The sequence below is a fragment of the Pollachius pollachius genome, assembly GCF_949987615.1.
Source record: "Pollachius pollachius genome assembly, chromosome: 4".
NCBI lineage: Eukaryota > Metazoa > Chordata > Actinopteri > Gadiformes > Gadidae > Pollachius > Pollachius pollachius.
In genome coordinates, this window is record NC_136937.1 from 35,018,218 (window position 1) to 35,125,717 (window position 107,500).

General features: G+C 49.7%; 9 protein-coding genes across 10 annotated transcripts in view; 2 read left to right on the plus strand and 7 right to left on the minus strand.

Moving 5' to 3' along the window:
* Nucleotides 1-9,028, plus strand: part of sh3yl1 (SH3 and SYLF domain containing 1) — a 12,175-nt gene extending 3,147 nt beyond the window's left edge. The window contains exons 6-10 of one of the 2 annotated variants that reach the window (XM_079734723.1): nt 3,042-3,170; nt 3,500-3,644; nt 5,495-5,551; nt 8,235-8,291; nt 8,664-8,890. In XM_079734723.1, the coding sequence (XP_079590849.1) occupies nt 3,042-3,170; nt 3,500-3,644; nt 5,495-5,551; nt 8,235-8,291; nt 8,664-8,750 (475 nt within the window). In that variant the 3' untranslated portion in view covers nt 8,751-8,890. Of the gene's footprint in view, nt 1-3,041; nt 3,171-3,499; nt 3,645-5,494; nt 5,556-8,234; nt 8,292-8,663 lie in introns of both variants that reach the window. The other variant, XM_079734722.1, reaches the window with a different exon arrangement.
* Nucleotides 9,029-20,445: 11,417 nt separating this feature from the next.
* Nucleotides 20,446-37,148, minus strand: LOC307074538 (solute carrier family 22 member 13; the record flags this gene model as incomplete). The annotated part of the gene is made up of 9 exons (XM_079734719.1): nt 20,446-20,725; nt 26,392-26,500; nt 29,516-29,733; nt 31,004-31,137; nt 31,214-31,307; nt 32,186-32,354; nt 35,311-35,465; nt 36,721-36,809; nt 36,918-37,148. 9 exons carry the CDS (start codon nt 37,146-37,148, stop codon nt 20,446-20,448), a joined length of 1,479 nt encoding a protein of 492 aa, XP_079590845.1.
* A 3,784-nt stretch (nt 37,149-40,932) lies between these two features.
* eif5b (eukaryotic translation initiation factor 5B) lies at nt 40,933-67,142 on the minus strand. Its single transcript, XM_079734601.1, has 26 exons — nt 67,011-67,142; nt 66,219-66,326; nt 66,050-66,107; nt 64,648-64,815; nt 63,728-64,130; nt 61,082-61,206; nt 59,395-59,472; nt 58,683-58,833; nt 57,864-57,953; nt 56,568-56,648; nt 56,128-56,187; nt 55,735-55,991; nt 55,542-55,649; nt 54,480-54,590; nt 51,687-51,754; nt 51,396-51,537; nt 50,336-50,467; nt 49,943-50,125; nt 49,173-49,334; nt 47,318-47,449; nt 44,364-44,495; nt 44,086-44,162; nt 43,156-43,320; nt 42,622-42,760; nt 42,160-42,321; nt 40,933-41,669 (listed from the first exon to the last, which is right to left on the minus strand). The coding sequence occupies exons 1-26, from the start codon at nt 67,043-67,045 to the stop codon at nt 41,562-41,564; spliced, it is 3,435 nt and encodes a 1,144-aa protein (XP_079590727.1). The 5' UTR covers nt 67,046-67,142; the 3' UTR covers nt 40,933-41,561.
* Nucleotides 67,143-67,728: 586 nt separating this feature from the next.
* On the minus strand, nt 67,729-72,270 carry lipt1 (lipoyltransferase 1). Its single transcript, XM_079734078.1, has 3 exons — nt 71,389-72,270; nt 70,754-70,975; nt 67,729-68,190 (listed from the first exon to the last, which is right to left on the minus strand). Exons 1-3 carry the CDS (start codon nt 71,864-71,866, stop codon nt 67,784-67,786), a joined length of 1,107 nt encoding a protein of 368 aa, XP_079590204.1. The 5' UTR covers nt 71,867-72,270; the 3' UTR covers nt 67,729-67,783.
* LOC307074283 (uncharacterized protein) lies at nt 71,996-77,251 on the minus strand (the record flags this gene model as incomplete). Its single annotated transcript, XM_079734299.1, has 7 exons — nt 76,898-77,251; nt 76,000-76,077; nt 75,635-75,832; nt 75,362-75,499; nt 73,997-74,627; nt 72,331-72,542; nt 71,996-72,100 (listed from the first exon to the last, which is right to left on the minus strand). Exons 2-7 carry the CDS (start codon nt 76,000-76,002, stop codon nt 71,996-71,998), a joined length of 1,287 nt encoding a protein of 428 aa, XP_079590425.1. The 5' UTR covers nt 76,003-76,077; nt 76,898-77,251.
* Nucleotides 77,252-81,485: 4,234 nt separating this feature from the next.
* zdbf2 (zinc finger, DBF-type containing 2) lies at nt 81,486-92,842 on the minus strand (the record flags this gene model as incomplete). Its single annotated transcript, XM_079734300.1, has 8 exons — nt 92,516-92,842; nt 91,081-91,157; nt 88,661-88,818; nt 87,268-87,976; nt 86,258-86,916; nt 86,003-86,168; nt 81,797-82,371; nt 81,486-81,714 (listed from the first exon to the last, which is right to left on the minus strand). Exons 2-8 carry the CDS (start codon nt 91,153-91,155, stop codon nt 81,486-81,488), a joined length of 2,571 nt encoding a protein of 856 aa, XP_079590426.1. The 5' UTR covers nt 91,156-91,157; nt 92,516-92,842.
* Nucleotides 92,843-93,670: 828 nt separating this feature from the next.
* On the minus strand, nt 93,671-96,416 carry eef1b2 (eukaryotic translation elongation factor 1 beta 2). The gene is made up of 7 exons (XM_079734928.1): nt 96,255-96,416; nt 95,439-95,561; nt 95,120-95,264; nt 94,602-94,668; nt 94,353-94,478; nt 94,044-94,111; nt 93,671-93,808 (listed from the first exon to the last, which is right to left on the minus strand). Exons 1-7 carry the CDS (start codon nt 96,332-96,334, stop codon nt 93,722-93,724), a joined length of 696 nt encoding a protein of 231 aa, XP_079591054.1. The 5' UTR covers nt 96,335-96,416; the 3' UTR covers nt 93,671-93,721.
* A 1,891-nt stretch (nt 96,417-98,307) lies between these two features.
* On the plus strand, nt 98,308-103,747 carry arl11 (ADP-ribosylation factor-like 11). Its single transcript, XM_079735280.1, has 6 exons — nt 98,308-98,389; nt 99,318-99,392; nt 101,195-101,260; nt 101,569-101,684; nt 102,155-102,332; nt 103,610-103,747. The coding sequence occupies exons 2-6, from the start codon at nt 99,348-99,350 to the stop codon at nt 103,736-103,738; spliced, it is 534 nt and encodes a 177-aa protein (XP_079591406.1). The 5' UTR covers nt 98,308-98,389; nt 99,318-99,347; the 3' UTR covers nt 103,739-103,747.
* Nucleotides 103,748-104,890: 1,143 nt separating this feature from the next.
* LOC307074285 (caveolae-associated protein 2-like) overlaps nt 104,891-107,500 on the minus strand; it is a gene marked incomplete at its 3' end in the record, with an annotated part of 7,743 nt that continues 5,133 nt past the window's right edge. Inside the window, exons 5-6 of the mRNA XM_079734301.1 lie at nt 106,054-106,224; nt 104,891-105,262 (exon numbers count right to left, since the gene is read on the minus strand). Coding sequence (XP_079590427.1) covers nt 104,891-105,262; nt 106,054-106,224 — 543 coding nt within the window. The remainder of the gene's footprint in view (nt 105,263-106,053; nt 106,225-107,500) is intronic.

A 107,500-nucleotide genomic window follows, 5' to 3' on the forward strand; every position in this document is an offset into this window, starting at 1 on the left:
AAACACTATACACACTGTATACACTATACACACAGGTCCTCATAAACACTATACACACTGTATACACTATACACACAGGTCCTCATAAACACTATACACACTGTATACACTATACACACAGGTCCTCATAAACACTATACACCCTATATACATAGGTCCTCATATACACACTATACACACTGTACACACTATACACACTGTATACACTATACACAATATATACACTATATACATAGGTCCTCACAAACACTATAGACACTATATACAGTGGGGCAAAAAAGTATTTAGTCAGCCACCAATTGCGCAAGTTCTCCCACTTAAAAAGATGAGAGAGGCCTGTAATTTTCATCGTAGGTATACCTCAGCTATGAGAGACATGAAAAAAAAAAATCTAGAAAATCACATTGTCTGATTTTTAAAGAATTTATTTGCAAATTATGGTGGAAAATAAGTATTTGGTCAATAACAAAAGGTCATCTCAATACTTTGTTACATGCCCTTTGTTGGCAATGACAGAGGTCAAACGTTTTCTGTAAGTCTTTACAAGGTTTTCACACACTGCTGCTGGTATTTTGGCCCATTCCTCCATGCAGATCTCCTCTAGAGCAGTGATGTTTTTGGGCCACACAGACTTTCAACTCCCTCCAAAGATTCTCTATGGGGTTGAGATCTGGAGACTGGCTAGGCCACTCCAGGACCTTGAAATGCTTCTTACGAAGCCACTCCTTCGTTGCCTGGGCGGTGTGTTTGGGGTCATTGTCATGCTGAAAGACCCAGCCACGTTTCATCTTCAGTGCCCTTGCTGATGGAAGGAGGTTTTCACTCAAAATCTCACGATACATGGCCCCATTCATTCTTTCCGTCATACGGATCAGACGTCCTGGTCCCTTGGCAGAAAAACAGCCCCAAAGCATGATGTTTCAAACCCCATGCTTCACTGTAGGTATGGTGTTCTTTGGATGCAACTCAGCATTCTTTCTCCTCCAAACACGACGAGTTGAGTTTTTACCAAAAAGTTATATTTTGGTTTCATCTTACCATATGACATTCTCCCAATCCTGTTCTGGATCATCCAAATGCTCTCTAGCAAACTTCAAACGGGCCCGGACATGCACTGGCTTTAGCAGGGGGACACGTCTGGCACTGCAGGATTTGAGTCCCTGGCGGCGTAGTGTGTTAGTGATGGTAGCCTTTGTTACTTTGGTCCCAGCTCTCCGGAGGTCATTCACTAGGTCCCCCCGTGTGGTTCTGGGATTTTTGTTCACCGTTCTTGTGATCATTTTGACCCCACAGGGAGAGATCTTGCGTGGAGCCCCAGATCGAGGGAGATTATCAGTGGTCTTGTATGTATTCCATTTCCTAATAATTGCTCCCACAGTTGATTTCTTCACACAAAGCTGCTTACCTATTGCAGATTCAGACTTCCCAGCCTAGTGCAGGTCTACAATTGTGTTTATGGTGTCCTTTGACAGCTCTTTGGTCTTGGCCATAGTGGAGTTTGGAGTGTGACTGTTTGAGGTTGTGGACAGGTGTCTTTTATACTGATAAGGAGTTCAAACAGGTGCCATTAATACAGGTAACGAGTGGAGGACAGAGGAGCCTCTTAAAGAAGAAGTTACAGGTCTGTGACAGCCAGAAATCTTGCTGGTTTGTAGGTGACCAAATACTTATTTTCCACCATAATTTGCAAATAAATTCTTAAAAAATCAGACAATGTGATTTTCTGGATTTCTTTTTTCATTTTGTCTCTCATAGCTGAGGTTTACCTATGATGAAAATTACAGGCCTCTCTCGTCTTTTTAAGTGGGAGAACTTGCACAATTGGTGGCTGACTAAATACCTTTTTGCCCCACTGTACATAGTTCCTCCTATATACTATATACACTATATACATAGGTCCTCATGTACAATAAATACACTATGTACAATAACCACACGATACACACAGGTCCTCATAAACACACTATATACACTATATACATAGGTCTTCTTAGTGGTCTTTGACTGACCAGCTGTCTGTCTGTTTGTCTGGCTGTCTGACCTCCTTTCTGTCTGTCTGTTTGTTTGTAGGAATTTGGAGGCGGCCCTGAGGAGCAACTGTGTGTCTCTCTGTCTGTCTGACCACCTGTCTGTGGGTCTGTAGGAACGTGGAGGCGGATGTGGCCCTGAGGAGCACCTGTCTGTCTCTCTGTCTGTCTAACAACCTGTCTGTGTGTCTGTAGGAGCGTGGAGGCGGATGTGGCCCTGAGGAGCAGCTGTCTGTCTCTCTGTCTGTCTGACCACCTGTCTGTCTCTCTGTCTGTCTGACCACCTGTCTGTCTGACCACCTCTCTGTGTGTCTGTAGGAATGTGGAGGCGGATGTGGCCCTGAGGAGCACCTGTCTCTCTGCCTGTCTGTGTGTCTGTAGGAATTTGGAAGCGGATGTGGCCCTGAGGAGCACCTGTCTGTCTCTCTGTCTGTCTGACCACCTGTCTGTCTCTTTGTCTGTGTGACCACCTGTCTGTGTGTCTGTAGGAATGTGGAGGCAGATGTGGCCCTGAGGAGCAGCTGTCTGTCTCTCTGTCTGTCTGACCACCTGTCTGTCTCTCTGTCTGTGTGACCACCTGTCTGTGTGTCTGTAGGAATGTGGAGGCGGATGTGGCCCTGAGGAGCACCTGTCTGTCTCTCTGGCTGACCACCTGTCTGTCTCTCTGTCTGTCTGACCACCTGTCTGTGTGTCTGTAGGAACGTGGAGGCGGATGTGGCCCTGAGGAGCACCTGTCTGTCTCTCTGTCTGTCTGACCACCTGTCTGTGTGTCTGTAGGAACGTGGAGGCGGATGTGACCCTGAGGAGCACCTGTCTGTCTCTCTGTCTGTCTGACCACCTGTCTGTGTGTCTGTAGGAACGTGGAGGCGGATGTGGCCCTGAGGAGCACCTGTCTGTCTCTCTGTCTGTCTGACCACCTGTCTGTGTGTCTGTAGGAACGTGGAGGCGGATGTGACCCTGAGGAGCACCTGTCTGTCTCTCTGTCTGTCTGACCACCTGTCTGTGTGTCTGTAGGAACGTGGAGGCGGATGTGGCCCTGAGGAGCACGGCGGCTGTGTTCACCTACTGCCGCTCCAGGGGGCTGTTCGCCGGGATCTCCCTGGAGGGGTCCTGCCTCATAGAGAGGAAAGAGACCAACCAGAAGTAGGCCTGTCTGTCTGTCTGTCTGTCTGTCTGTCTGTCTGTCTGTCTGTCTGTCTGGAGGGGTCCTGCCTCATAGAGAGGAAAGAGACCAACCAGAAGTAGGCCTGTCTGTCTGTCTGTTTGTCTGTCTGTCTGTCTGTCAGTCTGGAGGGGTCCTGCCTCATAGAGAGGAAGGAGACCAACCAGAAGTAGGCCTGTCTGTCTGTCTGTCTGTCTGTCTGTCTGGAGGGGTCCTGCCTCATAGAGAGGAAGGAGACCAACCAGAATTACACCTGCCTGTCTGTCTGCCTGCCAGCCTGTCTGTCTGACCTCCTGACCGGGTGCTGCAGGTTCTACTCCCAGGTTATCCGGGCGTCGGCTATCTTGAACGGAGACGTGGAGCCTCCGGCCGCCTGCCAGGACCTCTACCGGGTCCTGGACCAGTACACTGAGGCCTACACCAACGCCTGGACCAGCAAGCACCTGGGGCCCAAGGTACCACACACATAGTACCTCAGGGTACTGGTCCAGGACCTCTACCGGGTCCTGGACCAGTACACCGACGCCTGGACCAGCAAGCACCTGGGGCCCAAGGTACCACACACATAGTACCTCAGGGTACTGGTCCTGGACCAGTACACCGACGCCTGGACCAGCAAGCACCTGGGGCCCAAGGTACCACACACATAGTACCTCAGGGTACTGGTCCAGGACCTCTACCGGGTCCTGGACCAGTACACCGACGCCTGGACCAGCAAGCACCTGGGGCCCAAGGTACCACACACATAGTACCTCAGGGTACTGGTCCAGGACCTCTACCGGGTCCTGGACCATAACACCGACGCCTGGACCAGCAAGCACCTGGGGCCCAAGGTACCACACACATAGTACCTCAGGGTACTGGTCCAGGACCTCTACCGGGTCCTGGACCAGTACACCGACGCCTGGACCAGCAAGCACCTGGGGCCCAAGGTACCACACACATAGTACCTCAGGGTACTGGTCCAGGACCTCTACCGGGTCCTGGACCAGTACACCGACGCCTGGACCAGCAAGCACCTGGGGCCCAAGGTACCACACACATAGTACCTCAGGGTACTGGTCCAGGACCTCTACCGGGTCCTGGACCAGTACACCGACGCCTGGACCAGCAAGCACCTGGGGCCCAAGGTACCACACACATAGTACCTCAGGGTACTGGTCCAGGACCTCTACCGGGTCCTGGACCAGTACACCGACGCCTGGACCAGCAAGCACCTGGGGCCCAAGGTACCACACACATAGTACCTCAGGGTACTGGTCCAGGACCTCTACCGGGTCCTGGACCAGTACACCGACGCCTGGACCAGCAAGCACCTGGGGCCCAAGGTACCACACACATAGTACCTCAGGGTACTGGTCCAGGACCTCTACCGGGTCCTGGACCAGTACACCGACGCCTGGACCAGCAAGCACCTGGGGCCCAAGGTACCACACACATAGTACCTCAGGGTACTGGTCCAGGACCTCTACCGGGTCCTGGACCAGTACACCGACGCCTGGACCAGCAAGCACCTGGGGCCCAAGGTACCACACACATAGTACCTCAGGGTACTGGTCCAGGACCTCTACCGGGTCCTGGACCAGTACACCGACGCCTGGACCAGCAAGCACCTGGGGCCCAAGGTACCACACACATAGTACCTCAGGGTACTGGTCCAGGACCTCTACCGGGTCCTGGGTCCTATTGATTGTTTCTCTCCTGCTGGTCTCTCTATATTGATTGTTTCTCTCCTGCTGGTCTCTCTATATTGATTGTTTCTCTCCAGGCCGGCTGGTCTCTCTATATTGATTGTTTCTCTCCAGGCCGGCTGGTCTCTCTATATTGATTGTTTCTCTCCTGCTGGTCTCTCTATATTGATTGTTTCTCTCCTGCTGGTCTCTCTATATTGATTGTTTCTCTCCTGCTGGTCTCTCTATATTGATTGTTTCTCTCCAGGCCGGCTGGTCTCTCTATATTGATTGTTTCTCTCCAGGCCGGCTGGTCTCTCTATATTGATTGTTTCTCTCCTGCTGGTCTCTCTATATTGATTGTTTCTCTCCTGCTGGTCTCTCTATATTGATTGTTTCTCTCCTGCTGGTCTCTCTATATTGATTGTTTCTCTCCAGGCCGGCTGGTCTCTCTATATTGATTGTTTCTCTCCTGCTGGTCTCTCTATATTGATTGTTTCTCTCCTGCTGGTCTCTCTATATTGATTGTTTCTCTCCTGCTGGTCTCTCTATATTGATTGTTTCTCTCCTGCTGGTCCCTCTATATTGATTGTTTCTCTCCTGCTGGTCTCTCTATATTGATTGTTTCTCTCCAGGCCGGCCCAGCGAGGCCCAAAGCCCCGAGCCGTCCCCCCAGCTACTGCGCCCCCCCCCCAGGTAACATCAACATGTTAATCTAGAATAACATCTTGTACTAACCTGTTGATGTTAATCTAGAATAACATGTTGTACTAACCTGTTGATGTTAATCTAGAATAACATGTTGTACTAACCTGTTGATGTTAATCTAGAATAACATGTTGTACTAACCTGTTGATGTTAATCTAGAATAACATCTTGTACTAACCTGTTGATGTTAATCTAGAATAACATCTTGTACTAACCTGTTGATGTTAATCTAGAATAACATGTTGTACTAACCTGTTGATGTTAATCTAGAATAACATCTTGTACTAACCTGTTGATGTTAATCTAGAATAACATCTTGTACTAACCTGTTGATGTTAATCTAGAATAACATCTTGTACTAACCTGTTGATGTTAATCTAGAATAACATCTTGTACTAACCTGTTGATGTTAATCTAGAATAACATCTTGTACTAACCTGTTGATGTTAATCTAGAATAACATCTTGTACTAACCTGTTGATGTTAATCTAGAATAACATCTTGTACTAACCTGTTGATGTTAATCTAGAATAACATCTTGTACTAACCTGTTGATGTTAATCTAGAATAACATCTTGTACTAACCTGTTGATGTTAATCTAGAATAACATCTTGTACTAACCTGTTGATGTTAATCTAGAATAACATCTTGTACTAACCTGTTGATGTTAATCTAGAATAACATGTTGTACTAACCTGTTGATGTTAATCTAGAATAACATGTTGTACTAACCTGTTGATGTTAATCTAGAATAACATCTTGTACTAACCTGTTGATGTTAATCTAGAATAACATCTTGTACTAACCTGTTGATGTTAATCTAGAATAACATCTTGTACTAACCTGTTGATGTTAATCTAGAATAACATGTTGTACTAACCTGTTGATGTTAATCTAGAATAACATCTTGTACTAACCTGTTGATGTTAATCTAGAATAACATCTTGTACTAACCTGTTGATGTTAATCTAGAATAACATGTTGTACTAACCTGTTGATGTTAATCTAGAATAACATGTTGTACTAACCTGTTGATGTTAATCTAGAATAACATGTTGTACTAACCTGTTGATGTTAATCTAGAATAACATCTTGTACTAACCTGTTGATGTTAATCTAGAATAACATCTTGTACTAACCTGTTGATGTTAATCTAGAATAACATCTTGTACTAACCTGTTGATGTTAATCTAGAATAACATGTTGTACTAACCTGTTGATGTTAATCTAGAATAACATCTTGTACTAACCTGTTGATGTTAATCTAGAATAACATGTTGTACTAACCTGTTGATGTTAATCTAGAATAACATGTTGTACTAACCTGTTGATGTTAATCTAGAATAACATCTTGTACTAACCTGTTGATGTTAATCTAGAATAACATGTTGTACTAACCTGTTGATGTTAATCTAGAATAACATTTTGTACTAACCTGTTGATGTTAAACAGTGTTGGGGTAGTTACTCAAAAAAAGTAATTAGTTACTTATTACTAGCTACTTCTGTAAATTGTAATGAGGTTACTTTACTAGTAACTGCATTTGAAAAGTAACGTCACTACTTATTTCTTTACTTTCCCGTTTCTTAATTTACTGTAGATACATAGGACAAACATCATAGCCCTAACATCACTTAGTGTTTATCGTATAAATATATAGTATATATATTTATACGATACAAAATAAATATATAGTATATATATATAGTATACAAAATGGATAAACAGGATAAAGTAGGCTATGGTGAGGTCAATCAGTAGCAACGCACAAGTTTCGAAACACAGGCTTTGGGAAAGTGGTTAATGAAAAATATAAAAAGGTCACTTTATACCACACAATTAAAACAGAAATGCACTTAAGCGGCAGTGACGCATGCTGTTACTTAATGTGGTCCAAAGGCTGAATGAACCTGATCTATTTCGCAAGCTATGACATCATAAGTGTGTCTTCCTCTCACCCTCTTGCAGACAAGAGCAGCCTTCTCAGGTTTAAAGTAATGCCGTGTATCCAGTGCACCGTTATTCCTAAGTAACTTTTGTTGTTGGCGGACCAAATGTCAGCGGTGGTGGACACACGATCTCCAGGGAGGACTTGAAAATTATTTTGAGCTTCGATTCCATGTCGGTATAACACTTATTCAGATAATGGGAAAATGTTTTCCTGTCGGATGTTGGCTTGCAAGTCACGGGTATTTAATCTAGTATTTTCCTAAATCTGGGCGATTCAATAGTCGACAGGGGAAGCATGTCTTCTACAATGAACCCTGCAACAAGCCTGGTAATGTATTTCTGTGTCACCTGCTTCTGCGCTCCAACACTTGAACACTCCTTCGCACAAGCAGCTACGTCACTCAAATCGATCACTATGGCAACGTGCCGAGGCAAGCAGGCGGTGCAGACACAGAGGCAGCACGCACCACAACAGATCAGAACTTTACACGCAGGCAAACACGGCTTGGGTAACGCAGGAAAGCACGTTACTATAGTCTAGTAAAGTAGTGTAGTTACCGATAATTTTAGTGTAATACGTTACATAACTTCGTTACCCCAAAGTAATATATTTACTGTAACGCGTTATCCCCAACACTGATGGTAATCTAGAACATGTTGTTCTTATCCTGCTTGAATATGTGATTCCCTACTGACCAATGAGCCTTTATGTGTTGCAGCCAAACCAACTCTATACCCCAGTCTCTCCGTCTACAAACCCCCCAATGCACCAGGTGACACACACACACACACACACACACACAGTTAGACACACACACACACTGACCCTAACCCTAACCCTAACCCCAGTCTCTCCGTCTACAAACCCCCCAATGCACCAGGTGACACACACACACACACACACACACACACACACACACACACACACACACACACACACACACACACACACACACACACACACACACACACACACACACACACACACACACACACACACTGACCCTAACCCTAACCCTAACCCCAGTCTCTCCGTCTACAAACCCCCCAATGCACCAGGTGACACACACACACACACACACACACACAGTTAATAATGACTAATATTAATATAATTGATCATTAATGATCTGTTCCCTGATAAGGAGGGGCTCTGGGTTCAGGGGAGTCCGGCGGACCCCTGGTCGTCACGGCAACACACCCGTTCACCGGCCAGCAGCCGGGGGACCTGAGCATCGCCCCCGGCGACCGCATCACGGTGGTAACCAGGACGGAATCGGAGTACGACTGGTGGGAGGGCCGGATGGCCGACGGCCGCACAGGCCTCTTCCCCGCCAACTTCATCTCCTGGAGCTGATGCTAACGGCTACACTAATGGCTACGCTAATCACACGCTACATATACACTACATACATGCCACTCACATGCTACCTACATGCTAATGATTCAAAGCTACGACGACAAATGGCTTCAACTGGTTTAGGACTGTTGTGGGGTTTAAACTGGTTTAGAGTTAAGACTGTTTTGGGGTTTCAACTGGTTTAGAGTTAAGACTGTTTTGGGGTTTAAACTGACTTAAGGATAAATATTGTTTCATGGTTAAAGGCTGTGAACTTTTAAACTGGTTTAAGGTAGTAACTGGTTTAAAGTTAACACAGGTTTAAGGTCAAGGCTGGTTCATGGTTAACACGCGTTAACTCGTCCTGTTGTCTCTATTTATAATTCCTTGGGTTGGTATATTAATGTCTGTTATTCACAAGGAAGTGCCTTTTATGGACATGTCTGGTGTGACTTTGATATGAGAACAATAAAGTTTATTTTATGTAACACGTTCCTTCATTATTTAGAGGAAATCTATGAGGTCAGAACAGTCTCATTAATAATGAATGCACAGAGAAAGATTCACGAATGTATTTTGTGATTTATATATAAATTACTCTTCTCACAAATACATTTCAATGTACACACAAATGGAAATCGGTATGTATAAATTCGTCACGGCGCGGGCTTTCTTGGTTCACTGGAGAAGGCAGGGCTGCGCACGGAGTCTCTGAACTCTTTAGAATAATTTGTATGATTGCATACACCCTAATGTTTAAAATTTTTTATGAATGAAGACACCCGCATGCAATAATGAGCTCATGTCTGAGTGTAGATTACAAACGCGATTAACTATGGTCAGGAATGTTCGTCACTGTCTAGAGAGGGTCCAATAAATAGTAAATAGAACTTCATCACAGCCTCACCGAAGCGCCTACAGTGCTTAATGCAAACAATCGCAACAAAAAACGCCTGCAGAAATTATCTGACACCCGCTGGTACCAGCACGATTCATGTCTACAGTAGCCTATGTCTTCAGTCATTGATCAATATGAGGACATTTTAACCACAGTGGTTGAATTAAAATCTGAGGGAGACAGCAAGTGCAGCTTGAAAGTGACCTCCCACACAAGAGCAATGGAATCATTTGATTTTATTATATGCCTTGTGACGTGGCATTTGATCGGTACATTTTGGCTGCGCATTTATTTTTGGAATTTTAAATTGCTGCAATAAATTATGTTGTTGACTTCAAACATGTCTCCATCTTTGCTGTTTAAATCTAACAGTAGTCTATGACTAATATATCGGCGGTAACCACTGTTTTTGGTTGCGAGATTGCGCCAGCTGGGCATTCCGTGGTATTGGATGTGTTTTAATAAAACGCATCCAATACACGGAATGTCCGCTTGTGACGCCACTGAGGCTATAGTAGGCTAACGATGCTCTTAGCGTCCTACGAGTACCCCTGGAGTCTTTGTTAGCAACGGGCGTTTTCACGACGTTCGTTACCAACGATGAAAACTGTACGATGCTCGTACGACGCACTTCGCGATCCACTTAGGCCCGTCCACACAAAGCCAATTTTTTGGTGAAACTGCATAAGTCTTGTGCGTTTCGGCCGACCGTCCAGACGGAGCCGGCGAATGCGGTACCCGAAACCGCACATTTCTGACACCACCCTCGGAGGTGGTTTCAGATCTATGCGGACCTATGTGGTTTCGTGTTAGGATTCGTGTGGACGCCTGAAACGCAAACAATGACGTCATTAGCCCCCCACCAGCTGGGGGACGTCAGAGTTGCGTTGAATTTTTTATTTATTATTTTATTTGTATTCTTTTTGTAGCTTTAAATAAAGCCCCTTGATACATTTAATTACTAACTGTACATTAAAAAGTATTTCTGCTTAAAAGGTTGTATCTCCTTGTGACTGAATGTTTGTATGCAGCGTGCAGGCTGTAGCGCGCAGGCTTGATGTGCTCCACTTTTTCTGTGGAGAACCAGCGCCTTGAATATTTACTACAGCATTTCTACAGCCCGATGCGGTTTCGCAATGACTCCGTCTTTACGGAGATATTCCTGAACCGCATAAAACGAAACCGGATCGTTTTCGCCCGTTTCGGCTCCGTGGGGACGGGGCCTTAGGCTAACGATGCTTTGGGGAAACGGGGCCCTGGTCTGTACTTAAATGTGAATCTTTGAGCCTCTCCTGACGTGGCTGGATTCACAAATGACAAATTCAACGAGGAACTCTCTGTAGCCAATCAGATGCCACCCTCGTTTTCAGCCAATCACATGACTGCAGTCCCGACCTCTGAATAATAGAGTGGCGAAGTCACGCCCCTTCCGGTAGAGTCCATGGGACCTATGAGATAGATAAATTGAATGGGTTTCAATGGAGAGAAAGTAATTACTTTCTGGTCCCAGCCTTTATATGCCCTGGATTACACATAAGTTGTTTGTGGATTTAGATGATATTTTTTCATGCAAAGAAAACTAAATATTTTCGCAAAGCAGTTTGATAATGTTAGGTTTTGTGTGAGGCTGCTTTGTAAACTACAGCTCTTTGCTGCTCTCGACGCAAATGATATCCGTCACATATACACGGTACAGACATCGCTCTGCTCCACCTCACCGCTTTTTTCCAAGGGGAGGATAAAAGCATCGAAAGAGGTGAAAACCATTATAATTCGGGGCGTGTGGAGAGTTTCAGTTATGCCCATGGGAAGATTGTCGGTCTTGTCCACGCCAGTCGCAGGGAGCGTGACGTCACGTGTAGTGTTAATGGATTTATAGGACACGGGATGTGATGTCTCCCCCTAGTGGTTAGGCGGGGGAGGTTGTAAACAGGCACTTGAATAAAGTCGTGCTTCAAGAGTACACGCGGGAAGCGTCTCTCTCCACTTATTTCCGAGTTACAACTACCTAACTCTACATGGTGTCAGAAGACTTCAGTTACTCAATTCGGGTGAACATGAGATTTGGTTTGGCCAAACTAACTGGAGAGAACTCACGTCCGTTTTAGTCAGTTTTGAGTTTTTAAATTTTCAGCATAGCTAACGGTTGCGGCGGTTGGGAAGCTAAGATGGAGCGATTCCAGATCCTCCCGCCACCCAAGTTCGACTTCACAAAGACAGAAGAGTGGCCCAAGTGGATTCGGAGGTTTGAGAGGTTTCGGATTGCATCGGGTCTGGAGCTACAGTCGGATGAGAACCAGGTGAACACTTTAATCTATACAATGGGGGATGACGCGGAAGACATTGTCACTTCACTTCGTATGACGGGGAAAGAAGCAAGCGAGTACATCACTGTGAAGCAGAAGCTAGAGGGACATTTCGTGGTGAGGAGAAATGTTATTTTTGAGCGTGCCAAATTCAACCAGAGACAGCAGGAACAGGGGGAGACGGTGGACAGTTTAATCACTTCACTCCACTGCTTGTCAGAGCACTGCGGCTATGGGCAGCTGCATGACGAAATGATTCGGGACAGACTGGTTGTGGGCTTGCGCGATAAAAATCTGTCGGAGAAACTTCAGTTGGACTCGGAGCTGATGCTGGAGAGGGCGGTGACGCGCGCGCGACAGAGCGACAGAGTGAAAAAGCAACAGGACCTGTTGAAGAGTAACTTCAAGGCAGAGACCACGGACGTGGACAGTGTTCAAACAAAAAACAAGTTTGACATAGGCAGAGGGAGACAGCAGAAAATGCAGGTTAGAACAAATGACAGAAGCAGTTATCACACACAGCCAGGTAACCAGACGCGGTGCATGTGGTGTGGTAGAACGCCAGCACACAGCAAAAATCAGTGCCCAGCTAGAGATGTAGCATGTAACCAGTGCCAGAAAAAAAGTCACTATGCAAAGGTGTGCAGATCAGGGGTTCTCAACGAAGTAAACACAGCTGAGTCAGATGAGGAGGGAATCGCTTTCCTAGGCACAGTCAGCTCAGAGGGTGAACCCTGGCTGATCAACCTTAATGTGAATGAGCACACAGCAGTATTCAAGATAGATACGGGGGCTGATGTGACAGTGTTATCTGAAGATGATTTTAAGAAGGGGCAGTTTCCAGAGCTAGAGAGCGCAAAGAAAGTGCTGCAAGGTCCAGGTCAGACGCCCATCACGGTGAGGGGAAAATTCACGGCTACCATAGGGACGGACAGTAAAAACACTACACAGGAAGTGTATGTAGTCCCAGGTCTGAAGTTTAACCTGCTGGGACGTCCAGCTATTCAGGCACTTGGGCTAGTGGCTAGAGTAGACACAGTGGCACTGGATTCAGTCGAGAGAGTCAAGGAGCAGTTCCCCAAACTGTTCAAAGGGCTAGGCAAGATGGAGGGGGAATACAAGATAGAGCTTAAAACAGACGCCAAACCATTCTCCATATCAACCCCACGTCGAATCCCGCTGCCTCTCATGTCTAAGGTGAAGATGGAACTCTCACGTATGGAAGCGATAGGGGTGATATCAAGGGTTGAACAACCCACAGACTGGTGCGCCAGAATGGTCACTGTGCCGAAGCCAGGCAAGGATGAGGTGCGCATCTGCGTTGATCTGACGAAATTGAATGAGTCCGTCAAGAGAGAGAGACACATGCTCCCATCAGTCGAACACACATTTGGACAGCTAGAGGGCGCCAAAGTATTTTCAAAAATCGATGCTAACTCAGGGTTTTGGCAAATTCCCCTTGCCAAGGAGTCCGCCCTCCTCACAACATTCCTCCCTCCCTTCGAGAGGTTTTGCTTTAATCGCCTCTGCTTTGGCATATCCTCTGCACCTGAACATTATCAGAAAAGAATGTCCCAGATACTGGAGGGACTTGACGGCGTCCTGTGCCAGATGGACGACATGCTTATGTACGGAGACACACAGGCCCAGCACGACACACGACTGTTGGCGGTGTTGGGGAGGCTGCAGGAGGCAGGCGTCACACTGAGAGGTGAGAAATGTGAATTCTCAAAAAGCAAACTTAAATTTCTCAGACAGATCATAGATGCAGTCGGCGTGAGAGCAGATCCTAACAAAGTGAGAGCAGTGACAGACATGGAGGAGCCGGACGATGTGAGCGGAGTGAGACGATTCCTCGGAATGGTGAATCACCTGGGGAAGTACTTACCCCATCTAGCAGAGAAGACACAGCCACTCCGGAACCTGTTGAAGAAGCAAAACATGTTTCAGTGGGGGCATGATCAACAAAGAGCATTCAATAACATCAAAGAGGAGCTGAGCTCACCACCAGGGCTGGCGCTCTACAACGCAAAGGTAGAGACGGTCGTCTCAGCTGACGCGTCATCGTTTGGCCTAGGAGCTGTGCTACTCCAGAGACAGGAGGAGGGCCACCTCAAGCCAGTCGCATATAGCTCAAGATCACTCACGGACACTGAGAAAAGGTACGCCCAGATTGAGAAAGAGGCCTTAGCGATCACATGGGCGTGCAAGCGTTTCTCAGACTTTCTGGTGGGCATCAGGTTCCATGTGGAAACAGACCACAAGCCTCTGGTTCCGTTACTGGGTTCAAAGAGCCTGGATGAGCTCCCCCCACGCATTCAAAGACTCAGAATGCGGCTGATGGCTTTCTGCTACTCCATCTCCCATGTGGCCGGCAAGAAGTTGGCCACGGCAGATGTGCTGTCAAGGGCGCCGTTGAGGGACAGGGGGCAGCCGGAGCAGGAGAAAGAAGTCAACCTGTATGTCAACATGGTCATGTCAACCCTCCCGGCTACGGAAAAGAGGCTACAAGAAACAAGGGAACACCAAGAATGTGATGAAATACTGAGCCAAGTGAAAGCGTACTGTAATGAGGGCTGGCCAGACAAATCCACAATAGACAAAGCTTACCTACCATACACTCAGGTCCGGGAGGAACTATCAGTGGAGAACGGCTTACTACTAAAAGGAAGTAGGCTAGTTATTCCCAAGCCACTACAGACAGACATACTTCAGAAACTGCACGCAGGACACCAAGGCATAGTAAAGTGTCGTGAAAGAGCCAAACAATCTGTCTGGTGGCCGGGACTGTGTACACAGCTTCAGAAAGTGGTCGAGGGCTGTGACACATGTGCAAAGGAAAGAGTCAACCCCAGAGAGCCACTGCTTCCTACAAAGTTTCCTGACCATGGGCAAAGGTGGGTGCTGACTTGTTTCAGTGGAATGATAACCAGTACCTATTGGTGATAGATTATGTTTCCCGTTTCATTGAAGAAGCTAAACTGACATCAACAACCTCAGTAGCAGTAGTGGAACATTGCAAGTCCATCTTCGCCAGGCATGGCATACCGTCTGAAGTCAGGACAGACAATGGTCCCCAGTTTGCGTCTGAATACTTCACTAGGTTCGCTACACAGTGGGGGTTCACACACACAACGTCCAGCCCCAGATACGCTCAGAGCAATGGAGAGGCGGAACGCGCTGTGCGTACAGTTAAAGACCTCCTCCAGAAGGAAAAAGACCCTTATTTAGCCCTCATGACTTACAGAGCCACCCCACTCGCCAATGGATACAGTCCAGCACAGCTGTTAATGGGCCGGCAGCTCAGAACAACAGTTCCGGTCACTCTGTCCTCTCTGAACCCTGGCTGGACTGACATAACCAAACTCAAAAAGGAGGAGCAGAAGAAGCGACAGAGATTGAGTTGGAACTTTAACAAAAGACACAGAGCTCAACATCTCCCAAGTCTGACACCAGGCGACCATGTCTGGGTAAAGGATACGAAGGAGAAGGGGACAGTGATAAGACAGGCGGAAGCACCAAGGTCATACGTCATAGACACTCCCAGAGGGGTCCTGCGCCGCAATCGAAATCACCTCGTCACTACTCCAGTGGCGCCAGCAGCGCAGACCATCCTACCAGAGCCGGAGCAACCCACTGGTCAGCCAGTGACTCCAGATCAAACAGGGCGGGGCCCAGTTCAGCCAGGCAGTCCTGAGCGTCCCGCAAGCTACCCTGCAAGAGAGAGACAAACCCCAGGGTACCTGAAGGACTTTGTGGTTAAATAGCAGGTACCCCGGGTAAGACTGGGTGGTTTCTATGGGGCAGAATAAATCCCCACACTCAGTAGGAGGTTTAGGTAGTCTACCCCACCTTCTTAGTTCAGTTTTGCCAATAAATGTTCATATGCTTATTGTTCATGAAACATAGTCTGTTTAATAACTTTTCAGGAATGTTCGAGACTGGGAACAGTTAACCTTTTCAATATAGTCTGTTACAGTACAGTGTTGTTAGTCAGATATCAGTACAACTGATCTTAGAAAGGGGGATGTAGTGTTAATGGATTTATAGGACACGGGATGTGATGTCTCCCCCTAGTGGTTAGGCGTGGGAGGTTGTAAACAGGCACTTGAATAAAGTCGTGCTTCAAGAGTACACGCGGGAAGCCTCTCTCTCCCCTTATTTCCGAGTTACAACTACCTAACTCTACATCACGTACGAGACATGTAGTCTTTCTCATTGTGTTTTCTCTACAGCCTTTAACTGAATAATTGCACAATAAAAGGTCAAACTCTTGACATGAAAAATTATCATTTAAATCCACAAACAACATATGTGTAATCCAGGGCATATAAAGACTGGGACCAGAAGATAATTACTTTCCCCCATTGAAACCCATTCATATTTTTCGATCTCATAGCAGGTCCCATGGGCTCTACCGGAAGGGGCTTGACTTCGCCACTCTATGGGGTTAGGGTTCAGCCTCCCGGTTCCCTCGGTCTAACGTCTATGGGAAACAACATGGGGTTTAGGGTTAGGGTTAACCCTAACCCATATCATGGGGTTAGCAACATGGGGTTTTTGAATGATCGTACATAACAAACTGTAGGTGGCGAAGAAGTAAAAGCTGCGTCACGTTTTGAACTACACACTTTTTCCATCTAGTTTCGACTGGGTTTTGGGATTGTCTGTGCCATTAAAGTAGTAATCGATTATTAATGCTACTTTAACGGCACCGACAATCTAAAAACCCAGTCACTGCAGTCATGTGATTGGCTGAAAACGAGGGAGGCATCTGATTGGCTACAGAGAGTTCCTTGTTAAAAAAAAATGCATTTGTGAATCCAGCATCGTCAGGAGAGTCTCAAAAATCCACATATAAATACAGACCAGTTCACACACAAATGCAAACAAGTTAACTAATGAAAAGCGTCTTGTAAATTCAAGTTTGACAGTTTGTATATAAATGTAACAACATCCAAATACATTTTTTATGAAAATTGCAAATATTCTTTTTAATTCATGTATTTATGGATTTATATTACATTTATTTAAAAGAAGACACATTTGTGTGTGGATCAGAAATGTATTTGTGAAACTTATTTTTGTTTATGGATTTATTTTACATTTATACTAGTGCTGTCAAGCGATTAAAATATTTGATTGCGATTAATCACATTAATGTCATAGTTAACTTGCGATTAATCACACATTTTTTTCTATTCTAAATATCCCTTGATTTCGTGCTGCTAGCCTTTTAGTGAGATCAGAGTGTTGAGAAGGACAGTAATAAAATATCTTTGGTAAGATGGATATAAGAAGAGAGACCCGCAGTGAGTTCAACCTGGTCCACTTGACATCGGGTAGGTGCATGACAGTGGTACCGTAAAACTTCAATAGCCCGGGCTTTTATTTGTCTCAATCACTGAACTTTCAAACAAAACTCTTGCTTGAATATTCCTACCGTACAAAGGCCTATACACATTACCAGGCTATCAAATAACGCCTACACACACACACACAGTGGCGGAGTGGTAATCGGGAGAGTCGGGAGAATTCCCGGTGGGCCGTTAATGTTTCGGGGCTGTCGGGCTGATTACTGCGGGATAACAATATTGCATTCATAAAAGTTCTTGCAGCGCTGTCCGTATCCTTGCTTGCCCCAACAAGTTTGTGCGGCGTTTTGTTTCCGATGTAGCTAGATCCGGTATGTTGTTGTAGTTTTTCTAACGTGACTAGTTTTTGCTAGACAGCAGGTGAAAAGACTACGTTTGCCAAGCCAAAAGAGCGTTAATCGCGCGATAAAAAAATGAACGGCGTTAAAATTGGTTTGCGTTAACGCTGTTTATAACGCGTTAAACTGACAGCACTAATTTATACATACTGATATACATTTGTGTGTGCATTGAAATGTATTTGTGAGAAGAGAGTAATTTATATATAAATCACAAAATACATTTGTCAATCCTTCTCTGTGCATTCATTATTAATGAGACTGTTCTGACCCCATAGAAATCTTCCAAGATCAACTGTTGCTCTGGAAAGGAATTTAAACGAATGCTATATGCTGAGAACATATTAGTGGTGATAAGACTGCAGCCAACCGAATCGCCCCGTTCTGGGAGGAGGCGTGGCCTATACGGTCTGAGAGGGTGTGGCCTGTATGGTCTGAGGGGGCATGGCCTGTGCGCTCTGAGGGGGAGGAGCTGTAGTACCAGGGAGGTCCACCGGAGGTCACTGTAATACCAGGAAGGTCCGCCAGAGGTCGCTGTAGTACCAGAGATTTCCACCCGACCATACTACGTTTATTTGGAAAATTCCATTTTGGATATCTTTATAAAAATGCTTGATGAGGGATTTTATGAGTAAACTGGCATTCGGAACTAGAACCTAACTTGTAGTTGCATAACACCCAACATGCTGTGTTCCACTCTATGAAGTTTACGTTAGAAGTGACTCGCTGGAATGTTAATGAGTGTGTGTGGGGGGGGGGGGGGGGCTCTGAAACAGCAGGGGGGAACTCTAAGCCCTGGAGAAGACATTGTTCGGCTGGTTAATGAGTGACCAGGTGACCACGTCTCACCCTCCGGCCAAAGGTTCTCCTCTGACATGTCATAACCTCACGTATGACCTAATTAGTAAGCTAATTAAAGAAGGTGTCCGGCCGCCTTTAAAGGGAAGGCTTCAAGGATCCGATTATATTTAGTGTTCTTAAGGATGTCACCACGTGATCACACTTATCATGAATATTATTTAATGTATACTTAAAGTGTTTCATAAATTGTGTGTGTGTGGGGGGGATGGGGGAGAGAATGCAACACGAGGATTACAATAACAAAACATAAATATATTAATATTAACACCGTCCAACAAAGTAGATATATGAACGTTAAGCTAGTAAACATATTTAAGTTAAGAGTCCAATATAGTCAATATATGAATGTGAACAGAGTCCAACATAGTCAATATATTAATGTTAACAGAGTCCAACATTGTATATTTTAATGTAACAGAACAACATAGTAAATATAGTAAAGATATCAATGTTCCATTAAAGTACAATATAACCCGATGAAAGAGAATGAGAAATGTTTCACTAAGCGAACCATACCTAACCTGCATAACAAACACAAACTTAAACACCGAACACCAGAATAACTTAAAGACTAATCAATCAAAACCACAAAAAAACATTCAAACGTGATTGGTCGATACTGCTCGGAACACAAACACTCTTCAAGGGAAAATGCTGGTTGATTGGCCAAGACTGGTCTTCAAGATGGTGGTCAAGGTGAGTCTACCTCGTTAAGGTGAGTCTACCTGGTCGAGGTGAGTCTACCTGGTTAAGGTGTGTCTACCTGGTTGAGGTGAGTCTACCTGGTTGAGGTGAGTCTACCTGGTTGAGGTGAGTCTACCTGGTTAAGCTGAGTCTTAACCTGGTTAAGGTGAGTCTACCTGGTTAAGGTGAGTCTACCTGGTTAAGCTGAGTCTACCTGGTTAAGGTGAGTCTACCTGGTTAAGGTGAGTCTTAACCTGGTTAAGGTGTGTCTACCTGGTTAAGGTGTGTCTACCTGGTTAAGGTGTGTCTACCTGGTTAAGCTGAGTCTTAACCTGGTTAAAGTCAGTCTACCTGGTTAAGGTGAGTCTACCTGGTTAAGCTGAGTCTTAACCTGGTTAAGGTGTGTCTACCTGGTTAAGGTGAGTCTACCTGGTTAAGGTGAGTCTATCTGGTTACGCTGAGTCTTAACCTGGTTAAGGTGAGTCTACCTGGTTAAGGTGAGTCTACCTGGTTAAGCTGAGTCTACCTGGTTAAGCCGAGTCTTAACCTGGTTAAGGTGAGTCTTAACCTGGTTAAGGTGTGTCTAAACCTGGTTAAGGTGTGTCTACCTGGTTAAGGTGTGTCTACCTGGTTAAGCTGAGTCTTAACCTGGTTAAAGTCAGTCTACCTGGTTAAGGTGAGTCTACCTGGTTAAGCTGAGTCTTAACCTGGTTAAGGTGTGTCTACCTGGTTAAGGTGAGTCTACCTGGTTAAGGTGAGTCTATCTGGTTACGCTGAGTCTTAACCTGGTTAAGGTGAGTCAACCTGGTTAAGTTGAGTTTTAACCTGGTTAAGGTGTGTCTACCTGGTTAAATTGAGTCTTAACCTGGTTAAAGTGAGTCTACCTGGTTAAGTTGAGTCCTAACCTGGTTAAGGTGTTTCTACCTGGTTATGCTGAGTCTTAACCTGGTTAAGGTGTGTCTACCTGGTTAAGGTGAGTCTTAACCTGGTTGAGGTGAGTCTACCTGGTTGAGGTGAGTCTACCTGGTTAAGGTGTGTCTACCTGGTTAAGGTGAGTCCTAACCTGGTTGTGGAGAGTCTACCTGGTTAAGGTGTGTCTACCTGGTTAAGGTGAGTCTTAACCTGGTTAAGGTGTGTCTACCTGGTTAAGCTGAGTCTTAACCTGGTTAAGGTGAGTCTTAACCTGTTTAAGGCGGACCCTCGACTGTCTCTCACAGTCCTCCAGCGTATCAGGGAGCGGCCCTTGGCTGGTCTCCGGCAGCAACAGGCAGAAGAGGCTGCCTATGATTGGTCCACAGCCGTAGATAATCATGGCAGCCAATGGGATGCCGGCGCTGAAGTCGAGCAGCGTGTTGAAGACGGAGCCGGCGCGGTAGAACACGTTGACCAGGGCCAGGCATCTCTGTCTGGAACACAACACACTGTCTAACCCCGACCTGCTCCTTAATGACCTGTCTAACCCCTACCTGCTCCTTAATGACCTGTCTAACCCCTACCTGCTCCTTAATGACCTGTCTAACCCCGACCTGCTCCTTAATGACCTGTCTAACCCCTACCTGCTCCTTAATGACCTGTCTAACCCCTACCTGCTCCTTAATGACCTGTCTAACCCCTACCTGCTCCTTAATGACCTGTCTAACCCCGACCTGCTCCTTAATGACCTGTCTAACCCCTACCTGCTCCTTAATGACCTGTCTCTGTACTGTCTAACCCCTACCTGCTCCTTAATGACCTGTCTCTGTACTGTCTAACCCCTACCTGCTCCTTAATGACCTGTCTAACCCCTACCTGCTCCTTAATGACCTGTCTAACCCCGACCTGCTCCTTAATGACCTGTCTCTGTACTGTCTAACCCCTACCTGCTCCTTAATGACCTGTCTAACCCCTACCTGCTCCTTAATGACCTGTCTAACCCCTACCTGCTCCTTAATGACCTGTCTAACCCCGACCTGCTCCTTAATGACCTGTCTAACCCCTACCTGCTCCTTAATGACCTGTCTCTGTACTGTCTAACCCCTACCTGCTCCTTAATGACCTGTCTCTGTACTGTCTAACCCCTACCTGCTCCTTAATGACCTGTCTCTGTACTGTCTAACGCCTACCAGGTCCTTAATGACCTGTCTAACCCCTACCTGCTCCTTAATGACCTGTCTCTGTACTGTCTCACCCCTACCTGCTCCATAATGACCTGTCTCTCTACTGTCTAACCCCTACCTGCTCCTTAATGACCTGTCTACTGTCTAACCCCTACCTGCTCCTTAATGACCTGTCTCTGTACTGTCTAACCCCTACCTGCTCCTTAATGACCTGTCTAACCCCTACCTGCTCCTTAATGACCTGTCTAACCCCTATCTGCTCCTTAATGACCTGTCTCTGTACTGTCTAACCACTACCTGCTCCTTAATGACCTGTCTCTGTACTGTCTAACCCCTACCTGCTCCTTAATGACCCGTCTTACTGTCTAACCCCTACCTGCTCCTTAATGAACTGTCTTACTGTCTAACCCCTAGCTGCTCCTTAAAGACCTATCTTACTGTCTAACACCTACCTGCTCCTTAATGACCTGTCTTACTGTCTAACCCCTACCTGCTCCTTAATGACCTGTCTAACCCCTACCTGCTCCTTAATGACCTGTCTCTGTACTGTCTAACCCCTACCTGCTCCTTAATGACCTGTCTCTGTACTGTCTAAACCCTACCTGCTCCTTAATGACCTGTCTGTGTACTGTCTAACCCCTACCTGCTCCTTAATGACCTGTCTCTGTACTGTCTAACCCCTACCTGCTCCTTAATGACCTGTCTCTATACTGTCTAACCCCTAGCTGCTCCTTAATGACCTGTCTTACTGTCTAACCCCTATCTGCTCCTTAATGACCTGTCTTACTGTCTAACCCCTACCTGCTCCTTAAAGACATGTCTCTGCACTGTCTAACCCCTACCTGCTCCTTAATGACCTGTCCAACCCCTACCTGCTCCTAAATGAGCTGTCTCTGTACTGTCTAACCCCTACCTGCTCCTTAATGACCTGTCTGTGTACTGTCTAACCCCTACCTGCTCCTTAATGACCTGTCTGTGTACTGTCTAACCCCTACCTGCTCCTTAATGACCAGTCTCTGTACTGTCTAACCCCTACCTGCTCCTTAATGACCTGCCTCTGTACTGTCTAACCCCTAGCTGCTCCTTAATGACCTGTCTTACTGTCTAACCCCTACGTGCTCCTTAATGACCTGTCTTACCCCTACCTGCTCCTTAAAGACATGTCTCTGTACTGTCTAACCCCTACCTGCTCCTTAATGACCTATCTAACCCCTACCTGCTCCTTAATGACCTGTCTCTGTACTGTCTAACCCCTACCTGCTCCTTAATGACCTGTCTCTGTACTGTCTAACCCCTACCTGCTCCTTAGTGACCTGTCTGTGTACTGTCTAACCCCTACCTGCTCCTTAATGACCTGTCTCTGTACTGTCTCACCCCTACCTGCTCCTTAATGACCTGTCTCTGTACTGTCTAACCCCTACCTGCTCTTAATGACCTGTCTCTGTACTGTCTAACCCCTACCTGCTCCTTAATGACCTGTCTCTGTACTGTCTATCCCCTACCTGCTCCTTAATGACCGGTCTCTGTACTGTCTAACCCCAACCTGCTCCTTAATGACCTGTCTCTGTACTGTCTAACCCCTACCTGCTCCTTAATGACCTGTCTCTGTACTGTCTAACCCCTACCTGCTCCTTAATGACCTGTCTCTGTACTGTCTAACCCCTACCTGCTCCTTAATGACCTGTCTAACCCCTCCCTGCTCCTTAATGACCTGTCTCTGTACTGTCTAACCCCTACCTGCTGCTTAATGACCTGTCTCTGTACTGTCTAACCCCTACCTGCTCCTTAATGACCTGTCTCTGTACTGTCTAACCCCTACCTGCTCCTTAATGACCTGTCTAACCCCTACCTGCTCCTTAATGACCTGTCTAACCCCTACCTGCTCCTTAATGACCTGTCTCTGTACTGTCTAACCCCTACCTGCTCCTTAATGACCTGTCTAACCCCTACCTGCTCCTTAATGACCTGTCTAACCCCTACCTGCTCCTTAATGACCTGTCTCTGTACTGTCTAACCCCTACCTGCTCCTTAATGACCTGTCTAACCCCTACCTGTTCCTTAATGACCTGTCTAACCCCGACCTGCTCCTTAATGACCTGTCTAACCCCTACCTGCTCCTTAATGACCTGTCTCTGTACTGTCTAACCCCTACCTGCTCCTTAATGACCTGTCTCTGTACTGTCTAACCCCTACCTGCTCCTTAATGACCTGTCTAACCCCTACCTGCTCCTTAATGACCTGTCTAACCCCGACCTGCTCCTTAATGACCTGTCTCTGTACTGTCTAACCCCTACCTGCTCCTTAATGACCTGTCTAACCCCTACCTGCTCCTTAATGACCTGTCTAACCCCGACCTGCTCCTTAATGACCTGTCTAACCCCTACCTGCTCCTAAATGACCTGTCTCTGTACTGTCTAACCCCTACCTGCTCCTTAATGACCTGTCTCTGTACTGTCTAACCCCTACCTGCTCCTTAATGACCTGTCTCTGTACTGTCTAACCCCTACCTGCTCCTTAATGACCTGTCTAACCCCTACCTGCTCCTTAATGACCTGTCTAACCCCGACCTGCTCCTTAATGACCTGTCTAACCCCTACCTGCTCCTTAATGACCTGTCTCTGTACTGTCTAACCCCTACCTGCTCCTTAATGACCTGTCTCTGTACTGTCTAACCCCTACCTGCTCCTTAATGACCTGTCTCTGTACTGTCTAACGCCTACCAGGTCCTTAATGACCTGTCTAACCCCTACCTGCTCCTTAATGACCTGTCTCTGTACTGTCTCACCCCTACCTGCTCCATAATGACCTGTCTCTCTACTGTCTAACCCCTACCTGCTCCTTAATGACCTGTCTACTGTCTAACCCCTACCTGCTCCTTAATGACCTGTCTCTGTACTGTCTAACCCCTACCTGCTCCTTAATGACCTGTCTAACCCCTACCTGCTCCTTAATGACCTGTCTAACCCCTATCTGCTCCTTAATGACCTGTCTCTGTACTGTCTAACCACTACCTGCTCCTTAATGACCTGTCTCTGTACTGTCTAACCCCTACCTGCTCCTTAATGACCCGTCTTACTGTCTAACCCCTACCTGCTCCTTAATGACCTGTCTTACTGTCTAACCCCTAGCTGCTCCTTAAAGACCTATCTTACTGTCTAACACCTACCTGCTCCTTAATGACCTGTCTTACTGTCTAACCCCTACCTGCTCCTTAATGACCTGTCTAACCCCTACCTGCTCCTTAATGACCTGTCTCTGTACTGTCTAACCCCTACCTGCTCCTTAATGACCTGTCTCTGTACTGTCTAAACCCTACCTGCTCCTTAATGACCTGTCTGTGTACTGTCTAACCCCTACCTGCTCCTTAATGACCTGTCTCTGTACTGTCTAACCCCTACCTGCTCCTTAATGACCTGTCTCTATACTGTCTAACCCCTATCTGCTCCTTAATGACCTGTCTTACTGTCTAACCCCTACCTGCTCCTTAAAGACATGTCTCTGCACTGTCTAACCCCTACCTGCTCCTTAATGACCTGTCCAACCCCTACCTGCTCCCAAATGAGCTGTCTCTGTACTGTCTAACCCCTACCTGCTCCTTAATGACCTGTCTGTGTACTGTCTAACCCCTACCTGCTCCTTAATGACCTGTCTGTGTACTGTCTAACCCCTACCTGCTCCTTAAAGACATGTCTCTGTACTGTCTAACCCCTACCTGCTCCTTAATGACCTATCTAACCCCTACCTGCTCCTTAATGACCTGTCTCTGTACTGTCTAACCCCTACCTGCTCCTTAATGACCTGTCTCTGTACTGTCTAACCCCTACCTGCTCCTTAGTGACCTGTCTGTGTACTGTCTAACCCCTACCTGCTCCTTAATGACCTGTCTCTGTACTGTCTCACCCCTACCTGCTCCTTAATGACCTGTCTCTGTACTGTCTAACCCCTACCTGCTCTTAATGACCTGTCTCTGTACTGTCTAACCCCTACCTGCTCCTTAATGACCTGTCTCTGTACTGTCTATCCCCTACCTGCTCCTTAATGACCGGTCTCTGTACTGTCTAACCCCAACCTGCTCCTTAATGACCTGTCTCTGTACTGTCTAACCCCTACCTGCTCCTTAATGACCTGTCTCTGTACTGTCTAACCCCTACCTGCTCCTTAATTACCTGTCTCTGTACTGTCTAACCCCTCCCTGCTCCTTAATGACCTGTCTAACCCCTCCCTGCTCCTTAATGACCTGTCTCTGTACTGTCTAACCCCTACCTGCTGCTTAATGACCTGTCTCTGTACTGTCTAACCCCTACCTGCTCCTTAATGACCTGTCTCTGTACTGTCTAACCCCTACCTGCTCCTTAATGACCTGTCTCTGTACTTTCTAACCCCTACCTGCTCCTTAATGACCCGTCTTATGGTCTTACCCCTACCTGCTCCTTAATGACCTGTCTTACTGTCTAACTCCTACCTGCTCCTTAATGACCGGTCTCTGTACTGTCTAACCCCTACCTGCTCCTTAATGACCTGTCTCTGTACTGTCTAACCCCTACCTGCTCCTTAATGAACTGTCTCTGTACTGTCTAAACCCTAGCTGCTCCTTAATGACCTGTCTTACTGTCTAACCCCTACCTGCTCCTTAATGACCTGTCTTACTGTCTAACCCCTACCTGCTCCTTAAAGACATGTCTCTGTACTGTCCAACCCCTACCTGCTCCTTAATGACCTGTCTTACTGTCTAACCCCTACCTGCTCCTTAATGACCTGTCTCTGTACTGTCTAACCCCTACCTGCTCCTTAGTGACCTGTCTCTGTAATGTCTAACCCCTACCTGCTCCTTAATGACCTGTATGTACTGTCTAACCCCTACCTGCTCCTTAATGACCTGTCTAACCCCTACCTGCTCCTTAATGACCTGTCTCTGTACTGTCTAACCCCTACTTGTTCCTTAATGACCTGTCTCTCTACTGTCTAACCCCTGTTACCTGGTGATGGTAGGAAACAGTTCGATGCTGTAGAGTAGGGAGACGAACATGTTGGTCAGCATGCAGAACTTTCCCAAGAGAGCAAGACTCATTCCCCAGACCGCATCACCTAACATGACATCAAAACATAACACCATAACATGATATCAAAACATGACATCAAGACATGACATCATAACATGACACCATAACATGACATCATGATATGAAATCATAACATGATATCAAAACATGACATCAAGACATGATATCATAACGTGACACCATAACATGACATCAACACATGACATCATAACATGACACCATAACATGACATCAAGACATTACACCATAACATGACATCAAGACATGACATGTGATGGAATATCCACATGCTGTATTATTTTCTTTTGCCTATCTATGAACTTAAGTTTTGTCACTATTTTGTGTGATATATATATATGTATACATTGCCTGCCAGTGTTTGAACGCGTTCACTGAACGAAAGTTCATGAACTCGTTCATATTTTGGGCGAACGTGAACTGAACGTACTGTATTACTGCCTGATGAACGTTACTGTGAACTCGTTCATTCTGGTGTCAGTGAACGGCACGCTCACTCGGTTTAACTTCGTTCAATGGGGGGGTTATTTCTCTATCAACACGGCGGATGCGCGCGCAGATCGCCGTGTTGTTTGACCGGTTGCCATGGTAATCTCCATGCGGTTCATTTGCAGTTGAGGTGTTGCCAGCTTACTGTTACATTAAACTGTAATCAGAAAAGGTGGTTATATGCTATAGACCCTATAGTATCTGTCATATAAAGGCTGGGACGAATTTCATATTATAAATATGTACACTTTATTTTGAAAGTATAGACCAGCGCGATTCCCATTGAAACGAATGGTGCGGTGATTATTCTTCAAAACGAGAGCTGTTAAATTGTGGAAAATGAATTAAACTGTAATCAGACAAAGCGGTTATATGCTATAGACCCTAGAGTATTTGTGGTATAAAGGCTCAGACGAATTTCGAATTATAAATATGTACAATCCATAACGTTAGCTCTCTGGCTCATAGCTCAGCGGAGTAGAATACCTCCTAGAATCATTGCTTGTTGGCCGGAAACGGAAAGGGGGGCTGTTCACGTTTGGTTGTAGTCTTTTCGCTCGGTTCTCCGTCTCATCAGTAGGGCTAGAACCGAGCGAAAAGACTACAATCAAACGTGAACACCCCCCCTTTCCGTTTCCGCCAAAGAGCAATGAGTCTTCCAACAGAAATCAATGGGATTTACAAAATGCGCTAAATGTGCAATAAAACACGATAGAAACTGTATTTCGCTACGATACTTGATTCAACCACTCTATATCATCCTAGACAAACCACAAAGGGGGCTCAATGTTCAAAATACCGGAAAAAATGAAAAGCTCACAGCAACATATTGAAAAAAAGAACTATGAACTAGTTCATTTTTTGGAACTGTGAACTTAGTTAAAAATTTTGAATTATGAACGTTTAACTGAACTAGTTCATTTTAAAATTTGTGAACTGAACTTTGAACTAGTTCACGAAGAAAGTGAACTTTCCCAACACTGTTGCCTGCCTTCTATACTCATTGGGGGTCATATAAAGTGTGAACCTTTGAGTTTCGTGTGATGCATTTTATTGCCTGCCTCTTCCTATGTCTTCTTTATGATGTGATCTGTTTCCATGCAATCCTTTGATGTGTGGGCCTGTTCCTTGACCCCCTGGCTAGCGTTGAGGAAACAAAAGGTTACATGGCACGGCCGCAAACCCCTTTAATGGCATCCTGGGGAGCTTCGATTGTAGAGATTACCATCTGGTAAAACAAAGCCTTCTGGTTTATTGGGGGACAGACCCTCCTCCAGAAACCAACCAAAGTGAATAAGAACTCATTACTTGGAACACTCGGTGGACTTCTCCTGGCGCACCTTTAGAGCAGTGGTATTCACTATTTTTTTCAGGAGAGCCGCACTGACAGGACGACGTCAACAGGAGAGCCATTTTTACCGCAAAGTATCAAAAGCTATAAATCCAGTCATAAATAAGTATGCCTGCTTAATAATATGTCCTCCCTGAAGCAGTGTTTCCCACAGAATTTTGTGAAACTGTGGAGGGAACCCGGTCCTTAGCGGGGTCCGGGGGCATGCTCCCCCGGAAGAAAATTTGGTACCTTTTAACCTGGAATGCATCAATCTGGTGCACTTTGAGAGGAAAATTAAGACTTGTGTGACTGTGTGCTATTTTCTGGAATAATGTGGAGACACTGGGTCACATAACATGGAAGCTATTGAAGAATAAGTTAATAAGAATAAGTCCATCCAAAGAGCACATTCTCTCTTGTTATGCAGGAAAACCGCCAATCTGGCAACCCCGCTGTCAGCGTAGAGCCGAGCAAGTTTAAAAATATTTTCTAGACAAGGCTATATTTCCACCTTTTAATGCCGCTGTTGATTTATTTTTTAAATAATTGTTTGTATTGTTTTTTTAAATATCTGTATTCACTGCATGATCATATCACTGTATATTTTTACCGCCATGCGAGCCGCAAATAGAGGCTTGGCGAGCCGCATGTGGCTTGCGAGCCACGCAATGAGTAATGCTGGGGTAGAGAATGAAGTAAGACGCAGGGCGAACTCCCATCTGAGGCCTCAGATTATTGTATTGTATGCCTGTTTTATTATTTGTTGATGCATATTGAGATGTATCTTTGTTCAGACTACTTTTATTACAAATATATGTGACCAGCAATTGCCTACAAGTATTGTGTGCTTTTTGCATCTAAATATCTCACCTGTCTTAGACGCAATATCTGATAGAGAAATGGCCACGACAGACATCATAACATGACACATAACATGACATCAAGACATGACACCATAACATGACATCAAGACATGACACCATAACATGACATCAAGACATGACATCATAACATGACATCAAGACATGACACCATAACATGACATCATGAGATCATAACACAATGTGCGTGTGAGTGCCTGCGTGTGTGGTAGCGCGTGTGTGTGTGTGCGTGTTTGTGTGTGTGAAGTATCGTGTGCGTACGTGTGCGTGTGGTAGCGTGTGTGTGTGTGTGTGTGTGCGTACGTGTGCGTGTGCGTACGGTAGATCTGCGAGGCCACTAGTGACAGCAGGCAGGCCAGGCCGCTCAGAAACATGGTGAGCATGCTCACGGTGCGCCTCCCGCAGCGAGCCAATAGGAAGGGCAGGAGGAGGCAGGGCGTCTCTGATAGGCCGGAGAAGAACTGGGCGCGGTAAACGTCCACGCCGAACGAGCCGATGTTGAGAGAGATACCGTAGTACGTCAGGGCAGTGGTCAGCCTGCAACACAACCAGTAGGACCAGTAACACAACCAGTAGGACCAGTAACACAACCAGTAGGACCAATAACACAACCAGTAGGACCAGTAACACAACCAGTAGGACCAGTAACACAACCAGTAGGACCAGTAACACAACCAGTAGGACCAGTAACACAACCAGTAGGACCAGTAACACAACCAGTAGGATCAATAACACAACCAGTAGGACCAGTATCACAACCAGTAGGACCAGTAACACAACCAGTAGGACCAATAACACAACCAGTAGGACCAGTAACACAACCAGTAGGACCAGTAACACAACCAGTAGGACCAATAACACAACCAGTAGGACCAGTAACACAACCAGTAGGACCAGTAACACAACCAGTAGGACCAGTAACACAACCAGTAGGACCAATAACACAACCAGTAGGACCAGTAACACAACCAGTAGGACCAGTAACACAACCAGCAGGACCAATAACACAACCAGTAGGACCAGTAACACAACCAGTAGGACCATTAACACAACCAGTAGGACCAGTAACACAACCAGTAGGATCAATAACACAACCAGTAGGACCAGTATCACAACCAGTAGGACCAGTAACACAACCAGTAGGACCAATAACACAACCAGTAGGACCAGTAACACAACCAGTAGGACCATTAACACAACCAGTAGGACCAATAACACAACCAGTAGGACCAGTAACACAACCAGTAGGACCAATAACACAACCAGTAGGACCAGTAACACAACCAGTAGGACCAATAACACAACCAGTAGGACCAGTAACAGAACCAGTAGGACCAGTAACACAACCAGTAGGACCAGTAACAGAACCAGTAGGACCAGTAACACAACCAGCAGGACCAATAACACAACCAGTAGGACCATTAACACAACCAGTAGGACCAGTAACACAACCAGTAGGACCAGTAACACAACCAGCAGGACCAATAACACAACCAGTAGGACCAGTAACACAACCAGTAGGACCATTAACACAACCAGTAGGACCAGTAACACAACCAGTAGGACCAGCAACACAACCAGTAGTATACCAGGATAACCAGGATAAACATTAACTTAACCAGTAACTGAACCAGTATAACCAGTGTAACCAGTAACTGAACCAGTAGGACCAGTGTAACCAGTAACTGAACCAGTATGACCAGTGTAACCAGTAACTGAACCAGTATGACCAGTGTAACCAGTAACTGAACCAGTATGACCAGTGTAACCAGTAACTGAACCAGTAGGACCAGTGTAGCGACAGTACCCCAGGTAGCTCATGACAGACAGCCTCAGCATCACGGTGGGGTGTCTCAGGTGTGTGAGGTCAAAGAGACCACGAGGCTCCGCCCCCTCCGCCGGCTCCGCCCCCTCCTCCTCACCTCCTGTTGAGTTTAATAACTGAACGCACACACACACACATGAATGTATAACTGTGTGTGTGTGTGTACCTTTGTGTGTGTGTGTGTGTGTGTACCTGCTCCATGTACTCCGGGTCTTGTTTCCGATATTGATCCAAAACAGACGTTCTGTTTTTCAACAACAACCAGCAAGGAGACTCTGGGAGAGAACTGCAGACAGGGAGACAGACAGACAGACAGACAGACAGACAGGGAGACAGACAGACAGACAGACAGACAGACAGACAGACAGGGAGACAGACAGGGAGACAGACAGACAGACAGACAGACAGACAGACAGACAGGGAGACAGACAGGGAGACAGACAGACAGACAGACAGACAAACAGACAGACAGACAGGGAGACAGACAGGGAGACAGGGAGACAGACAGGGAGACAGGGAGACAGACAGGGAGACAGACAGACAGGGAGACAGACAGGGAGACAGACAGGGAGACAGACAGGGAGACAGATAGACAGACAGGGAGACAGGGAGACAGACAGGGAGACAGACAGACAGACAGGGAGACAGACAGGGAGACAGACAGGGAGACAGACAGACAGGGAGACAGACAGGGAGACAGGGAGACAGACAGATAGACGGACAGACAGGGAGACAGACAGGCAAACAGTCAGTCAGACAGGGAGACAGACAGGGAGACAGGGAGACAGACAGGGAGACAGGGAGACAGACAGGGAGACAGACAGACAGGGAGACAGACAGGGAGACAGACAGGGAGACAGACAGGGAGACAGATAGACAGACAGGGAGACAGGGAGACAGACAGGGAGACAGACAGACAGACAGGGAGACAGACAGGGAGACAGACAGGGAGACAGACAGACAGGGAGACAGACAGGGAGACAGGGAGACAGACAGATAGACGGACAGACAGGGAGACAGACAGGCAAACAGTCAGTCAGACACACAGCCAGCCAGACAGACAGTCAGCCACACAGGCAGACAGAGAGTAGTTAATATCCAGAGATGACATCGATCACAGTAATTAAGACTTTGAGTGGCGGGCGATGGGGTGGGCGGAGCTACATGATGATTGGCAGGCTGAGGATCTGCGGGAGCCCCAGGGCGAGGTGCAGAGAGGCCCAGGAGCAGCAGGCGTAGGCCAGGGGCGCCTGCACTGCCATGCCCAGGCTGAAAGAGAGGCCCAGGAGGGCCGGGGGCCAGGCCCGGCAGGCAGGCACACTCCACTCCACGGCTGGAACAGACACACACGTCCTAGTCACACTCACCACAACGCACAACTGGCCTCACAACGCACAAGAATAAACACACAACAACACACTGTCGTCATCACGTACAACAATAAACACACAACAACACACTGTCCTCACAACGCACAACAATAAACACACAACAACACACTGTCCTCACAACGCACAACAACACACTGTCGTCATCACGCACAACAATAAACACACAACAACACACTGTCCTCACAACGCACAAGAATAAACACACAACAACACACTGCCCTCATAACGCACAACAATAAACACACAACAACACACTGTCCTCATAACGCACAACAACACACTGTCCTCATAACGCACAACAACACACTGTCCTCATAAAGCACAACAATAAACACACAACAACACACTGTCCTCATAACACACAACAATAAACACACTGTCCTCACAATGCACAACAATAAACAAACAACAACACACTGTCCTCATAACGCACAACAACACACTGTCGTCATCACGCACAACAATAAACACACAACAACACACTGTCCTCACAACGCACAAGAATAAACACACAACAACACACTGCCCTCATAACGCACAACAATAAACACACAACAACACACTGTCCTCATAACGCACAACAACACACTGTCCTCATAACGCACAACAACACACTGTCCTCATAAAGCACAACAATAAACACACAACAACACACTGTCCTCATAACGCACAACAACACACTGTCCTCATAAAGCACAACAATAAACACACAACAACACACTGTCCTCATAACGCACAACAACACACTGTCCTCATAAAGCACAACAATAAACACACAACAACACACTGTCCTCATAACGCACAACAATAAACACACTGTCCTCAAAACGCACAACAACACACTGTCCTTACAATGCACAACAATAAACACACAACAACACACTGTCCTCATAACATACAACAACAAACTGTCCTCACAACGCACAACAATAAACACACAACACACTGTCCTCATAACGCACAACAATAAACAAACAACAACACACTGTCCACATAACGCACAACAACAAACTGTCCTCACAACGCACAACAATAAACACACAACAACACACTGTCCTCACAACACGCAAAAATAAACACACTCACCACAACGCACAACTGGCCTCACAACGCACAACAACACACTGTCCTCATAACAGTGTGCGTGCCCAGGCTGAAGGCGCTGCTGTGCGTGTGTGTGTGTGTGTGCGTTAGGGTTAGTGTGTGTGTGTGTACCCAGGCTGAAGGCGCTGCTGTGTGTGTGTGTGCGTTAGGGTTGGTGTGTGTGTGTGTACCCAGGCTGAAGGCGCTGCTGTGTGTGTGTGTGCGTTAGGGTTAGTGTGTGTGTGTGTACCCAGGCTGAAGGCGCTGCTGTGCGTGTGTGTGTGTGTGCGTTAGGGTTAGTGTGTGTGTGTGTACCCAGGCTGAAGGCGCTGCTGTGTGTGTGTGTGTGTGTGTGCGTTAGGGTTGGTGTGTGTGTGTGTACCCAGGCTGAAGGCGCTGCTGTGTGTGTGTGTGCGTTAGGGTTGGTGTGTGTGTGTGTACCCAGGCTGAAGGCGCTGCTGTGCGTGTGTGTGTGTGTGTGCGTTAGGGTTGGTGTGTGTGTGTGTACCCAGGCTGAAGGCGCTGCTGTGTGTGTGTGTGTGTGTGTGTGTGCGTTAGGGTTGGTGTGTGTGTGTGTACCCAGGCTGAAGGCGCTGCTGTGCGTGTGTGTGTGTGTGTGCGTTAGGGTTGGTGTGTGTGTGTGTACCCAGGCTGAAGGCGCTGCTGTGCGTGTGTGTGTGTGTGTGCGTTAGGGTTGGTGTGTGTGTGTGTACCCAGGCTGAAGGCGCTGCTGTGCGTGTGTGTGCGTTAGGGTTGGTGTGTGTGTGTGTACCCAGGCTGAAGGCGCTGCTGTGTGTGTGTGTGTGTGTGTGTGTACCCAGGCTGAAGGCGCTGCTGTGCGTGTGTGTGCGTTAGGGTTGGTGTGTGTGTGTGTACCCAGGCTGAAGGTGCTGCTGTGTGTGTGTGTGTGTGCGTTAGGGTTAGTGTGTGTGTGTGTACCCAGGCTGAAGGCGCTGCTGTGCGTGTGTGTGTGTGTGTGCGTTAGGGTTGGTGTGTGTGTGTGTACCCAGGCTGAAGGCGCTGCTGTGCGTGTGTGTGTGTGTGTGCGTTAGGGTTGGTGTGTGTGTGTGTACCCAGGCTGAAGGCGCTGCTGTGCGTGTGTGTGTGTGTGCGTTAGGGTTAGTGTGTGTGTGTGTACCCAGGCTGAAGGCGCTGCTGTGTGTGTGTGTGTGTGTGTGCGTTAGGGTTGGTGTGTGTGTGTGTACCCAGGCTGAAGGCGCTGCTGTGCGTGTGTGTGTGTGTGTGCGTTAGGGTTGGTGTGTGTGTGTGTACCCAGGCTGAAGGCGCTGCTGTGCGTGTGTGTGCGTTAGGGTTGGTGTGTGTGTGTGTACCCAGGCTGAAGGCGCTGCTGTGTGTGTGTGTGTGTGTGTGCGTTAGGGTTAGTGTGTGTGTGTGTACCCAGGCTGAAGGCGCTGCTGTGTGTGTGTGTGTGTGTGTGCGTTAGGGTTAGTGTGTGTGTGTGTACCCAGGCTGAAGGCGCTGCTGTGCGTGTGTGTGTGTGTGTGCGTTAGGGTTGGTGTGTGTGTGTGTACCCAGGCTGAAGGCGCTGCTGTGCGTGTGTGTGTGTGTGTGCGTTAGGGTTGGTGTGTGTGTGTGTACCCAGGCTGAAGGCGCTGCTGTGCGTGTGTGTGTGTGCGTTAGGGTTAGTGTGTGTGTGTGTACCCAGGCTGAAGGCGCTGCTGTGTGTGTGTGTGTGTGTGTGTGTACCCAGGCTGAAGGCGCTGCTGTGTGTGTGTGTGTGTGTGTGTGTACCCAGGCTGAAGGCGCTGCTGTGCGTGTGTGTGTGTGCGTTAGGGTTAGTGTGTGTGTGTGTACCCAGGCTGAAGGCGCTGCTGTGCGTCATGCTGCTGCAGACTCCTGTCAGGCAGCGCAGGGCGATGAAGACGAGGGGGTGATGAAGAGCAGCTGGCAGCACGCCACACACCGCATGGACAGACACACACACCTGGAGCACCACGCGGCGGCCGTACCTACACACACAGAGGCACACACAGACACACACACACACAGAGGCACACAAACACACACACACACAGAGGCACACAAACACACACACACACACACACACATCTTGAGTGATGAAGATGAGTTCTAGAGTTGTAGTCAATGACCCCCCAGGACCCCTAGACCCCCCAGGACCCCCCAGGGAGACCAGCTCTCAGCCCGCCCACGTCAGAGGTCTGGACCTCCTGTGAGCTCCTAATACCAGGGAAAGACTGCCCACACATGGACTTACTGGTCACTGTTGAGAACATCACTGTATCTCCTTCTCCAACTGCCAAAAACCTTGGTGTAGTGTTGGGCAATCAGTTGTGCTGCACCGCAAACATCACTGCGGTGGCCCGGTCCTGCAGATTTGCACTTTACAACATCCGCAGAATCCGGCCCCTCCTCACAAGGGAAGCAGCTCAGCTTCTAGTCCAATCACTGGTCATCTCCCGCCTCGACTACTGCAACTCGCTCCTGGCTGGACTCCCTGCCTCTGCGATTAAACCCTTGCAGCGCGCCTCGTGTTCAACCTACCAAAGTTCTCACATGTAACCCCCCTCTTCCGAGACCTCCACTGGCTCCCTGTAATAGCTCGCATCAGATTCAAGATGATGGTACTGGCATACAAGGCAGTCGATGGAACTGCCCCTGCCTACCTCCAAGCATTAGTAAAGCCACACACCCCAGCTCGATCCCTCCGCTCAACTACCTCAGCTGGACGTCTGGTACCGCCATCGCTAAGAGCAAGCAAAGGTCGATCAGCGAAGTCACAACTTTTCTCTGTTTTGGGACCTCAGTGGTGGAACGAGCTCCCTACCGATGTCAGGATCGCAGAGTCGCTCACCAGCTTCCGCAAAAGACTCAAAACTCACCTGTTCAGAGTTCATCTCGACTCTGCATAGAAACCAATGCACAGCCACCATTGAATGTTGTACGTCCTGGCACTTGTACATTGCACTTATTCAAGGTACTTAATTGTGTAGCATCTACAGTAGCTGCTATCGCTGCTTTACACGGGGAATGGGTTAGCCTAGCGATTGTAATACTTGCACTTGGTTCTATGAACATCTTTACTGTACCGACAGTATATATTGTTTCACTTCTTATGACAAATGTACTTATTGTAACAAATGCACTTATTGTAAGTCGCTTTGGATAAAAGCGTCTGCTAAATGCCCTAAATGTAAATGTGTGTGTGTGTGTGTGTGTGTGTGTGTGTGCGTGCGTGCGTTTTACCAGTCCGACGGCGCACCACCAAACAGTGATCCCAGCAGGAGTCCAATAATGTAGAGAGCCTGTCCGTAGGATAACCACACACACTCCGACTGACGCGCGCGCACACACACACACACACACACACACACACACACACATCATTACCACTGTGTCATTCATTAACGTTAAGACTCACTGGACAAACCGCGGGCCCTCACCTCGCTGCTCCCGGTCGGTCCTCCGTGCTCCGGTCCCGTCCGGTTGTCCTCCGGTGCGGTCCGGTTGTCCGTCCGGTGGTCCGCGTGCCGGCTGGTGCACGTGGTGTAGAGGTCGAGGAAGAAGAGGAAGGAGTTGAGGAAGAGTAGGAGGCAGAGGCGCCAGTACACCGCGAGCTGCAGCCCGGACAGGCGGGTCCTGAACCCGCAGCCCTTCCCCCAGAGAGTCCCCATGGGTCCGCCCTCTCTGGCCCCGTTCTGACCGCCTCTCTGGTCCCGGTCTGACCGCCTCTCTGGTCCCGGTCTGTCCTTACTAGACCCGGTCTGTCCCGGTGTGACTCGCAGCTGCTGTTGTCATTGAGCGCTTGGCGCTGCCTGTCCGTCTCTATGCCTGTCTGTCGAAATCTCTCCTCCTGTCCGTCTGCATTCCGGTCCGTGTCGTTAACTGTCAGTCTGTCTGTCTCTTCTCCTGTCAGAAACTTTGTCGTCTAGAGAAGTGTAGTGCCTGTCTGTCTGCCTGCTAGAGTAAGTTAGCGTGTGTGCCGGCAACAGGCTGGCGCCCCCCAGCGGCCGCTGAGTGCGACACACGGACCCGCGGACACGCGGACAGACGGACACACGGACACGCGGACACACAGACACGTGGTGCAGAACAGGTGGAGAACCAACGTTTTTTATTTAAGCAGGACAAGAAATATCCTCAGTGATCAGTTTAATATTCAACGTCCTTCCTTATACATCCTTCTCCAGGTGTGACTGTGTGTGTGTGACTGTGTGTGTGTGTGTGTGTGTGTGTGTGTGTGTGTGTGTGTGTGTGTAATGGTCTTTAACGATAAAATCATGAAGTACCATCATTCTGGAAATACCAAGGGACCTAGGCTATCAATGCAAGCTAGTGGTGTTGGTTTTTCATGTCTCTTGTTTTCAGTGGGTTACCGCTGGCAGGGCTCTCCAGCAGAAAATCGAAACAACTCTAACCCTAACCCTAACCCCTAACACTAACCCCTAACCTTAACCACTAGCAACGTGTTCCTCGGCTCAGCAGTGACACGCAGCAGTCTGGCACAGGAGATGTTTTTGTATCCTTGAACAAAGCAGTATCTCACCTCCAAAATATTGGAATCCTGTCTGATGTAATGTGATTGGTGGATTCAAATAAAGAATTAAAATGTGTGTGGTAGCCGTAGTGTTGGTGTGAGAAATAGTGTGTGTGTTGTTGTGTAGTAGTGTGTGTGTTAGTTGTTGTGTAGTAGTGTGTGTGTTATTGTGTAGTGTGTTGGTGTGTAGTAGTGTGTGTGTTTAGTAGGATGTGTGTGTGTTGTGTAGTGTGTTGTTGTGCAGTGTGTGTCCTCTGTCTTCCCATCATGCCTTGCTGCAGGCGGCAGCCAGGGTGGTGGGCGCGGTGAAGGGGGCGGAGTAGACGGCGGCCAGACTCTGTAACCCGGCAACCAGCGAGCGCCAGGTCCACCGCAAGGCCCTCCCCACGCGCTGCAGGAGCCAATCAGAACACAGTCAGCTGGACCAATCACAACACAGTCAGCTGGACCAATCACAACACAGTCAGCTGGACCAATCACAACACAGATTCAGCTGGACCAATCACAACACAGAGTCAGCTGGACCAATCACAACACAGAGTCAGCTGGACCAATCACAACACAGTCAGCTGGACCAATCACAGAGTCAGCTGGACCAATCACAACACAGTCAGCTGGACCAATCACAACACAGTCAGCTGGACCAATCACAACACAGTCAGCTGGACCAATCACTACACCTGACTGTTGCGATTGGTCGAACCCGAACCATAAAACACACACACACACACACACACACACACACAATACGTCACTGTTCCAGTAGTTATTCCCTCATTTAAGTTTTGAAGTTCAAACCGATGGATAACTGCCGTTGGGAGAAGAGCGGAACGTCTCTCAAGACTCCCGCCGAGGAACGGCTCCCTGTCCGAGCGCCCGCTTACCTTTCTGCAGCTCTTATGTTTCTCCCGTTTCTTTCTCCTCTTCTCCTCCTTCCTCCTCCACCTCTGCTCCTCGCTCTCCTCCTCCTCCTCCTCCTCCAGGAGAGGCTGGTATTTGTCCGGTAGGACCGCAAAATAAACTTCCTTAGAACTCTTGTTGGGTTTCCGAGGTCCGGCCGCGGAACCGGCCGCGGAGCCCGGGGACGGACTGTCTGCCCCGGTCCTGGAGCCGGCAGAAGGAGCCTCTCCCCCGGCCGCTGCAGCGCCGTCCCCCGGCGGGCTCGCCGCTTCTCCGGGTGTGCTTCCAGCGCCGGAGCAGGTGGTCTCTCGGTTCTTCGTGTGGGCCATGTCGCCGCCCTGTCCGGTCCCCGTGGTAAGCGCTGTGTTTGGTCGGACGGACCTTTGGACCCGCACGCTCACCTGTGGGCGGGCACTCGCACGCGAGGCGCGCTGTGAGCGTGCACGCACATCATTCATCTGCGGTTTAAGTTGGTTCCATTTCATACTTTATCACCGGTGTTTGATTCACGTTTCCATTCTCATCATCACATTTGTACTGGCTACATTCCTTCTGGACCTTTAGGGCGTTTATCAGACGGCTTTATCCGAAGCGACGGTTCATACACACATAGAGCGGAGTCACGCACACTGGGGGCGGGAGCTCCTCGAGAGCAGCGGTAGATGCATGTATGCGTACATAGTTTACATAGTTGTCTGCATGTATGAAGTGCATGCCTCGTATTGTTCGTCCCGTGTTCCTCAACCAGGGTTCAGGTGAAAGCTCCAGTTTATTAAGGACTTAATAACAGGACCAGAGCCCCCGGCTGGCGGGATTACAGGGGGCTCATTTCCTGTTGCTGGATTAACTTCTGATACCCGGTCAAAACCTGCAGAGACCGGGTCTAGACCCTCCCTCCCTCCCCGTGAGACCGGGTCTAGACCCCCCCCCCCCCCCCCCCCCCCGTCAGGAGAGGGTCTGGACTACAGAGACCAGGAGAGAGACCGGACTACAGAGACCAGGAGAGAGACTGGACTACAGAGACCAGGAGAGAGACTGGACTACAGAGACCAGGAGAGAGACCGGACTACAGAGACCAGGAGAGAGACCGGACTACAGAGACCAGGAGAGAGACCGGACTACAGAGACCAGGAGAGAGACCGGACTACAGAGACCAGGAGAGAGACCGGACTACAGAGACCAGGAGAGACCGGACTACAGAGACCAGGAGAGAGACCGGACTACAGAGACCAGGAGAGAGACCGGACTACAGAGACCAGGAGAGAGACCGGACTACAGAGACCAGGAGAGAGACCGGACTATAGAGACCGGACTACGGAAACCAGGAGAGAGACCGGACTACAGAGACCAGGAGAGACCGGACTACAGAGACCAGGAGAGAGACCGGACTACAGAGACCAGGAGACCGGACTACAGAGACCAGGAGAGAGACCGGACTACAGAGACCAGGAGAGAGACCGGACTACAGAGACCAGGAGAGAGACCGGACTACAGAGACCAGGAGAGAGACCGGACTACAGAGACCGGACTACAGAGACCAGGAGAGAGACCGGACTATAGAGACCGGACTACGGAAACCAGGAGAGAGACCGGACTACAGAGACCAAGAGAGAGACCGGACTACAGAGACCAGGAGAGACCGGACTACAGAGACCAGGAGAGAGACCGGACTACAGAGACCGGACTACAGAGACCAGGAGAGAGACCGGACTATAGAGACCGGACTACGGAAACCAGGAGAGAGACCGGACTACAGAGACCAAGAGAGAGACCGGACTACAGAGACCAGGAGAGACCGGACTACAGAGACCAGGAGAGAGACCGGACTACAGAGACCAGGAGACCGGACTTCAGAGACCAGGAGACCGGACTTCAGAGACCAGGAGGGAGACCGGACTACAGAGACCGGACTACAGAGACCAGGAGAGAGACCGGACTACAGAGACCAGGAGAGAGACCGGAATACAGAGACCAGGAGAGAGACCAGAATACAGAGACCAGGAGACATCTTTTTTGTCACATTTTAATGTTTTGATTTGCATTGCAAATATTCAACAGCACAGATCTGATTATTGAGACCAGTTCACTCTGGTACCCTGCTGGAGTCCAGAACCAGACTAGACCGGTCAGGACCAGACCAGAACCAGACTAGACCAGCTCAGTCCAGAACCAGACCAGACTAGACCGGCTCAGACCAGAACCAGACTAGACTGGCTCAGACCAGAACCAGACTAGACCGGCCAGGACCAGACCAGACCCCGGTCCAGTTCCCAGCCCACCGGCCCCTAGGGTCCGCAGGTCATGTGACTCAAGGAGGCCTGACCTTTGACCCATGACGTCAGAATCCAACATGGCCGCCTCATCCGTAGTAGTCAACCTGCTTCCTGTTGGAACAATTCTACTTCCTCTGGCGGGGATGAAGAGGACGGTGATGAAGACGAGGAGGATGACATCACTTCCTGTTGTTGGGGGGGGGGGGGGGGGGGGGGGGCAGCAGCCAGAGTCGACACAGAAGAAACTCCTGTTTCTAGAGCAGGCACACTGTGTGTGTGTGTGTGTGTGTGTGTGTGTGTGTGTGTGTGTGTGTGTGTGTGTGTGTGTGTGTGTGTGTGTGTGTGTGTGTGTGTGTGTGTGTGTGTGTGTGTGTGTGTCAGATGATCTCGAAGGTCTTCTTCAGCTCCATGATGAGCTGCCAGTCAGACTTCTGCATCTCATCTCTGAACCAGCTCTTCAGAGCGTCGATGGAGGCGCGGTTGATCTACACACACACACACACAGACACACACACACACACACACACACACACACACACACACGTTAGCTGGGGCACTACGGCTCTTAGCACGTTAGCCAAGACGTTCATTTCCACTTTACTACAGATACATGTCAGATGCTGCAGGCACCTTAAAGAAGTAGATGCATGTTAGCCTAGCCTCCTAGCATGCCAGCGGGCTGGATGTTAGCCTAGCATGCCGGCGGGCTGGATGTTAGCCTAGCATGCCGGCGGGCTGGATGTTAGCCTAGCATGCCAGCGGGCTGGATGTTAGCCTAGCATGCCAGCGGGCTGGATGTTAGCCTAGCATCCTAGCATGCCGGCGGCCTGGATGTTAGCCTAGAATGCCAGCGGGCTGGATGTTAGCCTAGCATGCCGGCGGCCTGGATGTTAGCCTAGCATGCCAGCGGGCTGGATGCTAGCCTAGCATACTGGCGGGCTGGATGTGAGCGCAGCGTGCTGGTGCTGGAGGTACCTTGCTGACAAGGAAGTCCGTGGCCTCAAAGTGGCGTCCGAACATCTTGGGCGACTCCCCGGGGATGGGCTCGATCTTCACGCAGATCTCCTGGCCCTTCTTCGCCGACTCCACCGTCTTGTGGTTCATCTCGATGCTCGTCACGATGCCGATGTCTACAAACTACACACCGCACAGGTTACCATGGCTACAAACTACACGCCGCACAGGTTCCCATGGCTACAAACTACACACCTCACAGGTTCCCATGGCTACACACCACACAGGTTACCACGGCTACACACCTCACAGGTTCCCATGGCTACCCAGCACACAGGTTACCACGGCTACACACCTCAGAGGTTCCCATGGCGACCCACCTCACAGGTTCCCATGGCGACCCAGCACACAGGTTACCACGGCTACACACCACACAGGTTACCATGGCTACCCAGCACCCCAGGGCTCTAAGGAGGTTCTTACAGCCTTGCTGGGCACACAGAGGGGTGTCCCCTGGTGCAAGACCCCCGCCTCCACCACCACCCCCATCACGATGGGGTCCCGCGAGTTGAAGATGAAGGCGGGAAGAATACGCAGCTTGACCGGGAACACAGCAATGTTCCTGACATAGGGAGAGGTCAGAGATCAGGGAGAGGTCAAGGTGCAGGTACAGGTCAGGTACATTTTCCTCTTAGTCCTGTCTCCTACTGGTAGCCGTGTCTCCTACTTCCTGTAACCTACTGTTAGTCCTGTGACCTACTGGTTGTCCTATCCCCTACTTGTAGACCTGTCTCCTACTTGTAGACCAGTGACCTACTGGTTGTCCTATCCCCTACTTGTAGACCTGTCTCCTACCTGTAGACCAGTGACCTACTTGTAGACCAGTGACCTACTTGAACTCGTCCTGCTTGGCCTTCTTGTAGTCCTGTCTCCTACTTGTAGACCAGTGACCTACTTGAACTCGTCCTGCTTGGCCTTCTTGTAGTCCTGTCTCCTACTTGTAGACCAGTGACCTACTTGAACTCGTCCTGCTTGGCCTTCTTGTAGTCCTCGCGGTATTTGGTGAAGGAGTCAAACAGGTGGTAGATGATCTCGGCAGCGAACACTCTGACCCCGAGGCTGTCCGCCATCTCCTGGCTGTCACGCTCCACCTTCACGTCGAATGCCAGGATCACCGCATACCTGAAGGTAGCACACGGCTAGTTAGCACACAGCTAGGAGGAGTTAGCACACGGCTAGTTAGCACACAGCCAAAAATCACACGGCTAGGAGGAGTTAGCACACGGCTAGGAGGAGTTATCACACAGCTAGTTAGCACACAGCTAGGAGGAGTTAGCACACGGCTAGGAGGAGTTAGCACACAGCTAGGAGGAGTCAGCACACGGCTAGGAGGAGTTAGCACACAGCTAGGAGGAGTCAGCACACGGCTAGGAGGAGTCAGCACACGGCTAGGAGGAGTCAGCACGCAGCTAGTTAGCACACAGCTAGGAGGAGTCAGCACACGGCTAGTTAGCACACAGCTAGGAGTCAGCAAACAGCTAGTTAGCACACAGCTAGGAGACAGCACACAGCTAGTTAGCACACAGCTAGGAGGAGTTAGCACACAGCTAGGAGTCAGCAAACAGCTAGTTAGCACACAGCTAGGAGACAGCACACAGCTAGTTAGCACACAGCTAGGAGGAGTTAGCACACAGCTAGGAGTCAGCAAACAGCTAATTAGCACACAGCTAGGAGACAGCACACAGCTAGTTAGCACACAGCTAGGAGGAGTTAGCACACAGCTAGGAGTCAGCAAACAGGTAGCTAGTTAGCAAAACAGTTAGGAGGAGTCAGCACACAGCTAGCACCACAGCTAGGATGAGTTAGCAGACAGCTAGCTAGTAAGAACTACAGCTATGATGAGTTAGCACAAAGCTAGCTAGTTAGCACACAGGGGCTTCCACTCACTGGGGGTCGTGTTCCAACATGGCGGACGCCTTCATCACATCCTTCTTATGGACCGGGCCGATGTTGATCCCAGAGTACTACACACACACACACAACATTTTAGTGTGTTTTCTCCAACATGTATCAGGCTATCTGTTAGCCTATCAGGCTAACAGGTCGAGGGTAGGTTGGAGTCGGCTGTGTTGAGGGGTAGTTTGGGAGGCTGTGCTGAGGGGTAGTTTGGGAGGCTGTGCTGAGGGGTAGTTTGGGAGGCTGTGCTGAGGGGTAGTTTGTCTTACAGGCACTTTGGAGGTGCGGAGGAACTCGAGCAGAGCCTCCAGGGAGCCGAGAGTGGAGGCCTGGACGTACACGCCCTTCTCCTCCAGCTTGAAGGACGACAGCGTCTGCTTCAGCTCCCGCACCAGCTCGTCCTAACACAGTAACACACATTACTAACACAATAACACACACTAACACACCAACACACGTTAGGAACACACCGACTGCTCTAACGAGCCTTAAAGGAGAAAACCGGTGTAAAATGGATCTGGGATATGTTTGGTATGATAACGAGTTGGAATGTTCATTTGGGAGCAAAAAAGCGTATAGAGACGCATTCTTCAGTTGGCTTTTTTGAGCCGATTCTACCAAAACGCTGTAAACTTGGAACGATGGGGGCATGTCTCATGGTAAAATCTAAATCGCTATTTTGAACCACTAACAAGGCTAGAAGTAGCCCTACAATTCTTTGGTAGTATAATAAGGGTCTTAACATATAAAACGAGGCATTGAGAACTTTCTAAGTGTACAGATTGTTTATTAAAAAGGACATTTTATACACACAATAACATCAGTAGTTCGTCAATCTACCTATCGAGTCTTAAAGACTGAAGTGAACTGCTGATGGTATTGTGTGTATGAGACCCTTATTATCCTACCAAAGAATTGTAGGGCTACTTCTAGCCTTGTTAGTGGTTCAAAATAGCGATTTAGATTTTACCATGAGACATGCCCCCATCGTTCCAAGTTTATAGCGTTTTGGTAGAATCGGCTGAAAAAAGCCAACTGAAGAATGCGTCTCTATACGCTTTTTTGCTCCCAAATGAACATTCCAACTCGTTATCATACCAAACATATCCCAATTCCATTTTTCACCAGATTTCTCCTTTAAAAGGGGCCTTAAAGGTATAATGGCATGCTACTTTATGGATGCTTTAGTATAGACATTAGTAGGCCCAAAACACAGTATTTGAAGACGTTCCAGAAATTCAGCCGTGGTGCAGAATTACAGCCACTACGAGCCAGTCGCACATTGAGCTTTCCCCAAACGCGCTGTTTCGGTGTCTGCAGCTTTAATGCAAATGAGGAGGAGAGAGCTGTGTGCTAAAGGCACACAGCCTTTAGCCGTGTTCTGTAAATATTCTAGAACACACGGGAGTCCTGGAGCTCTATATCTAAATAATATCATATTATACATGGATATCTAAATCATATAATATATATTATCACGGCCAAAAGCTGTGTGAGCCTCCAAACGATATTATGAATCTCAAACGACCGCGTCGGGTTCTCCGACGTCTCTGGTTATTCCACGTCCACATCAATCTGAAGTAGACTGAACCACGACATGAAGGAGAAAGGGATTGTTGACCGCGGTTGTCTCCCGCCGTAGCCTCGCTGCCGAGGGACCACCGCCTCCTGCAGCCCCGAGGCGGTGGTCCATCGGCAGCGGGGAGCGGGGCTCAAGCGGGAGACATTCGAGGCCAACAATCCCTTTCTCCTCCATGTCATGGTTCACGTACTTCAGGGAGTCAAAGCCAAAGTTCCTTTCCCCCAATTCCTTCTCAACCATGGCTGAGATAACCCCCACTACGAGTCTCATTATGGAAATACCAGAGACGAGAGTCCGACGTGTTATGCGCCATAACACAAACAGCAGAAGGGTTATCCAAATAACAAGGAAGTGTACAACACTTGCGGTACAGTCCTGGAGCTCTATATCTAAATAATATATAATACATAGAAATCTATATCATATAATACATATTATCACGGCCAAAAGCTGTGTGCGCCTCCAGACGATATTATGAATCCCAAACGACTCCGTCGGGTTCTCCGACGTCTCTGGTTCTTCCACTTCCACATCAATCTGAAGTAGACTGAACCGTGCGCTGCCTGCTGCCGGCTGCCGGCTGCCGGCTGCCGGCTGCCGGCTGCCGGCTGCCGGCTGCCGGCTGCCGGCTGCCGGCTGCCGGCTGCCGGCTGCCTGCTGCCGGCTGCCGGCTGCCTGCTGCCTGCTGCCGGCTGCCGGCTGCCGGCTGCCGGCTGCCTGCTGCCTGCTGCCTGCTGCCTGCTGCCGGCTGCCGGCTGCCGGCTGCCGGCTGCCGGCTGCCGGCTGCCGGCTGCCTGCTGCCGGCTGCCTGCTGCCGGCTGCCTGCTGCCTGCTGCCTGCTGCCTGCTGCCTGCTGCCGGCTGCCTGCTGCCTGCTGCCTGCTGCCTGCTGCCTGCTGCCTGCTGCCTGCTGCCGGCTGCCTGCTGCCTGCTGCCGGCTGCCTGCTCCCGGACGGTGCTTCGCGGCGGTGGTGCCTCGCGGCAACCGGCGGCAGGCAGCAGGTCGCAGTTCATACTTCAGGGAGTCAAAGCCAAAGTTCATTCCCCCAATTCGTTGTCAACCATGGCCGAGTTAACCCCAACTACAGTCTCGTTGTGGAAATACCAGAGACGTCAGAGAACCGACGTGTTATGCTCCATAACACCAACAGCAAACATTTGCGATAAAGTGTGTGTAATCTCACACACACACACGTGGCACTCGCACGGTCATGTCTCATTGGCGGGCCAAATTACCTGGGCGGGCAAGGCAGAGAAAGGGGAGGAGCTTAGATCCTTAATGACGACATATGGGACCACATTCCAAATCAGGAAGTTTTAGCCAAATGTATCTTAAGGGGGGCTTTGAGGGGCCTTGAGGGGGACCTTGAGTGGGGGGCCTTAAGGGGGGCCTTGAGCGGGGCCTTAAGGGGGGCCTTAAGGGGGGCCTTGAGCGGGGCCTTGAGCGGGGCCTTAAGGGGGGCCTTAAGGGGGGCCTTGAGCGGGGCCTTAAGGGGGGCCTTGAGCGGGGCCTTGAGGGGGGCCTTAAGGGGGGCCTTAAGGGGGGCCTTAAGGGGCCTTGAGGGGGGCCTTGAGGGGCCTTGAGCGGGGCCTTAAGGGGGGCCTTGAGCGGGGCCTTGAGCGGGGCCTTGAGGGGACTAACCCGCAGCACAGGGATCTCGTCGTCGCTGTGGGCCACCAGCAGAGGCAGCCCGGCCAGGGTCTTCTCCAAGTCCTTCCCCAGGATTTTCACCCCCTGAGACGTGTTCACCTCCTTGTGCTTCTCATACTGGTTCTGGAGAGGGAGAGAGGAGAGGGTGAGGGAGGGAGGGAGGGAGGGAGGGAGAGAGGAGAGGGTGAGGGAGGGAGGGCGGGAGGGAGGGAGAGGGAGGGAGGGAGAGGAGAGGGTGAGGGAGGGAGGGAGGGAGAGGAGAGGGTGAGGGAGGGAGGGAGGGAGGGGAGAGGGTGAGGGGGAGGGAGGGTGAGGGAGGGAGAGGAGAGGGTGAGGGAGAGGAGAGAGGGAGAGGAGAGGGTGAGGGAGGGAGGGAGGGAGAGGAGAGGGTGAGGGAGAGGAGAGGGTGAGGGAGGGAGGGAGGGAGAGGAGAGGGTGAGGGAGGGAGGGAGGGAGAGGAGAGGGTGAGGGAGGGAGGGAGGGATGGAGAGGAGAGGGTGAGGGAGGGAGAGGAGAGGGTGAGGGAGGGAGGGAGGGAGAGGAGAGGGTGAGGGAGGGAGGGAGGGAGGGAGGGAGAGGGTGAGGGGGAGGGAGGGAGGGAGGGAGAGGGTGAGGGGGAGGGAGGGAGGGAGGGAGAGGGTGAGGGGGAGGGAGGAGAGGGAGAGAGGAGAGGGTGAGAGAGGGAGGGAGGAGAGGGTGAGAGGGTGAGGGAGAGGAGAGGGTGAGGGAGGGAGAGGAGAGGGTGAGGGAGGGAGAGGGAGAGGAGCGGGTGAGGGAGGGAGGGAGGGAGAGGAGAGGGTGAGGGAGGGAGGGAGGGAGGGAGAGGAGAGGGTGAGGGAGGGAGGGAGAGGAGAGGGTGAGGGAGGGAGGGAGGGAGGGAGGTAGAGAGGAGAGGGTGAGGGAGGGAGGGAGGGAGGGAGAGGAGAGGGTGAGGGAGGGAGGGAGGGAGGGAGAGGAGAGGGTGAGGGAGGGAGGGAGGGAGAGGAGAGGGTGAGGGAGGGAGGGAGGGAGAGGAGAGGGTGAGGGAGGGAGGGAGGGAGAGGAGAGGGTGAGGGAGGGAGGGAGGGAGGGAGAGGAGAGGAGAGGGTGAGGGAGGGAGGGAGAGGGAGGGAGGGAGGGAGGGAGAGGAGAGGGTTAGGGAGAGGAGAGGGTGAGGGAGGGAGGGAGGGAGAGGAGAGGGTGAGGGAGAGGAGAGAGGGAGAGGAGAGGGTGAGGGAGGGAGGGAGGGAGGGAGGGAGAGGAGAGGGTGAGGGAGAGGAGAGGGTGAGGGAGGGAGGGAGGGAGTGGAGAGGGTGAGGGAGGGAGGGAGGGAGGGAGAGAGGAGAGGGTGAGGGAGGGAGAGGAGAGGGTGAGGGAGGGAGGGAGGGAGAGGAGAGGGTGAGGGAGGGAGGGAGGGAGGGGAGAGGGTGAGGGGGAGGGAGGAGAGGGAGAGAGGAGAGGGTGAGAGAGGGAGAGAGGAGAGGGTGAGAGAGGGAGGGAGGAGAGGGTGAGAGGGTGAGGGAGGGAGGGAGAGGAGAGGGTGAGGGAGGGAGGGAGGGAGAGGAGAGGGTGAGGGAGGGAGGGAGAGGAGAGGGTGAGGGAGGGAGGGAGGGAGGGAGGGAGGGAGAGGGTGAGGGGGAGGGAGGAGAGGGAGAGAGGAGAGGGTGAGAGAGGGAGAGAGGAGAGGGTGAGAGAGGAAGGGAGGAGAGGGTGAGGGAGGGAGGGAGGGAGAGGAGAGGGTGAGGGAGGGAGGGAGAGGAGAGGGTGAGGGAGGGAGGGAGAGGGTGAGGGGGAGGGAGGAGAGGGAGAGAGGAGAGGGTGAGAGAGGGAGAGAGGAGAGGGTGAGAGGGTGAGTGGGGGGCGTTACCTTGACTCTCAGCTCCTTGAGGGGGGGGGGCAGCAGCAGGCCTCTGATCTGCGTGATGATTGGCCCGTCCACCCCCGGCACAATGATGGTCTCCCCCTCCCTCAGGGTCCCGTTGATCAGGATCACATCGATGGTGGTCCCCATCCCAGGAAGGGCCTTCACCTGGAGACATGTTAACGCCATGTTACACCATGTTAGTGGACCCTCCCCATCCCTCTATCTCTACAGCTCTATCTCTACAGCTCTATAGAACTAGATATAGCTCTACAGCTCTATAGATCTAAAGCTCTATAGATCTAGATATAGCTCTACAGCTCTATAGATCTAGATATAGCTCTACAGCTCTATAGATCTAGATATAGCTCTACAGCTCTATCTCTATAGATCTAGATATAGCTCTACAGCTCTATCTCTACAGCTCTATAGATCTAGATATAGCTCTACAGCTCTATCACTATAGCTCTATCTCTAGCTCTATAGCTCTATCTCTATAGATCTATAGCTGTAAAGATCTAGATATAGCTCTACAGCTCTATCTTTATAGTTCTATAGATCTAGATATAGCTCTATCTATATAGTTCTATAGATCTAGATATAGCTCTATCTCTATAGATCTAGATATAGATCTACAGCTCTATCTCTATAGCTCTATAGATCTAGATATAGCTCTACAGCTCTATCACTATAGCTCTATCTCTACAGCTCTATAGATCTAGATATAGATCTATCACTATAGCTCTATCTCTACAGCTCTATAGATCTAGACCCACCTCCATGACCTGCGCCCGCAGCTCGTCGCAGTGTGCCAGACGCCGGGCCAGCATGGTCTGGGTGAGCTCCACCAGCAGGCCGATCAGGTTCCCCATCCCGTCGCCGCTGTGGGCCGACGTGGGCACCATGGACACGAAGGTACGGTGGTCCTTGTTCTCATGGAAAAGGGCGGCGTTCAGCCCCTACACACACACACACACACACACACAGCTAGGGTCAGATGCTACACCATGCTAGGTACTACAGATAGCTAGAGTCAGATGCTACACCATGCTAAGTACTGTTTTTAAGTGCGAGGATGCACAATTTCCAAGCAAAAGATCTTGAGATACTGTTCTAGAGTCTGAATGGTGAACCAGCGGTCATGTGACCAGAGGGGCGCGTCATGTGACCTGCTGGGCGAACTCCACCACGATGCTCTTGGTTCTCTCGTCAAACTCGTCCTTGGTGTTCTTCTTCTGCTTCTTCAGCGTGGCGACCACGTCAGTCTCCGGGCTCTTCTTCCAGTCATACAGACGGTCCACCTGAACGCGCACACACACACACACACACACACACACACACACACACACACACACACACACACACACACACACACACACACACACACACACTATTATGTCAAAGAACAGTGTCATACATTCACATTCAAATACAGTACGTATGATCCACTACAAGGGACTGAGGGCTGAGGGCCCCTAGTGCTGAGGGCCCCTATGAAGGGACCCTCGTACTGAGGGCCCCTATGAAGGGACCCTCGTACTGAGGGCCCCTATGAAGGGACCCTAGTGCTGAGGGCCCCTATGAAGGGACCCTCGTACTGAGGGCCCCTAGGACCCTCGTACTGAGGGCCCATATGAAGGGACCCTAGTGCTGAGGGCCCCTATGAAGGGACCCTAGTGCTGAGGGCCCCTAGGACCCTCGTACTGAGGGCCCATATGAAGGGACCCTAGTGCTGAGGGCCCCTATGAAGGGACCCTCGTACTGAGGGCCCCTAGTGCTGAGGCCCCATATGAAGGGACCCTCGTACTGACGGCCCCTAGGACCCTCGTACTGAGGGCCCCTATGAAGGGACCCTAGTGCTGAGGGCCCCTATGAAGGGACCCTCGTACTGAGGGCCCCTAGGACCCTCGTACTGAGGGCCCATATGAAGGGACCCTAGTGCTGAGGGCCCCTAGGACCATAGTACTGAGGGCACCTATGAAGGGACCCTATTGCTGAGGGCCCCTATGAAGGGCCTCCAGTGCTGAGGCCCTTAGGACCCTAGTACTGAGGGCCCCTAGTGCTGAGGGCCCCTATGAAGGGCCTCTAGTGCTGAGGGGCCCTATGAAGGGTCTGGGAGCCCCTGGGACCTTGTTGAGGGCCCCTATGAAGGGACCCTAGCGCTGGGGGCCCCTGGTACCTTGTTGAGGGCCCCTATGAAGGGACCCTAGCGCTGGGGGCCCCTGGTACCTTGTTGAGGGCTACGATGAAGGGACACTTCTTCTCCTTCAGCAGGTTGATGGACTCCAGGGTCTGGGGCTCAAGGCCGTGCATGATGTCCACGACCAGGATGGCGATGTCACACAGAGAGGAGCCCCGGTTCCTCAGGTTACTGCAGACAGACGGGCAGAGACAGACAGGTTACTGCAGTCAGACAGGGTGAGACAGACAGGTTACTGCACACAGACGACCAGGGAGAGCTGAAGAAACCAGCTAGTTAAGAGGTGGTAACTAGCTGTACTACCAGCTAGTTGAGATTACCTGAAGGACTCGTGACCTGGAGTGTCGATGATGAGCATACCAGGAATCTTTATGGTGTCTTTATCGAACTGGAACCACAACACATTAAGAGCAGTTAGCTACCACAGAGCAGTTAACTAGTACACAACACATTAAGACCAGTTAGCAAGCACAGAGCAGTTAACTAGTACACAACACATTAAGACCAGTTAACTAATACACAACACATTAAGACCAGTTAGCTAGCACAGAGCAGTTAACTGGTACACAACACATTAAGACCAGTTAACTAATACACAACACATTAAGACAAGTTAGCTAGCACAGAGCAGTTAACTAGTACACAACACATTAAGACCAGTTAGTTGGTTTAATATGTGTGCTATATATATTAGTTCTGTCAGTTTAACGCGTTATTAACGGCGTTAACGCAAACCAATTTTAACAGTGTTAATTTTTTTTCGCGGGATTAACGCTCTTTTGGTTTGGCTAACATTATAGTTTTTTCACCTGCTGTCTAGCAACAACTAGTCACGTTAGAAAAACTACAACACCATACGGGATCTAGCTACACCGGAAACAAAACAACAAGCACGCCGCACAAACTTGTAAGGGCAGGCAAGGATACGGAGCGGGTGAAAAACTCCTTAAGTGTGTGTGTGTGTGTGTGTGTGTGTGTGTGTGTGTGTGTGTGTGTGTGTGTGTGTGTGTGTGTGTGTGTGTGTGTGTGTGTGTGTGTGTGTGTGTGTTATTTGATAGCCTGGTAATGTGTATAGGCCTACGTACGGTAGGAATAATCATACTGGTTTAAATAATAAATGTTAAAGTATTTCCCATCGTTGCTGAGCAAGAGTTTTGTTCTAAAGTTCCGTGATAGAAACAAATAAAAGCCCGGGCTATTGAAGTGTTACGGTACCACTGTCATGCACCTACCCGATGTCAAGTGGACCGGGTTGAACTCACTGCGGGTCTCTCTTCTTATATCCATCTTACCAAAGATATTTTATTACTGTCCTTCTCAACACTCTGATCTCACTAAAAGGCTAGCAGCACGAAATCAAGGGATATTTAGAATAATGAAATGTGCGATTAATCACGAGTTAACTATGACAATAATGCGATTATTCACGATTAAATATTATAAATCGCTTGACAGCACTAATATATATCTATAGGTTATATATCTATAGTATAGGTTATATCTATATATATATGTTAAATATGTTATAGTTAACGTACGCTCTTGACCATCCTGGTCTGCTCTATGATCGTCTGTTATATATAGGTTCTATATCTATAGGTTATATATCTATAGGTTATATACAGACCAGCAAACTCCTCAGAGTAAAAAAGGTGACAGTGTCACGGGGGAGGGGGCGAAAATCCTCGGCCCAAGGACTGATCGGTGTTTCGAGATATACGGCTACTCGAATTCTGAGCTGCCCTGGGCGGGATTTAGCGTGAATATTCATTACGGAGGTTGTAGCACACGATACAATGGAAAGATTTCAAATGACAGACTTGGATGCAAAAAGTAGCCCTTTATAATACAGAAATTTGCTGTTGGTGTATTGGCCTAGGACAACACCCTTGCCAGATTATTTATCTAAATAGCCCTATGTTGTTAGAATTTACTAACTTTATGCAAGGTCTATGTTCGTGCAGTACTTGGCGTTGACTCTGTCCTAAAAATACAATATTATTGTAAATTATATCACATCAAAAAAGCGGTAGCTAACGTTAGTTGAATCAAGGAAACAAATAGCTGTTGTTTTTGCTCAAAAAAGCTTGACTTACCTCGAATTTAACAAAAGATAGTTCCTTTAAATTAGGGCTTTACGGTATGGACTGAAATGTATATCACGGTATGATTTGAGGCATAGACGGTAACGGTATTATATCACGGTATGTTAATTTATCTTCTAATTTCGATATAAATGCTTCTGAAGGGGTAAAATACTGGTACGGCAGAAAAGCTGCATAAAATTTTTTAAAATCTTTTCTCAAGGTACTTCCATCTCTGAAAAACACTAGGACCTAGGACCTGGGATCGAGTGTTTTGACAATCTCTTTAAAACCCTTTCTATCGACATTTTGAAAGGGAACCATGTCCTTACACAGTTAAACAGTGACGGAGTTTGTTATCTCGTTCCACTGCTGGCATTTTGTCGTGAGGACTGGCTTTGGAAAATGCCTGCGGAAGCAATGTCTGATATGCAGAGACAGCTTCACGCTACCAGCGTCTGTCTCGTACGGTGTGGAATGAGAACTCGTGAAGGGACTATTAGCATACTGCCTGAGAAGGCAGTATCGCTGTCAAATCTGTCCCTGGGAAAAGTAACGTTGAGCCAAATTGAAAAAGGAACTATGTTTCGTTACCATATTTTCAGTAGTTGCGCGTAACTTTACTTTTTACATGAAAAGTAGTTAGGTTACAGTATTAACGCGTTACTTACTTTGTTACGTGTTACACACAACACTGTCTACCGGTTACACCGGTCTCACGGTAACGTCAAGATCCATACCGTAGCGCAAATTCACACTGGTGTACTTTCTATACCGTACACCCCTACTTCAAATTGACGTTAAGAGTTTCCATCTAGCTTGCATGGCATGCATATGAAGGACAGCCTTCCCCCCCCCCCCAAAAGAAAACTCTCCGGTTCTACGCGATTCACGTGAATGACCCAATAGACCAAGAAAACCGCGATTGTCGCGGAAAAAAGCGACAAGTTTGCAGGTGTGTATATATGATATATATATAGGTTATATATGTATAGGTTATATGATATATATAGGTTATATTTAACATACGTTCTTGACCATTCTGGTCTGCTCTATGATCGTCTCCAGCGGGACGTTCGTCGCTCCGATCTGCTGAGTGATCCCACCGGCCTCCCCATCCTGCACATTGGTGTGACGCAGCTACACACACACACACACACACACACACACACACAACATGGTACTTATTGTACATTACATAATGATATTTAAAAACAACATAACGCTAGTAATTTAAGGGGCTAGGAGCGAGCAGCAAGGGGCTGGCAGCTATCGGCTAGGTGCTAGCGGCTAGGTGCTAGGGGCTACATTCTAGTGGCTAGGTGCTTTCGGCTACATTCTAGCGGCTAGGTGCCAGCGGCTAGGTGCTATAGGCTAGTTGTCATCAGCTAGGTGCCAGCGGCTACATTATAGAGGCTAGGTGCCAGAGGCTACATTACAAAGGCTAGGTGCCAGCGGCTACATTACAGAGGCTAGTTGCCAGCGGCTACATTACAGAGGCTTGTTGCCAGCGGCTACATTATAGAGGCTAGGTGCTAGCGGCTACATTATAGAGGCTAGGTGCCAACGACTACATTATAGAGGCTAGGTGCTAGCGGCTACATTATAGAGGCTACATTATAGAGGCTACGTGCAAGTGGCTACATTATAGAGGCTAGGTGCCAGCGGCTACATCATAGAGGCTAGGTGCCAGTGGCTACATCATAGAGGCTAGGTGCCAGCGACTACATTATAGAGGCTAGGTGCCAGTGGCTACATTATAGAGGCTAGGTGCCAGCGACTACATTATAGAGGCTAGGTGCTAGCGGCTACATTATAGAGGCTACATTATAGAGGCTACGTGCAAGTGGCTACATTATAGAGGCTAGGTGCCAGCGGCAACATTATAGAGGCTAGGTGCTAGCGGCTACATTATAGAGGCTACATTATAGAGGCTACGTGCTAGCGGCTACATTATAGAGGCTACATTATAGAGGCTAGGTGCCAGCGGCAACATTATAGAGGCTAGGTGCCAGCGGCTACATTATAGAGGCTAGGTGCCAGCGGCTACATTATAGAGGCTAGGAGCTTGCGGCTAGGAGCTAGCGGCACCTTGTCCAGGATCTTGGTCTTGCCGGTGTCGACGTGCCCCAGGACGCAGACCACCGGGGACCGCAGCCGCTCCAGGTCCATGTTCTTCATGTTCTCCGCCCGTCGTTTCTATGGAAACACACGGGCCAATCACAGCGCGTTAGTGTTGAGTCCAGAGCAGCCCGCGGCGGCGGCGGCGGCGGCGGCGGCGCACCTCGAGGCGCTTCTTAGCGCGGTCGTAGAGCAGCTCCTCCTTGGTGCGGCCGTCGTCCTCCTCGCTGCTGTCACTGCTGTCCTCCTCCTCCTCCTCCTCGCTGTCCTTCCCTCCTCCTTTCCCCTGCTCCTCATCCTCCTCCTCGCTCTCCTCCTCCTCTTCCTCCTCGTCCTCTTCCTCCTCCTCCTCACTGGCTTCTTTGGCGGGCGGAGGGAGAGGAGGAGTCTCCTTCACTTCAATGTGCACCTTCTTCAGGTCTGGCACGCACACACACACACACACACACACACACCCCTCGGTGAGCTGAGCACCTTCTTCACACCCTCTCCCCCCCAGGTGAACACCCTCTCCCCTCTCCCCTCCTCTATGATGTAGCCTTCGTCGTATGCTCACCTTTCTCCTCATCACTGACGATGGCCTCCCAGTCATCTACTGCTGGTTCAGCCTTCACCTCTTAAGACAGAGAGACAGTCAGAGAGAGAGAGAGAGAGAGAGAGAGAGAGAGAGAGAGAGAGAGAGAGAGAGAGAGAGAGAGAGAGAGAGAGAGAGAGAGGGAGGGAGGGAGGGAGGGAGGGAGGGAGGGAGGGAGGGAGGGAGGGAGGGAGGGAGGGAGGGAGGGAGGGAGGGAGGGAGGGAGGGAGGGAGGGACGGACGGACAGACAGACAGACAGACAGACAGACAGACAGACAGACAGACAGACAGACAGACAGACAGACAGACAGACAGACAGAGTGAGAGAGAGAGACAGAGTCAGAGAGACAGATACAAAGAGAGAGAGCGAGAGAGAGACAGAGTGGGGTCAGGGGGTCAGGGGTCGTGGGTCAGTCCTCACCTGGCTGTTGGGCGACCTCCTCCACCAGGGCGGGGGCCTCGGGGGCCTCGGGGGAGACAGAAGGCGGAGCCTCAGGGGCCCCTGAGACAAAGACAGACAGACAGACGGACCACATCGTCATGGTGACCTGTTGGTCTGTGGAGCTCTGTTTATGAACTACATCGTCATGGTGACCTGTTGGTCTGTGGAGCTCTGTTTATGAACTACATCGTCATGGTGACCTGTTGGTCTGTGGAGCTCTGTTTATGAACTACATCGTCATGGTGACCTGTTGGTCTGTGGAGCTCTGTTTATGAACTACATCGTCATGGTGACCTGTTGGTCTGTGGAGCTCTGTTTATGAACTACATCGTCATAGTGACCTGTTGGTCTGTGGAGCTCTGTTTATGAACTACATCGTCATGGTGACCTGTTGGTCTGTGGAGCTCTGTTTATGAACTACATCGTCATGGTGACCTGTTGGTCTGTGGAGCTCTGTTTATGAACTACATCGTCATGGTGACCTGTTGGTCTGTGGAGCTCTGTTTATGAACTACATCGTCATGGTGACCTGTTGGTCTGTGGAGCTCTGTTTATGAACTACATCGTCATGGTGACCTGTTGGTCTGTGGAGCTCTGTTTATGAACTACATCGTCATGGTGACCTGTTGGTCTGTGGAGCTCTGTTTATGAACTACATCGTCATGGTGACCTGTTGGTCTGTGGAGCTCTGTTTATGAACTACATCGTCATGGTGACCTGTTGGTCTGTGGAGCTCTGTTTATGAACTACATCGTCATGGTGACCTGTTGGTCTGTGGAGCTCTGTTTATGAACTACATCGTCATGGTGACCTGTTGGTCTGTGGAGCTCTGTTTATGAACTACATCGTCATGGTGACCTGTTGGTCTGTGGAGCTCTGTTTATGAACTACATCGTCATGGTGACCTGTTGGTCTGTGGAGCTCTGTTTATGAACTACATCGTCATGGTGACCTGTTGGTCTGTGGAGCTCTGTTTATGAACTACATCGTCATGGTGACCTGTTGGTCTGTGGAGCTCTGTTTATGAACTACATCTACACATACAACTGGAGCTCTGTTTCGCTTTGATTGACAGGACGCTCTGCCGTTTAAACGCCTCATCAGAGGGAGGTCCTCTCGGAGGAAGAGCTTAACTAGCTGAGGAGGTTAACTAGCTGAAGAGGTTAACTAGCTGAAGAGGTTAACTAGCTGAGGAGGTTAACTAGCTGAGGAGGTTAGCTAGCTGAGGAGGTTAGCTAGCTGAGGAGGTTAGCTAGCTGAGGAGTAGTGGTGTACCTTCAGTCTGGGCCGTCGGTTTCTTCTTCCTCTTGTCTCCGTAAACCGGCTTCTTTTTTGGCATGGAGTCTTTACATGGCACTTCAACACCTAGAACACACACACACACACACACACAGTATCAGTGCTGGGGGAGGGGTGAGGCTGGTAGATTAAAGAGGTAGTTCTGAATTTTGGACATAGGGCCTGATTTCCAAGTTAGCCTTGGTGTTCTTTATCATTGGAGACAGTTTAACACATTTCATTCAGTCCTTCTAGATGTAGACTTTGCTCGTGCTAGGCTAGTGCACGGCAACGGGAAATACTAGCCTCCTAATAAAACAGTCTTACCCCCTCCACAGTACACCCGAGGTAAAACAATTATAACGCCAGACTAAGATGTAAATGTCTTTGTTGAATAATGAATTCCGATTGGCCCACATTTCTCTGGGCCCAGGCTCTGACCTATGGCCTGCAGCATCCGGAGGGTGGCCTCGGCTCGGGCTCGCGCCTCCTTCTGGGACTAGGGTTAGGGTTAGGGTTAGGTTAGGGGCTGAGGCTGGTAGGTTAGGGGCTGGTTAAGGGCTGACCTATGGCCTGCAGCATCCGGAGGGTGGCCTCGGCTCGGGCTCGCGCCTCCTTCTGGGACTAGGGTTAGGGTTAGGGTTAGGTTAAGGGCTGAGGCTGGTAGGTTAGGGGCTGGTTAAGGGCTGACCTATGGCCTGCAGCATGCGGAGGGTGGCCTCGGCTCGGGCTCGCGCCTCCTTCTGGGACTAGGGTTAGGGTTAGGGTTAGGTTAAGGGCTGAGGCTGGTAGGTTAGGGGCTGGTTAAGGGCTGACCTTGGGCCTGCAGCATCCGGAGGGTGGCCTCGGCTCGGGCTCGCGCCTCCTTCTGGGACTTGGTGAGCAGCTTGCCCTCCTTTTTCAGTCGCTCCTTCCTCTCCTTCTCCTTCTGCTTCCTCTTCTCCCTCTTCTCCTGGTCCACTCGCTCCTGGGAGGTCAAAGGTCACACGAGGCTGAGACTGAGTGTGTGCTGGTCTGAGTGTGTGTATGTGTAGGTGTGTATGTTTGTGTGTATGTGTATTTGTATGTGTAGGGTTAGGGTTAGGGTTAGGTGTAGGTGTGTATTGGAATGTGTAGGTGTGTGTAGGTGTGTGTAGGTGTGTGTGTGTGTGTGTGTGTAGGCGTGTGTATGTAGGTGTGTGTGTGTGTGTGTAGGCGTGTGTATGTAGGTGTGTGTGTGTGTGTGTGTGTATGTAGGTGTGTGTGTGTGTGTAGGCGTGTGAATGTAGGTGTGTGTGTGTGTGTGTGTGTGTGTAGCCGTGTGAATGTAGGTGTGTGTGTGTGTGTGTGTGTGCGTGTAGGTGTGTGTGTGTAGGCGTTTGTAGGTGTGTGTGTATGTAGGTGTGTGTGTGTGTATGTAGGTGTGTGTAGGGGTGTGTGTGTGTGTGTGTGTGTGTGTGTGTGTGTGTGTGTGTGTGTGTGTGTGTGTGTGTGTGTGTGTAGGTGTGTGTAGGTGTGTGTAGGTGTGTGTGTGTGTGTGTGTGAGTACCTGCTCCAGTCTCTGTGTTTCCATCTCTTCCATTTTTCGTAATCTCTCCTCTTCCTCCCTCTTCACCGACTCTTCCTCCTGAAATCCAAATGCCTCGTTAACTCACATCCAATCAACCACCTCGTTAACTCACATCCAATCAACCACCCTGTTAACTCACATCCAATCAACCACCTCATTAACTCACATCCAATCAACCACCCTGTTAACTCACATCCAATCAACCACCCTGTTGACTCCGCCCAATCAACCACCTTGTTGACTCACATCCAATCAACCACCTCGTTGACTCACATCCAATCAACCACCCTGTTAGCTCACATCCAATCAACCACCTCGTTAACTTACATCCAATCAACCACCTCGTTACCTCACATCAAATCAACCACCCTGTTAACTCACATCAAATCAACCACCCTGTTAACTCACATCCAATCAACCACCTCGTCAACTCACATCCAATCAACCACCTCGTTAGCTCACATCCAATCAACCACCTCGTTAACTCACATCCAATCAACCACCTTGTTAACTCACATCCAATCACTACAGATAGTTAGTGGTTCACCAGGGTTACATAGTGGGGGTTAGTTAGTGTTTCACTAGAGTTAGTTAGTGGGCGTTAGTAAGTGGTTCACTAGGGTTATTTAGTGGGGGTTAGTTATTGGTTCACTAGGGTTAGTTAGTGGGGGTTAGTTAGTGGTTCACTAGGTTTGTTTAGGGGGGGTTAGTTAGTCGTTCACTGGGGTTCGTTAATGGGCGGAATTAGTGGTTCACTAGGGTTAGTTAGTGGGGGTTAGTTAGTGGTTCACTAGGGTTAGTTAGTGGGAGTTAGTTATTGGTTCACTAGGGTTAGTTAGTGGGGGTTAGTTATTGGTTCACTAGGGTTGTTTAGGGGGGGTTAGTTAGTGGTTCACTAGGGTTCATTAATAGGGGGTAGTTAGTGGTTCACTAGGGTTAGTTAGCGGGGGTGCGTTAGTGGTTCACTAGGGTTAGTTAGTGGGGGTTAGTTATTGGTTCACTAGGGTTAGTAAGTGGGGGCTAGTTAGTGGTTCACTAGGGTTAGTTAGTGGGGGTTAGTTAGTGGTTCACTAGGGTTCATTAATGGGGGGTAGTTAGTGGTTCACTAGGGTTAGTTAGTGGGGGTTAGTTAGTGGTTCACTAGGGTTAGTTAGCGGGGGTTAGTTAGTGGTTCACTAGGGTTCGTTAATGGGGGGTAGTTAGTGGTTCACTAGGGTTAGTTAGCGGGGGTTAGTTAGTGGTTCACTAGGGTTCATTAATGGGGGGTAGTTAGTGGTTCACTAGGGTTAGTTAGTGGGGGTTAGTTAGTGGTTCACTAGGGTTAGTTAGCAGGGGTTAGATAGTGGTTCACTAGGGTTCGTTAATGGGGGTTAGTTAGTGGTTCACTAGGGTTAGTTAGTGGGGGGTAGTTAGTGGTTCACTAGGTTTAGTTAGCGGGGGTTAGTTAGTGGTTGACTAGGGTTTGTTAGCGGGGGTTAGTTAGTGGTTCACTAGGGTTCGTTAATGGGGGTTAGTTAGTGGTTCACTAGGGTTAGTTAGTGGGGGTTAGTTAGTGGTTCACTAGGGTTAGTTAGTGGGGGGTAGTTAGTGGTTCACTAGGATTAGTTAGTGGGGGGTAGTAAGTAGTTCACTACGGTTAGCTGGTGAGGTTAGATGATGACAGCACCTCCTTCATCTGCGCAAGCGCCTCCTGCATGGCCTTCACGGTGGCTTTACTCAGACCCTTCTTCTTCTCCTCCTTCACCCCCTTCATCTTCTTCTTGTCCTTCTTCTTTACGCCCTCCGTCTCCTCTGCAGAGGAGACAGGACCTCAGTGGGGACATGTAGCATGGGGACATGTAGCATGGGGACAGGTGGCATGGGGACATGTAGCATGGGGGCATGTAGCATGGGGACATGTAGCATGGGGACATGTAGCATGGGGACAGGTAGCATGGGGACATGTAGCATGGGGGCATGTAGCATGGGGACATGTAGCATGGGGACAGGTGGCATGGGGACATGTAGCATGGGGGCATGTAGCATGGGGACATGTAGCATGGGGACAGGTGGCATGGGGACATGTAGCATGGGGGCATGTAGCATGGGGGCATGTAGCATGGGGGCATGTAGCATGGGGACATGTCGCATGGGGTCATGTCGCATGGGGACATGTCGCATGGGGACATTTAGAATTGGGACATATAGCATGGGGACCAGATCTCTGGGCTCTGTAATTACATCCCACGGCTTTTCCTATCACTGCTATGCTGACGACACTCAGCTATTTCTCTCTTTTCCCTCATCTGACAAAGCCCTGATTGCAACACGCATATCTGAATGTCTGGCAGAAGTCAGCACCTGGACAACTGCCCATCACCTGAGGCTTAACCTCAACAAGACTGAGCTCCTAATACCAGGGAAAGATTGCCCACACATGGACTTACTGGTCACTGTTGAGAACATCACTGTATCTCCTTCTCCAACTGCCAAAAACCTTGGTGTAGTGTTGGACAATCAGTTAGGCTGCACCGCAAACATCACTGCGGTGGCCCGGTCCTGCAGATTTGCACTTTACAAGATCCGCAGGATCCGGCCCTTCCTCACAAGGGAAGCAGCTCAGCTTCTAGTCCATTCACTGGTCATCTCCCGCCTCGACTACTGCAACTCGCTCCTGGCTGGACTCCCTGCCTCTGCGATTAAACCCTTGTAGCGCATCCAGAATGCGGCAGCGCGCCTCGTGTACAACCTACCAAAGTTCTCACATGTAACCCCCCTCTTCCGAGACCTCCACTGGCTCCCTGTAATAGCTCGCATCAGATTCAAGATGATGGTACTGGCATACAAGGCAGTCGATGGAACTGCCCCTGCCTACCTCCAAGCATTAGTAAAGCCACACACCCCAGCTCGATCCCTCCGCTCAACTACCTCAGCTGGACGTCTGGTACCGCCATCACTAAGAGCAAGCAAAGGTCGATCAGCAAAGTCACAACTTTTCTCTGTTTTGGGACCTCAGTGGTGGAACGAGCTCCCTACCGATGTCAGGACCGCAGAGTCGCTCACCAGCTTCCGCAAAAGACTCAAAACTCACCTGTTCAGAGTTCACCTCGACTCTGCATAGAAACCAATGCACAGCCACCATTGAATGTTGTACGTCCTGGCACATTGCACTTATTCAAGGTACTTAATTGTGTAGCATCTACATTAGCTGCTATCGCTGCTTTACACGGGGAATGGGTTAGCCTAGCGATTGTAATACTTGCACTTGGTTCTATGAACATCTTTACTGTACCGACAGCGATATATTGTTTCACTTCTTATGACAAATGTACTTATTGTAACAAATGCACTTATTGTAAGTCGCTTTGGATAAAAGCGTCTGCTAAATGCCCTAAATGTAAATGTAAATGTAAATGACATGTAGCATGGGGGCATGTAGCATGGGGGCATGGTGACAGGTAGCTTGTAGCATGTAGTGTGTGGACATGTAGCATGGGGACATGTAGCATGGGGACATTTAGAATTGGGACATGTAGCATGGGGACATGTAGCATGGGGACATGTAGCATGGGGGCATGTAGCATGAGGGCATTTAGCATGGGGACATGTAGCATGGGGACATGTAGCATGGGGGCATGTAGCATGGGGGCATGTAGCATGGGGACATGTAGCATGGGGACATGTAGCATGGGGACATGTAGCATGGGGACATTTTGTCATGTAGCATGTAGACCGGTAGCTTGTAGCATGTAGCGTGTGGACATGTAGCATGTAGCATGGGGACACTTAGCATTGGGGACATGTAGCATGGGGTTATGTAGCATGTAGCATGGGGACATGTAGCATGTAGCATTGGGACATGTGACATGTAGTATTGGGATATGTAGCATGTAGCATTGGGATATGAAGCATGTAGCATGGGGACAGGTAGCTTGTATCATGGGGACAGGTAGCTTGTAGCATGGGGACAGGTAGCTTGTAGCATAGGGACAGGTAGCTTGTAGCATGGGGACAGGTAGCTTGTAGCATGAGGACATGTAGCATGAGGACATGGTGACAGGTAGCTTGTAGCATGTAGTGTGTGGACATGTATCATGGGGACATGTAGCTGTAGCATGGGACAGGTAGCTTGTAGCATGGGGACAGGTAGCATGTAGCATGGGGAGATGTAGAATGTAGCATTGGGACATGTAGCGTTTGGAAATGTAGCATGTAGCATTGGGACAGGTAGCATGTAGCGTGGGGAGATGTAGCATGGGGCTACATAGCATTTAGCGTGCACATCGTGCCTCTCGGACGCCTCTGGTCAAGGAGACTTCACTTTCACTCTTACCTTGTCCCATTGGCTCTGCTGCTTCTTGTTCCTCTTCCACGATTGGCTGAGCTGGAGTGGGCGTGGCTTCAGTCTTCTTTGGCTCCGCCTCCTCCTTCTCCTTCACCTTCTTGTGTTTCAGCCGGTCCTCCTCCTTCCTCTTCCTGTCCCGCTCCTTCTTCTCTGCCTTCTTCTGCGCCGCCGTCTTCATCTTGACTCCCTCCTCCTCCTCCTCCTCCTCCTTCAACACCTTCCCTTTCTTCTTCTTGTCTTTCCTGTTCGACTCCTCCTCCTCAGACTCCTCATCCTGTCCTCTGGCCTCCTCCTCTTCCTCCTCTGATGCTGAGGGTTTCCGGTTGGCCTTCCCTCCTCCTCCTCCTCCTCCTCCTCCCTGCAGCTCCTCTTCGTCAGAGAGGCCGGCTGCCTGAGGAGGCAGAGAGGAAAGATTAAACCTGTAATAACATACTGTAATACTACTAACACAGTAATAACATACTGTAATACTACTAACACAGTAATAACATACTGTAATACTACTAACACAGTAATAACATACTGTAATACTACTAACACAGTAGTAACATACTGTAATACTACTAACACAGTAATAACATACTGTAATACTACTAACACAGTAGTAACATACTGTAATACTACTAACACAGTAGTAATATACTGTAATACTACCAATACAGTAGTAACATACTGTAATACTACTAATACAGTAATAACATACTGTAATACTACCTAACCCTGACTGCATACTGGAGTAACACTTTAATAGTTCTTGAGGTACTCAGAGTACTATAACTCGAGTAACTACTGTACTACTCACTACTATAATTCTGGTATAGTACTACCCAGAGTACAATAACTCTGGTAATAGTCAGAGTACTATTACCCTAGTAATATTACTTCTCGTAATACTACTACAGACCTACCTTTTCCCCCTGGGGGCGTGTCTTCTCCACCTGGGGGCGTGTCTTCCTGGCCTCCTCCTCCTCCTCCTCCTCCTCCTCCTCTCCAACACCTCCCTTCTTGCCCTTCCGGGTTTTCTTCTTCTCTGGTTTGGGAGGCTCCAACATCTCTTCTTCTGTGGTCTCCCGTTTCTGTTAAATCACAAACACAACACCCATTGATGAGGGGAACCTGGAGGTCCTGTTCTACCCCTCCAGCCCCCATGGGTTAGGGTTAGGATCAGGGTTAGGGTTAGCCCTAACCTGGAGGTCCTGTTCTACCCCTCTGGCCCCCATGGTCTAACCCTCTAGTCCCCATGGTCTACCCCTCTAGTCCCCATGGTCTAACCCTCTAGTCCCCATGGTCTACCCCTCTAGTCCCCATGGTCTACCCCTCTAGTCCCCATGGTCTACCCCTCTAGTCCCCATGGTCTACCCCTCTAGTCCCCATGGTCTAACCCTCTAGTCCCCATGGTCTACCCCTCTAGTCCCCATGGTCTACCCCTCTAGTCCCCATGGTCTACCCCTCTAGTCCCCATGGTCTAACCCTCTAGTCCCCATGGTCTACCCCTCTAGTCCCCATGGTCTACCCCTCTAGTCCCCATGGTCTAACCCTCTAGTCCCCATGGTCTACCCCTCTAGTCCCCATGGTCTACCCCTCTAGTCCCCATGGTCTACCCCTCTAGTCCACATGGTCTACCCCTCTAGTCCCCATGGTCTACCCCTCTAGTCCCCATGGTCTACCCCTCTAGTCCCCATGGTCTAACCCTCTAGTCCCCATGGTCTACCCCTCTAGTCCCCATGGTCTACCCCTCTAGTCCCCATGGTCTAACCCTCTAGTCCCCATGGTCTAACCCTCTAGTCCCCATGGTCTACCCCTCTAGTCCCCATGGTCTACCCCTCTAGTCCCCATGGTCTACCCCTCTAGTCCCCATGGTCTAACCCTCTAGTCCCCATGGTCTACCCCTCTAGTCCCCATGGTCTACCCCTCTAGTCCCCATGGTCTACCCCTCTAGTCCCCATGGTCTAACCCTCTAGTCCCCATGGTCTACCCCTCTAGTCCCCATGGTCTACCCCTCTAGTCCCCATGGTCTAACCCTCTAGTCCCCATGGTCTACCCCTCTAGTCCCCATGGTCTAACCCTCTAGTCCCCATGGTCTACCCCTCTAGTCCACATGGTACCTTGTCTCCTCTCCAGGGAACCACCATCACAAACCAACCTGCTAGTCCTGTCTTACCTGGTAACCACGGAGATGCTGTCTCACCTGGTCTCCAGGTTACCGTGGAGATGCAGTCTCACCTGGTCTCCAGGTAACCATGGAGATGCGGTCTCACCTGGTTACCATGGAGAAGCTATCACCTGGTTACCATGGAGATGCTGTCTCACCTGGTCTCCGAGGGTCTCAAGGGTGAGGTCTTCCAGCTCCTTCAAGATTTCTTCCTCACTGAAGACAGAGAGACAGGTTATAAAAGACTGGTAGAAGGACAGGTAGACAGACAGACAGAGACACGTTATACAAGACTGGTAGACAGACAGGTCAACAGACAGAACTTACTCAAAGTCGTCCTTCTTCTGGGCTTTCTTCTTCTTCCTGCCCTTCCCCGGCTCCTTGTTGGAGCCAGCGCCCTCGATCTGGGCGGCCAGGGCATCCAGGTCATCATCCCTAGAGCCCACATCAGAGCCCAGATTAGAACCCCCTAGAGCCCACATCAGAGCCCAGATTAGAACCCCCTAGAGCCCACATCAGAGCCCAGATTAGAACCCCCTAGAGTCCACATAAGAACCCCCTAGAGCCCACATCAGAACCCATATTAGAACCCCCTAGAGCCCACATCAGAACCCCCTAGAGCCCACATCAGAACCCATATTAGGAACCCCCTAGAGCCCACATCAGAACCCCCTAGAGCCCACATTAGAACCCAGATTAGAACCCAGATTAGAACCCCCTAGAGCCCACATCAGAACCCCCTAGAGCCTATATAAGAACCCCCTAGAGCCCACCTAAGAACCCCCTAGAGCCCACATCAGAACCCTCCACATATATACTGCCAATGCAAAGAGAGAGAGAGACAGAAGGAGAGACAGACAGAGAGGGACAGATCTTTTCATCTCTCCCTCACCTCGTTTTCAAAGAGGGTGAATGGAGGAGACAATAAACACAATGAAAAGGATGAGCTGGCCACAGACACACACACACACGAACACACACACACACACACACACACACACACGGCTAGCCACTAGCTAGCCCTTTAGCATTGGCTGCGTTTTAACATCTTCGCTTCTGCTATCCGGGGAGCTATCGGCTAGCTGGGCTAGTGCAGCTGCGGACTAACACTGGGCTCACCTGTCATCCGCAGCCTTCTTCTGTTTCTTGCCCATCGTGGTGAAGTAGCTTCAGCCTGAGATGCTAACAGCGCCGTTCACACCAGCATATGGTCGGCTCAGAAGAACTGCGTGCGCGGCTGGCGCCTCGCTGAGCGTTCCAGAGCGTCCTACTGCGCATTCTGCGTCCTATTGCGCAGCAGTGCGCATTCTGCGTCCTATTGCGCAGCTGTGCGCATTCCGCATCCTATTGCGCAGCCGTGCGCATTCCGCTGCCTGGTTGCCACGCAATTAAAAGGGTCACTTGTTCCGCTCGTCCATGTAATAAAGTTATCGATTAGGAACGTTTGCGTTACTGAATTTACCAAGAACATAAATGTGCATATTTAACAAGAGAATAATTGTTTTAGTATATACTACACGTGAACACTCCAAAAGTAAACAAGATCACACCTCTTGCCAGAGTTTATTTGTTTTCATGAGCGGTTTATATGTTTTTATTAGCGTGACGAGACGACCGTCACACACGCTAAGCGCGACATTTTGGAAACAATATCCTGAGTTTGAGACCTCAATCACGGGACACTGCCCGATATCCCGAGTTAGCGAACCAATCAAATTACGCCATCTTACGGGGTTCACATGTAGCACATACTCAATACATATATACATGTACACATATATACATACGCCATTCCAAACATACATACATCCAAACACAAGAAACACACAATCGAAGGACTTGTTATTAATCTTTATTTTCTTTACATCATATAAAAACATAACTTTATGGAATCACATCAGAGCCACCATCTTGTCACAGAGGTCCCCCAGGCGGGCCCCCGCGGTCCTGCCCCCCTCGGCCCTCAGGAAGGCCTCCGCGACGGCCGCGGCCTCCGAGGGGCAGAAGCGGGACCCCAGCAGCAGGGAGGCCAGCCGGGCGGGGGGGCCCACGGGGAGCCACTCCGGGGCCACGCCCAGCCGGCACGCCTCCACCCGGCCCGCCTTCACCTCCAGGTGCACCGTCGCCGTGGAGACCGCCACGCCGTCGGCCAGGTCCAGGGCGGTGTCCACGCTGAAGCGCGGCGTCCGGCCGTGCGTCCAGTCCCACCCGCGCAGCGTCGCAGCCGCGCGGTCAATACCTCCAAAGGCCTGGTCATAGGGCTCCACCGGCACCACGCAGCACCCCCCGGAGCCGAACTCTGGGGGACAGGGGTTAGCCAGGGGAACAGGGGTTAACCAGGGGAACAGGGGTTAGTCAGGGGAACAGGGGTTAGTCAGGGGAACAGGGGTTAGCCAGGGGAACAGGGGTTAACCAGGGGAACAGGGGTTAACCAGGGGAACAGGGGTTAACCAGGGGAACAGGGGTTAGTCAGGGGAACAGGGGTTAGCCAGGGGAACAGGGGTTAACCAGGGGAACAGGGGTTAGCCAGGGGAACAGGGGTTAGTCAGGGGAACAGGGGTTAGCCAGGGGAACAGGGGTTAGCCAGGGGAACAGGGGTTAACCAGGGGAACAGGGGTTAGCCAGGGGAACAGGGGTTAGTCAGGGGAACAGGGGTTAGCCAGGGGAACAGGGGTTAGTCAGGGGAACAGGGGTTAGCCAGGGGAACAGGGGTTAGTCAGGGGAACAGGGGTTAACCAGGGGAACAGGGGTTAACCAGGGGAACAGGGGTTAACCAGGGGAACAGGGGTTAGCCAGGGGAACAGGGGTTAGCCAGGGGAACAGGGGTTAGCCAGGGGAACAGGGGTTAGCCAGGGGAACAGGGGTTAGTCAGGGGAACAGGGGTTAGCCAGGGGAACAGGGGTTAGCCAGGGGAACAGGGGTTAGCCAGGGGAACAGGGGTTAGTCAGGGGAACAGGGGTTAGCCAGGGGAACAGGGGTTAACCAGGGGAACAGGGGTTAGTCAGGGGAACAGGGGTTAACCAGGGGAACAGGGGTTAGTCAGGGGAACAGGGGTTAGCCAGGGGAACAGGGGTTAGCCAGGGGAACAGGGGTTAGTCAGGGGAACAGGGGTTAGTCAGGGGAACAGGGGTTAACCAGGGGAACAGGGGTTAGTCAGGGGAACAGGGGTTAGCCAGGGGAACAGGGGTTAGTCAGGGGAACAGGGGTTAGCCAGGGGAACAGGGGTTAACCAGGGGAACAGGGGTTAACCAGGGGAACAGGGGTTAACCAGGGGAACAGGGGTTAGTCAGGGGAACAGGGGTTAACCAGGGGAACAGGGGTTAGTCAGGGGAACAGGGGTTAGCCAGGGGAACAGGGGTTAGTCAGGGGAACAGGGGTTAGCCAGGGGAACAGGGGTTAACCAGGGGAACAGGGGTTAGTCAGGGGAACAGGGGTTAGCCAGGGGAACAGGGGTTAACCAGGGGAACAGGGGTTAGCCAGGGGAACAGGGGTTAGTCAGGGGAACAGGGGTTAGCCAGGGGAACAGGGGTTAGCCAGGGGAACAGGGGTTAACCAGGGGAACAGGGGTTAGCCAGGGGAACAGGGGTTAACCAGGGGAACAGGGGTTAGTCAGGGGAACAGGGGTTAGCCAGGGGAACAGGGGTTAGTCAGGGGAACAGGGGTTAGCCAGGGGAACAGGGGTTAGTCAGGGGAACAGGGGTTAACCAGGGGAACAGGGGTTAACCAGGGGAACAGGGGTTAACCAGGGGAACAGGGGTTAACCAGGGGAACAGGGGTTAGCCAGGGGAACAGGGGTTAGCCAGGGGAACAGGGGTTAGTCAGGGGAACAGGGGTTAGCCAGGGGAACAGGGGTTAGCCAGGGGAACAGGGGTTAGCCAGGGGAACAGGGGTTAGTCAGGGGAACAGGGGTTAGCCAGGGGAACAGGGGTTAACCAGGGGAACAGGGGTTAGTCAGGGGAACAGGGGTTAACCAGGGGAACAGGGGTTAGTCAGGGGAACAGGGGTTAGCCAGGGGAACAGGGGTTAGCCAGGGGAACAGGGGTTAGTCAGGGGAACAGGGGTTAGTCAGGGGAACAGGGGTTAACCAGGGGAACAGGGGTTAGTCAGGGGAACAGGGGTTAGCCAGGGGAACAGGGGTTAGTCAGGGGAACAGGGGTTAGCCAGGGGAACAGGGGTTAACCAGGGGAACAGGGGTTAACCAGGGGAACAGGGGTTAACCAGGGGAACAGGGGTTAGTCAGGGGAACAGGGGTTAACCAGGGGAACAGGGGTTAGTCAGGGGAACAGGGGTTAGCCAGGGGAACAGGGGTTAGTCAGGGGAACAGGGGTTAGCCAGGGGAACAGGGGTTAACCAGGGGAACAGGGGTTAACCAGGGGAACAGGGGTTAACCAGGGGAACAGGGGTTAGTCAGGGGAACAGGGGTTAACCAGGGGAACAGGGGTTAACCAGGGGAACAGGGGTTAACCAGGGGAACAGGGGTTAACCAGGGGAACAGGGGTTAACCAGGGGAATAGGGGTTAGTCAGGGGAACAGGGGTTAGTCAGGGGAACAGGGGTTAACCAGGGGAACAGGGGTTAGTCAGGGGAACAGGGGTTAGCCAGGGGAACAGGGGTTAGTCAGGGGAACAGGGGTTAACCAGGGGAACAGGGGTTAACCAGGGGTTAACCAGGGGAACAGGGGGTAACGAGGGGAGGTTAACTAGGTGTTAATGAGGGAGGTTAACCAGGGGGTAACGAGGGGAGGTTAACTAGGTGTTACCGAGGGAGGTTAACGAGGTGATAACGAGGGGGTAACGAGCAGAGGGGTCAGGGTGAGGGAACAAGAGGCTCATAGGGTGATGCAAGGAGATGGGAGACATGTACCTGCTAGGTACTGCTCTGCCAGCTGACGGATGATGCTCTCGGGGGTCAGGGAGGGGTCGTGGTCCATCAGGTTCTGAACGGGGGCGGGGAGGCTGGCGGTGGCGTTGCTATGGATACCGTGGCAGGTGGGGCGGAGCAGAGAGGCCAGCAGCGGCCGGTCGGTGGAGCACAGCAGGGTGCAGTGGTGGTAGGCAGCTGTGCGGCCCAGTTTAGCCGCTGTGCCTGGTACCAACAACAACACGTCAACAACACAACAATAAACTGTCAACAACCCGTCAACAACAAGACAACACATCAATAAACTGTCAACAACCCGTCAACACGGCAACAACACAACAACAAGACAGCAACCCATTAATAAACTGTCAACAATCCGTCAACAACACATCACATCAGCAACAACACATCAACATCACATCACATCAAAAAAACATCAATAACCATCCACAACACAACAATAATATCGCTCCCATCCCTGATCCCATTCTTATACGAATCTAAAACGTATCGATCAACAACATACACAACGTACAGATCAATAGCATATAGATCAATATCAATATCATATAGCTCCGTAACATATGGATCAATAATCTGAATGAATAAAGCGTGTCCGCATGGAGCCCTCTGCCCACCTGATATCTTGTAGTGACCGTCCAGTAGGATATCGAAGCGGTCCGTCGCCCGGACGTCGATCCCGGGCCGCAGCGCCCTCAGCGCCCCGGTGACCACCCGCAGGTTCCGGGCACGGTCGTAGTTCTTCCTGGAGCTGAAGAACGTTAGGTTGAGGTTTCCCGGGTCGTGGAACACCGTCCCGCCGCCGCTGCGCCGCCGGGCCACGGGCACCCCGCTGCGCCTCATCAGCCGGAGGTCGCACTCCTGCCAAGGGTTCTGGTGCCGACCCACCACCACCGCGGCCGAGTTCCTCCACAGCAGCAGGATGCTGCGGCTCTGGAGGTCCACGTTGTCGTGTATCCAGTCCTCCAGGGCCAGGTTCTGGAAGACGTCCGTGGACAGCGACCGGAGGACTAGCCCCGAGCCGCCGGGGAGAAGCGCGGCAGGCAGGCCGCTCAGAGAGGCGCCGGCCTGGACGCACAGAGACCGCAGCACCATGGCGGCCTCAGCGGTCACAACTCAGTGATTAAAGCTCGGCCCATTGATAAGGAAAGGGCTCACTGATAAGGGGTAAGGCTCACAGACGACAGGGTACAAGTTAAGAGGTCTTCCATGGGGAGGGTCATTCTACTTCGCAGGCCTCTGCGGGTATGGGGCCACACGGAGGTGCTGCCCCCTGCCGGCGGAGGACTGATGAGGCTGGGAGACGAATATATCAGGCTGCATGTGAGCCTCCAGACACCAGGGGGCGGAAGTGACGCATTTACATTCGCCAGACGCATGGGACCGTTTTCATTTTATTAGTTTAGAAAAATATAAAAAACATCGGAAATCACTCATAAACCACCTAGCCAGCAGGAGGCTAGCTAGCGCTTCAATGGTACCCTACCCGTCCTGCTCCTCTCCTTCCTCAACACTGTTCTGCTGCTCCTCCTCCTCCCTGTTCCCCCCCCTCCTCCCGCCCCCCCCCCCCTGCAGCGCTGGCAGTGCCTCCTGAAGCCCCCCAGGCCGTGGGCGGTGAAGGGGCAGTAGGGACAGCCATAGCGGGCCGGTTGGTGCTGCAGGAGGAGGTGCTGTCTCAGCTGGGCAGGCAGCAGGAAGCTGCAGGAACAGCAGCTGCAGGAGAACCGGCCCTCCTGTCGGTGGACCGTCACCATGTGGCTGAGGGCCAGGCCTGGACACACACACACACACACACACACACATAGATTAGGACCAGAGGGGTGCTCCATCAACCAAGCTAAAGGCAAAGCGGGGCTTATTTCGCTTAGCCTCGCTACTTTAAGCTAGAGTTGTGTTCCATCAACGTGACTTAAGGGCATCTCTGCTAAGTAACCATGGCAATTTATCCGACCAAACTAACCTGGTCGGTACCAGGCTAACTGTCAGACTTACTTGAGCGGTGTTTCAGAGAAGTCCATCTGTCGGAAACAAGTGAAGAAGGTTCCGCCAAGCCTAGTCCTCGCGATTTAGTCATAAATGTGCATATATGAAGTACAAACTGCCTATATTTTCACTAAGGGTCTACGATTAAATGATGCAAATGAAATAATTAAATGAATTGCTATCTATTGTTATCCAGGATATTTTCGCAACACATTTTTGGACAAATATATGTATTCTATCAAATTGGGGAACCAGCATTTGGGTGAGTGGTCTGGCATCTGCCCTGTAGCCCGGGCGAGCCGAGTCCGCAACCAGAGTGCGTCATTGAATTCTTGCCGTTGGCTTATTTTTGTAATTCCCTTAATATCAGAGAAATGAGGCCTAACAATTGACTTTTCATATAATAAATATGTCTTACAATATCCCCAGAACCCAAATATAACATGCAAAACCCCATGGTAGGGTTAATGTTACTGATAGTGAAATGAAGACACTGTTGCATGCAAACTGCCAGCCAAATAAATTCCATTCAGGTGAGTTTCTCGGAAGTCAGCCAAGACCACTTCTGTTGAGATAAATACTATGGTCAGTCAATCTAGAACATTCAAATAAGTGGAAAATATACGGCATGAAAAGTTGTTTGATATCTCCAGTAATCCTTCCTAAATTACTAATTAGGTGGGGATCGAACCCCGGACGACCAGGTGCAAGTCCAACACGTTACCTCGAGATTATCTCCCTGATTACAAATCTTAGTCAATATTAAAATAAAATATGTTACGCTTAATACTACTTATGCATTCAAAAGATTGGCAATTTCATGCCAGGCGGCCTCCCTGTTTTTATTAATGGTTAGTGTTCCCTTTCTGAGTTATTATATGCTTGTACTCCTCATAGACCTCCACAAGCAGCTTCTGTTCGCCGCTGGAAAAGATCCCGCTCGGTCCTTTTCCGACATTTGATCCATGATTCGACATTCACGGTTCTGGGCTGGTTACATATCTCGTGAGCGAGCTTAATCCACGATAACGTAAGCCTAGCTTGACCTAGCCTGAGCAAGGCGGGGCTGAACTGCGTTGATGGAACGGCTTTGGCCTCAAGGGGAAGTTGGCGTTAGTTCTAACCGGGCTCAATCAACTCAGCGCCGCCTTCCTTAGCGACTTTGATTGATGGAGTACCCCTCAGGTGAACACTACAGGTAGATCTACAGCTCCTCCCCCGGACGTAGCTCCGCCCCCTCACCTCTCAGCTTGGTCCTCCAGCCACAGAGCACGCAGACGTAGTGGCTCTGTGAGTAGCTGATGACCTCCGGGAGCCCGCTCTGCTCCTGCTCCTGCTCCTCCTCCTCCTGCTCCTCCTCCTCCGGGGGTCCGCCCTCCTCCTCTTCCAGGGGCCCGCCCTGCTGCTGCTCCTGCTCCTCCTCCTGCTCCTCCTCCTCCGGGGGTCCGCCCTCCTCCTCTTCCAGGGGCCCGCCCTGCTGCTGCTCCTGCTCCTCCGGGGGCCCGCCCTCCTCCTCCTCCTCCTGCTCCTCCTGCTCCTCCTCCTCCTGCTGCTCCTCCTCCTCCTCCTCCTCCTGCTCTTCGGGGCGGCTGCAGTGCGTGGTGAGGAGGTGGGTGAACAGCCTGGAGAAGTCTCTGCAGGTGAAGAAGCAGTCGGAGCAGTGGAACAGCCTCGCCGTCTCCTGATAGGCCAGGACGTTGCCGAGCCGACCCACCGCCGTGCGGTCAAGCCTGATTGGATGGGCGGCGGCCGTGTGGGCCAGCAGAAGGGCGTGGCTAGAGCACGGCTGACCGCACACCGGGCACTGGAGGCCCGGGAGCAGTAAGGCTCCGCCTCTTTCCTCACCTTGCAGTGTAGCCATGGTTACGGAACTCTGAAACACAGGACTCGTTTACACTGCAGCTCAGCTCCAGAAACACTCGTTTACACTGCAGCTCCAGAAACACTTGTTTACACTGCAGCTCCAGAAACACTCGTTTACACTGCAGCTCCAGAAACACTCGTTTACACTGCAGCTCCAGAAACAATCGTTTACACTGCAGCTCCAGAAACACTCGTTTACACTGCAGCTCCAGAAACACTTGTTTACACTGCAGCTCCAGAAACACTCGTTTACACTGCAGCTCCAGAAACACTTGTTTACACTGCAGCTCCAGAAACACTTGTTTACACTGCAGCTCCAGAAACACTCGTTTACACTGCAGTTCCAGAAACACTCGTTTACACTGCAGCTCCAGAAACACTTGTTTACACTGTGTTAAATACAGAATGTATTTGTTGTCACATCTGTACAATGTAATCTATAGCAACTCCTCTCAGTGGACCAAAAAATGAAGTGTGAGATAAAAGCACAAAAGTAGTAGACCCAGCTGCACAGAGAAGTGAACTAGTGACATTGTATTGCACAATGTTCACAGGGTTATGTTTATCACAGCTGTGATGCTGTAGTGACCAGTTATTTTATAGCACATGAATAAAAACGCTCTAGCAGTCTGGAGGTGCATGTCGTAATGAACCTTGAGCGCCTCCAAAGACTGCAGCAAAGTTAACATGCCCAGACGGCAGGAGACTTAAGAGGCTGTGTGAGGGGCAGCCGGGGTCACCCACAATGCTGCTCGTGCCTTTGTTTTTTTGGAGGAGGTGTGGGTCTAACTCCAGGGTGCAGCCGGGTCCTATCGGCAGCTTGTGACCCTTTAGGGGGCGTCCACACTTTTGGCAGCTTTTAACAGGTAGTTGGTTCTTGTCCTGGGCATGAAAAAAAAGTGTTACTATTATTGTATTTGGCAGATTTCCCTGACATGGTGTGTGTGTGTGTGTGTGTGTGTGTGTGTGTGTGTGTGTGTGTGTGTGTGTGTGTGTGTGTGTGTGTGTGTGTCCCACCATAGACCCGTCTCGGTGCTGGGTCCTCTGCCTTTTCCTGTGGTCCAAATTGAGCCTTCTCCTAATCTTGGCTTCTGTGTTTCTTTGGAGGTTATTTGGGTCAGGCTCCAGGCCACAGCTCGGTCCTATCGGCAGCTTGTGACCCTTTAGAGGGCGTCCACACTTTTGGCAGCTCTTCACAGGTGGTTGTTTCCTGCCCTGTGCAGAACACATTGTTGCTGTTATTATTACTTTGATATGTGATGCAAGTGTGTTCTTTTGTGATAATGATAGTGGAACATGTTCAATGTTTTTGTCATAGGAAGGAGATTTGCACAATTGTTTATGAAAGGAGAAAACATTAAAAAACCTCAGATCATATTTACCATGTTGGTGGCAGGGCAGCAGTAGGTAAGGAGAGCCGCTCCAGCCTGCTTTGTTTTTGGCAGCAGAGATGTTGGTGGCTAGAACAGCAATATGTAGAAGTTAGAATCAAAAAGAAAGATGATGTGTGCGTGTGTGAGAGAGAGAGAGAGAGAGAGAGAGAGAGAGAGAGAGAGAGAGAGAGAGAGAGAAAGAGAGAGAGAGAGGGAGAGACAGAGAGAGAGGGGCACTGGTCAAACACAATGTAGGCCAAGTAAAGAACAGGAATAGTATTGTACATGTAGTCAATGCAACAGGCTTGTAAGAGGCCAGAGTGTAACAACGACCCAATATGTAATAAAAATTGTAATTAAACCCAAAGCTATAATGTGGAAACCCCGGTCGATACTGCAAAAAATTTCTGAGTGCATAATATAATAACTTTGTCTATAACATTTTGTCTATAACATAACAACGTATAACATATTGGTTCAGCTATTAGGATATGAAGCCAGCATAATCATTTTCTACTTAGGTTATGAGCATTTGATTACATTATAAAATGAGTCAATGTATGGGTTACAGGGGTAATTGTTCAATGGAAAGTGTAGTAAACTATGCATGCAAATCAATTATTCAATAGATTTTATTTTGTTATTCAGGGATCAAAGTGCATTGACATTTTTAAAATGCATTGTTATTGGTTAGTTGAAAATATTAATAACAATCAGCTTCTTCTGTAACTGAAAACTGTCCTCATTTACCTTAGTGAAATAAACGTGTAATAATAAAATAATAATAAAAGTGTAACAACAGTTAAGGCAGCAACCTACCTATCTATATTATAGTAACCCCAACGCTAACTATAGAGAAATAAAGTGTAACAACAGTTAACCCCTCACGGGCTGTGGACGTCCTCACCTGGTGATGCTCCTCCGGTCTGCGGCCTGCTGGCCCCGCTGTCTGTCGCTAGCCAGGCTGTCTGTTGCTGGCCCCGCTGTCTGTCGCTGGCCCCCTGTCTGTCGCTGGCCCCCTGTCTGTCGCTGGACCCGCTGTCTGTCGCTGGCCCCGCTGTCTGTCGCTGGACCCGCTGTCTGTCTGTGGACCCGCTGTCTGTCGCTGGACCCGCTGTCTGTCTGTGGATCCGCTGTCTGTCGCTGGCCCCGCTGTCTGTCGCTGGACCCGCTGTCTGTCTGTGGACCCGCTGTCTGTCGCTGGACCCGCTGTCTGTCTGTGGACCCGCTGTCTGTCGCTGGACCCGCTGTCTGTCGCTGGGCCCGTGCTGCTCTTCTTCTTTGCTCCGCTGTGCTCGGGGCCCCGCAGCGCCACCTGCTGGGCTGGTCCCCGTCCTCGCCTCACGGCCCTCATAGTAAGTACTTACCTGTATATAAAATATATTATACATATAATACTTATAATAAGTATTATATATTTAATACTTATATTATATATTTAATACTTACCTTTTCCTTGTTATATTGAATCATCCAATAAACTGTTGATAAAGTCCGGACTCAGCAGAGTTAAAGATAAAGACGAGTTCAAAAAAGAATGTAGAATAACATAAAAACACGACAGGAGCCGGAGTGACACCTGACAGGTGATGAGGATGAGGATGATGACACCTGACCGGTGGGCTATTCTATACTCTGATGATGAGGATGATGAGGAGGATGATGGTGGTGGTGGTGATGATGATGATGATGGTGGTGGTGGTGATGATGATGATGATGGTGGTGGTGGTGATGATGATGATGAGGATGATGATGATGATGATGATGGTGATGATGAGGATGGTGGTGATGGGGATGATGATGATGAGGATGATGATGGTGATGATGATGATGATGATGATGATGAGGATGATGATGATGAGGATGATGAGGATGATGAGGATGATGAGGAGGATGATGGTGGTGGTGGTGATGATGATGATGATGATGATGATGATGGTGATGATGATGATGATGATGATGATGATGGTGATGATGGTGATGGTGATGATGATGATGATGATGATGATGATGATGATGATGATGATGGTGATTATGAGGATGGTGGTGATGGGGATGATGATGATGATGATGAGGATGAGGATGATGATGATGATGATGTGATGATGAGGATGGTGGTGATGATGATGATGATGGTGATGATGATGATGATGATGATGATGATAGTGGTGGTGAAGGTGATGATGATGTCGTTCCAGATGTTCTGAACCAGATGCACACACAGACACACCCACACACACACAACAATGCAAACCATTTAATGCATTTTGTACACGTGTGTGTGTGTGTGTGAGTGTGTGTGTGTGTGTGTGTGTGAGTGTGTGTGTGAGTGTGTGTGTGTGTGTGTGTGTGTGTGTGTGTGTGTGTGTGTATAGGTTCTACTACCATTCCAGGAGGTTTCTATGTTCAGTTCCGTTGATGCTGCAGTTGAATCCTGCTTCAGAGGAATACGAAGCAAACGCAGGACGGACGGAGAGCTATCTCTATAGATCTAAATCTAGTGATCAATAACTGCATCTATATATAGTGATCAATAACATTATCTAGTTATCAATGACTGCAGCTATATCTAGTGATCAATAACTGTATCTAGTGATCAATAACTGTAACTATATCTAGTGATCAATAACTGTAACTATATCTAGTGATCATAACTATATCTAGTGATCAATAACTGTATCTATATCTAGTGATCAATACCTGTATCTATATCTAGTGATCATAGCTATATTGAGTGATCAATAACTGTACCTATATCTAGTGATCAATAACTGTATCTATATCTAGTGATCAATAACTGTAACTATATCTAGTGATCATAACTATATATAGTGATCAATAACTGTATCTATATCTAGTAATCATAGCTATATTGAGTGATCAATAACTGTATCTATATCTAGTGACCAATAACTGTATCTAGTGATCAATAACTGTATCTATGTTGATCAATAACTGTATCTAGTGATCAATAACTGTATCTAGTAATCAATAACTGTATCTATATCTAGTGATCAACATCTGTATCTAGTGACCAATAACCAGCTATATCTAGGGATCAATATCTGTATCTAGTGATCAATAACTGTATCTATATCTAGTGACCAATAACTGTATCTAGTGATCAATAACTATATATATATATATATATATATATACACGTCTATATATTATATGATATGTTAGGGATAATGTATAGAACGCCGGCGATTGTCAAAATGAGCTTATTTTCGTTAATGACCAGCGTTCAATACATTATCCCGCTTATTACACGGCTGCTTGCCAAAATGAAAAAAGTAACTTCACACGGTGTGTCTTTCTGCAATTTATTTGTTACCATTCGTAGTGTTGATCAGCAGAGAAATAGTCCGCCAAAGATGTGGACAAGTTACCGGACTACTTGCGAAATGATACGAAAGACGTCAAAAAATCCCCTTTCCTTGACAGCGGTCGTTATGAGCTCAGCAACGGTGAACTCCGCTGGAAGTTGTGAAGGCCCATGCAAGTGGATGGATCGTTCCACGGCATTAAGAAGAGCCATGTATAAATATATATAGTCTATACATTATATGATATATATATATTTAGTCTATACATTTTATGATGTATATATAGTCTATATATTATATATAGAGTCTATACATTATATGATATATATAGTCTATACATTTTATGATATATATATATAGTCTATACATTATATGATATATATATAGTCTATACATTATATGATATATATATATATAGTCTATACATTATATGATATATATATAGTCTATACATTATATGATATATATATAGTCTATATATTATATATAGTCTATACATTATATGATATATATAGTCTATACATTATATGATATATATAGTCTATACATTATATGATATATATAGTCTATACATTATATGATATATATATAGTCTATACATTATATGATATATATATAGTCTATACATTATATGATATATATAGTCTATACATTATATGATATATATAGAGTCTATACATTATATGATATATATATAGTCTATATATTATATAGAGTCTATACATTATATGATATATATAGTCTATACATTATATGATATATATAGAGTCTATACATTATATGATATATATAGTCTATACATTATATGATATATATAGAGTCTATACATTATATGATATATATAGTCTATACATTATATGATATATATAGTCTATACATTATATGATATATATATATAGTCTATACATTATATGATATATATAGAGTCTATACATTATATGATATATATAGTCTATACATTATATGATATATATAGTCTATACATTATATGATATATATAGAGTCTATAAATTATATGATATATATATAGTCTATACATTATATGATATATATAGAGTCTATACATTATATGATATATATAGTCTATACATTATATGATATATATAGAGTCTATAAATTATATGATATATATATAGTCTATACATTATATGATATATATAGAGTCTATACATTATATGATATATATAGTCTATACATTATATGATATATATAGTCTATACATTATATGATATATATAGTCTATACATTATATGATATATATAGTCTATACATTATATGATATATAGAGTCTATACATTATATGATATATATAGAGTCTATAAATTATATGATATATATATAGTCTATACATTATATGATATATATATAGTCTATACATTATAAGATATATAGAGTCTATACATTATATGATATATATAGAGTCTATACATTATATGATATATATATAGTCTATACATTATATGATATATATATAGTCTATACATTATAAGATATATAGAGTCTATACATTATAAGATATATATATAGTCTATACATTATATGATATATATATAGTCTATACATTATATGATATATATAGTCTATACATTATATGATATATATAGAGTCTATACATTATATGATATATATAGTCTATACATTATATGATATATATATAGTCTATACATTATATGATATATATAGAGTCTATACATTATATGATATATATAGTCTATACATTATATGATATATATAGTCTATACATTATATGATATATATAGTCTATACATTATATGATATATATAGAGTCTATAAATTATATGATATATATATAGTCTATACATTATATGATATATATATAGTCTATACATTATATGATATATATAGAGTCTATACATTATATGATATATATAGAGTCTATACATTATATGATATATATAGTCTATACATTATATGATATATATAGTCTATACATTATATGATATATATATAGTCTATACATTATATGATATATATATAGTCTATACATTATATGATATATATAGAGTCTATACATTATATGATATATATAGAGTCTATACATTATATGATATATAGAGTCTATACATTATATGATATATATAGTCTATACATTATATGATATATAGAGTCTATACATTATATGATATATATAGTCTATATAGTCTCCTAGCTGCAGCAGGTGCAGCCCGTCTTCCTCCGGACTCTCGGGCTCCGGGCCGAGGCCTCCAGCGGGCCCTCGGAGCCTGGGACTTTCTTGAGTTCTCCAGCCCGCCGCCCGACTCTCCTCCCGGGGGGCGGGCGGGACGAAGCCTCCCTGATCTCCCGCCTTCGACCCCTTCCCCTCCCTGGGGTCTGACTCCTCCCCCCTTTCCTGCGGCCACGCCCCCTGGACGTCCTGTGCTCGCGGGGATCCATTCTGAGCGTGCCCAGTGGGAGGCGGCCGAAGGTCGAGGTCTGGTCTGATGACGACCTCTGACCTTTGACCCCAGGGGGGGTGCCGTCCTCCTCCTTCACCCCCCTTCTCCTCCTCCTCCTCCCGCCCCCCCCCCCCTCCCCTCCCGTGGGCGTTGAGGTCGGGGCTGAGGCTCCTGAACAGTTGCCTAGCGACGGTGTTGCCGCGGGGCGTGCGGGGTCGTGACCCCAGGACCCGGCGGGCGGCCGGGTCGTACCACCGCAGCGGGGGGCGCTGGTACCTGACCTTCGACCTCGCCGCCTCCAGCGGCCGGCTCCGCCTCCGGCAGCGGCTGGAGGCGGAGCCGGGGGCCGTGGCCTGGGGGGAGGGGCCGGGGGGTGGGGCCCGGAGGGAGGGGCCGGGGGGCGGGGCCCGGCGGGCGGGGGCGCCGAGGAGGAGGAGGGGGGCGCCAGGCTGCAGGGGGGCCAGGAGGGCGGAGTAGGGGGGGGGGAGCCGTCCCACCTCCTCCTCCGGGCCCTCAGCCCGCTCCTGATTGGCTGGCTGCTCCTCCAGAGACAGTGGGGGGCGGGGCTGAACTGGCTGACAGACAGCTGGGAGGACCAATGGGGCAGTCTGGGTTCCATGACTCACTTTGACCACCTGATGAGAGAGAAGTAAAACCAGTCACTAACTAGAACTAACTCACTATGACTAAAGTTAACCACAAGGAACACTAACTAGAACTAACTCAATATGACTAAAGTTAACCACAAGGAACACTAACTAGAACTAACTCACTATGACTAAAGTTAACCACAAGGAACACTAACTAGAACTTACTCACTATGACTAAAGTTAACCACAAGGAACACTAACTAGAACTAACTCACTATGACTAAAGTTAACCACAAGGAACATTAACTAGAACTAACTCACTATGACTAAAGTGAACCACAAGGAACACTAACTAGAACTAACTCACTATGACTAAAGTTAACCACAAGGAACACTAACTAGTACGAACTCACTATGACTAAAGTGAACCACAAGGACCACTAACTAGAACTAACTCACTATGACTAAAGTTAACCACAAGGAACACTAACTAGAACTTACTCACTATGACTAAAGTTAACCACAAGGAAAACTAACTAGAACTAACTCACTATGACTAAAGTTAACCACAAGGAACACTAACTAGAACTAACTCACTATGACTAAAGTTAACCACAAGGAACACTAACTAGAACTAACTCACTATGACTAAAGTTAACCACAAGGAACACTAACTAGAGCTTACTCACTATGACTAAAGTTAACCACAAGGAACACTAACTAGAACTTACTCACTATGACTAAAGTTAACCACAAGGAACACTAACTAGAACTAACTCACTATGACTAAAGTTAACCACAAGGAACACTAACTAGAACTAACTCACTATGACTAAAGTTAACCACAAGGAACACTAACTAGAACTAACTCAATATGACTAAAGTTAACCACAAGGAACACTAACTAGAACTAACTCACTATGACTAAAGTGAACCACAAGGAACACTAACTAGAACTTACTCACTATGACTAACGTTAACCACAAGGAACACTAACTAGAACTAACTCACTATGACTAAAGTTAACCACAAGGAACATTAACTAGAACTAACTCACTATGACTAAAGTTAACCACAAGGAACATTAACTAGAACTAACTCACTATGACTAAAGTTAACCACAAGGAACACTAACTAGTACTAACTCACTATGACTAAAGTGAACCACAAAAAACACTAACTAGAACTTACTCACTATGACTAAAGTGAACCACTAGGACCACTAACTAGAACTAACTCACTATGACTAAAGTTAACCACAAGGAACACTAACTAGAACTAACTCACTATGACTAAAGTTAACCACAAGGAACACTAACTAGAACTTACTCACTATGACTAAAGTTAACCACAAGGAAAACTAACTAGAACTAACTCACTATGACTAAAGTTAACCACAAGGAACACTAACTAGAACTAACTCACTTTGACTAAAGTTAACCACAAGGAACACTAACTAGAACTAACTCACTATGACTAAAGTTAACCACAAGGAACACTAACTAGAACTTACTCACTATGACTAAAGTTAACCACAAGGAACACTAACTAGAACTTACTCACTATGACTAAAGTTAACCACAAGGAACACTAACTAGAACTAACTCACTATGACTAAAGTTAACCACAAGGAACACTAACTAGAACTAACTCACTATGACTAAAGTTAACCACAAGGAACACTAACTGGAACTAACTCACTATGACTAAAGTTAACCACAAGGAACTCTAACTAGAATTAATTCACTATGACTAAAGTTAACCACAAGGAACACTAGCTAGAACTTACTCACTATGACTAAAGTTAACCACAAGGAACACTAACTAGAACTAACTCACTATGACTAAAGTTAACCACAAAGAACCCTAACTAGAACTAACTCACTGTGACTAAAGTTAACCAAAAGGAACACTAACTAGAACTAACTCACTATGACTAAAGTGAACCACAAGGACCACTAACTAGTACTAACTCACTATGACTAAAGTGAACCACAAGGAACACTAACTAGAACTAACTCACTATGACTAAAGTTAACCACAAGGAACACTAACTAGAACTAACTCACTATGACTAAAGTTAACCACAAGGAACACTAACTAGTACTAACTCACTATGACTAAAGTGAACCACAAAAAACACTAACTAGAACTAACTCACTATGACTAAAGTGAACCACAAGGACCACTAACTAGAACTAACTCACTATGACTAAAGTTAACCACAAGGAACACTAACTAGAACTAACTCACTATGACTAAAGTTAACCACAAGGAACACTAACTAGAACTTACTCACTATGACTAAAGTTAACCACAAGGAACATTAACTAGAACTAACTCACTATGACTAAAGTTAACCACAAGGAACACTAACTAGAACTAACTCACTATGACTAAAGTTAACCACAAGGAACACTAACTAGAACTTACTCACTATGACTAAAGTTAACCACAAGGAACACTAACTAGAACTAACTCACTATGACTAAAGTTAACCACAAGGAACACTAACTAGAACTAACTCACTATGACTAAAGTTAACCACAAGGAACACTAACTAGAACTAACTCACTATGACTAAAGTTAACCACAAGGAACTCTAACTAGAATTAATTCACTATGACTAAAGTTAACCACAAGGAACACTAGCTAGAACTTACTCACTATGACTAAAGTTAACCACAAGGAACACTAACTAGAACTAACTCTCTATGACTAAAGTTAACCACAAGGAACACTAACTAGAACTAACTCACTATGACTAAAGTTAACCAAAAGGAACACTAACTAGAACTAACTCACTATGACTAAAGTTAACCACAAGGAACACTAACTAGAACTAACTCACTATGACTAAAGTTAACCACAAGGAACACTAACTAGAACTAACTCACTATGACTAAAGTTAACCACAAGGAACACTAACTAGAACTAACTCACTCTGACTAAAGTGAACCACAAGGAACACCAACTAGAACTAACTCACTATGACTAAAGTTAACCACAAGGAACACTAACTAGAACTAACTCACTATGACTAAAGTTAACCACAAGGAACACTAACTAGAACTAAACCTTACTCACTATGACTAGAGCTGACCGTAACTAAAGCTAACTCACTATGACTAGAGCTAACCTTAACTAAAGCTAACGCAGTATGACTAGAGCTAACCTTAACTCAAGCTAACTCACCATGAGTAGAGCCAACCTTAACTAAAGCTAACTCTCTATGACTAGAGCTAACCTTAACTCAAGCTAACTCACCATGACTAGAGCTAACCTTAACTCAAGCTAACTCACCATGACTAGAGCTAACCTCAACTAAAGCTATCTCACTATGACTAAAGCTAACCTTAGCTAAAGCTAACTCACCATGACTAGAGCTGACCTTAACTAAAGCTAACTCACTATGAATAGAGCCAACCTTAACTAAAGCTAACTCACTATGACTAAAGCTAACCTTAGCCAAAGCTAACTCACCATGACTAGAGCTAACCTTAACTAAAGCTAACTCACTATGACTAGAGCTAACCTTAACTAAAGCTATCTCACCATGACTAGAGCTAACCATTCCAGTCCCTATCTATCCGCTATCATTACCTAACTAACTAGGACGCTAGTGTCCTACCTCTAACTATAACTAGCTCTGTGACTCTAGGTGACGTCATGTGACCTGGCATCGTGACGCCGCTCTGAACGCCCTCGTCCGCCTCCTCCTTGTGCATGCTGGGGCCTCATCGTCATGGTGATCCAATAAGGGGAGGAGCTTGGCAGCATCCTCTGACTCCACTTCCTTGTCCTGGCCACGCCTCCCCTCGACCTGGCTCCTCCCACCATGCCTGATGACATCATGCACGTTAACCCGTAGCTAGCGTTCTATTGGCTGCTCAGCAGAGGGACAGGTTGATGCCCCTCCAGGTCAACTCACCTGGCCAGGGCCTCCGTCTGGAAGTAGCACAGGAAGGCGGAGCCTCTGAACTGCTGCACCAGCGCCTCCACCTTCTCCTGATCCTCCCACTGCACCTGGGCTAGCGTCTTCCCCTTGAAGGACTCTGGGATGTAGCGGGGGCGGGGCCTCAGCTCCTCAACGGGGACACACCTGTAGTCCACCTGTAGGCCACGCCCACCGTCCGCTGGGAGGGTCCTGAGGGCGGAGTCTAAAGGTCGGCTCCTCCCCCTGTCTGCTGGGAGGGTCCTGAGGGCGGAGTCTGAAGGTTGGCTCCACCCCCTGTCCACTGGGAGGGTCCTGTGGGCGGAGTCTAGAGGTCGGCTCCACCCCCTGTCCGCTGGGAGGGTCCTGAGGGCGGAGTCTAGAGTTCGGCTCCACCCCCTGTCCGCTGGGAGGGTCCTGAGGGCGGAGTCTGGAGGTTGGCTCCACCCCCTGTCCGCTGGGAGGGTCCTGGGGGCGGAGTCTGGAGGTTGGCTCCTCCCCCTGTCCGCTGGAAGGGTCCTGAGGGCGGAGTCTAGCTGCTGAGCGTACACCTGGTCGTCCAGCCTCACCTGGCTCTCCGTCAGACAGGTCAGCTTCCAGGCCTCTGATTGGCCCAGCTGGGCTGGTGGGCAGGGCCCCCTGCTGTCTAAGGTCGCCTGACGAGACAGAAGACGCTGATGAAGGAGGCAGTGCTTTGCCGAGCGGTCAACCTGGTCACATCCTACCTGCTCTTACCTGTACAGGTGTGTCTCATCCTAACTGGTCTTACCTGTACAGGTGTGTCTCATGTTACCTTGTCTTACCTGTACAGGTGTGTCTCATGTTACCTGGTCTTACCTGTACAGCTGTGTCTCATGTTACCTGGTCTTACCTGTACAGCTGTGTCTCATGTTACCTGGTTTTACCTGTACAGCTGTGTCTCATGTTACCTGGCCTTACCTGTACAGGTGTGTCTCATGTTACCTGGTTTTACCTGTACAGCTGTGTCTCATGTTACCTGGTCTTACCTGTACAGGTGTGTCCCAGGAGTCACTCGCACTCCTCTGAGAACCAGACGAGCTGAAGTGGAAGCTCTCCGTCCCCCCCTGCAGGAGGCCGGGGGAACTACAGCCAGACCCCCTGGTGAGGAGGGGGGAGGGGCCTGGGGAACCACAGCCAGTCCCCTTGGAGAGGAGAGGGGAGGGGCCCCGCCGGGGGGAGGAGTGGCCCGGTAGGGGGGAGGGGCCCAGTAGGGGGGAGGGGCCAGGCAGGGGGGCGTAGAATGAGGAAGAGGAGGAGGAAGATTTTCTCCTGCGCTCGGTCTTCCTGTGGCACTTCCTGTGAACCCAGAAGGGGGTGGAGACAGGTGAGTGTGGGAGGGGTGTGTCTTCCCCAGGTGAGTGTGAGAGGGGTGTGTCTTCCCCAGGTGAGTGTGGGAGGGGTGTGTCTTCCCCAGGTGAGTGTGAGAGGGGCGTGTCTTCCCGAGGTGGGTGTGGGAGGGGCGTGTCTTCCCGAGGTGGGTGTTGGAGGGGCGTGTCTTCAGGTGACTGTCTTGTGTGGTGCTCTGTGATTGGTGAAGAGGACCAGTCAGGCACCGCCTCCCCAAAAAGCAGCCTCTCTGATTGGCTGTGGTGGGCCGCTGGGGGGCCTGACAGGGGGTCCCGGCTCCTTAGCAACTGGCCGTCGCCGTGGGAGACGCCGGGCCCTGGAGACGGGGGGAGGTCCGCATGGGGGGGGCTGAAACACACACAGGAGGGGGAGTCAGGGGTAGTGAGGGGGAGAGAGGGGGAGGGGGAGAAGGGGGGAGAGAGAGGGGAGGGGGAGAAGGGGGGAGAGAGAGGGTTAGGGGGGAGAGAGAGGGTGAGGGGGAAGAGAGAGGGTGAGAGGAGGGGAGGGGGGAGAGAGAGGGTGAGGGGGAGAGGAGGGGAGGGGGAAAGAGAGAGGGAGGGGGGAGAGGAGGGGGAGAGGAGGGGAGGGGGAGAGAGGGGAGAGAGAGGGTGAGGGGGAAGAGAGAGGGTGAGAGGAGGGGAGGGGGGAGAGAGAGGGTGAGGGGGAAGAGAGAGGGTGAGAGGAGGGGAGGGGGGAGAGAGAGGGTGAGGGGGAGAGGAGGGGAGGGGGGAGAGAGAGGGTGAGGGGGGAGAGAGAGGGTGAGGGGGGAGAGGAGGGGAGGGGGGAGAGAGAGGGGGAGGGGGGAGAGGAGGGGAGGGGGGAGAGAGAGGGTGAGGGGGGAGAGAGAGGGTGAGGGGGGAGAGGAGGGGAGGGGGGAGAGAGGGTGAGAGAGAGGGGGAGGGGGAAGAGAGGAGAGGAGGAGGAGAGAGAGGGTGAGGGGGGAGAGAGGGGGAGACGGGGGGAGAGAGAGGGGGAGACGGGGAGGGGGAGAGAGAGGGGGGAGAAAGAGGGGGAGGGGGAGGGGGGAGGTACCTTGAGCCAGCGTAGCGGTCGGGGTGGTGCAGCAGGACGTCCTCCAGGAAACGCTCCATCAGGCTGCTGAGGGTGGAGCCTCTGGGGGCGGAGCCTCTGAGGGCGGAGCTTCGGGAGGACAGACGCACCCGGGCCATGTGACGGGAGCTGGAGACATGCTGAGAGACAGACAGGAAGAGATAGAGATAGAGACGATCAAGGTACAGTAGACCAGTACCTGGTCCAGTCTGGTGTAGACCAGTACCTGGTCCAGTCTAGACCAGAACCTGGTCCAGTCTAGTGTAGACCAGTACCTGGTCCAGTCCAGTCTAGACCAGTACCTGGTCCAGTCTAGTGTAGACCAGTACCTGGTCCAGTCCAGTCCAGTCTAGACCAGTACCTGGTCCAGTCCTGGTCCAGTCCAGTCCAGTCTAGACCAGTACCTGGTCCAGTCTAGTGTAGACCAGTACCTGGTCCAGTCCAGTCTAGACCAGTTCCTGGTCCAGTCTAGTGTAGACCAGTACCTGGTCCAATCCAGTCCAGTCTAGACCAGTACCTGGTCCAGTCTAGTGTAGACCAGTACCTTGTCCAGTCCAGTCCAGTCTAGACCAGTACCTGGTCCAGTCTAGTGTAGACCAGTACCTGGTCCAGTCTAGACCAGTACCTGGTCCAGTCCAGTCCAGTCTAGACCAGTACCTGGTCCAGTCTAGTGTAGACCAGTACCTGGTCCAGTCCAGTCCAGTCTAGACCAGTACCTGGTCCAGTCTAGTGTAGACCAGTACCTGGTCCAGTCCAGTCTAGACCAGTTCCTGGTCCAGTCTAGTGTAGACCAGTACCTGGTCCAGTCCAGTCCAGTCTAGACAAGTACCTGGTCCAGTCTAGTGTAGACCAGTACCTGGTCCAGTCCAGTCTAGACCAGTTCCTGGTCCATTCTAGTGTAGACCAGTACCTGGTCCAGTCCAGTCCAGTCTAGACCAGTACCTGGTCCAGTCTAGTGTAGACCAGTACCTGGTCCAGTCTAGACCAGTACCTGGTCCAGTCCAGTCCAGTCTAGACCAGTACCTGGTCCAGTCTAGTGTAGACCAGTACCTGGTCCAGTCCAGTCCAGTCTAGACCAGTACCTGGTCCAGTCTAGTGTAGACCAGTACCCGGTCCAGTCCAGTCCAGTCTAGACCAGTACCTGGTCCAGTCTAGTGTAGACCAGTACCCGGTCCAGTCCAGTCCAGTCTAGACCAGTACCTGGTCCAGTCTAGTTTAGACCAGCACCCGGTCCAGTCCAGTCCAGTCTAGACCAGTACCTGGTCCAGTCCAGTCTAGACCAGTATCTGGTCCAGTCCAGTCCAGTCTAGACCAGTACCTGGTCCAGTCCAGTCTAGACCAGTATCTGGTCCAGTCCAGTCCAGTCTAGACCAGTACCTGGTCCAGTCCAGTCTAGACCAGTACCCGGTCCAGTCCAGTCCAGTCTAGACCAGTACCTGGTCCAGTCCAGTGTAGACCAGTACCCGGTCCAGTCCAGTCCAGTCTAGACCAGTACCTGGTCCAGTCTAGTGTAGACCAGTACCCGGTCCAGTCCAGTCCAGTCTAGACCAGTACCTGGTCCAGTCTAGTGTAGACCAGTACCTGGTCCAGTCTAGACCAGTACCTGGTCCAGTCCAGTCCAGTCTAGACCAGTACCTGGTCCAGTCTAGTGTAGACCAGTACCTGGTCCAGTCCAGTCCAGTCTAGACCAGTACCTGGTCCAGTCTAGTGTAGACCAGTACCCGGTCCAGTCCAGTCCAGTCTAGACCAGTACCTGGTCCAGTCTAGTGTAGACCAGTACCCGGTCCAGTCCAGTCCAGTCTAGACCAGTACCTGGTCCAGTCTAGTTTAGACCAGCACCCGGTCCAGTCCAGTCCAGTCTAGACCAGTACCTGGTCCAGTCCAGTCTAGACCAGTATCTGGTCCAGTCCAGTCCAGTCTAGACCAGTACCTGGTCCAGTCCAGTCTAGACCAGTATCTGGTCCAGTCCAGTCCAGTCTAGACCAGTACCTGGTCCAGTCCAGTGTAGACCAGTACCCGGTCCAGTCCAGTCCAGTCTAGACCAGTACCTGGTCCAGTCTAGTGTAGACCAGTACCCGGTCCAGTCCAGTCCAGTCTAGACCAGTACCTGGTCCAGTCTAGTGTAGACCAGTACCCGGTCCAGTCCAGTCCAGTCTAGACCAGTACCTGGTCCAGTCTAGTGTAGACCAGCACCCGGTCCAGTCCAGTCCAGTCTAGACCAGTACCTGGTCCAGTCCAGTCTAGACCAGTATCTGGTCCAGTCCAGTCCAGTCTAGACCAGTACCTGGTCCAGTCCAGTCTAGACCAGTATCTGGTCCAGTCCAGTCCAGTCTAGACCAGTACCTGGTCCAGTCCAGTCTAGACCAGTACCCGGTCCAGTCCAGTCCAGTCTAGACCAGTACCTGGTCCAGTCTAGTGTAGACCAATCTGCAGTAGCCACAGTATCCGTGTCTCGAAGTCCCAGCATGCCCCTCCATACCTGCTCAACAAAGAGAGACAGGTAGACAGACAGACAGGTAGACCCACAGACAGATAGAGAGACAGTAGAGAGACAGACAGATAGACCGACAGACAGGTAGAAACAGACAGAAAGGTAGACAGACAGGTATATAGACAGGTAGACCAACAGACAGATAGAGAGACAGAGAGAGACAGATCGACAGGTAGAGAGATGGACAGGCAGACCAACAGACAGGTAGAGAGACAGACAGGTTGAGAGAAAGACAGACAGACAGACAGGTAGAGAGAAAAGCAGAGACAAGTGTCATCACATCACAAATATCAGTTGTTTTCACATATGTAAAGGATAAATATAGAATATAGTACATATATAAAGGATATAGTATATCGATAAAGAATATAGTACACATATAAAGGATATATTATACAGATATAGAATATAGTACATATATAAAGGATATAGTATATCGATAAAGAATATAGTACACATATAAAGGATACATTATACAGATATAGAATATAGTACATATATAAAGGATATAGTATATCGATAAAGAATATAGTACACATATAAAGGATACATTATACAGATATAGAATATAGTACATATATAAAGGATATAGTATATCGATAAAGAATATAGTACACATATAAAGGATACATTACACAGATATAGAATATAGTACATATATAAAGGATATAGTATATCGATAAAGAATATAGTACACATATAAAGGATATATTATACAGATATAGAATATAGTACATATATAAAGGATATAGTATATCGATAAAGAATATAGTACACATATAAAGGATACATTATACAGATATAGAATATAGTACATATATAAAGGATATAGCATATCGATAAAGAATATAGTACACATATAAAGGATATATTATACAGATATAGAATATAGTATATACATAAAGGATATAGTATATCGATAAAGAATATAGTACATATATAAAGGATATATTATACAGATATAGAATATAGTACATATATAAAGGATATAGTATACAGATATAGTATATCGTGCATATAGATAGATATAAGACAAATGTATAGATAGAGAATATAGTAAATGTAGAATACAGTAGATCTAGATGTATAGATATATATAGAGTACAGTCGATATAGATATATTTGTATAGATATAGCTCGGGCCTATCGCCTTCAAAATGCTCAGGTCATGAGGGGTGTGGCCTCTCTTCTTCACCACATATTATGGGATGTGTTGCAACCGATAGCAACCAGGATGGGACTGGACCAGGGGTCCCATGACAACGATCTTGGGGAACACAATGAACTTTATTGACCACCGACTAAAGTTTAAACAGTGTGTGTGTGTGTGTGTGTGTGTATCTTACTCGTTCGGAACAGACTGAAGCTTTTTCGTGTTAATTTGTGTTGATTTAGTAACACGCCGTTCCGTTAGTGAGCATGCGCAGAGCTTCGAGCCGTGATTGGCTGACAGGGCGAGGAGTTTCAGCTGTTCAGACGAAGAGGAGCATGAGGTCCACGCAGTCCTCCCGTCGGCACCATCCCGGGGTCAACACCGTCCTCCCGTCGGCACCATCCCGGGGTCAACGCCGTCCTCCCGTCGGGACCGTCTTTGTATCCAGACCGGTGAACCCGTTGGAGCTGGAGCTCGGAGGACGAGCACCAGCGCGTCACGGCTCCTCTCACGGCTCCGTTCCGACTCCGTTCAGTATCATGTTTATGTTCCGCTCTCCTCCCATGACGTCAGAACCCACCTGACATCAACGACACGCCTCTAGGTGACGTCAGGACCTAGCCGACGTCAACGACACGCCCCCTACATGACGTCAGGACCCACCTGATGTGGACACTTGCTTTATCACGTGGTCCCGATGTGAGGACGGCCCAGGCTCCAGTCTAATCCCCCGCAGGTCCAGACCTGGTTAAACCCCCCAGGACCAAACAGACCCCCCAGGACCAGACAGACCCCCAGGACCAGACCTGGTTAAACCCCCCAGGACCAGACAGACCCCCCAGGACCAGACCTGGTTAAACCCCCCAGGACCAGACAGACCCCCCAGACCTGGTTAAACCCCCCAGGACCAGACAGACCCCCCAGGACCAGACAGACCCCCAGGACCAGACCTGGTTAAACCCCCCAGGACCAGACAGACCCCCCAGGACCAGACCTGGTTAAACCCCCCAGGACCAGACAGACCCCCCAGACCTGGTTAAACCCCCCAGGACCAGACAGACCCCCAGGACCAGACAGACCCCCAGGACCAGACCTGGTTAAACCCCCCAGGACCAGACAGACCCCCAGACCTGGTTAAACCCCCCAGGACCAGACAGACCCCCAGACCTGGTTAAACCCCCCAGGACCAGACAGACCCCCTAGGACCAGACCTGGTTAAACCCCCCAGGACACGTTGGGGTCCCAGAGGACCTCATCCTGGTCTCTGGATAAAAGCCTCTCAATATAAATCCGAGCACACAAGAGCTAACTGGACGCCCATGACCCCGGACAAAGAACCAGACCAGGGTTTGAGAAGAGCTTTTATTTGTGCTTTGGGTGAAGGTGCTGTGGGTGGGGTTCAGATCTTGTTGAAGGCCGCTACGTCCATGGACTGGACGTAGTCCTCGAACGCCGTGATCCTCTCTTCCAGGATGTCTGTTCCTACCTGGGAGAGAAGACGGAGTCAGACCCCCCAGGACATAGACAGCCCCCAGGACACCCATCAGATCAGACTGTCTTTAACCCGCCCCCGTCCCCCAAAGCTGTCCCCGTCGTCCCCCAAAGCCGTCCCCGTCCCCAAAAGCCGTCCCCGTTGTCCCCCAAAGCCGTCCCCGTAGTCCCCCAAAGCCGTCCCAGTCCCCTAAGCCGCCCCCGTCCCCTAAGCCATCCCCCTAACTCACCTTGTCATCTTCCACCACGCAGCCGATCTGGAGCTTCCTGATGCCGTAGCCCACTGGGACAAGCTTAGCTGCAGAGACAGACAGTCAGAGGTCATGGGGTCAGCCAGGAGGTCATGGGGTCCCCACATGGGGTCATGGGCTGAGGGGGAGGAGCCATCAGGTCATAAGGATGTCATCACGGTTTCAGCCGAAAGATGGTATGAGATCATCACAGGCTCCTGTGCGCAGACGTGCGTGTGTGTGTGCCTGTGTGTGTGTGCAGACGTGCGTGTGTGTGCCTGTGTGTGCGTGTGTGTGTGCGTGGCGTACACTGTCCCCACAGCAACCCGTCCAGCTGGATCGTGCGGACACATTCCTCCAGCTTGGCCATGTCCGTCTCGTCGTCCCACGGCTTCACGTCCAGCAGGATGGACGACTTAGCGATCAGCGCGGGCTCTGGAACACAGGGGGGGCCACAGGGAGGAGTCACAGGGGGTAGGGACCACAGGACCAGGTGGTGGTCTCTAGGACCAGGTGGTGGTCTCTAGGACCAGGTGGTCGAGGGGGCGTGTCACCTACTTTTAGATTTCCTGGCGGCGTACTCTGCCAGCCGCTCCGCTTTGATCCGGGCCACCTCCTCGCTCTCCTGGAGGAGAAAGAGGTCAACATCAGGACCGTCACCTAGCAATGAGCCGGTCCAGGGGAGCCGTCACCTAGCAACAGGCCGGTCCAGGGGAGCCGTCACCTAGCAACAGGCCGGTCCAGGGGAGCCGTCACCTAGCAACAGGCCGGTCCAGGGGAGCCGTCACCTAGCAACAGGCCGGTCCAGGGGAGCCGTCACCCAGCAACAGGCCGGTCCAGGGGAGCCGTCACCTAGCAACAGGCCGGTCCAGGGGAGCCGTCACCTAGCAACAGGCCGGTCCAGGGGAGCCGTCACCTAGCAACAGGCCGGTCCAGGGGAGCCGTCACCTAGCAACAGGCCGGTCCAGGGGAGCCTCAGTTCATAATGATGTCATCACGGACTCAGCCGAAAGATGGTATGAGATCATCACAGGCTCCCCTTAAACCGCCTGGTTACCGTGGTTACAGTGACCCACCTCTTCATCAGAGCCGAACAGGTCCAGGTCGTCGTCGTCGTCGTCATCGTCGTCGTCGTCTGCGGGTGGGGTGGGCCGGCCCTTGGTGCTGTCGGCCACGCCGGCCGGTCCGTACTGGGCCAAGGGCTTTTTCACCCCGGGGAGGCTGAGGGCCAGCAGAGGTCAGAGGTTAGGGGGTTCAGGGTCGCCACTGGGGCCGCGGGGGGGGGGGGGGCGGGGTCAGAGAGGAGGCGTCAGCACAGAATCAGACGAAAGATGGTTAAGAAAAGATCATCATCCCCCAGCCCTTGAACCCCCCTGCCCCAGCCAGCGGACTCACCTGCCCTTCTCCTTCTGGAACGACTTGATGTGGTTGAACCAGCGCAGGGCGTGGCACAGCTGGGCGGGGGGGGGAGCGGCCAGCGCCTCGAACACTGCCACGTCCGCCTGGGACGCCACGAAGCTGGGGAGGAGAGGGACCGTCAACACCTGGGGGGCCACAGGTGCTCGCGGTAGCTCAGACCTCTACGGCCCTGAGGGTTAGCCCTAACCCTGAGGGGCTCTTCACAGCGACATGGACACCGGATACTACCGATGATACTATAAGCACCATTAGGATCCCTACGGGGCATGTCTTTTAACGTGGCATTATTCATGCACTCATTGTTCATGCAATCATCGTTCATGCACTCATAAGCGACGCAGCGCGGGAGCACCAGGCGCCCGCCTCTGCAGGACGCGTCATCACATGGCTCAATGCTAGCTACTAGCGCAAGTGGTTAGCATAGTTAGGTATGGGGGCAGCGCCAACTCAAACTCGGAGTTGGAATGAGTCGCAAAACTTACGAGTTTTCAACCCAAACATGAGTTCGCCTGACCGTGAGGTTTACTGCCAGGAGTAATGCTAAGCTATCTATGCTAACAGCTAGGCGCTACCAAGACAACATGGCGCTGCCGGTAGCTCGAGACGCTAACTGTTAACCCATCCATGCGGAGATTAAGAGACATCTAGATTATGACAGCTACACTATACAGATGTATTGCATATTTATTGAAGATATAGATATAACTACATCACATCTATGTAATAATAATAAAAGGTTGAATCGAAAGTACGTCTTGGTAAAAGAAGGCGCTCTACTGCGCATGCACCGACCCCTCAATGTAGCTCCGGTCAGCGAGGAAGCCGTCGAGCAGCGCGAGGCCCGCGGGGGACCGGAGGTCTCCGAAACCCATGGAGAAGGAGCGCGAGGAACCGGGAGACAGACCGGAGGACACGTGGAGACGACGCGGAGGAGCAGCGAAGGAGCGACCGAGGAGGGACGGAGGGCCTTTATAGAGGAGGAGGAGCAGGGGGAGGAGACAAGGAGGGTCTATATATCTGAGGAGGGGGAGGAGATAAGGAAGAGTCTTTATAGAGGAGGAGGAGGAGGAGGAGGAGAGAAGGAGGGTCTATATAGGGGAGGAGGAGGAGAGAAGGTGGATGGGTGGGTGGGACTCCTCATCTTCTTCTGTTAAGTGATCTTCATGCATTAGAGAAATGCTGCCGCCAACAGGCAGTCACACATAGCTTGGCACATACACACAGCCAATGGATGTTAGCTTAGCACATACACACAGCCAATGGATGTTAGCTTGGCACATACACACAGCCAATGGATGTTAGCTTAGCACATACACACAGCCAATGGATGTTAGCTTAGCACATACACACAGCCAATGGATGTTAGCTTGGCACATACACACAGCCAATGGATGTTATCTTGGCACATACACACAGCCAATGGATGTTAGCTTAGCACATACACACAGCCAATGGATGTTAGCTTAGCACATACACAGCCAATGGATGTTAGCTTAGCACATACACACAGCCAATGGATGTTAGCTTAGCACATACACAGCCAATGGATGTTAGCTTAGCACATACAAACAGTCAATGGATGTTAGCTTGGCACATACACACAGCCAATGGATGTTAGCTTAGCACATACAAACAGTCAATGGATGTTAGCTTAGCACATACACACTGCTCAATGGACGTTAGCTTAGCACATACACACAGCCAATGGACGTTAGCTTAGCACATACACACAGCCAATGGATGTTAGCTTAGCACATACACACAGCCAATGGATGTTAGCTTGGCACATAAACACTGCTCAATGGACGTTAGCTTGGCACATACACACAGCCAATGGACGTTAGCTTAGCACATACACACAGCCAATGGATGTTAGCTTAGCACATACACAGCCAATGGATGTTAGCTTAGCACATACAAACAGTCAATGGATGTTAGCTTAGCACATACACACTGCTCAATGGACGTTAGCTTAGCACATACACACAGCCAATGGATGTTAGCTTAGCACATACACACAGCCAATGGATGTTAGCTTAGCACATACAAACAGCCAATGGATGTTAGCTTGGCGCATACACACTGCTCAATGGACGTTAGCTTAGCACATACACACAGCCAATGGATGTTAGCTTAGCACATACACACAGCCAATGGATGTTAGCTTAGCACATACACACAGCCAATGGATGTTAGCTTAGCACATACACACTGCTCAATGGACGTTAGCTTAGCACATACACACTGCTCAATGGACGTTAGCTTAGCACATACACACAGCCAATGGACGTTAGCTTAGCACATACACACAGCCAATGGATGTTAGCTTAGCACATACACACAGCCAATGGATGTTAGCTTAGCACATACACACTGCTCAATGGATGTTAGCTTAGCACATACACACTGCTCAATGGATGTTAGCTTAGCACATACACACAGCCAATGGATGTTAGCTTAGCACATACACACTGCTCAATGGAAATTAGCTTAACACAGTTCACTGTGGTGTTAGCTTAGCACAGCTCACTGTGGGTGTAACACAACTCAACCAAATAAACAACATCTAAACAAAGTAAGATGGATGCTTGGGGAGTGAAGTGATTCTCTCTCACTCACTCACACTCTCTCTCTCTCACTCACTCACACACACTCTCTCTGTCTGTCTGTCTCTCTCTCTCTCTCTCTCTCTGTCTCTCTCTCTCTCTCTCTTTCTCTCCCTGAACTGGTCTGTCCGCCCTGCGACTAGTGACGGAGAGAGACCAGTTTAAAGAATGTCGTCGGCCTGGTCCCGCCTTCACACGGCTCCTCTGATTGGCTGCCAGGCCCACCCCTGATTGGTGCTGAGCTTCCAGTCCAAACTAAGAAGGTGAAGACTGGAGCTGTCTGTCTGTCCACCTGCCTGTCGACCCGTCGTCTGTCTGACTGTGAGTCTTACTGGTTGCCTGTCTGTGTCCTTCTGTTTCCGTCTTTCTCTCTGTCTAACTGACATTTTGTCTTTCGCCTGTCTGTCTGTCCGTCCGTACGTCTTTCTGTCTGACAGTGTGTCTGCCTGCCCGTCCATCTGTCTGCCTGCCTGTCCATCTGTCTGACTCCCTGTCTGTCTGACTCCCTGTCCATCTGTCTGACTCCCTCTCTGTCTGACTCCCTGTCTGTCTGACTCCCTGTCTGTCTGTCTGACTCCCTGTCTGTTTGACTCCCTGTCCATCTGTCTGACTCCCTGTCTGTCTGACTCCCTGTCCATCTGTCTGACTCCCTGTCTGTCTGCCTGCCTGTCTGACTCCCTGTCTGTCTGACTCCCTGTCCATCTGTCTGACTCCCTGTCTGTCTGCCTGCCTGTCTGACCCCCTGTCTGTCTGACTCCCTGTCCATCTGTCTGACTCCCTGTCTGTCTGACTCCCTGTCTGTCTGACTCCCTGTCCATCTGTCTGACTCCCTGTCTGTCTGACTCCCTGTCTGTCTGACTCCCTGTCTGTCTGACTCCCTTTCCATCTGTCTGACTCCCTGTCTGTCTGACTCCCTGTCTGTCGGACTGACTCCCTCTCTTTCTGACTCCCTGTCTGACTTCCTGTCTGTCTGTCTGACTCCCTGTTTGTCTGACTCCCTGTCCATCTGTCTGACTCCCTGTCTGTCTGACTCCCTGTCTGTCTGACTCCCTGTCCATCTGTCTGAATCCCTGTCTGTCTGCCTGCCTGTCTGTCTGACTCCCTGCCTGTCTGTCTGACTCCCTCTCTTTCTGACTCCCTGTCTGTCTGACTCCCTGTCCATCTGTCTGAATCCCTGTCTGTCTGACTCCCTGTCTGTCTGACTCCCTGCCTGTCTGTCTAACTCCCTTTCTGTCTGCTCTCTCCTCAGTGTTTGTTGGAGCGTTGAGGACCTGGAGCCATGGGCCAGCTGCTGACCAGGGCCGCCCCCACACACCCCCCCCAGGTAGGTGTGTCCCCCCCAGGGTGTCCCCGGGGGGGGGGGTGTCCCCCCCAGGGTGTCCCCCGGGGGGGGGGGTGTCCCAGGGGGGGGTGTGTCCCCCCCAGGGTGTCCCCCGGGGGGGGGTGTGTCCCCCCCAGGGTGTCCCCGGGGGGGGGTGTGTCCCCCCCAGGGTGTCCCCCGGGGGGGGGTGTGTCCCCGGGGGGGGTGTGTCCCCCCCAGGGTGTCCCCGGGGGGGGGTGTGTCCCCCCCAGGGTGTCCCCCGGGGGGGGGTGTGTCCCCCCCAGGGTGTCCCCGGGGGGGGGTGATCCCACTAGGGGCCGTTAGTTTGAGCAGATTGTTGTTCATGCAGACAGAGTAACAAACAACAAATACACACACTCAACTTCACAGCAGAGTAGGTAAAGCGTGTGTGTGTGTGTGTGTGCCTGTCTATTTGTGTGTGTCTGTGTGAGAGTGTGTGTGTGTGTGTGTGCGTGTGCTTGTGTCTGTGTCTGTGTGTGCGTGCGTGTGTGCGTGCATGTGCGTGTGTGTATAATGTGTATCATGTGTGTAATGTGTGTGTATATTGTGTGTGTAATGTGTGTATCATGTGTGTAATGTGTGTGTGTATATTGTGTGTGTGTGCCTGTGTGTGTGTAGGTGGTCTGTCTGTCTGACTCTAAACTCCCCTGTTCAGAGTTAGGGTTAGGGTTAGAGGGGCTGGAGCAGGTACCTGTCTGTCTGACCCCTGTCTGACGGTCTGTCTGTCTGACTCTAAACTCCCCTGTTCAGAGTTAGGGTTAGGGTTAGAGGGGCTGGAGCAGGTACCTGTCTGTCTGACCCCTGTCTGACCGTCTGTCTGTCTGACTCTAAACTCCCCTGTTCAGAGTTAGGGTTAGGGTTAGAGGGGCTGGAGCAGGTACCTGTCTGTCTGACCCCTGTCTGACCGTCTGTCTGTCTGACTGTAAACTCCCAGTCCAACCATTGTATGTTGTACGTCCTGGCACTTAATGTACACACTTATTGTACGCACTTAATCTGCATTGTACTTATTCATAGTACTTAATTGTGTAGCGTCTACAGTAGCTGCTATCACTGCTGTACACGAGGAATGGGTTAGCCTAGCGATTGTAATACTTGCACTTGGCTCTATGAACATCTTTACTGTACCGACAGCGACTTCTTATGACAAATGGACTTATTGTACGTCGCTTTGGATAAGGTTAGGGTTAGCCTAACCCTAACCTTATTGTACGTCGCTGTGGATAAGGTTAGGGTTAGCCTAACCCTAACCTTATTGTACGTCGCTGTGGATAAGGTTAGGGTTAGCCTAACCCTAACCTTATTGTACGTCGCTGTGGATAAGGTTAGGGTTAGCCTAACCCTAACCTTATTTTAGATCGTTGTGGAATATAGCGTCTGCTAAATGCCCTAAATGTGTGTGTGTGTGTGTGTGTGTGTGTGTGTGTGTGTGTGTGTGTGTGTGTGTGTGTGTGTGTGTGTGTGTGTGTGTGTAGGTGGTCTTGGTGGGTTAGTGTGTGTATAATGTGTGTATATTGTGTGTACATTGTGTGTATGATGTGTGTATAATGTGTGTATATTGTGTGCGTGTAGGTGGGTTAGAGTGTGTGTATATTGTGTATAATGTGTGTATATTGTGTGTAGGTGGTCTTGGTGGGTTAGTGTGTGTATATTGTGTGTAAAATGTGTGTATATTGTGTGTATAATGAGTGTATATTGTGTGTATAATGTGTGTATATTGTGTGTGTGTAAGTGGGTTAGATTGTGTGTATATTGTGTGTATAATGTGTGTATATTGTGTGTAGGTGGTCTTGGTGGGTCTGGACTCTTCAGGGAAGTCGACTCTATTGACCCGCCTCCTCACAGGAGAGGTGAGTGAACACTCGGCCAATCACAGGCCTGCGCTGTTGGACACCAGCCAATCAGAGGCCTGCGCTATAGGACACCAGCCAATCAGAGGACTGCGCTGTAGGACACTTGGCCAATCAGAGGCCTGCGCTGTAGGACACCAGCCAATCAGAGGCCTGCGCTGTAGGACACTTGGCCAATCAGAGGACTGCGCTGTAGGACACCAGCCAATCAGAGGCCTGCGCTGACCCTGATCTCTGACCCTGCTCTCTGACCCTGACCTCTGACCTCTGACCCTGACCCTGACCTCTGACCTCTGACCCTGCCCCAGCTGATGGAGACCTCCCCCACGGTGGGCTTCAACGTGGGGACGCTGGAGCTGGACCAGAAGGACGCCATGACCCTCTGGGACCTTGGGGGGCAGCCGCCCATGAGGACCCACTGGAGGTCAGTGGGTCCTCATGGGCGGCCCCCCCCCCCAAAGCCACGACTGCCATCACGTGTATAATGTGTGTGTGTGTGTGAATAATGTTCGTATGGTGTGTGTGTGTGTGTGTGCGTATAATGTGTTTGTATGTGTGTGTTTGTGTGTGTGTTTGTGTAACGTGCGTGTGTGTTTAAAGTGTGTATGTGTGTGTGTATAATGTGTGTGTGTGTGTGTTTATGTATAATGTGTGTGTGTGTGTTTATGGATAATGTGTGTGTGCTTGTGTGCGTGTGTGTGTGTTTATGTATAATGTGTGTGTGTGTATAATGTGTGTGTGTGTGTGTGTATAATGTGTGTGTGTGTGTGTGTGTTTATGTATAATGTGTGTGTGTGTGTATAATGTGTGCGTGTGTGTATAATGTGTGTGTGTGTGTATAATGTGTGTGTGTGTGTGTGTGTGTTTATATATAATGTGTGTGTGTGTGTGTAGGCAGTATCTGGACCACTGCAGGGCCCTGGTCTATGTGGTGGACAGCAGTGACCGCGCCCGCATGCCGGAGGCGCGAGCGGCCCTGAGGCGGCTGCTGTCTGAGGAGCAGCTCAAGGGCATCCCTCTGATGGTGCTGGCCAACAAGAAGGACCTGGACGGCACGCTGACCATCCGAGAGGTGACCCCTGACCCCTGACCCCTGACCCCTAGCCCTAACCCTGACCCCTGACCCCTAGCCCTAACCCTAACCCCTGACCCCTAGCCCTAACCCTGACCCCTGACCCCTAGCCCTAACCCTGACCCCTGACCCCTAGCCCTAACCCTGACCCCTGACCCCTAGCCCTAACCCTGACCCCTGACCCCTAGCCCTAACCTCTGACCCTAGCCCTAACCCTAACCCCTGACCCCTAGCCCTAACCCTGACCCCTGACCCCTAGCCCTAACCCTAACCCCTGACCCCTAGCCCTAACCCTGACCCCTGACCCCTAGCCCTAACCTCTGACCCTAGCCCTAACCCTGACCCCTGACCCCTAGCCCTAACCCTGACCCCTGACCCCTAGCCCTAACCCTGACCCCTGACCCCTAGCCCTAACCCTAACCCCTGACCCCTAGCCCTAACCCTGACCCCTGACCCCTAGCCCTAACCCTGACCCCTGACCCCTAGCCCTAACCTCTGACCCTAGCCCTAACCCTAACCCCTGACCCCTAGCCCTAACCCTGACCCCTGACCCCTAGCCCTAACCCTAACCCCTGACCCCTAGCCCTAACCCTGACCCCTGACCCCTAGCCCTAACCTCTGACCCTAGCCCTAACCTCTGACCCCTAGCCCTAACCCTGACCCCTAGCCATAACCTCTGACCCCTAGCCCTAACCCCTGACCCCTAGCCCTAACCCCTGACCCCTAGCCCTAACCCCTGACCCCTAGCCCTAACCTCTGACCCCTAGCCCTAACCCTAACCCCTGACCCCTAGCCCTAACCCCTGACCCCTAGCCCTAACCCCTGACCCCTAGCCCTAACCCTAACCTCTGACCCCTAGCCCTAACCCCTGACCCCTAGCCCTAACCCTCTGATGGTGCTGGCCAAAAAGGGCGTGGACGGCACGCTGACCATCTGAGAGGTGACCCCTGACCTCTGACCATGAGAGGTGACCCCTGACCCTACGAGAGGTGACCCCTGACCATATGAGAGGTGACTCCTGACCTCTGACCATGAGAGGTGACCCCTGACCCTACGAGAGGTGACCCCTGACCATATGAGAGGTGACCTCTGACCATATGAGAGGTGACCCCTGACCTCTGACCATGAGAGGTGACCCCTGACCCTACGAGAGGTGACCCCTGACCATATGAGAGGTGACCCCTGACCCTACGAGAGGTGACCCCTGACCATATCAGAGGTGACCTCTGACCATATGAGAGGTGACCCCTGACCTCTGACCCTGCCCTGTGCTCCAGGTGTCCCGGTGTCTAGAGCTGGACTCGTACAAGGACCGGCGCTGGGAGATCCAGAGCTGCAGCGGGCAGCAGGGACTGGGGCTCCAACAGGCATTCATCTCTGTGGCCAAGCTCATCAAGAAGAGCTAGGAGGAGGAGAGGGGAGGAGGGGAGAGAGGAGGGAGAGGAGAGTAGGGGAGGAGGAGAGAGAGGAGGAGGGGAGAGAGGAGGAGAGGGGAGGAGGAGAGGAGGAGGGGAGGAGGAGAGGGGAGGAGGAGGAGAGGGGAGGAGGGGAGAGAGGAGGATAGGGGAGAAGGAGGAGGAGGAGAGGAGGAGGAGGAGGATAGGGGAGAAGGAGGAGGGGAGGAGGAGGAGGAGGATAGGGGAGAAGGAGGAGGAGAGGAGGGGAGGAGAGGAGAGGAGAGGGGAGGAGGAGGAGGGTCAATGTGTGAAGAGGAGGCAGACATTGTTTTGATGTGATGTATTCTTGGGTCTGTTTGTATATATATGATTCCTGATTTGACAACCAAAATAAAGGACATCCTGTCTTCTGTTCTGTAGTTGTGTGTGTTTCTATGTGTGTGTGTGTGTTTGTAGTGGAATGCATCTGATATTCAACTTTTGACCCCCGTTTTCCACCAAGGTCAAGGAAGGCAGGTTAGGAAAGGAGGTGATGAAAGGCGACAGGTCGTTTATTGACCATTCGACCGAGACCCACTAACTTCCTCTGGGATGAGGTCACTTACTGTGTTAAGAAGACAGAGGCAGACAGCTGTGTGCGTATAAACTTTATTAGTCTGCTCGTGAACATCAGCATCAGAGATCAGCATCTTTGGCACAGAGCCATGACATCACAGCGAGGTTATGACATCACAGGTAGGGCATGCGTGCGTGTGTGTGTGTAGGGGGTCGTATCCATGGTTACATGTAGAAGCGGTGTTTAGTTAGTAAGTGACTTGATGTTGACCTCTGACCCCCAGAGGCTTTGATACACAGGACAGCTTGGAGCCGTCTGATAGGCTGAAGCACCGACCTATCACACATCATATGGCTCCTCACAGGACGCTGGTCCATTACCCTCTGTCCTCCACTCCTCTCTCTCCTCCTTTCCTCTCCTCTTACTCTCTCTTCTCCTCCCCCCTCTCCTTCTCCTCCTCTCCCTCCTCTCCTCTCACTCTCTCTTCTCCTCCCCCCTCTCCTTCTCCTCCCTCCTCTCCTCTTACTCTCTCTTCTCCTCCCCCCTCTCCTTCTCCTCCTCTCCTCTTTCTCTCTCTTCTCCTCCCCCCTCTCCTTCTCCTCCTCTCACTCTCTCTTCTCCTCCCCCCTCTCCTTCTCCTCCTCCCCCTCCTCCTCCTCCTCGTCCTCCTCTCCCCAGGCAGAGGGGCTGTGTCTCCCCTGGGGGAGAGTAGCAGAGAGGGAGTACTCCACACTCACTCCCTCTGACACCCTCGACACCTCCCCCTCTGACAACCCTGAGATCTCCTCCCCCCTCTCCTCCTCCACTCGCTCCTCAGCTCCTCCAGGGGCGAGCTGGGAGTGGACCTCCATGAAGGGGAGATCCTCGTCAGCGATGTCCAGAGGAGAGAGCTCCACGTGGGCCTCAGTACGAGGAGAGTCCCCGGTCTGAGATGGGGCCTGCGGCTCTGCGGGCTGAGACTCAGAGCCGCTCCGGGGCTAGGGCGAGAGACATAGAGACACAGTGAGAGAGAGAGAGAGAGAGAGAGAGAGGGAGGGAGAGAGGCATAGAGACACAGTGAGAGAGAGAGAGAGAGGGAGGGCGAGAGGCATAGAGACACAGTGAGAGAGCGAGCGAGGGAGGGCGAGAGACATAGAGACACAGTGAGAGAGAGAGAGAGGGAGGGCGAGAGACATAGAGACACAGTGAGAGAGAGAGAGAGAGGGAGGGCGAGAGACATAGAGACACAGTGAGAGAGAGAGAATGAGAGAGAGAGGGAGGGCGAGAGACATAGAGACACAGTGAGAGAGAGAGAGGGAGGGCGAGAGACAGAGACACAGTGAGAGAGAGAGAGGGAGGGCGAGAGACATAGAGACACAGTGAGAGGGAGAGGGAGGGAGGGCGAGAGACTTAGAGACACAGTGAGAGAGAGAGTATATAGATATATGCTATAGCTATGTAGATAAAGATATAGATATGTAGATAAAGATTTGTAGATATATACATGTATATATTTAGATATGTAGATACAGTATGCAGATGTAGAATGTAGATATGTATATGTAGATCGAGATATATAGATATATAGATATAGAAATGTAGATAAAGATATAGCTTTTTAGATATAGGTATATAGGTATGTAGATAAGGATATAGATATGTAGAAATAGATATATAGATATAGCTATGCAGATAAAGATATAGAATTGTATATATATAGATTAGGATATATAGCTATAGATATGTAGATAGACCTATTTAAATACGTAGATATAGATATAGAATGTACCTTTCGCAGGCTGAATGACAGGGGCGGGACTTTGAAGGATGCTCTCTGCTGATTGGAGGACAGGCTCTTCTTGATCTTGTCCCTCTGCTCCTGGGAGACGATCTTGGAGCTCATCTTGGTCATCTTCTTCTCGATGTTGTGCTTGGAGAACGCCCTCTTCAGGCTGTCCACCTGCACACACAGAGCTACATGAGGCTAACGCTAGGTGGGGAGCTAACACAGCGCTACATGAGGCTAACGCTAGGCGGGGAGCTAACCTCCTCCTTCAGGCTGTCCACCTGCACACACGAGGCTACATGAGGCTAACGCTAGGCGGTGAGCTAACCTCCTCCTTCAGGCTGTCCACCTGCACACACAGCGCTACATGAGGTTAACGCTACATTAGGCTAACGGTAGGGGGGAAGCTAACCTCCTTCAAGTTGTCCACCTGCACACACAGAGCTACATGAGGCTAACGCTAGGGGGAGCTTACACAGCGCTACATGAGGCTAACGCTAGGCAGGGAGCTAACCTCCTCCTTCAGGCTGTCCACCTGCACACACATGAGGCTACATGAGGCTAACGCTAGGTGGGGAGCTAACACAGCGCTACATGAGGCTAACGCTAGGTGGGGAGCTAACCTTCTCCTTCAGGCTGTCCACTTGCACACACAGAGCTACATGAGGCTAACGTTACAGCTACATGAGGCTAACCTCCTCCTTCAAGCTGTCCACCTGCACACACAGAGCTACATGAGGCTAACACTAGGTGGGGAGCTAACACAGCGCTACATGATGCTATCGCTAGGGGGGGAACTAAACTCCTTCATGTTAGTACTGAGCTAGCCGGTCATGAGCTAAGCCTCTGTAGGCTAATGCTAAGCTAGCGTGTGGCTAGCTCACCTTCTTGAGACTAAAACTAAGCTAGCAGGGGATAGCTCGCCTTCTTGAGGCTAATGCTAAGCTAGTGGGGGCTAGCTCACTTTCTTGAGGCTAATGCTAAGCTAGCAGAGGGTAAATCACCTTGTTGAGGCTAATGCTAAGCTAGCAGAGGGTAAATCACCTTGTTGAGGCTAGTGCTATGCTAAAGGGTCTAGCTCACCTTCTTGCGGCTAAGACTAAGCTAGCGGGGGCTAGCTCACCTTCTTGAGGCTAGTGCTAAGCTAGCGGGGGCTAGCTCACCTTCTTCAGGCTCATACTAACTAGCAGGGGCTAGCTCACCTTCTTCAGGCTCATGCTAAGCTAGCGGGGCTGGCTCACCTTCTTCAGGCTCATGCTAACTAGCAGGGGCTAGCTCACCTTCTTCAGGCTCATGCTAACTAGCAGGGGCTAGCTCACCTTCTTCAGGCTCATGCTAAGCTAGCGGGGCTAGCTCACCTTCTTCAGGCTCATGCTAAGCTAGCGGGGCTAGCTCACCTTCTTCAGGCTCATGCTAAGCTAGCGGGGCTAGCTCACCTTCTTCAGGCTCA

What these genes read in the sequence shown, in the direction of transcription:
- arl11 (XM_079735280.1), top strand. Translation starts at nt 99,348, where the DNA reads ATGGGCCAGCTGCTGACCAGGGCCGCCCCCACACACCCCCCCCAG. An exon ending in CCCGCCTCCTCACAGGAGAG is followed by an intron (nt 101,261 to 101,568) that starts GTGAGTGAACAC and finishes ACCCTGCCCCAG; the next exon opens with CTGATGGAGACCTCCCCCAC. An exon ending in GCACGCTGACCATCCGAGAG is followed by an intron (nt 102,333 to 103,609) that starts GTGACCCCTGAC and finishes CCTGTGCTCCAG; the next exon opens with GTGTCCCGGTGTCTAGAGCT.
- eif5b (XM_079734601.1), bottom strand. Translation starts at nt 67,045, where the DNA reads ATGGGCAAGAAACAGAAGAAGGCTGCGGATGACAG. An exon ending in CACGCCCCCAGGGGGAAAAG is followed by an intron (nt 64,131 to 64,647) that starts GTAGGTCTGTAG and finishes CTGCCTCCTCAG; the next exon opens with GCAGCCGGCCTCTCTGACGA. An exon ending in AGACCAAGATCCTGGACAAG is followed by an intron (nt 54,591 to 55,541) that starts GTGCCGCTAGCT and finishes GTGTGTGTGTAG; the next exon opens with CTGCGTCACACCAATGTGCA.
- lipt1 (XM_079734078.1), bottom strand. Translation starts at nt 71,866, where the DNA reads ATGGTGCTGCGGTCTCTGTGCGTCCAGGCCGGCGCCTCTCTGAGCGGC. An exon ending in CGGTCACTACAAGATATCAG is followed by an intron (nt 70,976 to 71,388) that starts GTGGGCAGAGGG and finishes TGTTGGTACCAG; the next exon opens with GCACAGCGGCTAAACTGGGC. An exon ending in GGCAGAGCAGTACCTAGCAG is followed by an intron (nt 68,191 to 70,753) that starts GTACATGTCTCC and finishes CCTGTCCCCCAG; the next exon opens with AGTTCGGCTCCGGGGGGTGC.
- eef1b2 (XM_079734928.1), bottom strand. Translation starts at nt 96,334, where the DNA reads ATGGGTTTCGGAGACCTCCGGTCCCCCGCGGGCCTCGCGCTGCTCGAC. An exon ending in GACCGGAGCTACATTGAGGG is followed by an intron (nt 95,562 to 96,254) that starts GTCGGTGCATGC and finishes TCTCCTCCCCAG; the next exon opens with CTTCGTGGCGTCCCAGGCGG. An exon ending in TTCCAGAAGGAGAAGGGCAG is followed by an intron (nt 95,265 to 95,438) that starts GTGAGTCCGCTG and finishes GCTGGCCCTCAG; the next exon opens with CCTCCCCGGGGTGAAAAAGC.